General features: G+C 41.7%; 2 protein-coding genes across 4 annotated transcripts; both read left to right on the top strand.

Moving 5' to 3' along the window:
* Positions 1-9184: 9184 nt before the first annotated feature.
* On the top strand, positions 9185-20361 carry FAM177B (family with sequence similarity 177 member B). Its single transcript, XM_066623368.1, has 5 exons — positions 9185-9211; positions 13107-13265; positions 16330-16396; positions 17706-17803; positions 20149-20361. Exons 1-5 carry the CDS (start codon positions 9185-9187, stop codon positions 20359-20361), a joined length of 564 nt encoding a protein of 187 aa, XP_066479465.1.
* A 9302-nt stretch (positions 20362-29663) lies between these two features.
* DISP1 (dispatched RND transporter family member 1) lies at positions 29664-128960 on the top strand. Of its 3 annotated transcripts, XM_066611682.1 has the most exons (9): positions 29664-29766; positions 35608-35721; positions 80714-81252; positions 110457-110486; positions 114188-114311; positions 114956-115083; positions 117396-117493; positions 118362-118459; positions 125282-128960. In XM_066611682.1, the coding sequence occupies exons 3-9, from the start codon at positions 80744-80746 to the stop codon at positions 128876-128878; spliced, it is 4584 nt and encodes a 1527-aa protein (XP_066467779.1). In that variant the 5' UTR covers positions 29664-29766; positions 35608-35721; positions 80714-80743; the 3' UTR covers positions 128879-128960. The 3 variants fall into 3 exon arrangements, with proteins under 3 accessions (XP_066467779.1, XP_066467780.1, XP_066467781.1); XM_066611683.1 differs by lacking the exon at positions 35608-35721; XM_066611684.1 differs by lacking the exons at positions 29664-29766; positions 35608-35721 and having other exon boundaries at positions 80822-80890.
* Positions 128961-142492: the final 13532 nt, after the last annotated feature.

The raw sequence follows: 142492 nt of genomic DNA, 5'->3' as shown, positions 1-142492 counted from the left end.
AGTGTAAAGTCATGCACATTGGGGCAAAAAATCAAAACTTTAGGCTGATGGGTTCTGAGCTGTCTGTGACAGATCAGATCTTGGGGTGGTGGTGGACAAGATGAAAGTGTCGACCCAATGTGCGGCTGCAGCGAAGAAGGCCAATTCTATGCTTGGGATCATTAGGAAGGGTATTGAGAATAAAACGGCTAATATTATAACGCCGTTGTACAAATTGATGGTAAGGCCACATCTGGAGTATTGTGTCTAGTTCTGGTCGCCATATCTCAAAAAGGGCATAGTGGAAATGGAAAAGGTGCAAAAGAGAGCAACTAAGATGATTACTGGGCTGGGGCACCTTCCTTATGAGGAAAGGCTATGGCATTTGGGCCTCTTCAGCCTAGAAAAGAGACGCCTGAGGGGGGGGGACATGATTGAGACATACAAAACTATGCATGGGAAGGATAAAGTGGATAGAGAGATGCTCTTGACACTCTCACATAACACCAGAACCAGGGGACATCCACTAAAATTGAGTGTTGGGAGGGTTATTAGGACAGGCAAAAGAAAATATTTCTTTACTCAGCGTGTGGTTGGTCTGTGGAACTCCTTGCTGCAGGATGTGGTGACGGCATCTGGCCTGGATGCCTTTAAAAGGGGATTGGACAAGTTTCTGGAGGAACAATCCATTATGGGTTACAAGCCATGATGTGTATGTGCAACCTCCTGAGTTTAGAAATGGGTTATGTCAGAATGCCAATGCAAGGGAGGGCACCAGGATGAGGGGTCTCTTGTTATCTGGTGTGGTCCCTGGGGCATTTGGTGGGGCCGCTGTGAAATACAGGCCTGATCCAGTGGGTCTGTTCTTATGACTGGGGAGTACTAGATTGCTGTAATGTCACTCTGTTTATAGAGGTGGAAGCCTGAGCAGTAATGGATGAGGGACCACTTGGGAAACTCCGTATAAAAATGGAATAGATTTTTAATTTTTTTAAAAATATAGTATTTATCTTGGCATACTCAAATATAGCACTTTGGGCTTAATGACTGGCGCTGAGTATTTCTCCGTGAAGTCACATGGCCTGAAAAGCCTGTTTGGGTGATCTGTTTTTTTTTTTTTGCGTTAGGGAAATGTTCCCATTTTAGCCTTGCCTGCGATTGAATGCAAGGAGATTTGTTTGTTGTTAAAGTGTCCCTGCAGTCACAAACACATCTTCCTGTTCTCTTTTCCCAAGCTTCAATGATCTTAAAAGTCTGAAAATAATGTAATGTACACATCAAACTGAAGCAACCCTTGATTTTGTTATCACTTTGATCTCAAAGTTAGCATCTCTCTAATCAATATTTTGACTTCTGTATAATGTAGAGAGGGATGGTGGTTGGTGACTCGTGTTCTGAGAACAAGGCATGATTGCACTCCAAGGTACGTTTGTATGTTTCTCTTTTGTAATAGTGAGTTTTTGTCTCATAAAAGATATTTGATTGTATTGTTCAGTGTCTATGATTTTTCTATTACTACTTCCTGTGCATGCCTTCAGAATGCTTGCAGTATATATTCTTAGTTAAAACTTCAGTAATTCAGCACATATAGGAAAATACCCTTCAACTACAGTGGAAGCAGAACGTATTCATATCCTACTGAACATTGGATTGCTTTTCAGTTTCCTTTTATGATTAAATGTATCTAAAAAAAAGTAGTATTTTTTTAAATGGCTCTGTAAAGCACCAAGAAAATGGATTATAAAAGGATGAGTATGTTCACAGCACCTACGTAGGCTGTGAGTCATGTTCTTCTATGGGTGATTGATCTGCACCAATGTCTCAGTGAGCCAGGAAACTGGGAGCAACAAAGTCGGAGAGATGTTAGACTGGAATTCCAAGACCCATAAGCAGTTGGTTAAATTGCCTACATGCTATGGCTTTTCAGTTGACTGGGTGTCGGTGTCAATCTTTAAGCAAAAACACTGACCATATGCAAAGTACATGCATGCCTAATAGACACTTTTTGCAAACCTCAGAACTTTTTTGTTCTTGTTTCACTGACATGGAATAGTTGGCTTTCATCTTTGTTAGAGACATGCAGCTTTAAAGGTTTGATTTAATGTGTCTGCATAAATCGGTGAGATGGCCATTTTTCAATGAAGAAATCCTGGTTATACCAAGGTTCCAATTATGATATATTTAACACTCCAGTTCAGACGATTATGTCCCTATCGTCCTCCAGACCTATCGTCCTCCAGACCAGAAATCTGATGGGGACCTTGAAATGAGGAAACAGATCAGGGAGGTGACAAGGAAGGACAGGGTTGTAATCATGGGGGACTTCAATTATCCTCATATTGACTGGGTCAATTTGTGTTCTGGTCACGATAAGGAAACCGGATTTCTTGACGTGCTAAATGACTGTGGCTTAGATCAGCTAGTCACGGAGCCCACCAGAGGACAGGTGACTCTGGATTTAATTTTGTGCGGTACGCAGGACCTGGTTAGAGATGTAAACGTTACTGAGCCATTGGGGAACAGTGATCATGCTGCGATCCGTTTTGACGTGCACGTTGGGGGAAGAATACCAGGCAAATCTCTAACAAAAACCCTTGACTTCCGACAGGCGGACTTCCCTCAAATGAGGAGGCTGGTTAGAAGGAGGTTGAAAGGGAGGGTAAAAAGAGTCCAGTCTCTCCAGAGTGCATGGAGGCTGCTTAAAACAACAGTAATAGAGGCCCAGCAGAGGTGTATACCGCAAAGAAAGAAGGGTTCCACTAAATCCAGGAGGGTGCCCGCATGGCTAACCAGCCAAGTTAGAGAGGCTGTGAAGGGCAAGGAAGCTTCCTTCCGTAAATGGAAGTCTTGCCCTAATGAAGAGAATAAAAAGGAACATAAACTGTGGCAAAAGAAATGTAAGAAGGTGATAGGGGAGGCCAAGCGAGACTATGAGGAACGCATGGCCAGCAACATTAAGGGGAATAATAAAAGCTTCTTCAAATATGTTAGAAGCAGGAAACCCACCAGAGAAGCGGTTGGCCCTCTGGATGGTGAGGGAGGGAAAGGGGAGATAAAAGGAGACTTAGAGATGGCAGAGAAATTAAATGAGTTCTTTGCATCTGTCTTCACGGCAGAAGACCTTGGACAGATACCGCTGCCCGAACGGCCCCTCCTGACCGAGGAGTTAAGTCAGATAGAGGTTAAAAGAGAAGATGTTTCAGACCTCATTGATAAATTAAAGATCAATAAGTCACCGGGCCCTGATGGCATACACCCAAGGGTTATTAAGGAATTGAAGAATGAAGTTGCAGATCTCTTGACTAAGGTATGCAACTTGTCCCTCAAAACGGCCACGGTGCCAGAAGATTGGAGGATAGCAAATGTCACGCCTATTTTTAAAAAGGGAAAGAGGGGGGACCCGGGAAACTATAGGCCGGTCAGCCTAACATCTATACCGGGTAAGATGGTGGAATGCCTCATCAAAGATAGGATCTCAAAACACATAGACGAACAGGCCTTGCTGAGGGAGAGTCAGCATGGCTTCTGTAAGGGTAAGTCTTGCCTCACAAACCTTATAGAATTCTTTGAAAAGGTCAACAGGCATGTGGATGCGGGAGAACCCGTGGACATTATATATCTGGACTTTCAGAAGGCGTTTGACACGGTCCCTCACCAAAGGCTACTGAAAAAACTCCACAGTCAGGGAATTAGAGGACAGGTCCTCTCGTGGATTGAGAACTGGTTGGAGGCCAGGAAGCAGAGAGTGGGTGTCAATGGGCAATTTTCACAATGGAGAGAGGTGAAAAGCGGTGTGCCCCAAGGATCTGTCCTGGGACCGGTGCTTTTCAACCTCTTCATAAATGACCTGGAGACAGGGTTGAGCAGTGAAGTGGCTAAGTTTGCAGATGACACCAAACTTTTCCGAGTGGTAAAGACCAGAAGTGATTGTGAGGAGCTCCAGAAGGATCTCTCCAGACTGGCAGAATGGGCAGCAAAATGGCAGATGCGCTTCAATGTCAGTAAGTGTAAAGTCATGCACATTGGGGCAAAAAATCAAAACTTTAGATATAGGCTGATGGGTTCTGAGCTGTCTGTGACAGATCAGGAGAGAGATCTTGGGGTGGTGGTGGACAGGTCGATGAAAGTGTCGACCCAATGTGCGGTGGCAGTGAAGAAGGCCAATTCTATGCTTGGGATCATTAGGAAGGGTATTGAGAACAAAACGGTTAGTATTATAATGCCGTTGTACAAATCTATGGTAAGGCCACACCTGGAGTATTGTGTCCAGTTCTGGTCGCCGCATCTCAAAAAAGACATAGTGGAAATGGAAAAGGTGCAAAAGAGAGCGACTAAGATGATTACGGGGCTGGGGCACCTTCCTTATGAGGAAAGGCTACGGCGTTTGGGCCTCTTCAGCCTAGAAAAGAGACGCTTGAGGGGGCACATGATTGAGACATACAAAATTATGCAGGGAATGGAGAGAGTGGATAGGGAGATGCTCTTTACACTCTCACATAATACCAGAACCAGGGGACATCCACTAAAATTGAGTGTTGGGCGGGTTAGGACAGACAAAAGAAAATATTTCTTTACTCAGCGCGTGGTCGGTCTGTGGAACTCCTTGCCACAGGATGTGGTGCTGGCGTCTAGCCTAGACGCCTTTAAAAGGGGATTAGACGAGTTTCTGGAGGAAAAATCCATTATGGGGTACAAGCGATGATGTGTATGCGCAACCTCCTGATTTTAGGAATGGGTTAAGTCAGAATGCCAGATGTAGGGGAGAGCACCAGGATGAGGTCTCTTGTTACCTGGTGTGCTCCCTGGGGCATTTGGTGGGCCGCTGTGAGATACAGGAAGCTGGACTAGATGGGCCTATGGCCTGATCCAGTGGGGCTGTTCTTATGTTCTTATGTTCTTATGTCCCTTAAGACATGTATCCTCCATCTGACTTCAGTGTGAGTTCTCATGTGCATCCAAAGCTATTTGGTTTACTTATATATTCAGTGCAAATACCTGCTTTACCTACAACAGTCTTAATGCAAAGCAAGCAGCAGTATTTTAGTATATTATTGTAAATACAACTTTGTACTATGAATATTTTGTATATTAAGAATTGTATAATCCTGTAAATATTGCATACAACTTCTATGTACTGAGAGATGGTATAATTGGGCTCTATTAAAACATTTTAAACTGTATCAATGTTGTCTATATGTTGTAATGGACACTGATGGCATGAGGTAGGAAGAATTACAAATCAAAACTGATTTATTTCTGCATTAAATGCAAATTTCTGCTAAAGCAATTTGTAATGGGCTACCCGTTAATGATCGTGGTGGGGCAGATAGAGCTGGGTTGTTTCAGTGTATTGATTTGCCCTAGATCCTTGAATTCTTCTCCATATAACCACCCCCTTGCAGGCAGAAAACTAGCACATCAGGGGAAAATACAGACTAGCCTTTTGTCTGTTATGCTGGCTTTCTAGTTGCATCTGTGTGTGTTCTTTTTTTTTTTTTTTTTTTACATAGAGGGCATTCAAAAACATAATTTGCCCACCCACAGCAATAGTGTACTCTGTGCTGCTTTATAGGCTTATAATGGAATCTTTTGAGATAACAAGACATCGACTCTGATTCTGCTTGTGGAATAAGCAGTTTGCAGAATAAGCTGTGGACAGCTCGATGAAAGTGTTGACCCAATGTGCGGCAGCAGTGAAGAAGGCTAGTTCCACGCTTGGGATTAATAGAAAAGGTATTGAGAATAGGATGGGTAATGTTATGCTGTTGTACAAATCAATGCTAAGGCCACACCTGGAGTATTGTGTCTAGTTCTGGTTGCCGCATCACAAAAAAGGATATAGTGGAAATGGAAAAGGCGCAGAAGAGAGCAACCAAAATGATTACTGGGCTGGAGCACCTCGCTTATGAGGAAAGGCTACAGCGTTTGGGGCTTCAGTCCAGAAAAGAGACACCTGAGGGGGGTCATGATTGAGACGTACAAAATTATGCAGGGGACAGATAGACGCTCTTTTCTCTCTCACATAACACCAGAACCAGGGAACATCCACTAAAGTTGAGTGTTGGGAGAGTTAGGACAGATAGAAAAAACATTTCTTTACCCAGCTTGTGATTAACCTGTGGAACCCCTTGCCATAGGAAGTAGTGATGGCATCTTGCCTTTAAGAGAGGATTGGACAACTTCCTGGAGCAAAGTTCATCATAGGTTACAAGTAATGGTAGGTATGTGCAAGCTCCTGGTTTTAGAGGTAGGCTGCCACTGATTGCCAGATCCTGGGGAGGACACCAGGATGCAGGTTGTCTTGTGTGCTCCCTGAAGCATTTGGTGGGCCATTGAGAGATACAGGAAGCTGGACTAGATGGGCCTTTGGCCTGATCCAGCAGAACTCTTATGTTCTTATGCTTGTTATTGCACTAGACTGTGTTGTTTGGAACTTTGTCCTGCCAGGTGATACCGAGGATACGTCGGAGGCAGCACATGTGGAAAGCATTCAGCTTCTTCTGTTGTGGGCGAAGAGTCCATGACTCGCTGCAGTACAGAAGTGTACTTAAGACACAAGCTCTGTAGACCTGGATGTTGGTATGTTGGAATCCCCAGCATGTATACACTGCTGAAACAGAGATGCCTGCGTTGGCTTGGTCATGTCGTGAGAATGGGCGATGGTCAGCTCCCAAAGGATCTTCTCTATGGAAAACTTGTGTAGGGAAAGTTTTACATAGAGAAAACCACAGCTGTGCTACAAGGATATCTGCAAGAGGGATCTGAAAGCCTTAGGAATGAACCTCAAAAGATGGGAAACCTTGGCCTCTGAGCATTCTGCTTGGAGGCAGGCTGTGCAGCATGGCCTTTCCCAGTTTGAAGAGACAGTTTGCCAACAGACTGAGGCAAAGAGGCAAAGAAGGAAGGCCCATAGCCAGGGAGACAGACCAGGGACAGACTGTACTTGCTCCCAGTGTGGAAGGGATTGTCACTCCCGAATCGGCCTTTTCAGCCACACTAGATGCTGTGCCAGAACCACCATTCAGAGTGCGATACCATAGTCTTTCGAGACTGAAGGTTGCCAACAATATTATTGCGCTAGCAATGTGTGTGGCACTTCACAATAAAAGAGTAGGGCCCCCTACCACAGGGGGGTTACAATCTAGCTGAAGACAATAGGAGAAGGGGAGGGGTACCAGGGTAAATGAGGAAGAGAAATATTATTTTATGGACATTTACGTGGGCTTAAGTTTGGCCATAGGGACTAGTCACTAGTGGGTAATGCCAATGGCTTTATGGGAAAGGTGGTTTTTAAAGATGGATTTGAAGAGAGGAAGAAAGGGGGCAATTAATGACATTCAATAGTTGTGCTCTGTTCTATAGAGTGACAGCAAGGAGGAAGAGTTGTCTTCATTATCTGCTGCAAAAGGCTGAGCAGCTGATATTTAGAACCTCAGCCTAGCATATACAGAGTCTCAGATTAGCACCTGAGTTTCTTCCATGATGCTGCAATCTGAATCCAGAGGAAGAGCTGCAGCCAGTACAACTGGAGCCAACTCATTTGCAGAGGGGTTGCCATGGACTGCATAGAGACCTCCTCCCTGACTGTGGGGCCTCAGGATCAGCTCCTGTAGCTTTCAGCCTGCCCCAAAGTTACGGCAAGCTGAATTTGCCATCTTATAGTGCTATCACTGGATTCCTCACACAGAGAGGGTTGCTATCTAGCTAATTCTTTTACCCTCTTCTCATACAGCTGGCAGTGGTCCACATCAGCTCACTTGTCTGGTCTTCCTATTTCTTTCACAACCAGCGCCAGAGACTCTTCCCTTATCCAGTATTTGTGGACATGATGAGCCATACACACGACAGTTCTGCCCTCGGCAAAACGGAGACTTTCGTCCCCTTCTCCTGGGTTAGGTGAGTAGCCCTGCAATGACGCTACTCGATTCTATGGTGACCCAAGGGTCAGAGTAGAATTAAGAGCCTCCATGTTGGGTGGTTGGCCAGACATAGAGGCCCAGGATCCGGTGGAGCAAAGCTCCACCGGTCCTGCCTCCCTCCTGCTCTGCTCCCTCCCTCCAGCACACCCCCACAAACCTCTCCACTGCCTGGCAGTCTGTGCAACCACCAAGCAGTGGAGCACCTGTGCTCCACCGGTGCTAGTCCAGTGCTGGCCAGCACCGACGCTCCACCAGCACTGGCCAGCACTAAGCGAGCACCAACGCTCCACCGGCCCTTAGGATTGGGCCCTAAGAGTGTGTGGTGTGAAGTCCCAGGTTCAAATCTAGCCACAGCAACGAACTTGCAATGACGTTGCCATCTTCATTAAGCTAGAGGCAAAGGAATTGTGGAAAAAAAATTTCACTGGGTACAACATGTCTCACTCGTGCCAAAATACACCTATGACATTCCCTGCACCACACAGATTTGTCAGATGCAAAAATAATCTCATCTCTCAGCCTCTGCCCCTCCTCGAATTTACAAGGTGACAATAAAAACATATAAAGCATCTTGAACACTTGAAAAGTGCAATATAAATGTGTCCCTGGTCTGCAAATGGAAGGAAAATGGGAAGGAAACATTCCTGCCCTTGCGTGGCTGGCATGTGCTTTATTCTTTAGATTACACAACAAGAACTTCCAGTAACAAGTTACGATTTCCTCCTTTAAAGTAATTTCTTTTAGGAAGCATCATGTAACAACCTTTGAAACTATGCTCCAGTTCTTAACAGATGGTAATCATGCACAGTAGCCAGTAGGTGGCATGCAACTGGTAGCAAGCCACTTTTCAAGGTCTGGTTGTTTCTGGCTGGTCAGATCTGTTGGGAAAGAGTAAATATTATGCCTCTGTTAACTTTGCTTGAACATAGAAGCCTTTTGATGGGAGAGGGAAAAAGAGACCCTGAAAAATTCTTCCCCAAACTAGTATTGATTTTGAAAAAGAAATTGCAGGTTTGACCACCTCTAGTCTCATTTTGCAGGTGTCCAGCTCCTGTTGCAATAATTAAGATCTCCTGGGGTATGTGTGTTTAAAAAGAGCCCTGCCCACAGTTCAAATAAAGCCAGACATTTTTCAGAGAGCAATATCCTGAAGATTATAAGTGGTTTTTCCTTACTGGCCTCTTTGTCGGAGTTTTAAGGCTGGCAGAAGATCTGTGTGTCTGTCATGTTGTGCTGTTTTCCGTCTAATTACCTCAACAACATCTTAATCAGATTTTCTTTTTGCGATGGGAGATAGCCAAGAGATTCTAAAGGTAAGTGAATATTGTGTATGTGTGTTTTCAAGCAAGTCTCTAGTTTTTAGAAATAGCTACATTTCAGAATGCCTTACAAGCCTCTGGAAAGATTGAACTCTCCTACTTTTTGTTACTGTGGCTAGGAAATGGAAGCTTTAAACTAAAAACGCCATTATGGCTTCTGCTTGAGAGTCACTGAGATGTGCTTTTGGCAGGGTTGACAAAGTAAAATCAACTTCTAGGACAAAGTGTGTACACTGTTTTGAAACATCAAGCTGTTCCAAATCCACATATTGACATTCCCCCAATGTTGTACATAACTTAACTGTACATATTGGGTAGAATCCAGAGTTATTCTTCCTCTGGAACAAGTAACTCTGGATGCCCCATGTGTATGTGTGCATGCTATGTATTTTTAAGAAACCATAGGCCTATTGTTGCAGTGGGGCTAAACCTGTCACTGATCATCCCAGTAATCATTTTTCATAGGCCCACCCTGCCTTTTGCTTCTTGGTCACTCTAGGATGTGACTAGACCAGTGTTTCCCAAACTGTGAGATGTGGCTCCCTAGGGAATCACAGAAACCAGCCAGGGGAGTCACAGAATCCTTGTGAAAAAGTCCCTGTCCTATGTAATGTACTGTATAGGATTGTAGCCCTAATGGGGAGCCGCAGCCAATGGCACAGTAGGTTAAGGGAGTTGCCAGTTGAAAAAGTTTGGGAAGCACTGGACTAGACTGTAGAGACCATTGAAAGAATGTGGAAAACTGGCATAATAAAGTAAAAGGCAAAGGCAGTTAACCTAAACATTTTAAGAACTTAGAAAACTATCTTTTAATGAGACCATTGGTCCCTTTGGCTAGCTGGTTGGCTGGCTGGCCTTAGGGCAGTGTTTCTCAAGGTGGGTAGTGAGCCAATTTCAGGTGGGTCCCCATTCGTTTCAATATTTATTTTTAATATATTAGACTTGATGTTACCATGGTATGTGACTGCATTTGGGGAAATGATACAAACCTGTACTTTTTACAAGCTACTATGTATATTCTTTTAACAATTATAGTAAATGGGACTTACTCCTGGGTAGGTGTGGGTAGGATTGCAGACTAGAATTGTTAAAAATGTTCCTGCCTGATGATGTCACTTCCAGTCATGACATCACTTCCAGTAGGTTCAGACAGATTCTCATTCTAAAAAGTGGGTCCTGGCGTTCAATGTGTGAGAACCACTGCCCTAGGGGGTTCAGTAGGAATCTGTCCCATCTCATTTGGAAATGCAGCAACTGAACCTAGGAATTTCTGCATGCAAAGTATATTCTCCACCACCAGGGCTAGATTAAGTCCGGAATACTATACACACTTACCTGGGAGTAAGTGCCACAGAACTTAATGGGAATTACCATTGATACTCATGTATAGTACTTGAAATTTTTGCCAAGTAATCAAGCTCAAATTATCACTTCGCCTTATCTCCAGGTCAATCAGAGGGCAAAGCCTTTCAACTCTGAAAAGTTTTGTTTTCTCAAGCATGTTTCAAAAATGTTTCTAATTTCTATGGCAACTGGGAAATTCCAGCCAAAGTTAACCTTTTAATCTCCTTCCATCTGCTGCAGCCTGGTTCTGCTTGGCAAATGCTTGCAAAGCAGGTCTGTTTTTTGAAACACCAGGATGGGACCCTCCTTCCCAGGCTACAATTCAGTGCACCATTACTTCAGAATAACACCCATGGAAAGCAGAGGGTCTACTTCTGAGTAAAAAAAGGTTGCAAATATATGCAGCTGCATCTTTCTGCTTTGAATTGAATTTCACACTCCCAGTTATGTGTTATGGGTTGTATGTTGTACGTAGAGCTTCTGGCTTAACACACCAGGCACCTTAAAGGTGGATTGATTCATGGTTCAACCTTTTTCATTTGCATATCCCTTAGCAGCCTATTTCCATAAATTGTACCCTTCCTATTAGCAAAATGTTTGTAATTAGTAAGACAAGCCCTCATTTCCTCCATAGGAAAGCCCAGACTTCATGTATTCATCACATATTTTCTCTTTTCATCTGTCTGAAGAACAGAAGACTCTGCCTTTGCACTGTTTTGCACCAGATGTGTGCTGAGAAATTCTGGGTGATTGATCACTTTCCATATTATGTTTCAACTTTTTACAGTGCTGGTTTTCAATCACTGGTTCATACATGAATAGATGACCAAAAACTAGCTATTGGTGGGGCTTTCCCAGCCAACTAGCTACCTCCCTTCCAGGCCGTGCATTCTGGAGCATGGCTTGCCTTTTTCTGCCAGCATTCCATTCTTTTTCAAGTACCCCTAAAGGTCCTGTTGAGTGTCCCTGGGAGTACATGAATACCAAGTTGGGAACCACTGGTATGTTGTTTACAGTGCACTTACACTGATAGTGTTTACAAAAAGGTGGTGAAGACCAGAATTTAAAAAAGAATAAGAGTGTATCTTATGATCTTTTACTGTGTTTTTAATAAATTAGAGACTGTATAGTTCTTAGGTAACAATTAGTGGAAGGTTATTTTTAGGATCTGGCCTCCTGAAAATATTTTGGGATATTTTACCCAATCAGACAAAACTACAGTCAGACACCCCCCTAAGTTTAACCCCCAACTTATCCGAGGGTCATAGAAAATTCCATGATTGTTGGCTCAAAACTTGCCCTCAACTTATCTGTGGGTCGACTTATGGGCAGGTGTCTGGGGTACCTCTGAGCAAACATCCATTAGCTTACACTGCAAAACATGATGGAGCCTAAATGATTTCAAGCCCAAGAGAATCCATACCAAAACATTTCTAACAAAAGATAAAGAAAATAACAATATTAAAGTTTTATGTTTGCATATGTTCATAGGTGGAGGTACAATGAACAACTCATTAAGTATAAATATCTTGCACTTAATTCATTTGCATTATGATGTACTTTTCAACAGATTACATAAAACTTGAAATATTTGTATTTAGAGGCCCTAACACCAAATTAACTTAGCTTGTGCATAGATCTGGCCCTTTCTAGCACTGAGCTATAACCTCACCACCTGCATAGTTCCCAAGAGCCAGTACAGCCGATGTCATCATCAAACAAGTGCTGCATTCATCATAAAGATGAAAGGGTAGTTGGTTGCTTTCCAAATGCTAATTTGTAACAGCCATCAGAGCCACTTCAATAGTATCCACAGATTGTTTATAAAACTCAGGTTTGCACCCATCCATGTTGATCTTTTATTTGTAAGTTACTGCCCAATTCTAAGCTTCCTGGTGCCCACTGGAGGGCCAGGAAGCAGCAGGAGGTCTCCTCGGAGGAAACCCCAAGCCCCACAATGGGATTTCTCAAGTCTGCACTGGCTATTTTGTGACATGAAGTTCTGAATTCTGCAGAGGAGAGCTCCACTGGTGTTGCCCCCCTTCTGTCCTACTTTCTCCCCTCACCCCAGAACACCTCTCCGCCACCCCAACAAACCTCTCCACCTTCAGGAGCTCATTCCTTTCTCCAGGCAGTGTGTGGTTGACCGTAAGAACACAAGAACAGCCCCACTGGATCAGGCCATAGGCCCATCAAGTCCAGCTTCCTGTATCTCACAGTGGCCCACCAAATGCCTCAGGGAGCACACAAGACAACAAGAGACCTGCATCCTGGTGCCCTCCCTTGCATCTGGCGTGCTCTCCTTTGCATCTGGCAGTGCTGACCTGGCACTGAGTGTCGCGAATGTGCCTTACAGCACATTTGTGACACCTAGCACCAGTGTAAGGTCGATCCAAGGAGCTCAGAATTGGGCTGTTATTAACCTTAAAACAACATTCCTGAAATCCTGATAAGTTCGTCTGAACAGCAGAAATGCAATAAAAACAAAGTTTTCCCAACATTTCTCTAAGTGACCTCAGTCAATTATATTGTTTTTGATTATCAGAGGCAAGAAGGTGGTGGCCAACAACAGGAAGATACAGGTTTACCAAAAGAAAAACCCCCAAGAAGGATTATTCACTTTACAAGTGGTGAATCAATGGAAGAATACAGCACAGAGGAAGAAGATACAGCAGAGGAGGGTCGTGAGCTGCTCCTTGATACTGTGAGATTAATTTTGCATACTGGAAGAGTGACAGGGCTACTTCATTTTTACTGGAGAATGAAAAAATATAAGGAGAAGGGTGGAAGAAAACTTCTTAATTCTAAGTATTGGAAGCTTTTGACAAAATGGGAGAGTGAACATAAGAACATAAGAACAGCCCCACTGGATCAGGCCATAGGCCCATCTAGTCCAGCTTCCTGTATCTCACAGCGGCCCACCAAATGCCCCAGGGAGCACACCAGATAACAAGAGACCTCATCCTGGTGCTCTCCCCTACATCTGGCATTCTGACTTAACCCATTCCTAAAATCAGGAGGTTGCGCATACACATCATGGCTTGTACCCCATAATGGATTTTTCCTCCAGAAACTCGTCCAATCCCCTTTTAAAGGCGTCTAGGCTAGACGCCAGCACCACATCCTGTGGCAAGGAGTTCCACAGACCGACCACGCGCTGAGTAAAGAAATATTTTCTTTTGTCTGTCCTAACCCGCCCAACACTCAATTTTAGTGGATGTCCCCTGGTTCTGGTATTATGTGAGAGTGTAAAGAGCATCTCCCTATCCACTCTGTCCATCCCCTGCATAATTTTGTATGTCTCAATCATGTCCCCCCTCAAGCGTCTCTTTTCTAGGCTGAAGAGGCCCAAACGCCGTAGCCTTTCCTCATAAGGAAGGTGCCCCAGCCCCGTAATCATCTTAGTCGCTCTCTTTTGCACCTTTTCCATTTCCACTATGTCTTTTTTGAGATGCGGCGACCAGAACTGGACACAATACTCCAGGTGTGGCCTTACCATAGATTTGTACAACGGCATTATAATACTAACCGTTTTGTTCTCAATACCCTTCCTAATGATCCCAAGCATAGAATTGGCCTTCTTCGCTGCTGTCGCACATTGGGTCGACACTTTCATCGACCTGTCCACCACCACCCCAAGATCTCTCTCCTGATCTGTCACAGACAGCTCAGAGTGATGAAATGTCAGGCTATGGTTAGCCCTAATAAGTTTGACACCCTGTTCTAAACCATTATTTCATATAGCGGTTTGAAGTTAGCATCCATGGCACCTGCTGAGGCCCAGAAGTGATGTCACTAAGCAGGTGAAGACCAGAAATAAGCACTTTTTTCTCACTTAGGAATAGCTGCAAATGACAGATGAGAAAGCATGCAAACCTTGAACATGTTTTCAAGATATGGGAGAACCCAACTGTCACACGGTCATCCTTTCAGCAATGCCACTTCCACCAAGCAGTGTTCCCTCCAATTTTTTCTGCTATAATGAAGAACCATTTACAACCTGAGAAGCATATAGTTACTGTCAGCTTAAAATGGACAATGACGAGTTCAAGGCTGTAATCCTAGTCACATTTACCTGGAAGTAAGCCCCATTGACTATAATGGGACATGTTTGAGTAGGCCTGCATAAGATTGGGCTCTGAGTTAACCATAATGACCAAACCACCGACCACCTCTGATCCTTCCTCGACCACCATTCACCTTCTAATGCTGCCCCTGTCAGTCAGTACACCCTGGCCCTAACGTGCTTACTTTCTTTAAAAACATCATTTGTATCAGCTATTTGTGCTTATGACTGGCATCACTTGTATCTGCAGTCTGTATGCATTGCCTTGTTTTCCTCCAGCAGAATTAGGAAAATAAGAGATCAAAGGAAAGAGATAAGTTGGTGGCAACCGTCAGCAAGTGTAGTATAGCCAATGGTATAGCTGGAGGAGGGTGCAAAGCACTAAGTGCTGTAGGAAGCGGCACTGCAGTGTGCAAGTGGCCCCTCCTCCATCCCTTTGGAGCCATTCCAGGTGGTGGGAGCAAATGGCCTCTGCAGAACTTAATGCTTTGCACCCCTTCTAGCTACACCACTGAGTGTAGCCACATAATTCCTTCTGAATCTCATCCTTGTTTTCTTGAATGAGAGCAGGAATTTGCATCTATAACATTTAGAGAAAAACCTACCAAATTTGAATTAATGAATGAATAGAAAAGTTTGCAGTTTTATTCTAAGTACCAAAAAAAGTTTTCAAGTTGTAACAAATATTCTTTTTCCCCCTTTTTTTCTATATAACTCAGATGTAATATGTTCATATATGAATTTATAACATAAGGTGCTTGTGACAGTGAAGGTTTTGACATGGGCTTACCTGGAGTGATGGCTCAGAATATTCAGTTGCAACAAAGCAGTGTGCAGTGCAGATTCTGTGAGAGCAGAGACAGATATTAATTTCATTGGGATTAAAACATCACTGACAGATGATTTAATATGGGGTGCTAAAGAAGCTAGAAACTTGAACTCAAATCATAGCCATCCCTATCCCAAGGGCTCAGTGTGGCTATATCCATATACCCCTGCACCTAAGAAGACAAGAAAAATAGAGATGATTTTTTTTTTCCCCAAACATCATAAGTTCATTTTGGTTTAATTGTATTTATATTCTACTGGTAATGGAACCAGCACAAGACCTTCTGGTGACTGAGGTAGTGTGCCAAGTGCTGTCCTCCCCCCTTTACCTGGTAATGTGCCAGCCTCCTCCAACCCTCTAACTCACCTTACTCCTCTCCTTGACATTTCTGTTTTGTCCTCCCTTCCTTTTCCAATGCAAGGAGTGGGGAAAGGAGGAGAACCAGTGGAGACGAGTAGTTGGATGAAAGTGGGTGCTCCAAGCAGTCTGCTGCCTGAGGCAATGGCTTCAGTTGGCCTCATGGATGGGCCAGACCTAACTGGTAAGCCACCTTGGGTGCTCTCTGAGTTGGACAATGGAATAAAAACTCCTGAAATGAATCTCACAGGCAAAATTTTCCTGCATGATTTTTTTTTGCCCTGTTCTTTCAATAGGAGAATATTGCCAAGAAAACAATGCACATTTCTATATTTGTAAAACATGTTGAGAAAAAAAAAACAGATTTCAACAGAATTTGCTACGGAATTGCAAGAGCTTCAATTAGCTCTCTTTCTTGCTAGGAATCTACCATCCATTACAAACATGTAATCAGACTGCTAATGAAGATATGTTACTATAATGTGAGTAGTAGACCTATTTGTCTTTATTTTATAGGCCAAACTCTCTTGGGGTACTTACTTGAGATTTTGGGCACTTCGAATTGCAACTACAACTTTTTTTAGTAAGTATTTTTTTTTCATGGTAGTGGACACTTTGGCAGGATGGAAACATTGCCCTATCTCTAGAGAAAAACAAACTCATTGCTATTTGGTGTAGAAATCATGGAGATCCAGTGCTCATTTGTGTTGACAATACTGACATAAATTAGGCCAGTGGGCTAGGACAGGGTCCTGTGAACATTGCACTTGGAGTCGGTGGACAGTGTTACCCATGGAAGCCATCTCCTTATTTCTGCATACTCTTTTAATCCGCTAGGGCAGCATTTCTCAAACTGTGGGTTGGGAGCCACTTTCAGGTGGGTCACAGAGCACCTAGCAGAACTCCCACTGAAAATTCAGAGCTGAAAATACAGGGCACAGAGCTGCTGGGCAGGGCTGGCTCCCAGTGGGAGGGAGGCACAATGCTTTGCCCTGAATAGGTGGAGAGATAGGATGCTGGAAAGTGGGAAGGACTGAATGGTTGGAGAAGGATCCAAATCTGTGTTCCGCTTTGACTTCCGAGCTATGCAAACTAACAGCACAGGTGCCCTGTGTAATGGAACCTTTGGCTCGTCATGGCTTAGAATTGAAGCCTAAAGTGATGATGTCACTTCTGGCCTTGACATCACTTCCAGGTTAAGAACATAAGAACAGTCCCACTGGATCAGGCCATAGGCCCATCTAGTCCAGGTTCCTGTATCTCACAGTGGCCCACCAAATGCCCCAGGGAGCACACCTGATAACAAGAGACCTGCATCCTGGTGCCCTCCCTTGCATCTGACGTAGCCCATTTCTAAAATCAGGAGGTTGTACATGCACATCATGGCTTGTAACCCGTAATGGATTTTTCCTCCAGTAACTTGTCCAATTCCCTTTTAAAGGCACCCATGCCAGATGCTGTCACCACATCCTGTGGCAAGAAGTTCCACAGACCGACCACACGCTGAGTAAAGAAATATTTTCTTTTGTCTGTCCTAACTCTCCCAACACTCAGTTTTAATGGTTGTCCCCTGGTTCTGGTGTTATGTGAGAGTGTCAAGAGCATCTCTCTATCCACTTTATCCTTCCCATGCATAATTTTGTATGTCTCAATCATGTCCCCCCTCAGGTGTCAATGACATGACTTACAGTGGGTCCTGACAGATTGTCATTCTAAAAGGTGGGTCACAGTGCTAAAAGGTTTGAGAACCCCTGAGCTAGTTATTAGGTCAGACAGAGTGTGGCTTGCGGCAACTGGGTGCGCTGGTCTCAGGAACATTTCTCCATTACAGCTCTCTCCTCTGTTTACAAAATGAGGGTTTCAATGGCTATTTTTCTTCAATATGCTTCCAGCATGTGAATTCCTTGGTGGGAAGTTAGCCACATTGTTTGGACTCAATGAACCTAAATATCAGTATGCAATCAACGAGTACTACAGGACACAGAGACAGGTAAATGCCTTGCATGGAATAAAACAAGAAGGTATTTAATTTGCCCTTGAGGTGGCTGGCTTTGTTTTGCTTTTGATTTACTTTTGGATTTCAGTTATGAGTTCTACTTCACAGAAAATACATAGAATTTGGATCACAAAGACCTTGACACAAATGAAGGGAATGCAGGGACAGCCCGACCAGGTCCACTGCCTAACAGTACCCCAGCTTGTCTCTGCTGGCTTCACCAGGGTATGCATGTGTGCCCATGTACCCCCCTCCAACAACAAAGCTCTTTACCTTCTCATCATTCTCTGTCTTCACATAGGGTTTAAAGGGAACACATCCTTTAAACCAGTGATTTTTCAACCTTTTTCATCTCATGGCACACTGCCAAGGCACTAAAATGGTCAAGGCATGCCATCAGTTTTTTTGACAATTGACAAGGCACACTATGCTGCCAGTGGGGAGGTTTACATCCCCCAATGGCCCTACTAATAAATGATCCTCTCCCAAATTCCCACAGCACTCCTGGGGACCATTTGCGGCACGCCAATGTGCTGTGGCACAGTGGTTGAAAATGGCTGCTTTAAATGCTGTGGGACATAGGAGCGCCTCACTACTTCCTCCCCTCACTCCATCCTTGTGCAGGGTTTAAAGTTTAAAGGGACAGATTCCCTTTATACTCCCTGCAAGGAATGAGCAGAGAAAAGGAAGCAGATTATCCAATTTCACTCCTTTTTAGTGAGTGCAGAGTGGTTCAATGCGACTCACATCCGTGGCAGGCTGAAAAGAAGTGGTGGCAGACTCAAGGTGAAAGGCATCCACTAAAGTCTATCCACCCCATGTTCACAAGATTCCATCATGCCATATTCATGTAGTGATAAAGGAAGGGGCCTCCCATTAAAAAGTTCATTCAGATACAACCAACTTTACCTGCCTTACTTCTTACCAGGAACCCATTTCAGACCAGTCATTCTAATGAACTGAACCATTTCTGAATTATGGTTCATGTCCCAGAACACTGCCAACCCCATTAAATTACCTCCATAAATCAACTTATCTTTTCTTTCTTGGGCAACTCTTCAGAGAATTTGGAGCCAAATGACCTGCCTTCCTTGCTATGTGGAGAAACCTGTTGTGGGTTGCTTTCATAAGTGGATATTTTCTTGAAGGCTAAGCTGCTCAAAGGCAGATCGCAGTGTTTGCTTGTGAGACAGCTGAGCAACAAGAACCATGTGGATGGAATGCAATCAGCTTAGTATTGGGGAATTTGTGAAGTGCAAAGAGAAACCCTCCTGCTTGTGAAGATTGAGAACAAAGGAGGAACCTATGAAATCTGCTTGCATGAAATCATGAAAGACATTGTAGCAATCGCTTACCAAGACAAATGTCTCATGTTCCTGCATTGGAATTATCTCCTCAGTCAGGTTATGGTCATAGCCCTGTTCTTAAAAAAGCAGAGAGGATGCTTTATTTATGTTCTAGCTCTGACACAGAGGTTTAAAAATGTGACTCATTTATATTGTCCACAGGTAGTCAGGGGAAAAGAACAATCTCATTGAATTCTTAATTTTTTACAGTGTGCACACACAAACGCAATGAATATTAGGCTGGCCTTGACTGTTTCTATATAATTTATACCTTCCTAGGTTTTACTTTATAGATATTATTATTATATCTTTTGTTTGTTGTTGTTTTGTTGTGAACTGCTATGGGTCCTATGATGTATATCAAAATGAAATAGTTTAAGAAGAATTTATTGGATTTTCCAGAGTTTGAAAGCATGCCACTTAATTTAGGAGAACCTGTGTTTAATTGATTTTCACAAGAATACCATAAAATCCAATATCTGCAAGAAGATGCTTCAAGTTTCTTAAAAACAACAAATAAATGGGGGATAAAATGTCTCTTCCAAGGAAGGATAAAAGACAATGAACATTTGCAGCATTATCCAGCTGTTTATGAATACATTTGCTCAAGTGAGCTGAATGGAGAATGTGGATAAACAGCAATTTTGGAATGGGAATTCATCGGAGGATGTCATCTAGTTCCGAGTCAATCTGTATAATGTCTATTTAGAAACTATGCATGTTAACTATATGAAATTACTTATGTACGCTGCACATTTATGCCCAATCTCTGGTTTCTATACAAGTTCTCCAAACAATTCACATTAAGCTCAACATGCAAAACTAGAGCAGCCACCTAGGAAGCTGCTTTGTCTATTACAATTTAAAAATTCTTCCATAAGGTCATGAAAAACTCTGGCCTGGCTGTCATCATCATACACCTCCCTCAAGATATTATTACCAGTATAGCTTTGGTTTGGTATCAAATCTTTTATTGCCTGGGATATGTTTCAGGGAAATGAAAGTGACGAAGATGGCGAAGTGGTGGAAGGGGTCTCTGCACTCAATGAAGAACAGCACCTGGAGATGCAGAGTCTAGGATATGGGTCCATTCATCACGAAGACGTGCCTGTATTTTCTCAGAAAGATGCTGTTGAAAATGTCAATGAACTTGGAAAAGACAGTTGCTTGCCAGATCCAAAATGTAACCCAGTCGCTGGGAAGTGAAGGCTGCATTTTGAAACACTCCCCTGCTCTACAAAAATGTCTGCTGAAGAAGAAAATAAGTTGTTGGTTACTGAGAAAATGTTGTCAGTATGACTGTGAAAGTGTTTTGCTTGGGCTGCTATGGGGGGGGTTCTCAATAAGAAGAAAAATGGTGGTTCCCTATAGCAATGGCATCAGGAAAAAAAATATACGGGGGGGCAAGAAGGAGGAAAGTGCAGTTCTGGAGACAGGATGCATTTTGCCCCACATGCTAGATTTCTGAAAGAACAACTATATTTCACATTAACACTCCCATCCTACTTTCTCTGAAGAAAATCCTATTGATTTTGGAGTTAAGAGTTCTCTTTCCTACCATAGACAGAAGTGAGCTAGCGGAGAACTTTTACATGCTGAGTATGTGAGAAGTGCATTTCCTTCGAGTAACCACAGTCATCCAGCAATGGATATTAAGGGAGCCCCCTCTCTAGTATCGTTATGATTCCTTGAAAAACAGCTTGCAACATGCAGTCATGGGGGACCAATGTATGTCTTCTGGGATATATTCTCAGGCCCAGTCCAAACAGGCAGCTATTCTGTGGGATAACACATTTGTGAGTCACATCCATTAGTTTCTACCCATGTGGGATTTGTGACCACATATTCACGGTAACTTTCTTCCAGGCAAGCACTATGCTTGTCCCTCTTCCTACACTACCAATCATCATCCAGTAATCTTTCTACGTGTATCCCAGCAGCACTTGTCAGCCGAAAGGGGTGGGAGCTTCCCTCTGAGAGCAGGAAATGTCCTGCTTTTGTCAGGGAGAGCAGTATTCAAGTGCTGTTTACTTTCTGTCTCTTAAGGAAACCCATGTGGGTTTTGCATCCAAATGTTATTCAGTGGGAAATGCTCAATGTCTGCAGGTTTGGTCTGCAGGTCTGGGCCTTAGTTTATGTGATAACAGAGATCTGCTCAGCACCAGACAAACAGCATGCACCCTGCGCAGCCTTCATTGTCCTTTACAAAGTGCAGAGGTTCCTCAGTAAACAACCTGACATCCAAAAGATCTCCTGAAGGCAGAATGTTTGGAAGTCACTACAGCAGTGTTTCTCAAACTGTGGGTCGGGACTCACTAGGTGGGTCATGAGCCAATTTCAGGTGGAGTCACCATTCATTTCAATATTTTCTTTTTAATACATTAGACTTGATGCTACCATAGCATGTGACTGCATTTGGGGAAATTTTACAGACCTGTACTTTTAACAAGTTACTATGTATATTCAATGATAGTCAATGGGACTTACTCCTGGGTAAGTGTGGGTAGGATTGCAGCCTAGGATTGTCAAAAAATTTTCCTACTTGATGTCACTTCCAGTCATGACATCACTTCCAGTGTGTCCTAACAGATTCTCATTCTAAAAAAATGGGTCCCAGTGCTAAATGTGTGAGAACCACTGCACTAGAGGAAATTGGTTCTCTCATTTTTTACCAACTTAAGCAAGGGGATAATGCTGGCAAAAAACGTTCCTTCCAACAGAAAGGAAGGAAAGAGACCCATGACAAAATGTCACACTATGTACCATATGTCTGTAAAAAATTTTTTTACAGTAGTTGTTGGTGTATTCCATTGGCAACCTTCAGTCCCGAAAGACTATGGTATCGCGCTCTGAATGGTGGTTCTGGAATAGCGTCTAGTGTGGCTGAAAAGGTGTATATTTGTTGGTGTATAAGTTGGTGTATAAGTGCTGGTGCATATTTCTGCGTTATGTGTGTACAGATAAATGGAGTACAGTATTTAACATCTGATGTTCTTTAACTGGATCTAGCGATTGTTCTGCAAGTGAAAATCTCATAAGACATTCAATGGAACTTGATATTACACTATCTCCAACGTTAGGGAATTTTTTTCCCCTCAGTCTGCAATCCTATGCACACTTTCCTTGGAGTAAGCTCCATTGAACACAATGGACCTTGTGGCCCAATTCTAAGCTGGCTACCACCAGCAGAATGGGAACATCCACTGTCTCAAACATGCTGCACAGCATGTTGTGGCAATGCAAAGAATCATCATGCCAGTGATAAGGCCAGCACCTGCTTGCTGTCACTAGTCAAAGGACTGCCCCGCTGTCTTGCCACAGCTCCTCCCCACTGGGCCTCATGCCCACTTAAGTCTGATTAGTTCCCCTTGTTAAACTCACAAGTGCAGCAAGTAATAGTCAGAGTCCAGTCCCAGTCCACAGATTCCAAGTAAGCCAGTCCAATCAGAGTTGCCAAATCAGAGTCCAGAGCCAATAAGCTAAGTCACAGTCCAAAGTCAGAGTCCAGGTAGTCCATCAAATCAGTCAGAGTATCCAAATAAAAGCCCAAAGTCAGATTCCAAATTCTATAAGCCCAGTCAGTCTCCTCTCCAACCTGCACTCCTTCTATAACCCACAAACCCGTCCTGCCTCAGGTGCTCCTTGTATTCCTGAGGGCCCTATTGCCTTCAAGTGGCTGCAGCTGTGCAGCACACTCTGCTGGATACCCAGGCCTTACCCTTAGGGGCCACTGCTGACACCACATCTACCTCCTCACCAGATCTTCCACAATTCCAATACACCCGCCAGAAAAGGTAGGTGCTCTGTTGGCCATTGGGGGAGCAGGGGAGGGTGGAACAGGGGTGGGGGAAGTGTTATGGGGCAGAGGAGAATGGGGCGGGGCAGATCTGATCCTGGAGGGGCAGGAATGGCAGTTGCGGCTACTACCAAATCCTATCCCCCTTCCTGGACTTGGAAGCCCAAGGTGAGGTGGCTTAGATTTGCTCCAGAGGTATTGCTGGTGCACATCTGAGTATCCCCATTGCAGCTGCTGAGTGTTTACCCAGGGTAAAGGGACAAATGTCTCCTAACCACAAGACCTCCAACAGCTGCAATTCCTATGCTGGTTGTGGTGGGGACTGCACTGGCGACAATACATTGCAGGAGTTTTGTTAGGATTGGGCTTCCTGTTCTGAGTAAACATGCAGAGGATTTTGCTGTCAGCTGAAAATAAGATGCGCTTCACAGCATGTCATGAGTGCACTGTTTATGCATGAGTAAGAACTGAATAGACCACACTGCCAAATGAATACAGTCGAGTCTGGTAATCCCTTACTTTCCTGGGTGGTGAGAACTCCAGGGGCACTGCTGAAAAATTGTCCATAGTCAAAAATGTTATGGAACAGAGGTCTCATGGATCATTGCACAATGGCTAGAACTTATACCCATAGTCTGTCTCACACTCAACCAATGTATTGCATTTTCCTCATTTACAGTGTTGACAGATTTTTAACATTGAGATTTTTAACATTGAAAAAACACATGTCTCTCGCAGGGTGAACATGGCTGATGTCTGCCTTGAACTGTGGACCTCTGGGCTAATTGTGTGAGGTGTCACCCTTACAGTACTTTGAATCAGAGTTGAGGCCTAATATGTAAAGTAGAAATAAAAATGCCTCTGAACAGCTGCTGAGTACCTTCAGTTCCCACTGAGTAACTAGAGTGAGGTCATATAGACCTGGAACTAGAGGAGAGCAGTTCCAGAAGCAAAGCTGGCTCCATGCTTGAGGGAGCCCTCAACAAAGTGCCCTGCAGTGGGCCATGTTCTATTTTGGTGGACCCCTTAAGAGTTGGGTGGGGAGGCTACCTTAGCAGCAACTCCTCTCCTCTCTGGGGGAGGGGGGAGTGTCTTTCCTGAGCCTGCTACCTGAGATTCTGTGAACTGGAAATACCAGAGATTGAATTCAGGAGCTTTAGCATGCAAAGCTGCCTTGGGTCCCCTTGGGGAGAAAGACAAGGTAAAAATGCCACAAAGATGGCATCTTCCACAGAGCTATGGCTCCTTCCTGAAGTGTGAGTTTAGAACGGTTATTTATACAGTACTTTTTGGAATTGACATTAAACAAAAAATCTTATCTGTTTATTCAATGTATCACATATTCTTAAGGATAACAGTCGATTCCTACTATGATAGGTTTTTCACTCGAAAGATACAGTGCAATCCTATGCAAATGAACTTGGCAGAAGGTCCCATTTACCTCACTGGGACTTACCTGCTAAATTTTGTGTGAGTATGCATCTTCTGAGTGATTTGCACACTTCTGTTTGCATACAAGTTCCACCCTGTGAAATATTTTTGAATTAACTTCCTGTATGATTACGGATGGGTTAATTCTTGGGAATCTGCTGTTTGTATGTGTGTTTTAAGGCAGGGATTCAGATAACCTCTGAAGAACATGATGTTTCTAGATATGATCTTGGGTATTTCCAAACGTCTTCATCCGTAAATCTATTGACTAAATTACCACTTCTTTCCCTGGCTGGGCTCCAAAGCCATGAATAGCTAAGTGGCCTTCAAGAATTGAAAAGGTGAATTTTCCCACCATTGCATTTCCAGGTTGGGAAATGCTTCACCTGTTGAATTTCTGCCTGTAAATGCATCTCTTAATGCTTCAGGAATCCTGCAGAGCAGAAAAGTTGTGGTTTCTCTGATTCTTCTCTCCTTGCTTGATGGAGCAATAAAGACCCTTTTTTTGTCACACACAGGAAGAGAGAAGGGCAGTCATGGCTATATTGTCATCTGATTACCATGGAGGTGTTAGAACTCACACATTTTTTCTAGATTGCAGCCTGGCAACTCTCTCTGTCTCTTCTCAACAACCATCCAGAATTGTTCTGAAAAGAATATGCTCAGGTTTGCAAAATGTCTTGCGGAAGGAGGGGTGTGTTTAACAAATAACCCAGTACTGTTCAACTCCAGAATATCTTTCACCTCTGATTCAGAATAATGTTCACTTCCATGTCACTAGATAGAGACACAGTCCCAAACAAGAAGAGTGTAAAAATTGTAAAAATTGAGAAGGGGTAGACTTATTATTTCTACACTCACTTTTAAATTATCCTGAAAGTTTGTAAAGAAATGCCTAAGACACATGAATGCGTATGTAATGTGAAAGGTACTCAATAAAAACCACATTCACCTCCATTTTCTGTCACTGGAATTTACACTTTAACTCCTTTATAGGAGAAGATCCATGTTTCAACTGAGAAGTCTCATTGTATTTCACCACAAGATGGCACTGCCTAACAAGCTCTAATGCTGACTGCTTTCTGAAGTTGCATGAAAAATAATGCGTGTTCCAGTAGCATTGGTTGCTAAGATTCAGAACAACTAGTTCTGTTGTCACATCTCTAAGCACTGCTGACACATTTATGAGGCCACCTGATGCAGGTTGCCTCAGTGACAGACTTGTTAGGGGTCTGAGGGGGCAGTAGATTTGGGATACCTTTCACCCTAAATCTGCTGCTTTCACTACCTTCCTCCAACCTGCCACCAATGATCTGCTTCTTGCTCACTTGAAGTAGATTATTCCCCATTTTATTGTGCTTGTTGCATACTGCCTGTGAAACCACAAGTGCAGGACATCCAGTTTCATTTAAAGGGGCAGAGTTTGCACTGTCCCTGTGTAAATGAAACAAAGTCCTCTATTTCTCGGTTTCATGGCGGCACACAAGGAGCATGGTAACAGTTTTTATTTTCATTTTTTTTTGATAGTGTAGAAGTGGCAGGCCCAAGATGGCATCAGGCAGTGTTCCAGATTGCATTGCCCCATCTCTAAGCCTGCAATCTTATACACAGTGAGGAGTGAGGAGGCTCTATAGCAGCTGTCAGGCCAGATGTTCCATTTGTCTAATGGACAGGCTATCAGTGCCTTCCTCCTTCAAATGGGGGGTGGTGGTGGAGGGGGGTTCATGCTAAGGCAGCCATATCAAATTTGATAGCCTGTTAAGCTCACACTGGGAGGAAATGAGGCTCAGCAATCCTGGGTGTATTTTTTAATACATATCTTGCAACTTCAATGTCCATGGAACTTCCCAAAGTATGAGAAGACAGGATGTCTTCTTTTCTCTAGAGAGTTCAAGGTTCTGAGGGCTCAATTCACTGCAAAGAGCAGAGGAAATGTCAGTTGCCAGGGTCTTTTTCTTCAGTGCAATACTATAAGCAGCACTCAGAGCTAACAAACACTAACCAGAGCTAACCACTAAGGCAAATGCTAACCATTTACAATGGAATAAAGATACTCAATAAGGTTGTTGCCTATTTTCATGCTGGAGGGCCTAGAGGTCTTTAACAACTACATGGCCACCAAAAATTTAACAGGTGCCGTTCTGCCTCATCAGTGCAACGTTTAGACCAGAGGTTCAAACATAAGGCCAGATGTGGGAAGCTTTTTGTGTGGCCCTCAGGCTCTCAGCTGCTGAGCAGTCCTGAGGTGTTACTGCTATAAGGAAAGCCCACATGAAAATTGGGCTCTCTCATATCTTGAAATATGATCAAGATTTGTGTATTTTCTCTTCTGTCATTTGCAGCTAACGAGTTCCTAAGTGAGAAAAAGGGTTTATTTTTGGTTATGACCTGTTTAATGACATCACTTCCTGCCTAATGACATCACTTCTGGCCCTCAGCAGGCACCATGAATGCTATTTGGCCCTTGGTATGAAATGAGTTTGACACTCCTGACTTAGACCCATAGGATCCACGCAGGGGGATAGCAAAGGTGGCACCTCCCTCCCATGCAAGTGTATCCCAGCTGTTTGTGAAGATCTTGTTGGTATGGTGAATACTATTACAGAGGCCTGGAGTTCCCTTTAATTTAAATCCCCTTAGCTAAGGATGTACATACAAGTATGTCAGTCTGCAAGCTGACAGGTTATCAAGTTTCTGTGGGAATTGCATTTGTCACACACAGTAAGAGAGTGAGGCCTAATCTGGGCTGGTATCCAGGCGTGAGGACAAAATATTCTTTATTATGTTCAACTCCTTTTCCTTCTCTAAGAAGGCACTGGAAAACACAGACAATCTGGCATCTACTGTAAGAAGAATGTTTTGTAGAAACATTGGTTTTAGAAAGCTCCAGTTTAGGGTGCCATCTTACATTTTGAGAGGGAGAAGAAGAGACAATGAGGTCCAAGGGCCCATGCTTGAATATGCTCAAAGTTAAATAGTGATAGAACAGTTTCCTTCTTATGCCTCCATTTTCCAGTAGTCACTTATTCTTGCTGTAAAACTAGCAAAGTGGACCAAAATATAGGTGCTTCTGAGGTATAATTAGATGTGGTCTAAAACATGGTGGGAGTGCATGAGTGGACACAGAAGCGTGAACAACCCCCTCTGCCCCGGCTATATTTTTCCCTCAAGGAACTTCACTGTTTCAGCAATGGAAGAAAATCGAGAAAACAAGACACTGAGCACTTCACCTTTGCATAATTATCTCAGGACCCAATCCTATCCAACTTTCCAGCATCAGCATAGCTGTAATGCAGCCCCGAGATAAGGGAACAAGAATTCCTTTACAATGAGGAGGCCTCTGTGACTGTAGACCCACCACAAGATGCAGTGCACACCCCATTGGCATAGCTGCATCAGCACTGGAAAACTGGATAGGATTGGGCCCACAGTGCCTATGCTTGGCTTACTCAGAAATAAGTCCCATTAATGGCATTTATTCCCAAGTAAGTGTGAATACTTCTGCAGTGTTGAACATTGCAAAGTTGAAGCACATGATGTTTACTTCATAGTTAGCAACTGAGTAGAATATCGACTGCATAGTTTTCTCTGCCAGTACAAGGTTTAGGCTTTGGCCAAAGTAATCGATAAATTACAAATGTTTGGGGTTCCCAACATCTTTTCTTTACAAAGAAAGAAAATGGTCTATTTGGGAGCATGGAACAGGGAAAAGTAAGAGATTAATCCTGTAGTTCTCAAGCTCAAAATTGCTCCCACCCAGAAATGCTATTTTAGCCCTCCCCTCCCGCTTCATTGCCTCCTGAAAACTGTCCCCCAAAACTGCTGTTTGCCCTGAAGCAATCTTCATCAAATTCCAGCTGTGGGGTGGGGGTGGGGATTTCCAGTAAGAAAACAATGCAAGAGAAGGGCTAACCCCTCTACCAGTGTGTTATGGTCAAGATTAGGGTCCTCCAGTGGCTGCTTTATGTGAAGAAAAAAGATGCATGGAACATTTCATTTAGTTTTGCCCTGACTTTTTAAATAAAAATTGAAAAACTAGGGAGGGGCCTGTAATTGAGTGAGGCATAAATTACAGCCCCCCCCCCATCTATGGCCTTACAGGATATTTTATTAGATAAGTGGATTAATGCTAACTTGCATAGATCATGTTTTGTAAATGCCTTTTAAATTGTAAAACTGTGTAGTTTGCTTGTATATTTTTAGATATGCTTGTGCAGTGCTTAGTGAATTTAGACATATTAACAATAATGAAAGCACTACAATTTAAAAAAAAAAACCCGGAGGGCACTATTCATAGGGCAGCAGGGCAAAAATTGTTTTCACAGGCCACAAGAGATCTCCTTAGAGATCACATCCCTTGGGGCATATTTGAATGAGGTTCTTTAAGGCCATCAGATGTGTCTATTTTACTCATTTGATCCTTGCAATATCAGCCAAGTTTTTTAGGCAAACCCATTCTGATTCCTTGCCTATTGGCCTGGCCAAAAAGTATGACAGGCACTGCCCACACATACCAAAAACAATGTCAGTGTATACTGTATATCATTCTCCCATCCCAAACTGAATCCTCTTTTCTCACATTCTAATGACAAAGTGCCAAAGAAATTTGAGCAGAAATTGACACACAGAAACAGTCCACATAATATCCTATTGCATATCCTGGTTCACTTTTTAAAAAAAGAAAAAAAATACAGGTACTTTTTGTTCCTTTTGGTTGTGTTTTTTTTAACTTGTTGGGCAGCCCAATCCTGAGCTCAAGGGATGGGAACAGGTATTCCCTTTGCATGGGGCTGCATTGTGGCTATAGCGGAGCTGGACAGGACGGGGCCCTCAGGAGGTTAGCCCACCTTGAGTGCTAAGCCCATTGACTATAATGGGCCTTCCTTCTGAGTAGACCTGCCCAGGCTTGGGCTCTCCCTCCCATGAAAGTGTTCTAGGATTGCAGCCTCAGCACAGCTGCTCTGCTCAGCCCCTCAGTTGGCTCCTTTGCGACTGATGCACAGGCTGAGGCTGCTACCCTAGCCATACGTTCCTGGGAGTAAGTCTCACTGAACACAATGGGACTTACTTCAGAGTAGACCTGCCTAGGCTTGGTCCCCCCCTCCATCGCCTGCCCCTTTAAGAGCCACCCCCTCCCAGAGCCAGCCTGCCACTCTCAAGATGGGGGCTGCCTCGGCGCCGCTCCGCCCCCTTCCCCCTCGGCGCTCCCCTGCCGAGCCTTTCCCGGCAGTGACTTCCGGAGCGAGGGAGGGCTCGTCCCCTGGTAACGCGGCCGGGGACGCCGGAGGGTCCGCTCACTTCCTGCCCCAGCCGAGCCGAGCTGAGCCAGCCAGCCGCCGGTGGGCGAGCGCAGAAAGGCGAGCCCTCTCCGGAGCAGCGGGCAGGTACCGACTTCCCTCAGCCTCCTTCCCGGGGCTGGGGCTGGGGCTGGGGACGGGCTCCGGGGGAGCGGCGAGAGGCTGCTCCAGGTGTTGGGGCAGGTAGAGCTGCGCTCCCTCCGAGAAGGCCCGGCCTCGGGCGGGCCAGTCAGGTAGGGCGAGCACGGCCGTGTGGCGGCGAGGCTGCGCAGGGCGAGTGTGGGGAGCAGGGGGGCTCCCTTTAAGCCCACTAGGAGCGGGGAGCCCCGAGGCAGGGCGGCCGGCCGAGGTCTCCCCTTTGCTGCCCTCCAGCTGTCTCTCTCTGGGCCCCTTGAGTCCTGCTGGTGCCGGCACCCCGCCGAGTGGGAGCCCAATGTCTACTCAGAGGCAAGTCCCATTAGAGTCAGTGGGGCTTACTCCCTGGAAAGTGGGGAAGGACTGTAGCCTGAAGCAACTTTTTCCAAGCGATGTCCCAGTTCCAGCCTATTGTGCGCGTCTGAAGGGTTCAGCTCCCTGGGAGTGGGGCTGTGTGTAGTGCTCCGTTGCTGGGCTTCTTGTTCCATTCATCTTCTGGAGCTGAGCAAGTTTGCTAGGCAGTCTGATGCTTGCCTGCTGATTTTAACCCCCCCTCCCAACTAGGTTCAGATTTCTCCAAATACTTCCTCTCCCTGTATCTTTTCTGTCCAAAACAGACCGTCCCCTACTTCAGCTATCCTCAACCACTGTGCCGTGCACATCAGTGTGCCACAAGCAGTCCACAGGTGTGCCACAGGAATTTGGGGGAAGGTCATTTATTAGTAGGGCCGATGGGGGTTCTGAACCCCCCCCCTCACTGGCAGCATGGTGTGCCTTATCAAATGTCAAAAACTTGATTATGTGCTTGACAATTTTAGTGTCTTGTCAATGTGTTGTGAGATGAGAAGTGGTTGAAAGTTGCTGCTCTACATTCTGGTAAAGAAAGCTGCCCCAGTGGTGTGTGTACTGTTACTACTGTACCTCTTTCTGTTGGGACTCTTCTAAGTAGTATATGCAAAGCTAGTTGTGCATTCGGCATTCTGTACTGGTTCAGCCCAGCGAAACTTTTGAGGGTTTTGGAATTACCAAAATCATACTTTCTGCCCCCCAGAATTACAAAATTCAGATGCTAATAAGAGTCATGTGGTAGAATTTCATGGCTCTTTGCAGAGAAATGAGAAATATGACTCAAGGGGGGGTTCCCTTATTTCAGGGCTTTTCAAACTGGGGCGTCGTGACGCCCCAGCCTGCAGGCCCTGGCCCCTGCACCCTTGAGGGGCGGGGGCAGCCTGGAGGCAGGGAGGAGGCAGCAGCGAGATCCCCAGGATCCCGCCGCTCAGGGGGCTGCAGGGGCTTGGGTACATGCACCCAAGCCCCCGCAGCCTCCCATGGGTGCGGGGAGCCCCGTGCGACCTGCAGCAGGGCTCCCCACAGCAGTGAAAGTAGATGTGGAGCGATCGCGCTCAGAGGCCGCTGCCTCCCCCGCCCCTGCTGCCTCCCCCCTCCCGCCCACGCAAGAACTTAGTGGCTTTCAAACGCTCCCAGAGAGTAATGAAAGCTTACCTGCTTACCTTAAAACATATTGGCATCCTATACTAAGGATACTGTGGTCAGATGTCTGTTCAACAACTTCCAAATCAGGAACTCAGGGCACATCCTAACCAGGTCTACCCATTGTGTTCAATGGGACTTACTCCCAGGAAAGTGAGGTTAGGATTGCAACCAAAAATTACATATAACCTGAAGCAATTTAGTCCAAAGTTATGTCACCGGTCCATCTCGCTCAACATTGTTTACTCTGACTGGTAGAGCTCTCCACAGATTCAGGCAGAGATATTTTCTAGCCTGCCAGCTGAGATCTTTTAACTGGGGATGTCTGAAAGTGAATGTGACAGGACTTTCTGTGTGGAAATGATGCACTGTACAAGATGAACCTGGTATCTCCCTTGTAGATTCCTAATAATCTTCTTTGTTAATTTTCTGAAGTACTTAACAATCTGCTGCATCAGAATATTTACATTCCTGAACTAAGCACATATTCAAAGCAAAGAGTTATTTCCTGACATTTCCATAACACTATTTAGTTATTTCCATAACACTTATGAAACCAAACTATTGCTTGTTCGGAATTCTTCAGAATTAGTACAGGCCTCTTTAACATTCCTCAACTGTAGTAGAAACAGAGGCTGCAAATATTTTCCCACAATTTCTTGTGTTTGAGAAGGGGGGGAGTTAACTCTTTGGTGTCTTCAGTAAGAACAATGCACAAATTATAGATAAGCATGTTAGTTCAATGAAAAAAATGGAAAAACCACCATCTGGTGTGGGAGATGTTATGCGGATTTAAGTTGATCAGCCTCATTAAGCGCTAGACATTGATATATTGAGGTGTGCATAGGGCTACCAGTCAAAGAAACAATAGTGATTGTTCCCTCTTCACACCCCCCCCCCCCAACAGAACTGACTGCTGGATTTTATATTTTCTAAAGTGGGGAAACAGCTTACGTTATGTGTGTTTCTTTTTCTTTTTTGGTCCTGTAGTCTTCTGTCTGTCTTCAAATTGGTGTGTCGTGCTTAGAGAGACCCGCCAGCCTAAGTAGAGTATATGTTTCTCTAGAGTTATTCTCTAATACAGTGTTTCTCAAACTGTGGGTCGGGACCCACTAGGTGGATCACAAGTCAATTTCAGGTGGATCCCCATTCATTTCAATATTTTATTTTTAATATACTAGACTGCTGTGTGACTGCATTTGGGGAAAAGTACACATCTGTACTTTTAACAGATTACTATGTATATGCTTTTAATGATAGTCACTTCTGGGTAAGTGTGGGTAGGATTGTAGCCTAGGATTGTTAAAAATTTTCCTGCTTGATGATGTCACTTCCAGTCATGACATCACTTTTGGTGGGTCCTGACAGATTCTCATTCTGAAAAGTGGGTCCTGACGCTAAACACTTGAGAACCACTGCTCTCAAACTTTCACTGTACAAACTTTCTCTCTCCATCATGTGCTCAGTTGTTCTTGGAAGTCTCATGGAGCATCTATTGAAAATGGATATACATTTTAGGAGGCTTGCCCACACTTCTGGGAAAGGGAGAAATGGAACATTTAACTTTTCCACCATATAGCAAGGTTGTTTAGTTTGTGGGGTAGACGTGATCAGATTAGCTGGTTTCTTATCCTCATTCATGCATTAGATATAGTGAATTAGATCATCAGAGGAAAAAGGATAAGGGAGATAGTCCCAGAATATATATGAATGTTTTCCCTTTGGTTGTTTTGTGTGGAGATCTAGACACTATCAAATATGGGAAACCTGGGCTACATTTTGAAGGGTTTGTCAAGAAAAGTTTCCAGTTTAATACTGATCCCTAAATGTACAACTTTTATAGCAGCATTAGTCCATTTGTCATATAAAACATCTCATTTCAACTACTGTGCACAGCATTTTTCTTTGAGATTACTCTGTCCATCAAAGTTGGCTAGCTGAAACTGAGACCCAAATCACACATGCAGGAATCCATGGGGTAATGGCAGGGCATGAATGAAAGCAGTGGCATACCTAGGGGTGCAATAGGAGCAAATGTCCCAGAATCTGCACCTGAAGGGGTGGTGCTGCCAGCCTCATCTCCTGTCACCTGTTTATCCCCTCCACTTCATAGAGGAGGGCAGTACAGAATCACGCCTGGAATGGCTGTGAGTTGCGACCACTCTGGCCACAATTCAGCAGCGTTCGGGGCTGCCTCTCTCCTCTTCTATAAGAGGAGAGGAAAGGGGTAGCCTAGAGTGGCATTGTGCCAGAAATTGCAACTCCCCTATAAAGGAAGAGAGGAGTGGGGGTCCAAAAATCACCCCATTGCGTCACCCTCTTGTGAAATTTTTTATTTGCTTGTGTTGCTACCTTTCTTGATGCTGATCTTGGATCTTGCTGGCTCTTTGCTATCACATAGTGGAAGCAGGAAGCACTCACAGGAAGTGAGGCAGAGGGCAGCAAAGAATACAATACTTATCATAGAGTTCAAAGAGCTTAGTGTTGCATGTGAACTAAGTGTTCACAAAACTGAACACTGAATTACACAATGCTGCTGCTTCCCTTTGTTTACTAGCTATGCATTTAAACATCAGTAACATGAACACGAGGGGTAACCTAATTCATGGGCTAGAATCCTGTGTAGTGATCTGTAGTTTGGTGAGGGAAGTGAGGATGGATGGGGCACAAAATGTTTTACTATGTTTTACTTCTCAGAACTCAATTTTAAGGTCTCTTATGCTGGAAAACAAATGTGTTCCTCTTTGTAAGAACCATGTTGAATGCAGGCAGTAAGAAGCTCTTCATCAATCTGGGGCATTTGGTGGGCTGCTGTTAGATACAGGAAGCCATAGGACTGATCCAGCGGGGCTGTTCTTATGTTCTTAGCAATATCATGGTAGCTGTTCCATGTTCCCCTCATTTGGGGCTGGTGTCTGTGCAGCAAGGCTTCCCACATGGGTACATAAAAGTGGGGGAGGGGTTTAAAGTTTACTTTCGTCAGATGAGGCCTTTTGAAAATTCTGTGCTTTATATCCATGTTTACGGAATACTTTTCACTGATACAATTTCTTTTACTATAATAGATTTGTTCCAGATAACCTATTTCTCCTGAAAATATGCAGTACATTTTCAGTTAGTCTTCTTACAGAAAACTGTTCAAATTCTGTTCCACATATGAACTGTATTGCATTATATGTTATAGTTAAACTCAGTTTTAAAGCATAACTGCTTCAAATTATCAGATCGTTATGTCTTGAGAAACCCAGAAAGTGAATTCTTCTTTTTCTTTTAGCCTGTTTCTTTTTTGATGTTCCAGAATGAATTCCTTTAGAAATGGAAGGCTCAGTCTGGGGCGTTTACAAAATTAAAGAGGATTAACTGTGGGAACAATTTACACACCTCTGTTTCAGCTGGAATGTTGCAGAGAATGGCATTTCTCAAACTCCAATTGTGCTTCAGGGTAGTGTCTGATTTAAAGGTGTGAACTAAAGAGGCTTCATTGGAAGTCTTTTGTTTTACAACCCATAAATTACTGTTCACTGCTTGGGTTTGTGTGTCTGTCTCAACAAGGTAAAAATGCTTACTCTTCTCAAACCAAACTGCTAGCACAGAGTCCCAGGGTCTCATCATCCTGCCACAGAATTACTTGGTAAATACCCTCCCTTTGTCAGAAAATGTCAGATTATGGCTGTAGCCCACAATGTTTTTGAAAGCCGCAATCAGTTCCAAATTAAAACACCTTTTTATAATCTTTATTTGCCCATTGCACTCCTAGCCTCTGTATCTTGTGGTTGATTTCAACTTATTTCTACTTAATTCCTCTTGCTTGCCTTTGCTTGATTTTCTTGCAATGCCAGGTTGCCAGGACCCTGGGGCAGAGCTTTGAACTGCCCCTCCTGTGGCATTCCTTGCCTGTCTCTTGTTAAACACATTGTGTGCTGTCACTTCCTTGGGTACCAAAACACCACTTGGTAGCACTGTGTACAAGTGAAGTATTGTGTGTATGTGTGTGTTTCCTCAAAAATGGTGCCTTGAAGTTTAGGCATCTTGCATCCTGCTCCTTATTGCAGCATCTTAAAAGGAAGTTCAATAATTTCAATAAAAAACTAGCAAAGTATTTTTCCTGAGGAACTGCATTATTCTTGTTCAGCTGTGACAAACCTGTAGTTTAGTGGAAGGTCATGTTGAAGTAGATCACAGCGGGTGCTGTAAGTTTTTGGCCAACGTTTTACTGCTTTTAAAAATGTTGCCTTTATTCTTGTGAATATAGAAATATTAATGCTATACAATGCAGTTAATGCCTTACCTTTTCTCCTTTAGGTATTGAGATGCACAAGTGCTTGGTACTGTTTCGATGGTTTAGTGGGTCTGTTTCACGACTTTGAACACCTCCATTTTTCAACTAAGAAAAAAATAGCAGCATTAACAGAAACAGTAAGTGATACAGGTTTCTAAACATGCTATGTGAGCAGTGCTGATAAAGGATACTCTCTACCTAAGCATAGCCATTCTCTTCTTACAGTCACTACTCTCTTCTCCCTCTTCGGTTGTCTGCCCCCCTCCAGCCTTGTCATGTTCATCTCATCTAAATGTGTATTATGTAAAACTCCTTGATTGCCTGGACCCCACATAACTCATTCTTCCTTTTTTACCCCCTTCTACCTTTTATCATGGCACACCAGTGCAGTAGAATAAGGCCTATCTTTTGATTACCCTTAAGGGGAGGCGAAAAGGTTGGAGATATACAAAAGCCAGGCCTATAGTGTCCATCTAATGCATGTGACTACTATTGTCCGCATATCCAGGGTCCTTTGAAGCACATGAAACTTCAAGCAAGTTACTGCCATTTTGTAATAAGCAACAGTTTGCGTTTACTTAGCAGTCAAATGTCATTTAGTGGTGGGTTGAAAATATTGGCTTGATCTGAGAGAAGAGGATTGATCTGCTATCCCAAAAGCACTTGAATCTGCATTCTGTTCTATGTGGGTTTTCTCCCCGTGCAGTTCCTAGGGGAAGAAGATTTTAGTAGGTTTTCTGCCAAGTGAAAGATGTTTGCTTCCAAACAATCAGCTTCCTTCCAAGCTTGCTGGTGCTAGAAGTTAACTGAGTGAGTGGAGGACCAAGTGTCCATATCTTTGAACAATTTTTAGTAGTGATAAAAATGTGACCTGGGAATTCATCTTGCCAGTAGAATATATAACACAATATATTATAATACAACTGAGTACCTTCTTGATAGTAACATTTGAGAGTGGAAGTCTGTACCCCTAGGAAAAAGCATCTGGTTTTTTCAAATTCTCTTCTGTCAAGAGCTACTTAATCGTGATATGCTTGCAGTATCTTCAACTTCTAATTCTCTTAGGAAGGAGAAGAAGCAGAGCTTGAATAGCCGTAAGATAAGGAAAAGGTGGGTTAATATGCACACATATGAAGTTGAAAATTTCCTTAGTGTCTTCATAATAGGATCTTAACTGTATAAACTTTGCTTGAGTGTGCTACAAATTTAAAAATTCTCTCTTTATAGTTAAAGAATAAAGATTATCCAGGTTAGGGAGCATTGCACCTAAGGTTTGTTATCCTAAACAATGGTCTTCTGAATTTACCATAGTAAATCAACAGGTTGCTGTAGAATAGAGCGGTGGTTCTCAAACTTTTAGCACTTTTTAGAATGAGAATCTGTCAGGACCCACTGGAAGTGATTTCATGACCGGAAGGAACATCATCAAGCAGGATAATTTTTAACACTCCTAGGCTGAAATCCTACCCACACTTACCCAGGAGTAAGATCCATTGGCTATCATTGTTAAAAGCATATACAGAGTAGCCTATTAAAAATACAGATCTGTAACATTTCCTCAATGCAGTCACATACCATGGTAGCATCAAGTCTAATATATTAAAAATAAAATATTGAAATGAATGGGGACCCACCTGAAATTGGCTTGTGACCTGCCTAGTGGGTCCCGACCCACAGTTTGAAAAACACTGGACTAGAGTATTCTGCTATGTAGCATTTACTAGTTCATTGACAGTTTTATGTAGCTGTTTAGAGACTTGCAGTCTGATACTGTCAAAATTAAAGAAGAATGACAGTGTCTAAAAAGGGAGCACTGTAGCAGAGTACTGTCCCAGTGGCCATTTTCCTGCTCTCCCCAGCCTGATACTGAATGGTTATACCTGCAAGTGGCTGCCACTCAGGAGGACTTAATTTCAAGTAAATGTTCTTAAGTTTGCAACTTTGCAGTTCCCTGAGGTAGCCTGCTGTGTCTGCAAAGCCTGTTCTTGCTTGCTTTCTAATATGTTGCATTGGTTTTAGACATGCCTATGCATCGTGCCTGCCTCTTTGTTGAAAACTGTTCTAAAATATAGGTTTTCACTTTGGCATTCATTCCCATCTGAATATTGTTTATCCTGTAGTGCTTTTATGGCATGAAGCTTTATTTCTCCTCTAAGCTGACTTCAAGAACTACTTTAAAAATGTCTGTGACTTATTTATGACCTTCTCTCTTTCAAATTCTCAAAGTGACTAGCAAAATGTAGACAGAGGTATTTTTCAGATAGCTCAAATGGTGCTTTCTGAGCAGTTCTAGCTGTCATTCCAGTCATCCATTTTTTTTACAGTTTGGTTTTTTTATAGCTCTGATATTATGTCAAGGTGAAAACCACATGCATTTTCACATGTCCCCAAAGTGGAGCTATTTCCTTGGTTATTAGAATTCAGTTTTTGAATCCTACACAGTAACAAAGGATTGATTAAGAAAGGCAGCAAGAGAGATGGGGTGAGTCTGGCTCAGTAATGGTAGCAGGAGAAACAAAGCTCTTGCTTCCTCCTTCCAACCAAAGAGACTGCAATTTGATCAACTTAATAAGAGCCAGAGAAGGTCTATGGCCTAACAGTGACAGAGCTATCACAAAGTGCCAAAAAAGTGTGAAAATTTGGACAAAAAGCTGTATGCTTCAGCAGTATTTATTAATAATAATATTATTGAATGGAGGTGAAATAATCTCAGCTAAGGGAAGGGTTTCTCAGTCTTGCTGCTATCAGACAAACTTTAAAATGTATTTCTTTTCTCAAAATGTTACTATTACTGTTACCCTGCACATGCCCAATCTTGTCTGATCTTGGAAGCTAAGCAGGGTCAGGCCTGGTTAGTACTTGGATGGGAGACCGCCTGGGAATACTGGGTGCTGTAGGCTTATACCATAGTCTTTCGAGACTGAAGGTTGCCAACCAACTATTACAGTGGCAAGATTTGTTCCTCTACCTACTGAGTATGTCATTGATATAATAAGACTGGCACTAAAATCAGAGTTAAGAAAGGTTCGTTGTAAACATGATCTGGATATTTCTTGTGGATGTGCCATTTTATTATGATAGGAATATTGCATTTTCTCCTTTTTAAGGCTATACAGAAATACTTTTTAGCAGAGGAGAAGCAGATTAGTGCTTTTCAGATTGTTGCTTGCAGTGCATCGTATGAAGGAGAGTATGAAATGTAATTAGCATATAATGAATTGCCATGCTCAAAAGTTTGTAATAACTGAAAAAATCTGCCTCCTAAAATGTAGGCCTTTTATGTAATACTGGCATGTCTAGTTTGTGTCCTTATTCATATGAAATAACTTCTAATTTAGATATATTAGCTCTCAAAAAAAGAGTTCATGCCATTTCCAAGGCTATTACCAGATTTTCTGGAAAGCTGTAATAATAGTAATTGGCAAGCTCATAAGAACCTGAAGCTCCTCTTTTCTTTCAAGGCCCCATGCTATTTGATGTATTATAACCCCTATTCACTTGGGTTTTGGCGGGTCTCAACCTTGTAAAATTGTAGACTAAATCTTCAACAATAAATGTAAATACAGTCTGACTGCATTTTATGCACACTTTACTTACTTACTTAAGCATAAATTCAAGTGTACATGCTTGGGGGGGGGGAACCTATTAAATAGTGCTGGCAGTTCTGCCTGCCATTCATCTTAGTACTGAATATACCCTGGAGTGAGTCTGAGATGGGACACTGAATCTGCTATTCCCTCAGTTGATCTCAGTTCCCATGTGTGTTCTCACAGTTTTTAAATAGACAGTACAGGTCCAACCTTGTTATACACGAATTTGACTCGGCACGAATTGCCACTGCAAATGAGAAGGAATGTGCTGATCTCTGGAGAAGGGGAAAAAGGCATCTCTTTAAAATAGCAATTTAAAAGAACTGCTTTTCTTGCTGTTGTAGAGAGACAGTCGTGCAAGTGATCATTCCATTCCTCAGCTGAGACAGGCAAAGGAAGGGGGTCCTTTGCATTTCTTGACTGCCTCTCTACAGCAGTAAAAAAAAGCTGTTTTTAAACCACAATTGTAAAGGGACGCTCTTCTTAATTTATTTTAAACTGCTTTCCTTTAACACATTTTATGGTATCAGCAGGGTGTCCTAGAATCAAATCCCTGTGGATGTTGAGGTATTTCCCGACCCTACTAATGCCTTATAAGGCATTAAAAATGTTGCTTCCAGTTTCTCTGTGAAACCAGTTTCTTTGTGAAACCAAAAGTCATGTTTTCTTAACCTTGACTCAGTCTGAGCCTGGCAGAGGCCGTGGATGGATGTCTGCAGCCTCTGCTGTGCTCAGAGGACCCTCTGGAGGCAAGGGGAACAGAGTTCCCCTCACCTCTGGAGTGGACATGTGTGGGGGGGGCGTCCCATGAACCAATCTGTGAATTGGTAAGTGATAAGTGGTCACAGATAAGTGAATCTGGATACAGGAACTGTGGATAATAAAAATAAAATATATAATGAAATGAGTGGGGATCCATCCATGGCCTCTGCTGAGCTCGGAGGACTCTCTGGTGGTGAGGATAGTGGAGCTTCCCTTGGCTTGGGGTGGGGGGAGGTGGGGTTCACCCGTAATGGTGGTTTCACTTAACCATGGGGCATTTCAGAATGGAACCCCTGTGAATACAGGGGAACGCTTGTATTAGACTTGATGTTATGTGACATGATGCTGTTGGACATGATACATGAGTGCATTTGAGAAAATGTTGCAGATCTGTAATTTTAACAGGCTGCTATGTAATATGCTTTTAACAGTGATAGTACAGGCCAACACACATTTTCCTTCCTTAAACATTACACCAATTCCTGGGTATATTTGGGGTGCCGATTCCAAAAATGGCATCCGTTTTGCCCTATCACGTCTAGTTTTGGAGACACGACATAACCTCTTTAGTGAATGGATCAAGCAGCTTCCTCATGAGGAAGCTGCTTGATCCATTCGCTAATGAGGCTATCCTATATCTCCAAAACTAGACGTGATAGGGCAAAATGGATGCCATTTTTGGAATCGGCACCCCAAATTCATATCAAACCACCATCAAGTTTGGGAAAAACTTTCCTGACCCTCAGTTTTGTAGGCCTTTGTAGTCAATGAGGCTTACCCCTGGGTAAATGGATAGGATTGCAACCTTTGGAATGTTTGGGCAATTTTTAAAAAAACAGATCAGCAACTGCTTGGGAGGGTTAAGAGGGTTCTTTATTTTAAATACATTTTTAAATTGTAAACTTTTAATTTTGATTTTATCTTATGGAGGGCATTTAAAAACTTTTCCTTGACTGAATTATGTCACTTCCAGTCACGACATCATTTCCAGGTTAATGACATTCCTTCAGTGGGTTCCAGCATTTGTCATTCTAAAAAGTGATCCTAGTGCTAAAAAGTTTGAGAACCACTGGGTTAGTGTATTTATATTAAAATGTTTTAAGAAATTTGTATCCTTCTTTCACTCAAATTGGGCTGCTAAAAGCAGCATGCAGCATCATAATAAAAATATTATAAAATCAAAAAATGGATCTCTTTTAAAAAGATATGGGAAATAGACTATTCTCCAACACCTGCTAGTTGGAAAAGATTGCTTTTATACATTTCAAGCAAGTGCTATTGGAAAAAATCACACAAACGTTCACAAGCAAAATGTTTAATTGTAGACAACCACAGTTGCTGTTTAATGATGACTTAATTGTGAAGTATGTTGCAAAATGGAAAAGCATTGCTATGGGAGTGCATATGTTCACAACCCTTATTGGACACAGCTCTGAAAGGCACTTAGGTTGGAAATGCATTGGAATTGGATTAAAACCCATAATGAGTTTCTTCATCACTTTAGATCATGTGCCAAAAATGCATTACTTTATATCTTCCGCAGCTGCCTAGAATACTTTGCCAATCCTAAAATGTTGTGGAAGGCAGAATTTTATTGTGGTAACTAAACCTTGCAAACCTCCAGATGACCCAGAACTGTTAGAGTTTTGCTGTGTGTGTCCTGTTTAATGGTTGATCTACTTCATCCTTAAGAACAAGATAAATTCCAAGTGAGCCCTAGCACTTTGGAGCAGGTTACTTGGTTAGGATAAAATTTTTAAAAAGGAAAGTACTCGTATTTCTTCTTTAGTGGAGTGAGTTGTTATTCCATTCTGTTTTGTGACTAAGCTTTAACTTGTGTATTTGATCATGTCTTGCCAGTCTTAAAATACCTGCTTGGCTACCAGTTTATTTCTGAGCACATTTTAAAGTGCTGGTGTTAATCTTTAAAAGTTTAAATTGGTATTTAAGGGACTGCTTACTTCCATATGAACATACTCAATTTTTCAGAGCTGCAGCAGAGATCCTTCTCCAGGAGCTTCTGTTTCACCTCTGAAGAAAGGTGGAAACTGGGGAACGGGCTTTTTCAGAGATTGATACCCTGTCTGTGAAATGTCCTCCCTCAGCAAGTGAAGAAGAAGCCAATATTGGCATAATCTAGGTAGCAGATCAAAACTTCTCTATTTACCATGGTTTTTAATGAGTATGATTTACTGTTTGTTAGTTGTACAGTTTTACTGCTTCTGACAAAGTGTGATATTGTCTTAGTGTTTGTGGTGTTCTTTTTTTGTTTCCCCCTGCATGATTAGGTTTTTATACTGATTCCAATGGTTTTAAAATTTGGTCATTAGCTACTTTGTTTTCCTAAGGTGGGAAAATGGCATTTAATAAACATGAAATAAATAATGGGAGTTCATGTGAAAATAAGGTGACTTTTTGTTCTGCTCCATGTGTAGTTGTGAAAGTATATATAGAAGAAATGGTGTAGCAGTGAAGTCCTGTTAATCATATTTGTGTTATCTTGTGAAACACATTAGCCAAGTTAGGATTCCACTTGGATTTCTGGGTACAAGAGGCTTGCGTGATCACTTCCATATGTGTGAACCCCCGTATGTGAGTATAAGGGTATCTGAAGGATATATCTTGGAGAAGAGATTCTCTTCTATTACTCTCAAACTTTCTTTTTTTCTTATTTTGAGTTGATTGTTCTTAACAGCTGTTTCAACTGTAAAGTCAGTGACAATTGTAATGCTGGTTAGAAACAGGTGCAACATGCTGTAACATCTTAAGTATGGGCTGCAATTGTTAAAATTGTCACAGTATGTCACAGAGAACTTGATTTTGCTGTAAATCTGGCAGAGCTTGTTTTGATGCTGTCTTTTCACCCTGATATTAACAGACCAATATAACTTTATGCCTACTTACCTAAGAATAAGTCCTACTTGGTATAATGAGTCTTCCAAGTAAACTTGCATAGGATTGTGCTGACATTCGTTTTTGTTTTTTGTAGTGACCTGCTTGTATTTTGAATTAAACACGCTGTAGATAACTGTGCTGAAAAAGTTAGTTGGATATTTTTATTTATATGTTTTATGAATTTCGTAGTGTGCAGCTGAAGCAATTTCAACTGGGGACTTAAATATTTCTCCTCATATTGAACTTTCTTTGTAATAACCTGTCTCTGTATGTAGCATAGTGCTGGTTATGGGTTCATCTGCCTAAATGGAAGTTTGTTCAAACCTTCCTCTTTTAAGTGAAATCCCTTGTGCATTACATGAGCTAAATCAAATTCAGACATTTGGTTTTCATTAGCTTCGTAAATGAAACAAAAACACATTTAATCCCAGAGTATTTTGAAGTTAATGTGCAACTTTGCTGGGAAGGTATTTAAACTGTGGTATCAGTTGCAAATCGGCCACATGCCAACATCTCGCAACTGTCACTAAGCAAGAAGTTAAATTACTTTTAATGTGCATAAGATTGCGTTGTGTGGTGTAGTGGTATGAAGATACTTGAATGAGACGAAAGGGCTGTTTGGAAAAGAAGTAAACAGTAAAAATTGTGCTGATGAATGAAATGCAAAACAGTCCACCTACCAATAGTATACAGTTGCTCATGCCTTATTGTGGTCACAGTTAAATCATAGTAGCTCAATCAGTCGGTTGATAAAACTAAGGCTGTGTTAATTAATGGCACCTGAATGAAAACAATATTTCCAAGAAGGAACTAACACTTTCATGATGGATAAGTCTATTGATGGCTACTAGTCATTATGGCAACATGCTACTGTATATATGCCTCTAAGTACCATTTGCAGGGGAGCAACAGTGGGAGAGGACTGTGCCTTTACTTCCTACTTGTGGGCTTCTGAGATGCATCTGTTTGGTCATTCGGTGAAACAGGATGCTGGAATAGATGGACCTTTTGACCTGACTCACCAAGGTCATACATACCATTTGTGTTTAAGTAATGATGGATTCATGTGTCTCAGCAGACACCATCTTGGAAAAGACAGTCTTCATTCTGTGTGTGAAAGTTGGGAGAAACTTATTTAAGATGATGTCTTAGCAGTTTCTATAAATTATATTAAAATGTTTGTTAAAAATTTGCTAGCTCATTAATTAGAAGCACCATTTTTAGTTCTAAATTTTAAATAATTGATCTAAGTTGATTATACGGAAGATAACTTGTTGTGGAATCGTAGGGAAAAGCATATTGGGGAAGCAAAACTAGATGCTGTGGAATATGGGCAAATGGTATTGAGGGGTGTGAATTAAGAGAGATTGTAGGTTTGGACTGATGATTGAGTAGTTATGAGTGGACAGCAAGAGGTGGAGTGGAGTTTGGGGTAAAGGAACAGATCAATTGAATGACTGGACTCTCTTTGGGTCCTGTTAGGCACTGGCAGTTCTCCAATAAATGATTGGCAGACTTTATTGTATAACTACTTAAAGGAAAACTCTGATGTGGATTTCTTCTGCCCAGCTTCTCTTACTGCTTAAGGGAGAATACACATTGCCAGTCACTCAGGTATTTTCTACCAGCGAAGTTTATTGTGAGGTTAGCTTCTGTGAATTGATATATGACCCCAAACTAATAGAATAGTACTAGATGAATTGGGTGTGGCTAGCTAAGTCTTGTGTTAGTTACATTGAACTATTGTGCATTATTTTCTGAATAAGTTGCCCTATAGGCTATCTTGTTCTAGCGTAGCAGCCATACATACATATCTAGGGGACAGTTGGCCCTCTTTGGGGGGTTGGTTCCAGCCCTTGCCCATGGATACTGGGATTCACTTTTAAAAGTATTTTAAAAAGTCAAAATAAGTCAGAAAATAGCCTTTCCTATTACAGCACTGAAAACCGCACAGTTCGTAGGGCACAGTGGTGCTCCAGAAGCCATTTCCAGTTCGTGCAACCCCCTCCCTCAGGCCTTGCTTACCCCAGCATAACTTGAAAGTGGCTTCCAGAGTGCCATTTAATGCCCTTCAGCACTGAAAATGGTATGGTGTTGCAGCGCTATGGTAGGGAAGGGTATTTTCAAACTTACCTTAGATACTCGCCTATAGTACATAAAATTTTTGCCAAGTAATCAAGCTCAAATTATCACTTCACCTTATCTCCGGATCAATTAGAGGGCAGAGCCTTTCAACTCTGAAAAGTTTTGTTTCTTGCTAAAGCAGGCTCATTAGAAGCAATGCAGAGATCATTTGTTTCTATAGTAACTTTCCTGGGAAATTCCAGCCAAAGTTAACTTTTTATTCTCCTCCGTTCCCTTTTGCAAATGCTGCTGCAACCTGCTTCCTTTTTGCAAATACATGCATTTGGCAGAGGTCTTTTTTTTTTTCAACACCAGGTTGGGATCCTCCTTTCCATTTGAAATAAAGTCCCAGGCTACAATTCAGTGCACCATTATTTAAGAATAATGCAGCATGGCCTCTCCCAGTTTGAAGAGATACCTGGCCAACGGACCAGAGGCAAAGAGGCAAAGAAGGAAGGCTCATAGCCAGGGAGACAGAGCAGGGACAGACTGCACTTGCTCCCAGTGTGCAAGGGATTGTCACTCCCAAATTGGCCTTTTCAGCCACACTAGATGCTGTTCCAGAACCACCATTCAGAGCGCGGTATCATAGTCTTCAGAGACTGAAGGATGCCAACTGTATTTAAAAATAACTCCCATGGAAAGCAGTGGGTCTACTTCTGAGTAAAAAGGGCTGCAAATATATGCAGCGGCATCTTGAATTTCACACTCCCAGTTATGTGTTATATGTTGTATGTTATATGTAGAGCTTCTGGCTTAACACACCAGACACCTTAAAGGTGGATTTGATTCATGGTTCTCCTGCAGTGGTTCCCAACCTTTTTCACTTGCATATCCCTTGGCAGCCCATTTCCATGAATTGTACCCTTCATATTAGCAAAATGTTTGTAATAATACAAGCCCTCATCTCCTGTCTATGAAAACCCAGACTTCATGTATTCATCACATATTTTCGCTTTTCATGTGTTTGAAAAACAGAAGTCTCTGCCTTTGCACTGTTTTGCACCAGATGTGTGCTGAGAAATTCTGGGTGATTGATCACTTTCCATATTATGTTTCAACTTTTTTACTGTGCTGGTTTTCAATCACTGGTTCATACATGAATAGATGACAAAAAACTAGCTATTGGTGGGGCTTTCACATCCAACTAGCTACCTCTCTTCCTGCCTTGCAAGGCATTCTGGAGCATGGCCTGCCTTTTTTTGCCATCATTCCATTCTTTTTCAAGTACCCCTAAAGGTCTTGTTGAGTGTCCCTGGGAGTACATGAATACCAGGTTGGGAACCACTGTTTTACTGGTGTGTTGTTTACAGTGCACTTACACTGATAGTGTTTACAAAAAGGTGATGAAGACCAGAATTTAAAAAGAATAAAAATGTATCTTATGATCTTTTCCTATGTTTTTAATAAATTAGAGGCTACAGTTCTTAGGTGACAATTAGTGGTAGGTTATTTTTCAGGATTTGGCCTTGGGTCAAATCAGACAAAACTATAGTCAGACTGTTGAAGGGTAAAAAGAAGGCAACTCAAGATATCTTGGTACTCAGGAGTGAAAGTTTGCAGGCTTTATTTCATTGCAAGCAATGGGCATCTCAAGGGACTCATGTCCAAAGCATTGAGATCAATTTCTCAATATTAACTGGACCCTTTATACCATTCTGGGTCCTTTGAAAATTTAGACTTCCCATTGGCTGAAGTTTGACATCATAGATGGGGCTGACACTTAATAGGCTATAGATAATTTTAGAGACACCTTATAGGCTTGTTTCAGGTTACAGTTCCCATAAAAGGTAAAATTAAACTAAATTAAATTAATAATACTGTTAATAATAAACAATTAAACATATTGAGTTACAAACTTTTCAAAAACCAGTAGAGTGTGCTATAACATCATCTATCCAGTGTTGACCCTTTTTCACATCCATCAATTCAATTAAAAATTGTTTTGGCAAGGTTTAGACTACCCTCATTAAAAGAGATGACACAATGCTCAAAGACAGGTGTGAAGACCTCATCTTTGGCAGAACTTCAGACTCACTTCTTGGCATTTGTCCCCTTCAGACTCATCCTAATTAGGATGACCTTGTTTGAGCGACCTATCTTATCTCTTCTTCTTTTGTTCCTTTCCTTTATGTTAATCCAAACATTAAACACCTGTGAAGCCTCTCAGCAAAACTAAAACTTCTTTGTTTTTTCTTAAGACTTTTCTAAAATCAAGCAACCCTTTTGGTTCCTTGAGAACTACTTCTCTTAATTCTATATAATTATTGTGACCTTTTACTTTGGGTACGTACTTTGGTTTGGTATAAAGGGTCACTTGGTCTCCATATGTATACTTTTGCTCCTAAAGCATTACAGTAAAAGCTACAGGGATACAGGCATTTAATTAGTGAGTGAATGTTTTTGCCAAGACATCTCTGTCTCTGCCAAGGTTATCTGCCCAAAACTGGTATTTGCTTATCTGAGTTACATTCCAGACTCTGAGGCCCAAGCATCTTTAGTCAACTAGCCTTATTGCTTTTAATAAAATCAAGCAGCTCTTTACCATTCTGTGTGTTTCCATGCTTTAGTCGGACTTTTAAAATGATTCTTTCTTTGCTTATACTTATACTGGGCTATCCAGTGACTTTACAGTCTAGGGTCAAGGATCACCGTGCCCCAAGGCACCCTCCTAAGTTTAACCCCTGGCGTATCCGAGCGTCATAGAAAATTCCATTATTTTTGACTCAAAACCTGCCCTCAACTTATCTGTGGGATCGGCATGGGCGAGTGTCTGCAGTAGTTTTGAAAGTATAGCCCAGTACCTATGGATAGTGAAATCCAGGGATGCTGGAACCATGGATAACGTGGGTCCACTGTAGTTTCTTTTGATGAATGAGTATTGAGAGGGGGACGAGATCTTGCAAGATCATCTATAGAATTGAATGTCCAGATGGCCTTGGAAAACTAATGGAAAACATACAATTTTTTGCCTACAGAACCACATCACTTTAAATATGCAGGTGTTTAATGTATACTTTTACTTGTCGGTTACAATCGTACAATCAGTCATCTGTCCTTCATGACCTTCATGATTTTCATGCATGTTCGAACCATTCTTGGATTTCCACTTGCTTACTCAGTTTCCTTTGAACTTTTAATATGCTTTGTAATTTTCAGGAATGTGAGAGTGGTAAGAATTTTTAAGAGATGAATATTTGTGTCTATTTAAAGCAGTAAATCAGAACTGACAACTTTGAAAAAGTTGTGATACTAACTGAAGCATTTTTTTCTTGAAGTTAAATGAAAGATTTCCAAGATTTAAATAATCCAACTTTTTCAAATGTAAGTGTGCCAACTAAAATAGGAAAATTCCAAATATACTTCCAAACTTTAGGTTGGGACTGGACGAAGTACCTAAACCTACCGGTTATGTATAAAGGTCTTTATATAGTCAAAATCCAAGGCTCAGTTCCTGGTCCTCTTCACTTTAACAGCTTCTCCAATCTTTCAGCAGTTTTGGGGAAAATTGAGAATAAAATTTAGTTGACCATTCCCTTCATGACAAATGCTTGTTGTGCTTAGATTCTTTGTCCAATGGTGTTTTTTTTTTTCTGGAACTGTGTATAGATGGCTCTCTAGTTTGGAATAACAGGCATGACTTTGCTCATATTACTTTATATTTCCTAGGAGTTGTGGCATTTTAACAGCGAAGAAAGAAGGGAATAATGGTGGATCTAATGTGAGAAATCTTGTTCTCATTCTTTTAAAAATTAATGATATGCACTCCAGAGCTAAAGAGGGGAGGCATTCGGCACTGAATGATTGTGTTATAAGGTAAAAGGATTCAGGTATTGGTTGGGCATTGCTAAAGAGGTTAGGAGGTAAGTTCCACTGTTCTTAAAGCAATGTGGTGTACTGCAGCAAATAAAACATTTGCCTGCCCTTTACAAAATCAAAAAAATGGAACCAAAACAAAAACCCAACTCTTTAAGCAATATAGAAACTCTGCAAGCATCTGGGAGTAAGGTATTGTTTGGTATTGTACCAGTGTGTTTGACACTCTGGAGTAGGAGATCAGCTTGAGCTGCCCCTCAAACAGCAGTGAATCTACTAACCACCCACCCCAAATTCTGCTGTCTCCCATAGTACTGTGTGTTTGCACTCCTTCCTAGTCCTTCAGTGCATGCATGCAGTAGCACTCATTTCCTTGTCCATAGCTTCTTGCAGAGTGCCAGGTTGAGTGGGTCTTGTTTCTCCCCAGCTAAGCACTTTGCAAGAAGCTGCAGGGGAAGTAAAGTGGAATCCTTTTTCAGAGTGCACAAGAGAGCACTGGGAAAAAAGATTGCAGTGGCAGAGCTGAAAGAAGAAATTGTCCCACTTCCCAGCAAACTCTGAGTATGCGAGAAGAGGATCAGGCAAGAAGTAGGCTGATGGGTGAATGCAGGTTGCAGGGCTCCTCCTCCAATCCATTACTGAAGCAAGGTGTTCAGCCATTCTCATAGATGGGCTACCCCAGGCACTATCCAGTGTGCTTGTGACAATAAAGAACATTGTTAAACTATTCATCTTTTGAATCCTTTGGGAGGGAGGCTTCTAAGGCAGCTAGCATAAAAATACAGAGCATTGTAACAGATACACATCTTTGCCTGAGGTATTGCAAGCACTAGGAGTGGGAGGGACTGTATTGTGTAGCAAAGCATGTTTTCTGGTTTGCTCGCATGCTGGGAAATCATATGTGTATGTATGGTTGGAAGACAATTGTAGTGCCTGAAGCCAACACATGCTGGATTCCAGCAAATTCGAGTATTTGTACAAGAATCCTTTTTGCTGACTAACTTCATAAATGTTTTTGATTTGTAGAATGTTAACATGTTTGTAAAGTTGGAACTCTTGGCAAACAGAATTCGGACGTGATCCTAATCAATTTTCCAGCACTGGCCTGGCCGCAATGCAGCCCCAACATAAGGTTACAAACATGCCCTTACCTTGAAGAGGCCTCCTCGACTGTCTCCCCACTGCAGGATGCAGTACATGCCAGATTGACACAGCTATGTCAGTGCTGGACAATTGGTTAGAATTTCACCTTTTTCAGAAAATTCTAAATTGAGGCTTCTTTTGGAACAGACCAGACTTCTCTCTTCTGTTAGCTCAAGTATCATTTATTTCACAAAAAATTCAAGGAAATATAAGGTTTTGATTGTGATCCAAATATAATGGTGGTAAGCGCATGGTAAGGCTTTTAGGTGAAAATAGACCTCTTTTTCTGAACAAAAGGTTAAACTTTTTAAAATGTACTGTGCAGAATTGTATTCTTGGTTAAAAACGATTTTCCACAACATTTATTATGTCATTGGATGGCACTTGTTAGCCTGAGTGCTTGTTGCTGTCTGTAAAGTAGGACTGACTTTGAGTCTGACTTAGCTGAAAGAATTATTCACTTCATTTACTTGCTTTTAAGTAAAAAGACAAATCCAGCTTGTGTGTTTTTTTAAAAGTATAATAGCATCCTAGCTATGATGTCTAGTTATTAGGTATTAGTTTGCACCAAATATAGTTGTCCCTTATGTTGCATGAGGTAGATTCACATTAATTCAAGTATATGAGCTCCCCACAAGAAAGAGAAAAATAGTTTGAATAGTGCAGGTGACTCCATCCGCCATTCCACTTACTCAGTTCATGCCCAGAAATGAGAGAATGAAGCTGCTGTTGCCCCATGCCTCTTGCACTGTGCTTTTAGTTTCTGAAGAGACAGTATGTGTTGGCTTTTAGGGAGCTTTGACTATCAGAGGTGTCACTAGGGTTTAGGTCACCTGGTGCAAGAGCTCATTGTGTCACCCCCATGATGGACCTCCTTCTGCACCAGACCATACAGAATAAATTATAATATTATATGCACAACTTAAACGTAGTGGCATCCCTAGGGTTGATGTAACCCTCATTAATTTAATTTATTTGGTATTTATCTTAATATATAACAGTGCAGATTATCCAACAAATCAGTAACCGACAAAAAACCAGTGGCCTACTTGATGACACTCGCACAACTGAATAAGAGTTATACAGAGCTCTGATACATGGAACATAAGAAGAGCCCTACTGGATCAGGACAAAGGCCCATCTAGTCCAGCTTCCTCTTTCTCACAGCGGCTCACCAAATGCTTCAGGGAGGAAATGAGTGCTGACTCTACTAACACCTTATTTGATTCCCTGCTGTGTCATAACCACACCTCATTGACTCGTGGAACAATCAGTCTCATTGGTCATAAGAACATAAGAAGAGCCCCACTGGAACAGGCCACAGGCCCATCTAGTCCAGCTTCCTGTATCTCACAGCGGCCCACCAAATGCCCCAGGGAGCACACCAGATAACAAGAGACCTCATCCTGGTGCCCTCCCCTGCATCTGGCATTCTGACATAACCCATTTCTAAAATCAGGAGGTTCCGCATACACATCATGGCTTGTACCCCATAATGGATTTTTCCTCCAGAAACTTGTCCAATCCCTTTTTAAAGGCATCTAGGCTAGACGCCAGCACCACATCCTGTGGCAAGGAGTTCCACAGACCGACCACACGCTGAGTAAAGAAATATTTTCTTCTGTCTGTCCTAACCCGCCCAACACTCAATTTTAGTGGATGTCCCCTGGTTCTGGTATTATGTGAGAGTGTAAAGAGCATCTCCCTATCCACTCTGTCCATTCCCTGCATAATTTTGTATGTCTCAATCATGTCCCCCCTCAAGTGTCTCTTTTCTAGGCTGAAGAGGCCCAAACGCCGTAGCCTTTCCTCATAAGGTCAGTTTTGAATTAAGGAAATCCACTCTTTGTTACATAAGGCCTGCAGCGAATTGGTGTGATCGGGAAGCACTCTCCAGCAATTCCAAGTAAGGCTTTTGGGGGCCCATTTGGGCATTGCAACCCACTGCGGAGCACAAGGTAGGTTGCTGTGCTCAAAAGTTTGGGAACCATTGGCATAGTAGATCTGTAGCTTCTGTAGTGGGCTAAAGGAATTGTTCTGTAACAGCATCTGCATACTGATGAATGAATACTAGAAGGTAGCACTTTCTTTGGCTCTGGATTTTGATCTATGCCCAAGACTTGATTTCCTACATGGAAGTGGTTTGCCCAGTCAAAAGCCATATTTAAGGATATAGAACATATGTCTTGTAGTAAACCAGCAATTTTGATGCAAAAAGGAACCTTTTGGGCTAGCTCACTGCCCCTGAAATATAATATGCATTTGGAATTAAAACAAACTTTTAAAAAGCCTGCCAATTTCCTTTTTTCTAAATCTGTGTGATAGAGATTAAAATAGGCAATTGGTGATCTCTCTTAATTTTGCCTTCTAATAGGTAGGTTATTTCTGGTTCAGTGTTCCAGATCATTAAGCTGATGCAAAGAAAGTTTTTGGCACATCACTAGAAGTTTCTGATAACCTTATGGCTTACCTCCGTTGATCTTATTAACAGTGTGGGTAATCCAGGGGAAAAACAGTAGGGTTTCTTTTGCCCTTTGCCCTTGCATGTTACAAATTTTTACAACCTGGAGCTTCCATTTAGAGGTAATAGCTCTTGGAGTGTAATTTTAAAAAACCCCAGGAAGTGTGTTCCTGTTTTCCTTTCTGATGTAGTGAAAGCTGACAACTCCCTCATTATACCCTAATTTAGTGTGTCCTCCTTTCTGGAAACCTGCTTGGTATGCAGTAATGAAGTTTTTCATTTGTCTGAAGTACGTCATATATAACACATGCAGGGTAACTTCCAGTAGAGACTTCATTATGTGTGGAATCAACTGGTAGCTGCTGTTGAATAACAGGCCTTTGTGGTGGTACAGGAGGACAAAGGGAGACATTTGACACACATCAAAAGTGGTCAGTTATAAACATTCTCAGCTTAGGCTAGGTGGCAGTCTGAGATGGTTCACCTTATTTTAGAACAAGTAAGGCCCAATTAGTAAGCCTACCTTCTTGCTTAACATGGGCTAGTTAAGAAGCACACTTCCTGAAATTGTGGAAGTCACTCCTGAAGCCGGAATTACTGGCTTCAGGAGACTGACTGGCTTCCACATTTTAATTTTATATAAACACAATTCATTGTAAAATTCCATCTCTCTGAAATATTAGGAAGTGTTCTAAAACAAGGTGTGTCTCAGATATTTGGAACTTGAACCCCCTTCTAAATTTTCATTTCTTTCCAAGTGCCCCAACTACACTTGCATGCACAAAACCATCTGGTGTTGTGCGTGTACGAATCTGTAGATGGGAACACTCCTTGAACCTGGGCATTAGAAGGAAACTCAAACAGGTCATCTGAGACTGCCGCCTAAAACCTGCTGGAAAAGAAGGAAAGAATAGTAGTCCTTGTGCCCAGAAACTCCCTTATATTACTTGTCTCTACATTTCCATGGTTGACATGGCAGCTTTGACAACTACAACTCAAACCTCTGCTACTGAGAGGAAAGTGTCTCTGCTAGATATGGAGTGGATCCTGCATCAAGTACTTACAGCTTCTACCCCACTAATCTAAATGCAAAACCTGACAGCCAAGGCTAGAAAAAGTGTATATGGCGAAAGTGGGTCTTAACTGAAGAGATGTTGGGGCAGTGGCACAGGTAGCAGGGGGTGGTCTGCCTCGAGTATCACCCTTGGGAAAGGAGGTGACACTACTAGTGACTAAAATAGAAGTTGTTGGGAATAATGCCATCATGTTACATACTATTTGATGCGTAATTTGCAGCAGATTGCAACAAAATAAACTAGTGAAATATATACATTCTATCAAAAGCTATGGCCAAAAACCCAGAAAACAAAAATACAAAAAGTAGATTTCCTTATCTCAAAATGGACTAATGAGACTGATCGCAGAGCCAATGAGATGTTGCTATGACACACCATGGAACCAATAAGGTGTCAGTACAGTGACATCCCTCAGAGGGTCACACCATTAGTGACCAAAATTGTGGAAATAATGGTTTTTAGCAGTAATATCATGTTATATATATTGATGTGTAATTTAATGCAGAATGTAGTCGAACAAACCACATTGAAATATCTGTGTTCTATCAAAAGCTATAGCCAAATAACCAGAATAAGAAAATAAAACTGATTTATGTAACAAAGTGAATTTCCTTAACTCAAAACTGACCTCAAAACTTAACTCAAATGAGTCTGAGTGTTTTGAGAGGTGTTCTAATGAGGCGTTATGATACAGCATAGAACCAGTAAGATATTATTATGAGTCAGCTTCCTTTTTCATGTATCGAAGCTAATACTTCAACTCCTATTCAGTTGTGTAATTGTCATCAGGTTGGCCACTTTTTTTTGTTATTGATTGGTTGGGTGACCTGTATTGGTCTATAATAAAATAAAGTTAAAGGGGGTGACACCATGAGTTACCAGATCAGGTGACACCAAACTTAGTGATACCACTGGTGGAAATGTTGGGTATTGATCAATGGCTTAGTTTACTTAGTTTACTTTTAAAGTGGTTTATAAACATTCGTGGTGGACTATAGTCCATCAATGGTTATTAACCCTGGTGGCTATATTGAACCTCCAGACACAGGGGCAGTGTGTCACCATAAAGGGGAGCAATAGCGGGTGGGGGGCACTGATGTTCATCTGTTGCTTTTGGGGAGTATTCACTCCATTTATTTTCTGGCCGTTAATATGACTGTTACTATCTTTCAGCCTCATCTATCTCACAGGGTGGTTGTGAGGACAGAAAAAGGGGAGGAACCATGCACACCACCCTGAACTCCTTAGAGCAGTGGTTCTCACACATTTTGCACCAGGACCTACTTTTTTAGAATGAGAATCTGTCAGGGCCCACCAGAAGTGATATCATGACATTATCAAGCAGGAAAGTTTTTAACAATCCTAGGCTGCAATCCTACCCACACTTACGCAGGAGTAAATGCCACTGACTATCCTTGTTAAAAGAATATATATAGTAGCTTGTTAAAAGTACAGGTCTGTAACATTTCCCTAAAATGCAGTCGCATACCATGGTAACACCAAATCTAATATATTAAAAATAAAATATTGAAATGAATGGGGACCCATCTGAAATTGATTCGCGACCCACCTAGTGGATCCCGACCAACAGTTTGAGAAACACTGCCTTAGAGGAAGGGTTGTATCAAGATATGAAAAATATTATTTCGTTGTATGGGGGAGGTGTCAAATGTTTAGGGACTCAGGGTGTCAAGTGACCTAGCTACGCTACTAGTTGGGGGAATATTGAAATACAACTCTTAAAACATGATGGCATCATTTATATTATTAACAGTATTGTGAAAGAAAACTGTAGGCCAGTTTATGGACAAGACATATTTCAAAAGAAGAATACAAAGGCCACAGGTAGCCTTTGTCAGGTTATATAGATCAGGCTTTATAGAATATATAGCAAAAAGTATACTATAGAAAGTTAACTGATGAAGGTAGTACAATGAGCCAATGAAGGTCTCATTATAGCAAATATTAAGGTTTTAAATCATGTATACTTTTAATCATGTAACTATAAAATGATACCTTTTTTAAAAATGGAAAAAAAATCCCACAAAGTGTTAAGACACACCAATAATACAGTATTGCAATTAAAAGACAGGGTGGACAGAACCAAGGTGGTGGAGGTAGAAATGGGAAGCTTGGTGATGAGTGAGGGAGCTTATGGGGGATGGTGGCTTATTGTACTTGCCAGAGAAGGGTCCCTTAATATGATGAGCATGGCAAAAAACTTGGTCAGATTATCTTCTGCAATGTGAATTGATCCCTTAAAAGTAAGCTTTTATTGGTGGGTGTGGATTGCCTTCTGGTGCAAAAAATGGCATGGTATTATACTGCTTGCTAATTTATATTGTGAATGAATTTCAGCATGCTGCTTTAATTTATGTGTGGTGTTGACTGGGTCTTATATGTCTCAACTCTGCTTGTAGCGGAAGGACAACATTTGAAGTTTTGACAAGTACAGTAGATCTTGTCTGAGTAGATCAAAGGTTTCTGGGAAGACTGATTCAGTCAGTATTAAGAAATGCTGGTTGGTTCTGTCACAAACAATCAGATATATTTTAGCATTTTTTGTATTTGTTTTGAAATGTCTGTAAGTGCTAGTTTCAAAGTTCTGTGCCATGTTAACAGCTGGATTAGCTGTTATATCAAACAGATTTGAAGTATGCTAAAAAATAGAGCTTCAATTAATGCTTCCCTTTGATCCATTTTCATTGTAAAATGAAGCAGCTGAAAACTTTGAAGAATCACAATAGCATTTTCATGTGACTAGTTTAAGACTTTGAAATGGTACAGGGTATTTATTTTCAGAGGTAACAATTTTAAACTTTGCTTTGAACTTTTCAACATTGTTCCTAAATACTGTTCTGTGAAAAGTCTATATAAAATGGGATTAAACTGATGCCTTTGTCTTCATCAGGTATTTAGGATCACCTAAAGGTTGGTGGCAAGAAAGCCTGCATCTTTGACCTTTTGTGCTATATTCCTGTGTCTCTGCATTTTATTTAATTTCTGAGGTAGGAATTTCTGTGGTGCTGTTGAATTGGTTCACATAGTATGGATAAGTTTCCTGCAGCAGTATGGACAAAGTACATAGGTAGACACATGTTGAACATGTGAGTGTGTGAGAGAGAGAGACCCCGACCCCTGATGCATGCACACAGGTATTTATAAATTTGTGTATAACACCCACACTTCTCATTTTGCTGGTCTAGCAATAGTAATGTTAGTTCTGCATCTCACCCTGCCCCAGGCTTGCCTGCACATTCAATAAAACAATTGCTGAGGGATTTACTAGCAAGGTCACATAGTAACCTTATTGCATTGTTTTTGTGACAGTTTAGCCACACTATGAACAGTGCTTGCACGCAACCCGGGAGTAGAGAGACTGTTTTAGTTAGTGGCATGGTCCTTTGCTTGTTTACTCAGAAGTGAGTCCTATTGTCTACTCTGTGGCTTGTCCCGTCCTAGTTAATGCTCCTTAGTTGCTTGCTGTTTCCCAAATGCGGTAGGTACCTTATTTGGGAGTATAAGTCTGGTTGCCATTACCTCTACTGAAATACCTCGCATGCAGCTTAGCTCTTTTTTTGTTCCCTATAGCATCAGGTCTTCTACTGTCTTCATGCCTCCTCATTTTCAGATAGCAGAAGTTCATGCACCAAAAGGGACAGCAAGACACCTTCCTTTCTGTGGTAACAAATTTGTTGAGGTAGGCAACTAATAGCGCAATCCTATCTTGTACTGTAACAGGCAAGCCAGGAGGCCTGCGCTGTATCCAGCACAAGATAGGAGCCCAAAGTGACTCAGCCGGAGGCAAGGGGAAACTCTTCCTCTTACCCCAGGTAAGTCACTGCAGTCCCAATGGGTCTGCTCAGACTTGCACCACCTCAGGAGGTGACATAAATCAGAGGAGAGCAGAGTGGCTTGCAGCCACTCAGCACTGCTCGGGAACAGGGGCTAGGATCCGGCATATTGGCTGGATCCCAGCCCCGCCTCTCGCTCCCCACCTGCCTGTCCCTAGGGCCGCCCTCTGCCTGTCCTCCCCAGATCTTTTGTCAGCTGAGCTCGGCTGATGCAAGCCTCCCCTTGCAGGTTGGCTGGCGTGCATCCCAGTTTATGTAACGCCTCCCTGTCCCTTTAAGGGGTGGGGGAAGGGGAGGGAGGCGAGAGAGGTTCTTTGGACTTACTGTGAATGATATAGGGCTGCAGCAGGTGCGGGGAGCCCTGCGCAACCTCTACAGTGCTCCCCAACTCTTGGAATCTGCAATAAAAGTGGGTGCAAAGCACATCCTGCAAAATAGAAGTGCTTTGCACCCACTTTTATTGCGGATTCCCAGAGTTGGGGAGCGCTGCAGAGGGCTGCACAGGTCTTCCCTTACTTCCTGCAGCCTGCTGCAGCCCTACATTGTTCACAGTAAGTCCGAAGCACCCCTCCGTATCCCCTTTAGCAATGCGATCCTGGAGATCACGTCACTGCCCTAGCCCCTCCCCCCGCAAGAACTTACTGAGGAAGTAAAGCTCCCTTAAAGTTTGAGAAACGCTTCCTTACGGCATGCAATGGTGTGTTAGGATTGCGCCCTTAAGTTGCCCGGTAGTGAACCACATGTGTTGGTGGCAGAATGAACATTTTGTCAACTGACAGTATTAACAAATTTTAAAGAGATACTTACAAATTTGTTAGAGATACTTCAGAAGATACAAATGTTCATGTAAGTGAACTCTGGTGCTAGCCTTACTTTGTTCAGACTAATAAAGCTGGATACTTGCTTCAGTTCATATTCATTTACAAACCTGAGCATAACATACTTTACTACTGGGATGAATCCTGAATAAAGACCATGCCAAGGTGATGTGTTTTCAAATAAGATTAAGAAATCCTAGGTATATTATGCACGTATGTCAATACTTTCTTATTAAACCCAGAGTGTATGTGCTACATATTTTTCAGAAAATCAGGCATACATTTGTACAGTTAGTGGTTGTAGCTTGTCATGAGGATCCTGTTGTAAGAAACTGTTACTTTTGTGATACTTCCATTTTGTGATGACCTACAGCTTCAAACAAATATAACTCCATCAGCTACTTGTACAAATTCAATATTTAAGAATCATATTTCAGTAAAAAAGTTTACATTTAATGCAGCCTGATTTAAAGCTTGAGTAAAATTTAGAAATGACTACCCCTCTGTAGTGTATTGTTACCAGCCCTTTCTTTCAGTAAGTTAGTTAGAAATCTCTGTTTGACTTCAGTGATTAGTTTACACTGCCATGTGAGCAAAGCATCTCCTAAATCCAGTTCCTCCCTTGAAGGCGTGAGAATTTCTCTACTTCTTGAGGACTGTGCAAATCATCTGCACTACAAAGGAATAGCATCTCATTCCATTATAGTTATCTGGGAAGGGCAAATATTTAGAAATACTCTAACAATAGCAAAAGGAGAAGTAAATTAAAGTTTGCTGGGATCTTGTCCTAAGATGTATTTGTCTTGAAGTTCAGGAAGGGGAAAAAGATTCTCTTTAGTTCGGTTTTTAAGTGTGAAAACTGTTTCACATCCCAAATGAAGGCAAAAACAAACATTAATTTTGTTGTAGTGGCTAATTTTAATTAAAGTTTAATTAAGGTGGCAATTTGCCATAGCAAACTTTACATAATACAATTGTTAAATGATTTTCTTATTCAGTGCGAACAAATAAATATGCAATGTAAAATAAAGTCGTGCACATCATATGGTAAGATGGTAGTGTAGTTTTGCTCTATGCCAATATTTCACAATTAAAATTAAAGAAAGCAGTGAAAATAAACATTGTAATATAAAACATATTATGAGGTCCTACTGGAGACTTCGTGTCTGAACTGGAAATCTTTGGCCTGAGACTGGGACGTAGCATACTAAGAGCCCGATCCTGAGTTCGGCACTCCGGCTTTCCAGAGAGTGCACTGTTACAAACATTCCGTAAGGCACGTCTGCGAGGCTTACCGCCGGGTCAGCACCCATGCTAGCCCAGTGCTGGCTGGCTCTGAGCTAGCACCAGGTGCGCACCCGTCCTCCGCTGTTCGGCTGTCTCATTGAGTGCCGCACCACCGTAAGCGGGGATGGGGAGGAGGTGTTAAGGGGAGGGGGAGGTGGGTGGAGAGAGGGCAGGGAGAAGGCGTGATGGGGAGGCGGGAGGTGGAGAAAATGCGGGTGGGAGGCGTGCCGGGTGGAGGGAGGCGGGTCCTGTGGAGCTCCGCTCCACCAAATCCAAGGTGTTCTTGTGGCGCTCGGTGCCCTACAAGAATGCCTTTAACTTACCGCTGACCTTTTGGTCCGCGGTAAAGTGAGTAGCCCCATTGCGGGGCTGCTTCCCTTACCCAGGGGAAGGGGATGATAGTTCCTTTCTCCCTAGGGGCCGCCTGTGGCAGGTTGAGGTGCACAGGGTGTGGCGGCAGCTGTTCTTGGCGTCGCTGCAGCCGCGCGCCCTGGGGAGCTCAGGATTGGGCTGCCCACTTCCTACTCTTCAAGCTCAGACTGCAAAGAGGGATATGCAATATCAATTTGTGGGATTTACTAATTGTCAAATGATATAAACTATCTGAGTTGGCCAGGCATGATATAAATACCAGGAGCTTGGCCTTTCGACCAGGTAGGGCCAACAGAACAGTGACTTTAATGTTTGAGCAGATCTACATTTCATCCTGGGCTGTAGATTGGTATGCTGAGTGTAGTGGAAAGGCACTGCTCCCCTCATTTGAATGTCCCTTAAAATTGTACTTTACAGATGCTTCACTTCCTACGTGACTAGAGGTAGTTCTGTGTTTAAGCACAAGGAACTGTTGCCATTGTGTGTCTAGTTTGTCCTTCCATTATGCATTTTAAGTGTCTGAATACTGTTTTGGTTGCTACCATTAAATGAACAAAGTTATTTTTAACACAATTGTGAAAACAATGTAAAGTAATTACACGGATGGTGTCTATTTTTGGTACATGTATACTCCCTATCGCAGTAGAGAGAAAATTGTCAAAGCATTATACAGTGCTTAGCTTGACACTTGGATCATTTTTTTGTCTTGTTTTCACCTGTTTTTGGTAACTTAGAAAATCATTTGTCATTAGTTAAATTTACATTGGCAGTTTTAGGTTTTGAGGAAACTCTAGTGACCTCTAAAAAGTAATTCAGTGAACCTGTCACTAATAATTCCATTCCTTAGCTAATAGTACAAAGTTTAATCCAGAAATTATGAGCTAGGCCTCTTTTCCCCTAGGGAAGAATTTCTTACCACACTGAAGGGCATGGGTGCGTGTGCTGTATATTTAAACAGGGTTTAACAGATTTTGTACTTTGAAGAGACGTTAAGCCTTCTTTAAACTCTAGAAGTGCTCTCTATAAGACTCTCAATATAAAACAGAAGTTATGCATAACTATATCTCTGATTCTTAATTTGCTGTATTTGGTTCTGAAATTGTACAAGTTTTGTTTAAATCTTATCAATATGAATATACTTCCACAAAGATTTAGGGTTACTACTATACCAACTCATGCATAGAATTCTTGTTTGTACTGTTTTCATCTTTTTCTTTAATAGTCTGCAGGCATTAGCGATGAGGCAAAGTGCAGGAAGTACTGGAGATTGTGAGCTTCTGTTGCAGTATGTGTGAATGAGGTATTTCAGTAATTATAGAATTAATGTAAATCTGTTGTATGGAATTTCTGTCCCCTCAATATTTTGAGAGCAAAATCATATGTTCATATTACAAATTCCAAAAATACCTTTGAGAGCAGATACTCTCGATGTGAGCACAGCATTCTGGTATCAAATCTGTGAGTGTGCATATCCCAGGCGGTGAAAAAAGGTAGAAGCTATTTGCAAGGTAATACAGTTGGACCTCAGCATCCATGGGTGTGCATTTTTGGAACTCCCGCAGATGCTGAATAATCAATTTTGCAGTCAACCTGCAGGTACCTCCAAATATGACCAGAGCTACCTTCCTGTTGCATCCGGAGGGTGTTCTGAGGTGTGGGGAGATCATGTGCTGCCTCTCTGCATCTCAGGCCTGTGGGAGGCACTTCTGTTTAAAAACAAAAAAAAACTGGACATTCGTCTTAGACACCTCCCACAGGAATTGAGATGCAGGGAGGCAGCACGTGACCTCTGTGCACCACATAAAAACAGCCCCACTGGATCAGGCCATAGGCCCATCTAGTCCAGCTTCCTGTATCTCACAGCGGCCCACCAAATGTCCCAGGGAGCACACCAGATAGCACACCTATCTGGAGCACACCTTCGAAACACCTTTGAGGGAGCACACCTCGAAACACCCTCCAGAGGACACCTTTGATCTTGTCCAGCGAATACAGGTCAGCCCTCAGAGTGGGTTGGGGAACCTGTGTTGAGTTGAATCCACGGGTGCAAAATCCATGGGTGACAAGGTCCATCCTGTAGTTCTGATGGAATACTTTACATCATCATCATCATCATGATAATAGCAGTGCAAAAATGATTTTGTTCCAAGTAGTAAACATTATCAATGTACAAATATAAAACTCCTAGTTACTTACCTATTGCTTCTATCTCAATTGAATTACTTCAACCTCAGGTTTGACTGATACAGACAGGTATGCATAGACCATGTGCAAACATAGCTCTTCAGTTAGAGAATGTTATTGATGGGAGAGGTGAGTTATAGCAGGAAGCTTCTGTGATCCTAGTTAGCAGGATGGGAAGAATATGACTTGATTGCACCCTTAATGTTCGGGAATCCATTTCCTAACAACTGTGGCATATGCGTAGCATAGACAAAAGAAGTCTCTAGCATTTGTATTTAATTTTGTACAAATATCATTCATGATTAAATAGTATTCTACTCCTGTTTTAATCATTTTGCTCTATTAAATAAAGTTGTGGGTGAGGGATTTGATAAATTTTATATAGATCAGAGACACGCTCTGCAATTGCTGTAGTCTCTATAGCTGCCATATGTATGTCCCCTCCACTGTTCATGGGCGAATTTTTTTTGTTTTACTAGGCTAGTATAACTGTACATTAATCAACCAAATCCTACCCTGTGTTAAACTCGCATATGCTTGGTGCATTGTGCTCTCTGATATTGCCCTGTTATGGGTTCTTTCTGGCTTCCTAAACTCTACAGAATGGAGGAGAGCAGATGCTCCCAAGCTTTTTTATGTCAGTGCTTTTGTATTTTTGTTTCAGATTTCAGAAAATGAGCATGAAGATATGTATTTAATATAGATATGGCTTGTTGCCAAGATGCAAGATAGGTTCCTATAATAAATAAAAAGTGTTGACTTGAGAAAAAACGTGGTGGTATTTATATGTAACTTTAAAAATGTTTTTAAATTAATATATATTTTGAGAAGAATATTATGTTTGGTGAACCTAGCATTTGTTGCTATCTAATTTAGAGGTGACAGTAGCATAAGCTTTGCAAAACTGGAGTGTCCTAGAGAAATTTAACACTTACTTCTCAAGGCATTGAAAGTTTATTATCTAAAAATCCAACCATTGATTCATCTGCATGCAGAACAAATTCCCAGGCTTCCATCTCTTTGTGAAAGGACAACTAGAAAAGATCATCTCCACACTGGGCAGTGCTCTCAGTCTAGTGAATAAACATTCAAATTTGTGCTCAAACAACATTTTCTCTTGCTTTGTCTGTTTCAGCCCTCATTAGTGTGTCAACAAATCTCAGATCAAATAAAACCTTCTGTGACCTGTTGCAGTGTCTTCTTCCTCAGACCATTTGGCCCTTTTTTGCAAAGAAGAAAAAGTCTAGTCTGATGCATATGTCATTTCCGTGAACAGTAAATACGGCAATATACTGTAGGTGCTGAATAAAGACAGGAAGGTGCTCTTATGTGCACCATTCTCACCCCGAGCAAGTGTAAAGTAATGCACTTTGGGGCAGAAATAAAAACTTCACATATAGGCTAATGGATTCTGAGGTGTCTGATGGGTCAGGAGAGAGATCTTGGAGTGTTGGTGAATAACTAGATGAAAGTGTTGACCCAATGTGCAGTGGCGGTAAAGAAGACCAATTCCATACTCTGTAGAAAATGCAGGACACTATTGTATTATAAATATATGCTGACTTTTCATACTGTTCCTGAGGTTAGTACAAAATTTCATGATTCTTCATACCAGTTATTCTCAGCAACTTCCCCAGATAGAAGTACGTTCAGAACACGGATGAGTTGAGATTTGAGGGAAAGAGCTAATGATTAGCTCAGTATGGTTATTGTACTTTTGGCCTTCCCTCACTTTCTCAAAGGAGTATCAAGAGATACCTGACAAGCAAAGTAATCACTTTATAACATCAAGATGGTAGGATTTTAAAAGTGCCAACCTTGCCCAATTTATGATGTGCTGCATATGGCTTTTGCATCATTTGTTATATTTATGGGTGATTGACTCTTATATCATCTCCCTTCTTGGCTTCTTGTAAAAATAGCCAGGCCTGGGTTTTGTGTGTGCTTTTTCAAATAAGTTTTCTATTAGTTATAACTCGTACTGGAAAGCCAACACCTGTGATAATGGAACGCATATGACTATGTAACTTCGTATAAATGTTAGTACAGCTGCACTTTAGTGTTAGTCATTTATTATTGTGCATGCTTGTAGAATCATGCAACGTACTGAAGTTACAAACAGGTATGTTAAACTCAACTTAGAAAACTGGACTCCTGACTGTTAAAACAATCTGGATAAGGAAATTAATCTAACATTTTGTTTAAGGCACAGTTACTGAAATATGCACGAATTTTTAAAATTTTTTGTGTATTAAGTCATACACAGTGCTTACAAATTGCGGTAAGTTTGACTTGCATTTTGATAGCCAATTTGTAGACTCAACAAGACTTTGAATGTGGTAGGGAGGAACACTAAATTGATCTCTAATCTACCATTCTTGGGCAAAGTACTGAAGTGTATGGTGGAGATGGCACTTAGAGAAGCTGATTCTGGAAGGTAATACTGAGGGATTCTCATTTGGCACCATAGCCATTAGTTTTTGGTATCTCTCAGCATTTTATTCTGTGCGTCCCCCCGCCCATGCTCTTTAACATCTATATCCACCCATGCACTGGTAGCATCTAGATTTCACTATTGTAATGTGCTCTGTATGGGATATAGATATAGATTATATCTGTGTGGGGTATAATATCTATATGGGACAGCCTTTGAAGACTGTCTAGAAACTTCAAGTGGTATAAAAGAGGCAACTGCTAAGAACCTAATGGAAACTAGAGGTTGTTGCCATGCCATGGGCTATTGTTCCCCCCTGCCTTTTAAGCTCATCCCAAAGAAGCAAGCCCACGTCACAAGGGGTGCATTTTTGCACTGACCTGGTGGGCAGCAGTCGACAGAGACTAAGAAACTGCTCACAAAGCATTTGTGTCTTATGGGAAGCAGAGAACAATAACAGGGTCTTGACCCAATGTCTTTAAACGTCTGCCAGATTCTGCAGTTGGACCCCTCAGGTCTGTTGTTGGTTATGTGGATCTTTTTAAGGGAGCCAGAGCAAGGAGGGGGTGTGTGGAGTATGAGGGTGAGTCCAGCCAAAAGGCTTTTCTGGCCTAGTCGGCTGATGCAAAAAAGCCTTCCACTTCTGTGAGCTCTGAGAAGATAGAATGGCTCCTGATCCACATGCTGATTCTGCTTTCTTTTGGAGACAGCTGTCTCTGAAAAAAGACTTTCGGCCCTGGAAGTAAAGTATTTCTTTCCGCTCTTCTAATCCTTCTCCAGTCCACTCTTCCTCCTTCCCTCCTAGTGTTCTTTCCTCTGTTCTTCTGACTGCATCTGCAATCTTCTGTTTCCATCCATCTGCTCTATTGCCTTCTCATCCGTTTCACTTTCCCCCCTCTCCTTCCTGCTTCCTCCCTAGTCCTCTAAAAGAGCTCCTGCAGCAGATTTAGCCCTGCCCAGCAAATATTGCATTCAGCTGCTGTACTGATGGCCTCTCCTCGCTTCTGGGCTCTCAGTGATGAGATCACCACTGAGCCAATACACTTGCTATCACCGTTTGCTGAGGCTCAAGGAGGGTACCAGAGCCCAGATGGCCATCTTAATTCATCTGTGTTGGCGGCCTGCTTGTTTCCAGACAAAATTCAGTGCTGGTGATGACCTATAAGACATATATTTGAAGGACTATCTTCTTCCATGTGACTCTCTCCATCCTGTAAGGTCGTTTTAGATGGCTCTGTGGTGGGAGTTGTTGCCTTTTAATATTCAACTGGTAGTGACCTCTAAAGGATTGTCTTCTGTTGTGGTATCTAGCCAGTGACACGTTCTTTCCTGGAACTTAGGACTGCTCCTTTCTTGCTGGCCTTCCATAGATGTCTTAAAACTTTGGTCATTCTACCTGGCCTTTAATTAGGATTTCTTCTTTTATGGCTGCTTTTTATTCTGTAATATTTTTTGCTGATTACCTTGTGCTTTTATTTTATTTTTCTCTATATAAGCTACCTTGAGTTCCTGCAAGAGTAGAAATGTGGCTTATAGGTTTCCAATACATACAGAGGATTTTATGTATGATCTGACTTTTAAATCCTGTGATTTGAGTGTTCATTTCATGTAACTTAACATAGCACTTGAAGTTAAAAAATAACTTTAACTGCACAACACATGGCAGTTCTGCTGATCTGAGTATCCAAACTTGTAGATGAATATCAGTCTAAGAGCATTTCCACAAATGAATGTAAAACTTTGAGGGAACTATTCATCTTCCCAGGGGCACCATTGCTTTTATGAGAAGGGGTTGGGAATAGTTATTGATGGAGTTGTCTTTACTTCCCATTCTCTGAACCTTGAGCTGCATCAGCTGTGACTTTTAACATGAGAACTGTGTGTGTCTTCCATTCATCCATATCTCTCCTCCCCATGTCTCCAAGTAAGTCACGCCCAGAACATGGATGTGGTTGGTTCAAAGAGGGTTGTGTGTATGTGCATACCCAGGGGAGTACTAATATAGCAGTGAAGTATACTTTACTGGTAGTATTTTTTCATTGTATTTAAAATATTTGTGTCCCATCTAGCTCCTTGTGCGAAGGTATCCAGTGTGGCTCACAAACAGCAGTTAAAAAAATAAAATTGATAGTATGGTAATAATAAATCAAAACAAACCAGCCAAATAATACAATAATTAAAAGAGAATTATCAGCCATAATAAAAAATTTTAAAAAACCATCAAGAGAAAAAGGGGGCAGAGAGTCATTCAGGCCCTAAAAAGTAGAAAGAACAAAAAAGACAGTGCCACTGGTACACCAGCTGGTAGGAGGGCTAACCTAATGTCTTAAAGAAGAAGATGTTCCACATGTGAAACACCACTGCAGAGAAATATCTCCATGTGTTGCTGCCTGTTGAACTTAAGAGAACAAGTGACACTCACAGGAGAGCCTCCCCAGGTGACATTTCTGGGCAGACAATTATGGGGGGGGGGAGAGATGGTCCTTTGGATAATCTTCACAGGATGATATGGTCATACCAGCTATCTCAAAGTGGCAACTTGTCATAGCATTATCTTAGTAGCATCCTGTTACACCTTAATACAATCAATTTATAGACATTTTAGGTAAATTAGGAAAGAAATTATTGGATGAATCAGCAAGTCAAATTGCATTATTTTAATTTTTTGGATCTTGTGACTCTACATAATATTGTAATTTTATATGCTTGAGTAATCTTTATAGGCCCACATGTGTTAGTAGGTTTGGCATTGGACCAGCTATTGTACCTCATAATAAACCACCAGAGTTTATTATAAAGTTGCCAGCAAGATGCATAGGGCCTCGTTCCACCAAAATAGCATATTCGAATGCTTAGAACCAACTGACTGTGTAGAGTGCAATGGAGATCAGTCTAACGGATTTTGTGAGTTGATTGAAAGTCCATAGGTGTGTGTAATGTTCCTTTTGAACTGGGAAACCTGTATCCATGTTGGCATCCTTCAGTCTAGGAAGACTATGGTATCATGCTCTGAATAGTGGTACTGGAACAGAGTGTCCTCTCCAGTGTGCGAAGCCTGGGTAAAGTAGGTATGGAGGATAGGCTATTACCCATGCAGCAAATCCCCCCTCTCCACGTTGCTGAAATGGTCCAATGGAAAGGCAGAAGCCAATTCTTCTTTTAAAGTATTGCCAATTTTAAAGCCAATACTTCTTTTAAAGTCTAAAATACTTCTTTTAGATCTTTTAAATATGTGCAACTGTTTTAATTGTTTTTAATTGCTATTTTTGTATTTTAATTGTTGTAGGCTGCCTTGTGTGCTCATGGGGCAAAAAGGTGGGATATAAATTAATAATAATAATAATAATAATAATATAATATGATGGTTGGTTCCAGTGGCGTCGCAGGAGTTGCCAGAACATGACTGTGTTCAGTCATGAACTGCCTCAGGGGCTCGGGGATAAACTTTGTTTATCCATAAAGAACTGAAATTACATGCCTGGTGAGGTTATTAGTTTGCTTCCATTGTGTGAAATTATTTAGCTCCTCTTTAAACCTGTCTTCACTAATGGTCTCTTCTGCCACAACCACATGTATTTTATATTTTATGGAAAGAAAATATTCTTGTCTATAAAGCTATGGATAATAGAATATTCTATGATAAATTATTTTGGTGGAAGAAATAATGTTATTTACTAGTCTGTAGAACATACATGGCTTTCTGATATGTTTGAGGCCCAATAATGAGGGTATGTGCTCATTTGCTGTTTGTAAGATCACCCAACCTCACCACCTATCCGAACCTGGGAGTGGACAGCTTGGATAGGTGGTGTTGAAATGGTAGGTAACTGTAAATTGAAAGAATAGGTAACTGTAAGTGCTGTATATTGGGGCAACATTTTACTATCCCATATGCTGAATGTTTCCTTTGGAGATGACCGATCTGGAAAGAGATCTCCAGATCATGATGGCTGTCTCAGTGGACACCTTACAGCTTTATTTAGTCGTCTGGTAAAGTTCATTGGCAGTAGATTTGTCAGCAGACAGGCAAAAGTACTTCCTCACAGAACACAAAATTCACTGCCACCAGATGTGGTGTTGTCCACTGGCTTAGGCATGTGTGTGCCTTAAAAAAAAAAATTAGATGTATTTATAGAGCAGTGTTTCTCAAACTGTGGGTCAGGACCCACTAGGTGGGTCATAAACCAGGTGGGTCACCATTCTTTTCAATGTTTTATTTTTAATATATTAGACTTGATGCTACCATGGTATGTGACTGCATTTGGGGAAATGTTACAGACCTGTACTTTTAACAAGCTACTATGTTTATTCTTTTAATAATGATAGTAAATGGGACTTACTCCTGGGTAAGATTGCAGCATGGGTTTGTTAAAAATGTTCCTGCTTGATTATGTCACTTCTGGTCATGACATCACTTCCGGTGGGTCTTGACAGATTCTCATTCTAAAAAGTGGGTCTCAGTGCTAAATGTGTGAGAACCACTGTTATAGAGGATATGATATTGTGGGAGTACAGCTATTAGCCTTTATCTAAATAGAACTTCCCTGTTCAAAGGCAATATGCCTGATGACTTCCTCAACAGGGCTAGTCCAAAACCTCCTGGCACCTGAGGCAGTGTGCCAAATGTACCTCTGCCTTACCTGATGATGTACCAGACTCTCCTCCTAATACTCCCTGGGTTGGAAAAGAAGGGGACTAAACAGAATTGTGGATGGGAGGACAGTGGTGGGCTAGAGCAGTTTCTCAACCAGTAGTACAGGTCCCACCAGTGCTACTCGAGGTGGTGTCTGGTGGTACACACAGGACCCTTGGACACCTGCTGCCTGGCAGCAAGACCAGCAACACAACACAACAAACAGGAAGGCTTTTTTTTTTTTGACGGGCAGAGCTCCAAAGCATGCTTTTCACATTCTCAGTAAAATCCTCCTGTCAACTTCGAACCTCTTACTGGTGTTTTTTGGTGTTGCATCTGGCCTCCCAACCTAGAAGTAACTGGCGATGACATAATCTTAAGTTACTTCTTGTGGTACTTCCAGTAGGTGGACCATGCAGAGTGGTATGGCAGGGGACAAACATTGAGAGAGGCTGAGCTAAAATGTTTCATCCCCTCTTTTCTAATTCAGGGAGTGGAAAGAGGAGGAGTAGAGGCAAGTGGCTGTTGGAGGTGGGTGCCCCCTACCACTCCACTGCCCAAGATGACTGATTCAGCTCATGGATAGGCTGACCCTGTTCTTTGGGAATCAACTGACTGGGTACTGCGGGGAGTAGGGTGTTGGACTGGATGGACTTCTGAACTACTCTTATATTCTTGGTGTGTACCCGATCCAGGTTAGGAAATTATGGGGGGGGGGGGGGAATCCACACATGACAGTCCTATAAGTGATATGTCTAGTTTCTCTGAGGCGGGGGGAGAGGGACGACTAGATACATCTGTCTAAAAGGATGATAATCTAGTAACTAATGTTTGTATAAATATGGAGGAATGTTGGAGTTATTATTAAGAGCAGCATTTGCATGTTCCCGGGTAGAAATGGGAAAAACAAGTTCAATAAAATGTTGCCTTAATATCGTACCTTTCTAACCTTTCATGGAGATCAGGTCTTTATTGTACCAGCTGTTGCCATTAAGCCCTTCCCTGTTGAGGTTAAATAAGAGAGAAACTCAGCAGCCCTATAGGAGAAAGAGAGAGCTGGAAATTCCAGTCCCCAACAAGCTGATTCAAGACAATTTGCATGTGTGTGTCATTCCAGCTCTTCCCTGCAATATTGCAGAACAGCCTCATCCAGCTTTTTGTGTTTCCACTGGTTTTAAGCTGTTAATCAATAGCATTTGCCTTGCCTTCATAAAAGATTATACATGTGAAGCAGAATTTTTTTCATTCCAAGGCAACACTTCAATTCTTTAACATTGCTAAGCAAGGAGACTTCTTTCAGAAGAAATATGTTAAATTTGCATCTGTAGCTTTCATACCACATTTTTGATACAGACGAGCATTTTGGAATACTTGGGTGAGCTAATGTAAATATTAAGACCTTTTTTGGCAATATGTTTGGTTTGTTAGTCTTTAGAGAATCATTTACTTAGGAGACTGCAGTTGAAAATAGATTTTTATATTGCTGAAGGAAAAGTGTGACAAAATTTTGTGTTTGTTTAAAAGAGTATCCACTGCCATGGAATCTCAATCTCTCTCTCTCTCAGTAAGATTACTGGGTCAGAACACAATGTAAGAGCAATACTGTGATTACAGGGGAAGAAAAATGTAAGTTGGTGTCTTAAAGAAAGCTGAATGTTCTGTAAAACTGGCAGGGAGTAGATGGAAAACGATTACATTTGATATATATTTTGAATCTACTTGGAGACACATATGCATGAAAGTTTTTCTTTTAAACAGATAAACTGAGATTAGTAGTTCTTGTCAGTACAACATCCTGGAGTTGTAGAGTGCTATGACATTGTTTTTCATATTAAGAAGTAGTTGGGTACAGACAATTTAAGATATACCAAATATAATTTCACTTTGAAAAGTGCACCAGTGTTCACGTATGAAAATATTTTAGCACTTGTATTTTTGAACTATAACACAAAACTGTCGAAACCAGCTTAATTTTTTCAACTATGCAAGATTTGTTAGCGCAGCATTCTGGATGGTAGTATTATCCAAGATTGTTCTTAAAACACTTGCTTCATGTAACTTTAAAGTGGTGCATAGTGGAGTGGTTCTTTTTTATAATGAGTGTATCCTAGCAGAATTTTCTATGGCTGTGTTAGTGTAAATGTTTATCTTCTGCGTCTGCATAATTTATTGCAAGGCTCTGTGAAATATTCAGTACAAGTAGTTTTTTTTTTTAAGCTGGGAAAAATACTATATGACACTGTGTATGCTGAAATCATTTAAGCACAAAATTTATAATAATGAAAACTGCCATCTACATAGTAATGGAAAGTCTTTAATTTGGGTAAGCAAGATTTAGTGCAGTGACACTACTTAAATTGTAGACTGCGCAATTTAAACTTATTACATAAGGTTACATCCCCTTTTAAATTGTGTTGCTGCTATTTTTCTTTAATGTCTCATTTACATACTTTGCAGTTTATTTCATTTCCTTTCACTTTTAGCTATACAAGATGTTGGCCTAAACAGAAATGGCATTTGTGCATTCTAGTTAGTTTGATGCAATCCCAGGGGAGATGAAAAGCTGCTAAACTGACTTTCTTCTTCTTCTTCTTCTTAACAGTATTTATATACCTCTTTTCAACAAAAGTTCACAAAGCGGTTTACAGAGAAAAATTGAATAACTAATGGCTCCCTGTCCCAAAAGGGCTCACAATCTAAAAGATGCAGAACACCAGCAGACAGCCACTAGAAAAGACACTGCTGGGGTGAGGAGGGCCAGTTACTCTCTCTCTGCTAAATAAAAGAGGAGCACCCACTTTTATACCACTTTTCATCTTTAGCTCATATTCTTCTTGGTAAATTCACTTCTTAGATTTTTCATAAATTATTCATATTTTGTCTGCCTGTCCTTCTCCCTAATTCCATTAGTCATTTCTTCACTCTTTGCTGCCAGTGATGGCTGAATGTGTGTGTTCAAATTTACTCTGTTTGGTGCCTATCTGTGGAGTAACGTTCACTGCCTTGGCATGATGATCTTTGGAAACTTTGTGTCAAGAGGAATTGCAATTCATAATCCAGCCCTTTAGCACAGGAAATGAAATAATGATTTCTAAAGGTCAGGAGGGGTACACCATGTCTTTTGGGGGTATGGGTTGGCAGTAATGCAGCACGATTCTATATGTGAGGGGAGAAAACGTACTTGAAAATGTTTTGTGGCTTGGAAGGTGTTATATATTATGACAAATCAATTTAGCTGACAAACACATAAAAACAGGTTTCCAGTGAATTCTAGAATCTAGGACAGTGTGACCACAGTTATTCAAAATTCATGTACATTAAACCAATACATGCTGCAGCAGGTTTTTGGACACATCAGCTCCACTGAAGACACTTTCAAATCCAATAGGGTTGCATGTGCAATTGATCAGTGACCTTAGACCTGACACTACTCATTTTAAGATAGGGAAACAGAAACAAGGGCTCAGTCCAAGTACTGATTCCATCAAGGGAGAATGGGGACTTCATGAATTTTTTGCTTTGTGCATGTTCAGAAATAGAGGTGTTTCCGATACGTAAGATAGGATTACAGCCTAAGTCTTATTGAACACAATGGGATTACTTCTGAGTAAAATAAATAACAGTTTTAAAACACCAACAAAAGATACTTGATGGGAGTGTGATGAGAGAACGGGAAAGAGTTAAAATACTTCAATAGTGCTATATTGAACTTGCTAATATTGCTGCAGAAAACACATTACTTGCTGAATAAAGCACACACGAAGTGTTCTATATAAAAAAACCATTGCTGGATCAGGTCAAGGGCCCAACAATTCTAGCTTCCTGTATCTCACAGTGGCCCATCCGATGTTTTGGGCAGTGCTCAAGACAACAAGATACCTGCAGCCTATTGCCACTCCCTTGCATCTAGCATTCAGAGGTAGGCTTCCTCTAAAACCTGGTGGTCCATATAGTCATGGCTTGTAACCTGTGATTGACTTTTCCTCCATAAATCTGTCCAGCCTCATTTTAAAGGCATCTAGACCTGACGGCATCACAACATCTTGTGGCAATGAGTTACATAGGCTAATTACACGCTGGGATAAGAAATAGTTCTTTGTTCTGTTCTAACTCTCATGACATTCAGTTTTAGCTGATATCCCCTGGTTCTGGTATTGAGAGGGAGGGAAAAGAATTTTCCTCTATCCATCCCTTGTGTGCTTTATGTGACTCAATCATGATGCCTCTCAAGCACCTTCCATAGTAGTAAGACCCCAAACGTAGCCTTTCCTGGAAAGGGAGATGCCCCAACCCACTAATCATTTGTATGCTCTTTTGTGAACTTTTTCCAATTCTACTCTATCATTTTTGAGATGTGGCCACCAGAAGTGGATACAGTACTCCAGATGTGGCCTTACCATTGAGTTGTATGGTAGAATAATAATACTGGCCATTTTCTTCTCAGTCATTTTAAAAAAATGATTCCAAGCATAGTATTGACCTTCCTCACCATTGCCATAAACTAGATTGACATTTTCATCAAGCTGTCTACTACCATCCCAAGTTCTCTCTCCTTATCCATCACAGACAACTCAGAACCCATCAGTGTATATGTGAAATGTTGATTTCCTGCCATAATGTATATTGCTTTATACTTACTTACATTGCCGTTCATGTCTTGTTTTGCCACACGTTCTCCCAGTTTGGGGAGATACTTCTGGAGCTTTTCACAGTCCATTCTATACTTCCCACCCAGAAAAGTTTAGCATCATCTGCAAACTTGGCCACCTTACTGTTTATCCCCACCTACTCTGTTGTTTATGAACAAATTGAGAAGTGCTGGTCCCAGGACCAATCTTAGAGGCACACTGGTTTTAACTTCTCTGTTGTGAAAATTACCCATTTATACCTACTCTGTTTCCTGTTCTTCAGCCAGTTCCTTATCTGTAGGAGTGCCTGCTCTCTTATTCCATGGCTGTTGAGTTTTCTTAGGAGCCTTTGGTGAGGGACTGTGTCAGAAGTCTAGTTACATAATATCAGTGGCATCACCCACATCCACATGCCTTTTGATTTCAAAAAACTCTAAAAGATTCATGAGCAGAATCCATGCTGAGTTCCCTCAGCAAAACTTATTCTTCTGTATGTTTCCTTGATTAGGCTTGCCTCCATTTTGCCTGAAACAGATGTTAGGCCTATAGATTCCCATGTCCCCTCTCTCTCTTTTAAAGATTGCTGTTACATTAGGTATCCTCCAATCCTCTTGCATAGTGGCCATCTTAAGGGACAAGTTGCATATTTTATTTGGAAGATTCATTAATTTCACACTTGAATTCCTTAAGAACCCTTAGGTGGATGCCATCTCGGCCTGGTGACTTGTTAATCTTTAATTTTTCAAAAAGTTCTGAAATGTCCTCTCTTAACTTCTAAATGTCGTGCTGCATATTTGTCGGTCTCTACTACATTTGTCTGGTGTGAGATGGTGAAGTTACCATAGTTGAATTACACAAATGTTTCAAGACATAGCTTGCAGATCCCATAAACAAAAAACAAGTGTCAAACTGAGACTTGCATGTATTGTGAATAGCAAATATGCTAGAGAATTTCAGAAATGTCATGCTGGGAGCCAGAAGCTAAGATCAGTGACATTAAGCATTGTTAAAAGTCTTTCACTGCCTGAGGAGTACTGACTAGCAGTAAATAGACCTCACTCATAAAAGTATCAAACGCCAGCTATTATGTTAATTAAAAAGAATCCCCTCCAGTCCAATATACCCAGTCCAAACATTTGTGGTAGAGCAAAACTAGCTTCCACTACTTACCATTATCAGACTGGGCAGGCTTATTTTCTGTTGTTGCGCAGGATGCTTATATGACTTAAAAAGCAAAAATAGGCTTGAGTTTCACATAGTTGAGAAGTTGTGAGCTTGTCCTTATAATCTATAAACTCTAAAACATTTAACTAAATCTATAGAGATACTTTTTAAATTTAATGCAAGCAGATTGTTGCCTATTGTTCAATTTTCACCTTTCTTGCAGCAGTTTGGATTTTTTAGTGACACTTTGGCATGCAAACACTTTTCCATATTGTCAGTTGATATACTTTTATAAGCACTGTGATCTCTTTATTTGGCAGGAATATAATAATTTTAAAAACACTCTAACCAGCATTAATAGGATAGATAGCTGGAGGCTTTGGCTAGAATGGATATCAATGATTTATGTGCAATATAGTATTAATTGAATTCCAGGCTAAATGTAAGCATCTTTTGAAAGCTTGAGTTTTATTCTGATTCAAGGTTGGAAATTAAGCACATTTAAAACTGCTAGGAACTGACTAACTTATTATAAAGATCTATAAATATTCTGTGTAGCAACTTAAACTGTATTTCCAATACATCATTCCCGCCTGATTTTGCACTTGTTGTTTTGAATAGTAAGTGGTGTTAGTCCAGATGGCTGTTCTTGAACCAATGTTGTTTTAAACCTGCTTCTCTCCCACTCCTGTTTAAAAAAAAAAAAAAAGGGGAGGGAACCTTATAAAAATGCTTTAGTGCGGTAAATGATGTCATCTGGTGGTAGTCGAATGGGTGAAATTTTATCCGTATCTAAAATTAACACTCACATGAGTGAAGACAATCCTACACACGTGTTTGAATGTAGTACAGCATTATAGTTCCTTAAAGCTGACCGGTTGTCTGATAGGAAAACAGTGCTCAACAGTGTTGCAGAGAGCAAACAGAATTGTTAATGAACAATCTACAGGTTGAGCCTCATTATTGGGTTCCAAGCACTCACATGGATGGCAAAAAAATGCACTATAGCAAATCAATTTAAAAAATAAAGTTTCTTTGCTCTGGTGATTTAAAAACAGTCCTGCTGACCTTTGTGATGTTAATATAGAGCAGGGGTGACCAAACCCCTGTCCTGGGGCCATTTGTGGCCCTCAAGGAATCCCAATGCGGCCCTCAGGGAGCCCCCAGTCCCTCCGGAGATTTGTTGGAGCCTCACTGGCCTGACGCAACTGCTCTCAGCATGAGGGCGACTATTTGACCTCTTGCATGAGCTGTGGGATGAGAGCTCCCTCCACTGCTTGCTGTTTCACATCTGTGATGCAGCAGCAAAGGAAAGGCCAGCCTTGCTTTGTGCAAGGCCTTTTATAGGCCTTGAGCTATTGCAAGACCTTCATTTATATAAGTTCATCTTTAATATATTCATTTATGTAAATTTATTCAAATTTTAAATGTAAATTGATTCTTTCTCCCCTCCCCCCCGGCCCCTGACACGGTGTTAGGGAGATGATGTGGCCCTCCTGCCAAAAACTTTGGACACCCCTGATATAGAGTCATCAAGACTACAATCTAACAATCAGTCTCCCTCAAGGTGTTAGAAAGGAGCTTCACTCAGCTCCTCCCTTCACCAATGCAAAGTGATCGCCTTTCTTTCATGTGCTCAGGAGGAAGGGAGGGGTCACCTGGAGAGAGAAGGATTGATAGATTGTCAGCTAGCTGCCCCCCCTCTCATTAAGGAGGCTATTGTTAAAGGACTGTTCAGTTTTTTAAACTGATTTTGAAGGGTTACATTTTTTTCCCTTCTCCAGGGATCAGCACATTCCTTCTCATTTGCAGGGACCGTTCGTTTTGAGTCAAATCCGTGTATAAAAAATCTGTGTATAAATAGGCTGGACCTGTATTAACAATCTAACCATGTGTAGAGCTGCCATATTACCCAAGTTGCATGGATGCAAAACTCACTTATCTGGTGCTCTTTAAGTTATTAACCTGTTCTAAGCATTTATTTAAACAAAGTCTATAGCCCTAGTGATTTTGAAGATTTTAAGGAAAGTATGCAGGCTGTATTCTAGCCAGATGGTCAGTAAGAAACAAGTTAGTCTTGTCTTCAATAGCCTCTCGCTTTGGTTCCCAAATTTACCTGTGACAAAATGGTCTTCCTCCAATGGTGCTTACTGCGTAAACCAGAAGTAAGTGCTGATGATGCATGATGTGATATCGGCACTTGCATCTGATTGTGTCTGGAAAAAAGGCTTGAAAATTGATGTTAAAAACAGTAAGGGCGGGCAGGTAGGCCCAAAAAACATCATGTGCAGCCCTCAGCTGATAGAGCAGAGCCTCTGCTCTGTGATCCGTCGCACTCTCTTCTGAGTGTTTTGGCCTGTGTGTGGATTGTGATGCCCTGGAGACTTGTCCTGATGCACAGTTTGGGAACCTCTGGCCTATCCAGTGAGTTGAAGCTGCTGTTATAATTGTATGCAGTTGGCCAGTGAAGAAGAAACCTGCAGTAGTGCTGGTAATTGGCCTGACTGATGTGGCACAGAGTAGTATTACTTTGCAAGATCACATTTGAGTGGTTCCAAAAAGGGGAAGTCCCAAAAGAATGTTGTGGAGGAGCTATTCATCCTCTCTTTGGGGCAACGAGACATTCTGCAGTGAGATACCTGTAGAGTTCCATCCTGTCCAACTCTCTTATTCGGCACTTGTAAGAAGCCCCTTTGTGTGGTTGAGCAAAAGAGGTGGGGTAAGGGGTACTCTTCACCTATTCTCCACAGTTACACCTTGGAGCTGCAGTGGATTTGGGGATGTCCTTGCAGTTATGCAGTACTTTTGAGGACTTGGAATCCCAGTACAATTGCAAGAATGCTTTGTGCATGTATGAATGCATATACCCACCCACCTATCCCCAGCTCCAGGCTGAAGAGGTAGGTTGGACTCAAGCATTTTGGTCATCAGTGCTCCAAGCACCTCAAATGCAACCGCAAATAAGCCACACTTTCCTACTTGAGTGCTGAAAAGAGTAATGGGGCTTAGATGCGTTGGCCCTGGATTTCTGCAGTTTACAGAATGCCTTGAAAACACAGCAGCTGAACAGCCCCCCAGTTTTCTCCCAAACCCTGGAACTGAGTACAGAGTAGGGAGTATTCCCTGCAGTCTGGGAGCCCTGGAATCACTGTGCTACTGCAGCATTCTGTAGTGTAACAACATGTCCCTCAGTCTGTGTACAAAAAGGGCTCTGTGTGAAGAAAAAAGCTTTCTTGTATGAAACACCTACTACTATATCCCTTTCAGTTGCCTCTTTGAAGCTGCCATGCAGTCCTGAGAAAGCCAAGCTGCTTCAGCACTGCACTATTTCAAATAATAAATGTGTCTTCAGACATCATCCAGCTTCAATGAACTGCATTATACTCATTAGGGCTGAAACAGTTTCTCCTGCATTGGTGGTGCAGAGGACTGAATACTAAGCAAGAATGTGACAAATTAGAATTTGAAGCAAAATATTCCTGTCTAAAATATTTTCAAGTTATGACTAGTTACTGTTTGAAATTTGCAAAGAATCTGAGTATCATATATAACAAATAGTGTGAAGCTACCTTATTCACTACTTGCATTTTTTCCCCCTTGTTTGGAATCCTCAGTTCCAAACACAAATGAAACTTGAGAAGCTGTACCCTTAGGTTGCTATGGGCAGCATTCCATTGTGCAAATCACCTTCTGCTCTATATTAGTGATGAGCCAATTAAATTGCTTGACTGGCTCATCATTTCAAGCACTCATAACAGTTTAATAGTGGAAAAAGGAAGTGAATTAGTGTCAAAAGATTATTCTGAAGTCAAGGATCAGCAAACCAAAATTCATCTGAATATTAACAAACACCAAGGTATTATATTATATTGCATATATTCAAGAGACTTTGATATTGTGATGGCAGTGTGTGGCCTCTCAGGGGCTCAGAAGAGTCTCTGGAGGGTCCAGGTCTGCCTGCTTGCAGGTTCAGGGGGATTCGCAGATAAGGAAGTCCACAGGTTCCTACTCTGTCCATGACGCAGGCGAACCTGTATTTACATTTTTGCAGTGTCTCCAACAATCTGTGTATAGAGCCTCCAGTTTTCAATATTCTCTTTGGGTCAGCAGCCCAAAATTCCATACGATCTGTCGTGGATCACAACAAAAAACAGTCTCCGTGCAGGAATATGTAGATGAAGGGACAGACTATACAAATGAAAGCTAGCTCAGTTTCCTATAGGACAACCTATTGATGACTCATATGGATCAAAATAAACAGCCCTTTTAGTCCCAGTTGAAAGGGAGTTCCTCCCCACCCACCCCAAAAATCCCCATAACTTCAGATCTTGGGCTTACTGGAAGCAGGTTTAGTAGTGTCTCCTGGTGCATGCGTTTTCTCTCCAGTGGAAATAAATGACAGAGAATTTCAATGAGGAAAAAATAAAGCGTTATATTTAGGAATCTCACTGCAGTGTGGTTACCTATTCCTTCTGACATGGGGGGGGGCACTGAGTTGGATCTTCAGTGTGTCTAAGTAGTACCAGGAGAGTCTGCAACATGCCCAATCATTATTTCTATGATAAGAGATCTATAGAAGCAACTAATGTTGCTTTGCTCTCTCATAGTGAGAGAGATATATTTAGAACATGGGCTGCTACCCTTATTGTAACTACCTGCTCCTTAATCACATCTAGTTGCAGACTTATGTGACTCTTTCTGGCTTTCGTCCAAACTTTCTCATCTGCACTTCCATATATATGCAATTTTGACAAAAGTGACTGCTTATGCTATACAGGATAAAACCTCTTACCTTTACAGGACCCTTTTTGTTCTTAAGCCATTCTTTGTGTGCAGGCCCTGTCCTTGCCTTCATGATTACGGTCATTCGGAGACTTGCTTCAGCTGTCAGGATTGATCTTCCATTGAGGGATATTAAAAGTTAAAAGGAGTGGCAAAACAAACTTCCCTTCTATCTGTTGTTGAGAGGCCATGCCTGTCAATATCTTGTGCTTTAAAAAATTCCAGGTTTTTAAAGAGAAGGGGGATCAGTGGTTAACAAGAATACCCTTTGCTATTCAATGCGCCATGTCACCCTTCTCCATCTTGCATGCCAATGTACCATCAACAGCGCCACTACTGACTCTAATCACAGGCCTAGTCCATTAGGCTTTGATTTTCTCTACAGCTCCTATTCCTTAAATTCACTTAAATTCTCTTCCTACCTGTCATTGTTTACTCTCCCAAATCTTCAAATGTCAAAATGACTGTTCCCTTTGTCACTCTTCCAGCCTAAATATTCTGACTACCCAAGTTTCCTTCATTATGGGACACAAACTTCTATTTCCTAGTCCATGTCCTTCTCCTTTGGTTTTAATTCCATGAAAATAGGTGGAATTTATCTTGTCACCAGCATTGCTAATTTAAATGGTATAGAGGAGATGGTGGTAAAGTGAAAGATGTTGATTCTCCAAAAGAAGTGACCACATGCAGTCTCCAAGGTCATTACTTCCTTGATTCTGGATGCAGTGTAGTAAGGATACTGTGGGCTCCCTTGTGAATCCCAAAAAACCTGATGAGACTCCAGGACAGATTGTGTCTAGCAACTTAAATAGATTTTGGAAAGACTCTTTTTGGTTCTGGAACTTTTTTATTGCACCTTTAAAAAAAAAAATCTTGGATCTCTATGCATACTTCGCATGTTAATTCAATCTATTGCAGTTGGGGTATGGGTGTGTTAGAGGGGAAAAAATGAGAGTCCTGGTTTTTCCAATCCTTGTGCTGCTACATGGTATGTTAGAAAAGTGTGCATTCCAAAGCCAGTTTATTTTTTAATAGTTTGCATCAGGCCTGTATAATAATGATGATATTGTGCTTGTAAAATTAACCCCCCTTTTTTCCTCCTCCAGAAACATTGAGGATCATCAGTACTTTGGAGCATGGCTACAAGCAATGGAAACAATGACTTTGTAGTTCTAAGCAATGGCAACATTCTATCTAGTGCTACTAATCCTGAACACCTTGCAGCAAGGGATGGAAATGTTGCAGCCCAAAATGTCCCATCTAAGGAAACTACAAGAAGAAAAGTGAGTGCAAATAGGTGCCTTCAGCTTAATGGCATGCTAAAAACATCATATTTGCCTGTAGATGACCAAAGAACTCCGCAAGTGGTATCACAGTGTTGTCATCCTTGCCCATATCATCATCCTTTAAATAACCATAATAATCAACAAGAATGTCTTTTACTGACTGGCAATACTGCACCATCTCCATTGACTTCCTGCTGTCCAAACCCTCATACTGAATATTCAGCATCTGCTTGCCAAAAACATGCACCCCTGTATCAGACTGCCTGTTGTCTTCAGTCCACACCCTCATTCTGCCTCTGTCATCAGTGGCCTGAACATTTTCAGCACCAGACTGCACAACAGCATATAGCCAGTATAAGGTAAGTAGATTAAATGCTAAACTTTCTGTTGAGGAACCAGTTTTATATGTATTTCACTCTACTTGTTTCACAATAATAGATGGAGATTTAAAGCAAACTGTGGAGAGAGCCAAAGCAAACCACCACAGATGCCTATAAGACGATCTCACAGCTAAGTCGAGGGCAGGTTTTGAGCCAAAAATCATGAAATTTTCTATGACTCAGATAAGTTGGGGCAGGGTTTAAAAAAGAAAAAGGTAAACCCTAGGGGGGTGCCTGACTATAATTTTGTCTGATTTTACTGGAGGCCAGATCCTGAAAAATAACCTACCAGTAATTGTTACCCAAGAACTGTACAGTTTCTAATTGATTAAAAATTTAGTAACACATCCTAAGATACATTTTATTCCTTAACTTTTTAACATTCTGGTCCTTAAAACCTTTTTGTAAACACTGTCAGATTAAGTGTACTGTAAACAACATACTTGTAGAACTATTCATCAAATCGTTCTTTAAGGTGCCTGGTGTGTTGAGCTAGCTAGAGGCTTTACATATAACATGCAACATAAAGCACAACTGGGAGTGTGCAATTCAATTCACAATGGCGAGACAAGGAATGAACATGAGCAAGTGCAGTTAAACATAGTTGCAACCCTATTTACTCAGAAGTAGACTCATTGCTTTCCATGGGTGGTGTTCTTAAGTAATTGTGCATTGAATTACTGGGACTTTGTTTCAGATAGAAGTTTAAAAAAACCCCTAAACTAAAGAGTGTGTGAAATTCTTTGAAAATGACTTGCCAGGAATTGTTCTGAGGCAGCAGCAAAAAGGGATCCATTTTACCTTCTTTTAAGAACATAAGAACAGCCCCACTGGATCAGGCCATAGGCCCATCTAGTCCAGCTTCCTGTATCTCACAGCAGCCCACCAAATGCCCCAGGGAGCACACCCTTGCATCTGGCATTCTGACATAACCCATTTCTAAAATCAGGAGGTTGCGCATACACATCATGGCTTGTACCCCGTAATGAATTTTTCCTTCAGAAACTTGTCCAAAACTGGAAGGGAGCTGAAGTTGCTTATGGGACCTTCATAGGCTTTGAGAGGAGTTCAGTGCTGCACTTCTATAGCAGCAACCCTCGTACAACTACAATTCCCATAAGTGCCTTTTTTTCTCTTCCTGTTTGGAGAAGAAGCTAAAATGGCTGCCTCTGAATACTGTACTTACTTGAAAAATTACTCCTTTTTTCTCCACCCCTATGTCCTGCTTCTCAGCCCAGTTCCACCCACCCCCACTTTACCTGCCAGCTGCTAAGCTTCCCAGAAGCTTCTGCTTTGTTCACTGTGTTGACCTGTGTATAAATCAACCCAGGTTTTCAAAGGCATAAATGTTTTTGACTTGTCGGCCAGTATCTGCGGTAGATCATCTTCAGAAGTTGTTTATGCATCTAGAAGCAAACTTGTAGTCCAACTCCTTTCGCAGTGCCAAAGCAACTACCACATAGGCACAGAAGGTCTGATCTTTTAACATACAAAAATCATGGCTTCTCAAAAGATGGTCTCGTGAACAATGGCCAGGTTATTCAGGGGACGGTAGCCATATTTATCCAATATTTACTTGATGGACATGTTACTATATAGTGTGCTTAGCAGAATAGGTCTGGTTCTTCACCTTTTATAATTTTTTTCCTCTTCTCTGAATCCAGACCCCTGTCTCTCTTTAGCATGCAGGTTGCACTTCAACTTTTTTCCTGAACTGGTGTATCTTTAGTGTGAATGAACCAAAGCATCTTGCTTTATATGTCCTTGTTTGATGTGCAGTGCTGTATTAATGTTGTGCCCCCCCCCCGGCCTAAGATGAGATAAAAACATGAATGACTTACCTTAATTTAAACCTTATTTTCTTGGAAATGGTTCTGTGTTTTCTGTGAATTCTCAAACTTCATGTCACTATATTTAAAACAAAAACCACCATCTTCTGCATAACACTGTTTGCCCTTTACAGTAAGAGTAGTTTCACATATGATGGTTTTCCTATATGGAAGTTGTGCCTATATGTGAAAATCATGTAAAAATGTGTGCACTGTGTGAAGAGTGTGCAAGGCTATTTTTGTCACGAGTAGAAATGTTGAGGCCAAATTCAGAAAATTTTGTGTCTGAAACAGTGCTAGTTGGAAATGATCCACAAGTACACAGTGTACATGTTCTGACAGTGTAATATTAAATGCAGGTGTCCTCCCTTTTTCCTCTGACACATTAATTAAATTTAGTGTATAATGCCCACATTTGTTAGCTTTAATTGGGAGTTGAAGAAAAAAGTGATTCTGTTACAGGGAAGGAACTCAGTACAAATTTAAGTAAAATTTGAGACTTGGCAAATGGCCAGTTCAGCACAGCAGGTTAGAGCATGTTTTCCAAGGCTGTAGAGCTTACCATTTGTCAGTGACCTAACATTAAAAGAATGAAGTGTTGATTCTCACTGTAAATTGGTTGTTAGAAAAGACACAGCACTTATGCTGTGTTTTTTTTTTCAGTTGAGGTGGGATTTGGTGTCATGTTGAGCCTTGAATTATGAAAATTCTGTTGAATTTGAAATGAAATATGAGGTCTCCAAACATTTCAGCATTTCAAAGGAATGCATTCTCCCTTAAAAAAGAATCTGACTCCATGTAAAACTATCTTTTACCACTAATCTTTTCTTGCCATTGTTACATTTCTTAGAGTTAGGAAAGAAGTGTGAGCCCTGCTAGCTGAAATTCCTTCCCCCCTTTTAAAGCCACATTTTGTACAATGGCTTTTAAATTACTTTATTCATCTGTCTGAAAACAGGGTCACTACTGAAGTAAGTCGCCTGCCTCCCTCTGAACCATTCTAGTGAGGTGTGGGGCAAAATCGGGCAGCCCAACAGAAGGTAGTTCATTACCATAACCAGTTTTAAAGCAATATTTATGACCCTCAAGAACTCCTGTGCTTGAAGGAAGATAACATGCATTGGAAAAACTAATGTGAAATGTTGCTACAGACAAAAGGGCTGGAAGTTTGCCACTTGGCAAACAAGCCATCATGGTTTTATATCACATTTGGAAATTGCATGGCACCCAGTGTTGCCATCAGTTCAAGGCTTTTCAGCATATCACTGAATAATGATAACGGAACAGTGAAGTTGGAACTGAGAGGATGTTATGACTAAATGCAAGTGGCAGTGCTACATTTGTGCTAAGACTATTAAATTGCATTTGACTAAAATGAATGACTTCCAAATCTATGTTCTGTTTTAGTGCTGTGCTGTTGACATGAAACAAATGTAGCAACAGCAGAAGAATGTTCACATTTAAGTAGTTTTCAAGAATAGTGAGACAACATTCATTATCTAAGGGCACAATCCTAACAAACTTCCAGCACCAAGGTAAGGGGAATGCAGCTCCAAGGTAAGGGAACAAACATTCCCTTACCTTGAGGAGGCCTCCATGACTGCCACCCAATTGCAGGATGCAGCACGTGTCCATGTAGCATTGCTATGTCAGTGCTGGACAGTTGGTTAGGATTGGGGCCTAAGTGATGTGTAGGTGTGGTATTCTTTCGTACGTTTAAGAGGTGCAACAGTCTTGAAAAGTTGCCTCTTGGGTACTTTAAGGGTGGGGGGGTGTTGTCTCCATTGCTCACATTGCAATGGAGACTTCAGAATGTGACTTAAGTGTGAAATTATCCAAATATAGAGTTCATGATAGAAATATGGCAAATACTGCTTGTGTTAGAATTTTGTTGAAGTCTTTAGATTATTATTTCTCAAACTATGGGTCGGGACCCACTAGATGAGTCGCAAGCCAATTTCAGGTGGATCCCCATTCATTTAAATGTGTATTTTATTTTTAATATAGTAAACTTGATGCTACCATGATATGTGACTGCAGCTGGGGAAATGTTACAGATCTGTACTTTTAACAGGCTACTGTGTATATGCTTTTGTTGATAGTCAGTGTGACTTACTCCTGAGTAAGTGTGGGTAGGATTATAGCCTAGGATTGTTAAAAATTTTCCTGCTTGATGATGTCACTTCTGGTCATGACATCACTTCCAGTGGGTCCTGACAGATTTTTATTCTAAAAAGTGAGTCCCAGTGCTTAAAGTTTGAGAACCACTGTTTAGATGAAGAAGCTACATTTAACTAAATTTCAGTATTTTTCTTACACTACTGTGATTGATTGTTCTGCCTTGGATTTGAGGGTCTGCTGTTCTTCAGAATTCTCCACCGCACACTTGACAGTGTTTTTCTGGCACTGCAGCGCATTTGTCCCATAACAAAATAGTTTTAAAAAGTAATTTTATAAAACCAAGTGCTTGACTAAAGCTGTAAGCTGAAGATGACATTTTTAGCTGGCTTTCATCTATTTTACAGCATACAGTTAAGTACTTGGTAGGCAGTTGGGAATTTGAGGAGGAAAAACAGTTTTAAAAGGCTTTTTAGAAAGCATGGGAGGATTTTCCAAAGCTCAAATCTGACTCTTATAAAACAATTCCCATATCAATTCCAGGAAATGAGTTTTGTTATCTAGAAGATTCTCCGAAGAAAGTTTGTCAAAATGTTAAACTGTTAAAAGGGCATGTAATCTAAGGAAACACTTGAGAAATAAAACCAAGTTTTGTATGTAAGTAGTTGGCTTACTCACTGTGATGGCAGTGCCCAGTTCTAAGGTGAGAAAGATGGGCAGGAGAACTGCTGCTGCTGTGACCCAACATCCAGTAAGCTGGGTACAGAGTAAGTCTAGGTTGGTGGTGTGCATGTGTGCACATAGAACCTGGCCACAACTTTGCCCCAGGGCCTGGTGCACCTTGTTGCTGGCCTTACTTTGGATAACTGAATCCAGTGTTTCTCAAGCTGTGGGTCGGGACCCATTAGGCAGGCTGTGAGCCAATTTTGGGTGGGTTGCATAGCACTAGCGCAACCACCATTGAAAATTTTGGAAGATGAGATACTGGGAAGGGGGATGACTGTGGTTATTTTGCTGGTGTCAAAGTTATAAATAGGCTTTTTTCCTTTCTGATTCACTTTGATATTGAAAAATGGCTGAGAAATAATCCAATTTACTGATACATTCTCAGGAAAGCAGCAGGCTCTGCTGTCACAATGGTTGCACTTCCTGCTTGATATTGCTTCCAGCCATGACATCACTTCCAGGTTATTGACATCACCTGGTGGGTCCTGGATAGATTGTCATTCTAAAAATTGGGTCCTGGTGCTAAAAAGTTTGATAACAGATTTAAATTATTAACTCAAGAACCCAATGCAGCAGCCACTAATGGTCTGTTATGATCACACGCTATGGTTAGACTTGGTCAGGGGTGCCCAAACCCCGGCCCTGGGGCCACTTGTGGTCCTCGAGGACTCCCAATGCGGCCCTCAGGGACACCCCAGTCCCCAATGAGCCTCTGGCCCTCTAGAAATTTGCTGGAGCCCGCACTGGCCCAATGCAGCTGCTCTCAGAGTGAGGGCGACTGTTTGACCTCTTGTGTTAGCTGTGGGATGAGGGCTCCCTCCACTGCTTGCTTTTTCACATCTGTGATGCAGTAGCCGCAACAAAGAAAAGGCCAGCCTTGCTTTGTGCAAGGCCTTTTATAGGCCTTGAGCTATTGCAAGACCTTCATTCATTCATGTAAGTTCCACCTCTAGTATATTAATTTATATAAACTTATGTAAATTTATTCAAATTTTAAATGTAAATTAATTATTTTGTTCTCCGGCCCCTGACACAGTGTCAGAGAGATGATGTGGCCCTCCTGCTGAAAACTTTGGACACCCCTGGACTTGGTGATTAGAAGCTTCTGCTTCAAGCTTGCTATAAACCACAGGTGCTTGTTTTGTCTGAATACAGTAAAGGGTTTGTAGCAAGTTGTTTTTCCCCCCCAAACTAGAATCCTTGCACTCTGTTCATAATCCCAAAGGTTACAATGGAAATTCAGTATCCTGGACAATAAACAGAACCATAATGAAGCTTTTTGATCCCATGTCCTGTACTATTGTTACTTGGTTTGAAGATGCAATCACTCTTTAAGCCAGTTATTACTACTGTTTGAGAACCTCTTTACTGTTTGCACTGGTAACTCAGTGAGGATTTCCCATTGTGCAGTATATGTGGATAACACAAAACATAAGAAAAGCCCTACTGGATCAGGCCCAGAAATCTTGTTTCAAGCAGTGGCCCAGCAGCTCTCTCAGGGAAGGCATACCCATTCCAAATAATTTCCCTGCAATTTATGCTGGGGGGGGGGGCGCTTAATACTGCATCCTTTCCCTGCAAGTGGTATTACCAGGCATACAGCCTCTGAACTTGGAGGTAGTGTATAGTCATCATACCTAGCAGTCATTGATAGACCTTTCCTCTGTGAATTTGTCCAATCCACTTTTAAAGCTATCTGAAGTAGTGGCTGTTGCCACATGTTATGGCAAGCAATTTCAGACTAGTTACGCACTGGGTGAAGTAGCATCTTTCTTTGTCCTAAATGTCCTACCAACTTGTTTCACTGATAACCTCTTATTTTCATGCTGTCTGTGAGATAAACTTCTTTCTATCCACCCTCTCCATACCAGTCTGGAAAGCACTCCTGTCCATTGGCTTTCCATTTTGAGCCACATAGCACCATCAGCCCTATGGACACAAGAGGCTTTAGTGAAAGAATATAGAAAAATCACCAACAACCCACTTTTACCAGTACATGCTGATCTTCCTCATCTAGCAATTGGTAGACTTAAATCCAGGAAGCCTTCTCTGGCACTCGCACAACATCTGCACAACAATTTTAACATCAATGGCCAATGGAAAGCTAAATGGGCAGTCGAACACCCAGAAACGGGTAGTTATATAGACCAGGTGCGTCCAAAGTTTTTGACAAGAGGGCCACATCATCTCTCTGACACTGTGTAGGGGGCCGGGGGAAAAAGAATTAATTTACATTTAAAATTTGAATAAATTTACATACATTTACATAAATGTATATATTAAAGATGAACTTACATGAATGAATGAAGGTCATGCAATAGCTCAAGGCCTATAAAAGGCCTTGCACAAAGCAAGGCCAGCCTTTCCTTTGCTGCCGCTATTGCATCACAGATGTGAAACAGCAAGCAGTGGAGGAAGCCCTCATCCCACAGCTCACGTGAGCAGTCAAACAGTCACCCTCACACTGAGAGTAGTTGTATCGGGCCAGTGTGGGCTACAAAAATCTCCGGAGGGCCAGAGGCTCATTGGAGACTGGGTGCTCCCTGAGGGCTGCATTGAGAGACCTCGAGGGCTGCAGGTGGCCCCAGGGCCGGGGTTTGGGCACCCCGATATAGACGATCCTACGCTTAAGGTGCCAGGTTTTGACTTACTTCGCCAGCACTGGAAAACTTTGAACACGATCCATACCCTACATAATGTTAGTCAGGACTCAGTGTTTAAATGGGGGCTAGTATCTACCCCACAGTGTGACTGCGGGTTCTCCCGCCAAACCATATACCACATTGTGTCTGACTTTTTCAATGGCGGTACCTCTGTCTTTGAATGGCTGGACGAACTGTACATTGACATTTGATCTAGTCTAATTGATATATGTCCATGTATTATATACCATATGCTAAATAAATAAAATCTCCATACCAGATATAATTTTATAAATCTTAGTCGCATCCCTTGTTGTTTTTCCAAGCTAAAAAGCCCCAAACATTGAAGCCTTTCCTCACAAGAGAAGTGTTCCAGTCATCTTGATCATTTTGGTTGCCCTCTTTTGCACCTTTTCCAGCTCTATAGTCTGTTGATATATGGTTGCCACAATGGTACACAGCGTTCCAAATGTGGCCCCTAGCGTGGAATTTGCTTGCTTCGATGCTACCCCAGAAATTTCTCATCGGTGAACTCTGAAGTCTTAGCATATCGGCCCAGTTTGTTAGGCCTCAGCCTGCCTTACTCTCCTTGTTTAATAAAGTAGTCACAGTCAACATTCATCTAGTAAGTTCAAGCTTTATTTTCATAGATCCCATGTTGATTGTTAGTGCACATACGTTGTGTATGAAAATAATTTGCTGAACTCTTGCCCCATTGCCTTAGGTTCTGTGCTAAAATACCACATTGAATCTGAAACTATTTTAGATTTAGTGTCTGGCAATTAAATATAACATGCTCAGACTAACTTTGCCTAGTTTAATAAAACAGCACATTAAATAGTTCTCCTAAGGGCTTGCAATCATTCTAATTAAGCTATCTTGTCTTTGTACATCTAGTTCTTTTTGCAATTTCAGAAATGGCTTCTTAAATTCTTGCTTTGGCCTCTGCTCCACAGTCCTAAAGTATTGACATCTTTTGACCTTTAGAATCTGTCATTTGCAAATGGTACAAAAAGAAGTGTTTGAAAACTCATTTCCCATGCCCTGCATACCTTGCCATCCAAAAAACAGCAGAATAGTTAGTACTTAACCTAGTGATCTGTTAGTCCTTTGAACAATGGTTTCCCAATAAGATAAGTAATATAGCACACACACACAAAAAAAACCCCTCCTTATTCAAAGTAACTGGAACTGTATCCAACAACTAATTAAGTGTGAGGAGCACTTCCTCAGCCAGTTGTAAGACTTGTAGCAAATTATACACAAACTACAGTGGTACCTCGCATAACGAATGCCTCGCGCACCGAAAAACTCGCAGAATGAAAGCGTTTTGCAAGTTTTGGTGACTCGCACAACAAATTTTTATGACCCTTGCTTCGCAAGACAAATTTTTTGTTTTGTTTTGTTTTGGTTTGTTTTAAGGGGAGGATCTTCATGCCAGTTTATGATCCGGTCCACCCTAGTAAGGGGAGGATCTTCATGTCAGTTTATGTAAGTAAGTCCCATTGTGCTTGCTCCCAGGAAAGTGTGCACAGGATTACAGCCTTCAAACTCCCCACTCAGCATCCCCCCCATCGCTCATTCACCCTCTCACTGCCCCATTTCCTTCACGTTTCCCCCCATGATCACAGCAAAAGCAAGCAATTGAGTGCAGCTGCTCTGTCTTCCTCCCCAGCTTAGAGCACAATCCTGTGCCTGTCTCCTCAGAAGTAAGTCCCATTGTGCTTCCTTGTTTCCCTCCCCATGATCATGGCAAAAGCAAGCAACTGAGTGCAGCTGCTCTGTCCTCCTCCCCAGCTTAGAGCACAATCCTGTGCGTGTCTCCTCAGAAGTAAGTCCCATTGTGCTTGCTCCCAGGAAAGTGTGCACAGGATTACAGCCTTCAAGCTCCCCACTCAGCATCCCCCCCCCCCGTTTTTGAAATCCTCTATACAGTATGTATGCCTTTAAAGAGCACTTAATAAACACTTTGTAAACCAAATTTGACTTTGTTCTACTTTTCTTGCCCATAGGAACGCATTAATTAAATTTCAATGCATTCCTATGGGAAAACGCGCTTCGCAAAACGAAAAACTCGCATAACGAAAGGACTTGCGGAACGGATTAATTTCGTTATGCGAGGCACCACTGTATATTTAAAAGTGGTAAAATATATACTGCATAGGAGCTGTGAGCATCATAATACAAAAAAGCAGAGATCTTTTGGTCAGATAGATGAATGACTTCCTTTTTCTAAACATTTGAGCATTTAGTTCAAAACAAGCCACTTGACAGTCTGAAAAAGACCAGACTCAACAGGACACTTTTTGCTGTTCAGCATTCATGGACGTATGCACAAGTACTAGGCATTTTGTTTTTTTTTTGCATTTTCTTTATGAAAAGTGAACTTCTTGTGTACATCCAAACATCCACTGTACAGAACTATAATCCCTCCAGCTAACTACCTCTGCTGATGGGCTGTCGATATGACAGCAAGTTTAGAAGTTGCCACCCTTTCCCAGTAAAAATAGAGAAGAAAATCGGCTTAATTCTTTGCAAAAAATGCTAACAGCTCATTTGAACAAAAGTAGATCTTGGATAAAAAGTGTCATAATGAATGATGTAAAGTAGACTTGTAATCTAGATCAGGGGTGCCCAAACCTTAGCCCAGGGGCCATCTGTGGCCCTCAGGTACCTCCAATCCAGCCTGCGGGGAGCCCCCAATCTTCAATGAGCCTCTGGCCCTCCGCAGACTTGCTGGAGCCCGCACTGGCCTGATGCGACTAGTCTCAGCACAAGGGCCGTTTGGTTGATCTTTCATGCAGGCCAAGGGCTTCCTCCTTCATGTCTGTGAAGCAGCAGCGGCAGCGAAGACCAGCCTTGCTTTGCACAAGGTCTTTTATAGGCATTGACCTTAATTCATATAAGTTCCATCTCTTATATTCATTTATGTAAATTCATTCAAATTTTAAATGTAAATTAATACTTTTTTCCCAGCCCCCAACACTGTGTCAGAGAGATGGTGTAGCCCTCCTGTCAAAAAGTTTGGACACCCCTGATCTAGATGCTAGATTACATTTATGTTATTTTATTTACTTTTTGCATTTCTCTGCATACCCAGATGGACAAAGTGATAAGGAATGTATTAAACATGTCTCTTGTGTCCAGATTGTGTCTTGGGGCAGGGACTTCTCATTCTTTGTAAAGCTAGATGTATGGCTCTGTATGAATAAGAATATATAGTCTTTTACCTAGACCAGGGGTGTCCAAAGTTTTTGGCAGGAGGGCCACACCGTCTCTCTGACACTGTGTTGGGGGCGGGGGGGAATTAATTTACATTTAAAATTTGAATAAATTTACATATGTTTACATAAATGAATATATTAAAGATGAACTTACATGAATGAATGAAGGTCTTGCAATAGCTCAAGACCTATAAAAGGCCTTGCACAAAGCAAGGCTGGCCTGTCCTTTGCTGCTGCTACTGTATCACAGACATGAAACAACAAGCGGTGGAGAGAGCCCACAGCTCACGTGAGAGGTCAAACAGTCGCCCTCACTCTGAGAGCAGTTGCATCGGGCCAGTGTGGGCTCCAACAAATCTCCGGAGGGCCAGAAGCTCATTGGAGACTGGGGCTCCCTGAGGGCCGGATTGAGAGACCTCGAGGGCTGCAAGCGGTCCCAGGGCCGGGGTTTGGGCACCCCTGACCTAGACCACTGGTTACCAGCGTGTGGTCCAGGGACCACAGGTGGTCTGTGAGACCCTGACAAGTGGTCCATGAGATCTCAGAAAAAAAGATCACCTGTGATCATTTCAAGCATCTTGCTGAGCAAGCGCTCCCCCACAGACCACCAGAGAGGGTGGAGAACAGTCTGTCTGTAACCGTCAATGAACTGTCATCTGTGACTGTGGGCAGTCCATTCTCCCCCATCTCTGGTAGTCCATGCGGGGAAGGGGTCACTCACTTGGGAGGTGCTTCCCCACAGATCCCCAGAGAGAGCAGAGAATGGACCACTTGCAGCCACAGCTGGCAACAAAAGCAGCAACCCAGAAATCTTTTCTAAAAATAATAAATCTCTAATAAATAATATTTAATTATTACAAATTTAGTGTGCAGAGGAGAGGAGTAGTGTGGTCCATGATAACTTCCAATTTTTGCCTCAGTAGTCTGTGAGCTCCTAAATTTTGGGAATCACTGACATAGATGCTTTTCTCTGGGCCTAGAAGACAGGTCCTCTTCTTAGAACACATATTCTTAGAATATGAGATAAATATTATTATTATTATTTATTATTATTATTAAACAGTATTTATATACCGCTTTTCAACTAAAAGTTCACAAAGCAGTTTACAGAGAAAAATCAAATAACTAAATGGCTTCCTGTCCCAAAGGGGCTCACAATCTAAAAAGATGCAAAATGAATACCAGCAGACAGCCACTAGAACAGACAGTGCTGGGGTGAGGTGGGCCAGTTACTCTTCCCTTGCTAAAAAAAGGAGCACCCACTTGAAAAAGTGCCTCTTACCCAATTAGCAGGGGTGAAAATATACACCTGTTTTCATCCCAACTATCCACTAGCATCTGTGGTAAGACATATAGTTTAATCTTCTGAGAGAGATTAGGTCATTTTGATAAATGGAAGTACAGTAACTGCAATATAAATCTCCTTAGAAATTGAAATTTCATTGACATAATTAAAATTAGAATGCTTGAAACTCCTTTTTTTATTTGAATATGTAAAATTGAATTTGTTAAAATGAGAATGTATCTTTTAGGTTGGCTAGAGAAGACTTTAAAAGTTTACTGTATATAAATTATCAAGGATATGTAATCTGGTTGAAATAAAAATGCAACCCAGAACAAATTAAAAATTATAAAATGGGCACATGATTTAAATACTTGCCATATCTTTTACTGTTTGAGAACATTTGTCAAAAGGGCATTATCATGCTTCTGGTAAAGTGAACTCTAGTCTAGGAAATCTTATGTTGAAATTTTGTTAGTCTTTAAGGTGGTCTAAGACTCTGTGCTGTTAACTTTTTGCCCGTTGGGCAAAAAGGCGGGGTACAAATTAATAAAATAATAATAATAATAACTTTTATTTAAATGTCATATTTGGGAACACTGCAATGTTATATAATTTCTTATAAACCTAGAAAATATTGCAGCAGTGTGTCAGAAGTATCATTCTCCTGTTAATACAAGCATTCATTTATGATGGGCATGCCCTAGAGCAAAACAGGTTGGAGGTCTGTCATAATGTTAATGAACTACATAGTTAGGTTATGAAATCCAATAGCATCCTGTCTTGTTTTGCATAAAAACATAAGAATAGCCCTGCTGGATCAGGCCAAGGGCCCATCTAGTCCAGCTTCCTGTATCTCACAGTGGCCCACCAAATGCTTGAGGGAGCTCACAAGACAACAGACACAATCTGTGGCCTGGTGCCCTCCCCTGTATCTGGCAATCAGAGGCAGCCAGAGGCACAAGAGCTTGCACATACCTACTATGACTTGTAACCAGTAATGAACTTCTGCAGAAATTTGACCAATCCCCTGTTAGGCATCCAGGCAATATGCCATAACTACTTCTTGTGGCAAAGAGTTCCACATGCTAATTACACACTGGGTAAAGAAATATTTTCTTGTTTCTGTTCTAACTCTCCCAACACTGAACTCAGTAATGTCCCCTGGTTTTGGTGTTTTGTGAGAGGGAAAAGAGTGTCTCTCTATCTACTCTGTCCATCTCCTGCATGATTTTGTATGTCTCAATCATTATTGTAATTAATGGAGAGATTATTTCTTATGTGATCATGGAATCGCATAAGATTATTGGATTTTGGAAAGATTAATAAGGAATTAGAAATATATTAAGGAATATCTCCTCAGTTAAGGAATATATTATCCCCTCTTTCTCCCAGGGCAGGGACAGGATGGGACTGGGAGCCCCAGTTCTAGGATGCTAATGGAACCCACCACCAACATATCAGCCTGGACACTTTCTGTGTGTTTATGGCTCCTTAATTGGGCCTAACAGAAGAACAGAAAAAGGGAGGAGGTTGGCCCTCCTCCATGGATTAGCTCCACCCTTCCTCAGTAGCCCTAGCCCCTGGTGCACCTTGTCAGTTGTAGTTCCTCCTTCTATAGTACAGCCTGGAGTAGGACTTCTAAGGGTACCTCAAACTCTAAGCCAGCTGTGGTGCCACTAATTCTGTCCAATGTTTCCTTGGGATGGGTTCTCAGGAGACTACTTCAGCCCCTTCCTCAGTGGACACAGGCCAGACTGGCCTGCATTTCCTACCACTGTGAACCTCTGACCGGACGCCCATGGTCAGGTTGCCACTACCTCCAAGGCTTCCTGCCTAATCTTGTCATCTTGGACCCTGGTAGTTGTGTCTTCTCCACTATACATCCAGTTCCCCCTAGGGATACATGTTCCTCTTCTGCCCTTACCTTCCTCTGGGAGCCAGGGGGTGACCACCCCCTCTCCATCCCTTGCTCTCATTTCCTCATTGATACTCTTGCTTCTCCTTTGCTGTCTCTTCACCACTCCTATCTACTGTACTGCTGGATAATCCCTTTAATGGGCTAGAACTAGCTCCACCCTCCTATAGCCAGCTGGTGCCTATGCGGCCATCCAAATGACAGCCAGGGATGTGCGACAGATAATGACAATTGATGGTTGCATTGTCACGTGACAGATCAGCAGAGCTCACAGATTGGGTAAAAAAAAAATTCTAAGAATGTGCTGTAATGTTAAAATAGCACATTTTATTCATGTAAAAGAACATGGACAAATGCTATTTCTCAAAACTGGCAGCCTTTTTTGTAAAAGAAAATTGGATATCGACTCTTTAAATGTAGACTCATAAAGAGAGTCTGGTCCAACAAGAAGCTGACAGAACATACCAAGATCCAGGTCTACAGAGCTTGCGTCCTGAGTACACTTCTGTACTGCAGCGAGTCATGGACTCTCCGCTCACAACAGGAGAGGAAACTGAACGCTTTCCACATGCGCTGCCTCCGACGCATTCTCGGCGTCACCTGGCAGGACAAAGTTCCTAACAACACAGTCCTGGAATGTGCTGGAATCCCTAGCACGTATGCACTGCTGAAACAGAGACGCCTGCGTTGGCTCGGTCATGTCGTGAGAATGGATGATGGGCGAATCCCAAAGGATCTCCTCTATGGAGAACTTGTGCAAGGAAAGCGCCCTACAGGTAGACCACAGCTGCGATACAAGGACATCTGCAAGAGGGATCTGAAGGCCTTAGGGATGGACCTCAACAAGTGGGAAACCCTGGCCTCTGAGCGGCCCGCTTGGAGGCAGGCTGTGCAGCATGGCCTTTCCCAGTTTGAAGAGACACTTTGCCAGCAGTCTGAGGCAAAGAGGCAAAGAAGGAAGGCCCATAGCCAGGGAGACAGACCAGAGACAGACTGCACTTGCTCCCGGTGTGGAAGGGATTGTCACTCCCGGATTGGCCTTTTCAGCCACACTAAACGCTGTTCCAGAACCACCTTTCAGAGCGCGATACCATAGTCTTTCGAGACTGAAGGTTGCCAATATAGGTTAGTATCCAATACAGTTATAAATAAAGAAGGTGCCATCTTCATTTTTTTTTAGCTAATCATAGTTGTTTATATAGCTAGACATTATGTTAAAGCACCAAAAACACATATACATACTCTGTTTCAACAAGTGACATTTTACTAAATTAAGCTAACATACAAGTGGCCTTATGAAAATTATGTATCCAGTGCTTACAATAATTAATGTTTGCACAGCATGCAAAAACTCAACTGCTTGTTGGTGTCCTTTAGGAGTTTGCCATGGGGTCTAGCTAAATGTAATGCCAGCAAACTTTTGTGTCAGACTTGAATTGCTGATTACTTGGATTCAGCAATCCAGGTTTGAGCAGTTTGAAGTACTGTACAATGGGAAACAAGCCTCTGTCCACGCTTCCTCCCCAAACTCTCTCTTCCCAGCTGTTTTTCTGTTCTGATCATCGGAAGTTCTGATGGAACTTCAGAATCAAAAATAACCCCCAGCAAGAGGAAAATAGCTGGAAAGAAGTGATTTCAGAGAAAGAAAAGGGTTGGAAAGGGGTTCAGCACCCACTCCCACCTGCCCTTATTGTGCTTTAAATCTTCACCCTGCTTGAGGGAATTAACACAACATCAAAATATACTACCATTGTGTCTAGTTTAGTCCTAAGGTCACTTTCCATCTAACTGTAGATAGTGGTACACACAGAAAATATTTTTTTGAATGGAGATACAGTCAGTCATGTGAGCCTCCACCTGAAGTGGTAGTTTGGGCAGGAGGTCTGGTCTAGAGGGTAGAGCGTCCGTTAGCCCGAAGATGATGATGATAATAACAACAGGTATTTATATACCGCCTTTCTTGGTCTTTATTCAAGACTTTATTCAAGGCGGTTTACATAGGCAGGCTTTTATTTAAATCCCTTATTAAATAGGGATTTTTACAATTTGAAAGAAGGTTCTTTCTTTCAAGAACCACTACATTCAAGGTGTTTCATTCCGATCTGGCTTCACATTCTGGCCTCCATCCTCCCACGCTCAGAGCAGATGGAAATAGCTTGGCTTCACCTTGTCAGCTGCTTCAAGGTCGCATGGTGCCGGTGGCCTCGAACTGGCGACCTTGTGGATGTTATCTTCAGGCAGACGGAGGCTCTACCCTCTAGACCAGACCTCCTGCCTATCTGAAGGTCACCAGTTTGAGACCACCGGCAGCTCCATGAATGGCGAGACCTTGAAGCAACTGACAAGCTGAGCTGAGTTATTCCACCTGTTCTTTGGTGTGAGCAAAGAAGTGTCTTGGCTGTCCTTCAAGTGAGAGATGAAGGAGCTGCTTGTCAGCCAGTGTGGGAAGCAACTGGGGGCCAGAAGTGATACCAGACTGTGAAAGATCCCTCTGAAATGTTGTGCGGTTCTTGAAGATAGAACCTTTCTGTTGTTGTAAAAATCCCCTTGGGGATTTAGAGATAACCTGAGTATGTGAACAACCTTGAATAAAGTCAGAGGAGTAATCCGATGACCAGAAAGGCAGTATATATTATTATTATTAGTAGTAGTAGTATTATTAGTATTATTAGTATTATTAGTCTAGACCAGGGGTGTCCAAACATTTTAGCAGGAGGGCCACATCATCTCCCTGACACTGTGTGAGGGGCCGGGGGGAAAAAAAGACAATTTGAATAAATTTACATAAATGAATATATTAGATGTGAAACTTATACAAATGAATGAAGATCTTGCAGTAGTTCAAGGCCTATAAAAGGCCTTGCACAAAGCAAGGCCAGCCTTTCCTTAGCTGCTGCTGCTGTGTCACAGACGTGAAACAGCAAGTAGTGGAGAGAGCCCTAGTCCCACAGCTCATGCAAGAGGTTGAACAGTCATCCTCATGCTGAGAGCATTTGTGTCGGGCCAGCACGGGCTGCAGCAAGTATCTGGAGGGCCAGAGGCTCATTGGAGACTGGGGGCTCCCTGTGGGTCAGATTGGGTGTCCCCGAGGGCCACAAGTGGCCCCCGGGCCGGAGTTTGGGCACCCTGGTCTAGACCAGTGATCTTCAATCTTTTCATTCCTTTAAGTTGCGCCTTCCTCACAACTGAGGCTTTGTGATCCTACTTGGGTCACGACCCCAAGGTTGAAGATCACTGGTCTCGACATAGACTTGGCCCATAATCTGTTTATGAGAACCAGGTCTAAGTAAAAATTCATGGAGATATCTAAAGATCTCCAAGTTTCTGAAGAAAGTTAGATATGTTTCAGCCCCATTGAAATTAATGGGACTTAACAGTGTAATTTTTGTCTAATCTATTCACTTTGAATAAGTTCGATTGTGTTCAATAGGGCATTTGCAGGAAAGCATGAATGAGTAACAGTCTTTGGATACAGCCCAAAGAGCCTGCCTCACATTGGTGGAATTGCCCTCCCACTTATGCTGTTTCTGCCGAACATTGCGCATACACAACTGGAACCTGCTTAAGCCATTTCTGCCCAACGTTGCATGTATGCAACAGAGACCAAATGTGTATACCTGTGGGCCAGGCAAAAATGTTAAATAAATGAACCTCATGTGAGTCAACTATGATTCTCCTGTGTGTCTCCAGTCTTCCTAAATCTTTTTTCTTGTTCTGACTTACGAAAATAATTCTGGTTTTTAGTCCACAAGACCTTGCTCTACCAGTATGTACTTTCATAGAATACTATTAACATTCAAACTTTTCTAAATTGTTATGTAACCAACTTTTTTCTTTCCATAAATAAAATGAAATGGTGGCATTTTCTTTGGACATAGCCTCAGATCTTTTCGTCACTTTCCACTTAATGAAGACACCAGATTGAGGTAAAGAATTTTTCCTCAGGAAATAAAGTAGGTGTCTAAACAAGCTGGGGAAATTTTAATAACCAGGTGTGTCAGCAGTGAATCAGATTCTTTACTGGATTTACAAAGAACACATGTATTGGTGCTGCTTGAGGCTGCTCACATGTCATTTTTCATGAGAAGTTGTACTTTGTTTGTGCTGGACTTCTGCAACAAAAGCAGTGAGGAAGAAGAAAAATTGTGTCTTTATATTTACCTGCAAGTGTTGCACTGTCCAGTTCCAAGTGGCCTAGGTAGCATCAGCATTATTCAGATATGGCTGGACAACAGAATCAGTATTTATAGAGATTGATTTGGGCCAAAAGGCTAGATATTTGGAATTGATTGTGAAGTATTTTGAGTAAGATACTTTACTAGACTGCAGTTGTCACTTTAAAGTTGTTGTGCATACTTACCTATTTGTGACATAATGCTGTCTTCAAAAAACCATTAGTGAAATGCTCTAGAGTGCTTCCAGATTCCGTCACTTAAAGAATTGCATGTTAAGCAAAGTGAACACTATTGGGTTCATTTTTAGAATTTTGGGGGAAATGAACTAAAATCTGATCCACACTATCAACTGCTGTTCTGCATCCTTCAGTGTAACCTTATGGAATTTGTGGGTATTCACAGAAACTCTAAGGTATATTAATTTTTAAAAACTGACCATGAGTCACAATTTGAGTACAGGCCAATGTCTAATTTGGAACAGACTTTTTTACCTCAAGATATTTCACCAGCAAAAATCCTTTGGCCTTTCTTCCCCACATCCCTTTTCATAACTGAAGTGAAATTAAATATGTGTGTACTTGAACCTAAATGATGACTAAATAGCTCTCAATAGCTTTTTGGCATAGAGTGCCTTCCACAAACATTTTATTTGTAGACTGTTCCGATGTTTATAAAACATCACAAGGTCAAGTGAGCATCTCTAGGATGAAATTGAAATGACTCGGCTAGACTCACAACATATTACCAAAGTCCTCCACAAATCAATAAGAGGGGACATGAAGAGTGAATGTTATAAATTTAAATTTACGTATTTATAGAGAGAGTGAGAATTTTATACACATGCAAATAAAGCCTTTACAATTTTGGAAGTTGGATGCTAGTCTCCAGTGTTTCTAGCTAGCCCTAACTTTGTCTTCCTCTAGAGAAACAGAGGATTTTGTTTTATTTTATTCATTTTTGGGGTCACTCACAATTATTGGCATAAGGCCAAACTATGGAGATCCCTGCACCTCCAGTCTGGTATGCTGAGCAGATGGAAAACAGAAGTAGAGAAGCAAATGTAAATCATGGTTTGCTTGTATATTAGAGTGCTTGCACAACTTTTATTGACCTTTTATCAATCTTGTTATCGGTAAAGACAGATGGCCTTAATATGTACAGTATGTATAAGTGAAAATTTGTATAGTGAGAGTACTTATAAAGGGGAACAGTGTGCGGAGACCATCTTCAGGAGAGAGGGAGAAGTGTGTACATCATCAAATGTGAAGTCAGTAGGAGTGTATTTGTCAGTAAATGCACAGGTCTGGAAAAAGCTGCATATTGTCACATTCATGGCATTATGTATTCATTACTTAAAATGACTAATAGAAGTATAAGTATTTATCCTTGTGTAGGAAAATGTAATGTGTGACATGACCCTGAGACTATGAAGAGACACTTTTAGCATACATTTTCATAAAAATGTACTTTTTAGTAGATTGCCCTCAAGACTTAGGGCAATATTGACAAGATAGTATCTAATCTAACTGAGGGCTGGGGATAAGAATAGGCCCTCAGTTTGGCTGTACTTGTTGTAAGAGGCGACTAAATAGCCACCGGGTAGATGGGACTCGTCAGCCTGGGAAGGCAGCTCATCTGAGAGAAGGAAAACTCTGATCCCAAACCTCCACTGCCTTGTGGCTACATCCAGTTATGGAAAAGGCTTCAGGAGTCAACCTCCAGGCAAAATCCAGAGCCGGAGTCCCTGAGGCAGTTTGTGGCTGAACACAGTAACGTTCTGGCAACTCCTGCGACGCCGCTGGAACCAACCGTATTGGCTTCTGCCTTTCCATTGGACCATTCCAGCGACGTGGAGAGGGGGGATTTGCTGCATGGGTAACAGCCTATCCTCCATACCTACTTTACCCAGGCTTCGCGCACTGGAGAGGACACTCTGTTCCAGAACCACCATTCAGAGCATGACACCATAGTCTTCCAAGACTGAAGGATGCCAACAAGTATCTAATTTTGTTGCCTATCAAGTGATTTTTTTGTTTTGTAATTGATGGAATGATAAGAAAAGTGAAACATATTACTGTCCTATAAATGATTTCTGGTATATTCCATTTACTCCAAAATCCAAACCCTAAGCAACTTTTTAGATCCTAGCGCAATTTTATCCATTTACAGTTAATCCTCTTACTTTTTGTGCCAGAGGTTAATGGTTTTAATGTTCTAAGATTGTCAGAACTTTGCAACACTATACCTGGATGTTGTAGCAATATATAGATGGATTTAGAATGAACATCTGGATCAATTAGTGTCATGTTTGCAGGAGTAGGGTGAACTGGTTTAACCATCATCAATCTGCAAGAAAATACTTGGGTAAGAAATGTAGGTTATTACCTGTGTGTGTGTGTTGGGGCAGGGGTAAAATCCCAGACTAGAAGCAAACCCGCCTAGTTTAAAAAGAAATGCCAAAAGAAGAGAACAGCTACCTTTTAAAAATCCATATTGTCATAAGAGCCAAATTACTGCATCCAGTGCTACTCTTGAGGTGTTTATTATTCTCTATCAGCTACAGGCACTCCCATACCTGTGAGAGTTCCATTTGGGGTGGGCATGGGTATGGAAACTGTGGATATGAGAGAACTCTGCATAAAGCATTCTACAAAATGGTCCCCATGCCATGCTCATTGCCTCTGTTTTTCTGTACTTTCTTTTATGTTCTTGCTTAACACAGGAATGCGACATGCAGGCAAGGAGCCTGCACACTAGAGGGAGGTGACTAACTGAATGTTAACAGGAAACAGGACAGTTCCTGCTTCCTGTAAACATTCTAGCTGTGTCCCTCTAGCAGGCTGCCTGCCTGCACATTGCATTCCTGCGTTAAGCAAGAATCTCTTGTGTTGAGCAAGAAAATAAAGTACAGGAAAATGAAAGTAGTGGGAGCAGGGGGGCCAGTGGAAAACAGCAGATACTGCATCTGTGGATACAGGGGAACACCTGTATCTGATATAATTTTCCTAACAAGAAAACCTATGTTTAGAAAACACAAATTTCAGAAGTTTCAGTACTAATGTGGGGCTAGCAAGCTCCCTCCCCCGAGGTTAACATGCTGTACCTCCTTCTCCCCTCAGAGCATACTGCTGCACACAAGTATTCCCATATTTAGACCTCTGGGTACCCAATACTGGATTCAAGCCAATGATTAAATTGCAGCATTTTAGACCAGCTATCTTAGGCAAGTCAGTTAATCTGTAAATGGAAATAAAAATTGTTCAGGAATTACTCAAATCCTTCCTGGCTGGGTTATTGTGGGAATGAATATGATAAAGATCTTTAAGTAATCACATTTATTGTAAATTGTTATATTGGCTAGTGCAGTGTTCAGACTTTCCCCACAATTCCATGTAATAAAAAACAAGATAACAAGTAAGCTAATTTAAAGCTTTTGACTTGTTTGTCAAGATGTACTGTGTTAATTTAGGGAAATTTATTTCCAGTCTCTACCCCTGCTATTCTCTCACACTTAGGCAGAAGGTCTCTGAAAAAGGGGTCCTATAGGTGTCAGAACTGACATGGAGAGGGATTGTACTCAATCATTTCCTCCTCCAGCATCAGGCAGTGGACGCTGCTTCACAGGCAGGGGAAGGTTGGCTCTTGCAGTGGAGCTCCTAGCTGCAAGCTCTCTACAGGAGAGTCTGCCCTCTTTCATCACAGGCCCATCCTTTAAATGCAACCCAGGGCATCATTAGGCCCCACAAATTACCCCACTCTTCCCAGCTTCCAGCCCCTGTCCTCCCATGCGGGGGAGGGGGTACTTCCTGTCTGCCTGTCAGCTGCAGCTGTGGCTAGCATCCTGGAGGCAACTGTTGTTGTCTCAAGATCTCTCCCAGTCTAGTCAGTGCCACCCTCCCCCCCCAGACAGAGATGGCACAGGCACGTTCAATAGTCTCTCCAAATTTAGCATCTGTTCTAATCCATTGTTCTAGGATCATGCTTGGATAGTTTCATCCTTTGTAGTGGTCCGTTATTGTGCTGCAGCACAGTGGGAAAACCCGGTGGATAGGTTTCTAAGGCTGCGATCCTATTCAGACCTCTTGATCCCGGTGGAACTTTTGAATAGACATACAAAAAATAGTGCTGTAACTGACATGCTCTCCTTTCTGTAACCAGGTTTCTAGCAATCATTTTGTGGAGGAATATTTACCATATAGGGCAGACATTAGGATCATCTGAATTATATTGGCATTATATTGGCAACCTTCAGTCTCGAAAGACTATGGTATCGCGCTCTGAAAGGTGGTTCTGGCACAGCGTCTAGTGTGGCTGAAAAGGCCAATCCGGGAGTGACAATCCCTTCCACACCAGGAGCAAGTGCAGTCTGTGATGCCGAGAATGCGTCGGAGGCAGCGCATGTGGAAAGCGTTCAGTTTCCTCTCCTGTTGTGAGCGGAGAGTCCATGACTCGCTGCAGTACAGAAGTGTACTCAGGACGCAAGCTCTGTAGACCTGGATCTTGGTATGTTCCGTCAGCTTCTTGTTGGACCAGACTCTCTTTGTGAGTCTGGAAAACGTGGTAGCTGCTTTACCGACGCGTTTGTTTAGCTTGGTATCGAGAGAAAGAGTGTCGGAGATCGTTGAGCCAAGGTACACAAAGTCATGGACAACCTCCAGTTCATGTGCAGAGATTGTAATGCTGGGAGGTGAGTCCACATCCTGAACCATGACCTGTGTTTTCTTTAAGCTGATCGTCAGTCCAAAATCTTGGCAGGCCTTGCTAAAACGATCCATGAGCTGCTGGAGATCTTTGGCCGACTGGGTAGTGATAGCTGCATCGTCGGCAAAGAGGAAGTCACGCAGACATTTCAGCTGGACTTTGGACTTTGCTCTCAGTCTGGAGAGGTTGAAGAGCTTTCCGTCTGATCTGGTCCGGAGATAGATGCCTTCTGTTGCAGTTCCAAAGGCCTGCTTCAGCATGACAGCGAAGAAAATCCCAAACAAGATTGGTGCAAGAACACAGCCCTGCTTCACGCCACTTCGGATATCAAAGGGGTCTGATGTGGAGCCATCAAAGACAACAGTGCCCTTCATGTCCTTGTGGAAGGATCTGATGATGCTGAGGAGCCTGGGTGGACATCCAATCTTGGGGAGAATCTTGAAGAGGCCGTCCCTGCTTACCAGGTCGAAAGCCTTCGTGAGATCTATGAAGGCTATAAAGAGTGGCTGTCGTTGTTCCCTGCATTTCTCCTGCAGTTGTCTAAGGGAGAATACCATATCAGTGGTGGACCTGTTGGCTCGGAATCCACACTGTGATTCTGGATAAACGCTCTCTGCAAGTACCTGGAGCCTCTTTAGTGCAACCCGGGCAAACAACTTTCCTACAACGCTAAGGAGAGAGATGCCACGGTAGTTGTTGCAGTCACCCCTGTCACCTTTGTTCTTGTACAGCGTGATGATGTTTGCATCCCTCATGTCTTGAGGTACTCCACCTTCTCTCCAGCAGAGACAGAGGATTTCATGCAGCTCAGTGACGATGATCTCTTTGCAGCACTTTAGGACTTCAGCAGGGATGCTGTCTTTTCCAGGTGCCTTGCCAAAGGCAAGGGAGTCCAGGGCCACGTGAAGTTCTGCTAGGGTTGGTTCACTGTCAAGCTCCTCCAACACAGGCAGACACTCAATGTTGTTCAGCGCAATTTTCTTCTGTGTTGGACCTAGGGCCTGCTTGATACCATCATACATCCCCTTGATGTTGCCCGTGTCAGCTGCTATCTGTATCTCGGAACAGAGCTGGAGCCAGTAGTCGTTAGCACATCTCCTGGCAGCCTGCTGGACTTTGCTGCTGGACCCTGGTTTTGTTTGGTGGTTTTCCCTGCCAGAAAAATGAGAAATTTCTCTCCTTGACAGATCCGGAATCTGGCAGCCTAGTCTCTTGAAGGGCGACGATGTCCATCTGCAGTCTGCTCAGCTCCATGTCGATGACAGCTGTTTTGCGTGCATCGTCTATTTCTTGCATCAGAGAAGCCAGGTGTCATTGTCCTTATGTTCCAGGTGCCCAGTTTTAGGGCAGGAGTTTTCTGTTTTCTGTTGCATGGTGCAGAGTTGTCGATCCGCTTGTCGGTTTTCACCCTAAACCCCATGCACCCCATGAGGTTAATGGACCGTAGCGAGGCAACACCTTACTGGCTGGGGACTGCCCAGCTTAAGGCGGGCGGTAGCTGCCCAATGAGATGCAATCATCTCTCCAACCATTGGAAGCAGCCCCTGGCGTCACGCTCTACGCCATTCGAGCGAAGACTTATAACCGGTAAACCGCTGCTTCCCGTGTTGTGCCGACGCCGTATGGCGAAGTTGGAGTGTCCTCTCCAGTGCGTGAAGCCTGGGTAAAGAAGGTATGGAGGATATGCTGTTACCCATGCAGCAAATCCCCCCTCTCCACGTCGCTGGAATGGTCCAATGGAAAGGCAGAAGCCAATACGGTTGGTTCCAGCGGCGTCGCAGGAGTTGCCAGAACGTGACTGTGTTCAGCCGTGAACTGCCTCAGGGACTCCAGCTCCTGATTTTGCCTGGAGGTTGACTCCTGAAGCCTTTTCCATAACTGGATGTAGCCACAAGGCAGTGGAGGTTTGGGATCAGAGTTTTCCTTCTCTCAGATGAGCTGCCTTCCCAGGCTGACGAGTCCCATCTACCCGGTGGCTGTTTAGTCTCCTCTTACGGCACGTACAGCCAAACTGAGGACCTGTTCTTATCCCCAGCCCCTGGGGGATGACGCAGGAGTGGAGGGGCAGAAAGGAAGATTGTGGAAGCAGGGGTGGGCCTAATGGAGGATTGCAGAGGGAGGGGGAGCAGGGGTGGGGCTAATGGAGGATTGCAGAGGGAGGGGGAGCAGGGGTGGGGCTAATGGAGGATTGCAGAGGGAGGGGGAGCAGGGGTGGGGCTAATGGAGGATTGCAGAGGGAGGGGGAGCAGGGGTGGGGCTAATGGAGGATTGCAGAGGGAGGGGGAGCAGGGGTGGGGCTGATGGAGGATTCAGATCATCTGAATACAAGTGTTGAAATACCCCAGAGCAGCATTTCCCAACACTGGATCGGGACCCACTAGGTGGGTCGCAAACCAGTTTCAGGTGGGTTCCCATTCATTTCATTGTGTATTTTATTTTTAATATATTGGACGATTCTACCATGGTATGCAACTGCAGGCTACTATGTATATATGTATGCTTTTAACAATGATAATCAATAAGGCTTACTTTAGGTAAGTGTGGATAGAATTGCAGCCTTTGGGGAATTACTTTTTTTAAACAGATCAGAAACTGCTTGGGAGGGTTAGGAAGGTTCTTATTTATTTAAAATAAAGTTTTAAACATAAACACTGTCAACTTTTAACTTATTTACTTAATTTGATTTTGTTGCATGTTAAAAATTTAACATATGGGGGTTTAAAAAATTTCCTTACTTGATGATATGACTTCTGGCCATGACATTACTTTCACGTTAATGACTTGCTTCAGGTGGGTCCCAACAGAAAAGAAGTGGATCCTGGTGCTAAAACGTTTGCGAGTCACTGCCGTAGAGAACATTTGTTCTTCCTTCCACCAGCATCTAAGTCAGTGGTTCTCACACATTTAGCACTGGGACCTACCGGGACAGAATGAGAATCTGTCAGGACCCACCAGAAGTGATGTCATGACCAGAAGTGACATCATCAAGCAGGAAAAATTTTTACAATCCTAGGCTGCAATCCTACTCACACTTACCCAGGAGTAAGTTCCATTTGCTATCATTGTTAAAAAGAATATACATAGTAGTTTTTTAAAAGTACAGGTCTGTAACATTTCCCCAAATGCATCAAGTCTAATATATTAAAAATAAAATATTGAAATGAATGGGGACCCACCTGAAATTGGCTCGCGACCCACTCTGGGTCCCGACTCACAGTTTGAGAAACACTGATCTAAGTTAATTGGGCAATAGCTGCTCTACAAGAGAATGCAGTTTTCTTTCTCCTACTTCATCTTACTGATTGCAGTTTTTTTTCTTTTCACCAAAGCAGCCATCTCCTTAAACATTCTGAAGGTGAGGATGGTTGGTTAGTCATATATTGACCATTCACTCTCACATGTTTTCTGATAGGACAAAAACTAATTCATTAAATAAAACCAGACAGTGGAGTTTTACTACTTACCAGATTGAAGGCATTCCTAAAAAGATTGAACTACATTTCAAGTCCTGTATGCAACATCTTTCTGGGAAAGAGAGCCAGGATCCAGAGACTTGCAACATCACACTTCACTTTTTTTTTTTTTTAAAGAAAAACAGCATTGCCCTCACCTTCCTTCAACCATGCTTCAAAGCAAGTCACTTTCAAAAGTTAGGACTGTTTCACAAGCTGTTTGTGATATGGTATATTTAAACATGTAAAACGCAAAAAGAAATCCCCCCAGCCTCCTAGCTTATGTATAAGCTTTTGTGTATGCTTAAGGTCTTGGGATCCCATCCCATGTCTGTGCCTCCCCCTCTATGCTTTTAAGCGTATTCCATGCTGCACAAAATGATGGTGAAGTCCTTCAAGTTTGAAAAGGTTAAAGGTCACACCTGCTATCAAACTGTTTGGTTTTGAAACTATGCCTTAAAAAAAGAAAAAACCCTATATACCAAAATGAATTCCTGCACTGTAACCAATATGTTGCAGCTGTTTATGACAACTTTATTATATTGGTCAGTTCGAAATATTATCCATTCTAGACTTCAGCAAAAATGCATCAGTTATGCTCTAAATACAGAAATGCATAACAAATAGATCTTTCCCGCTCAGTTAATAGATGCTGATTTGCACAGTTTTGAAAGCTTTGCTTATGAAACTCTTCCCAAGTTGCAAGGAAGCGAAAGTACATCCTTCACAAGAGTTGTTAAGATGTGGATAAATTAACTAAAAGCCTATTTCCCAGTTACTTGGTGTATAACTATCATGGCATGAATCCTATGAAATGCTTAATTGAAGCAATAGTGAATCATTAAGACAGTGGTTCTCAAACTTGGGCATCATGATGCCCCAACCAGAGAGCCCTGGCCTCTTCTCCCTTAAGGGATGGGGAGGGGGGAAGGCAGTGATGTGATCCACTGGATTGCGCTGCTTTGGAAGGGCACAGGGGCTTGCTGCCACTTACTGGAGCCTGCAGTAGCCTCCGGGGAGGGAGTGGGGAGCCCCTATGCCTGGCTCCTCAGGGCTCCTCATGCTGCAGAGTCAGTAAAAATTGCAATCACAACCACTTCCGGTTTTGCAGATGCAAAATTGGAAGTGGTCGTGCTCGTGATTTTAAGAGTCTCCACAACATGGGGAGCCCTACCTACAGAGGCTGGTATGGGGGCTCTCCGCACCCTCAGGAGGCTGCTGCAGGCTCTGGTAAGTGGCAGCAAGCCCCTGTGTGTCTCCAAAGCGGCTCGATCCAGTGGATTGTGTCACTGTCTTCCCCCTGCTCCTGCACACACTTACAGTGGCTCAAACTCTCCCTGAGAGTTTTGAGAACCGCTACGTTAAGATGTTGCTTTCATTATGCTGCGTTGCATGATCTTGGGCCAAGATAATATAGATCTTGAGCCAGTGCTTATGCTACAAGAGGGGGATTCTTGAAAATTAGAATCACTTAGAATTTTAAAATGTGGTGTTTCTTCTGAGAAGACACTGTTGGTGCTGGTCTGTGTATTTATAGGTTATAGTTGTATTTCATGGTTTCTGAAGTGCCATTGCTCCATAGCATACTGTTTCAAAACCAGAAATAGTATATTTCTTCAAGTGAACTTCTGTTGAAAAATTAGACCAGCAGCTCTGTGGTATAGTAGTGCACAGAAGCACCTTTTAGAGCTGACCTTCTCTGTGAAGTGAAGTCCCTGTTTTTCCTGGAGCCATGGCTTAAGTTAATAATAATAATAATATAATATACAGTATTTATATACCGCCTTTCTTGGTCTTTATTCAAGACTTTATTCAAGGCGGTTTACACAGGCAGGCTTATTAAATCCACGCAGGGATTTTTACAAATTGAAAGAAGGTTCTCTCTTTCAAGAACCACCACATTCAAGCTGTTACACTCCGATCTGGTTTAACATTCTGGCCTCCATCCTCCCACGCTCCGAGCAGATGGAACAGCTCAGCTGCAGCTTGCCAGCTGCTTCAAGGTCGCACGGTGCCGGTGGCCTCGAACTGGCGACCTTGTGGATGTTAATCTTCAGGCAAATGGAGGCTCTACCCTCTAGACCAGACCTCCTGCCCTTTACTGTTACTGTTACTGAACATCTGTTAGTTTTGTTTGTCACTTCCAAATATTTGGCATTTTTCAAAGGATTTGCACTTTCTAAAGGAGGTCTTTTTAGTCATCTGATTACAGTTTTGAAAGCAAGATTTGAAATGCTTTATCTAAATTTGCTCATGAATTTTTTGTTTTTTTCCTATGTGAAAAAATGCTAGTCCAGATTCTTTGTCATTTGGTTTTTGACAATTGTCAAGGCACACCATGCTGCCAGTGGAAGGTCCACATTGGCCCTACTACTAAATGACCTTCCCCCAAATTCCTGTGGCACACCTGTGAACTACTTGCGGCACACCAATGTGCCTTGGCACAGTGGTTGAAAATGGCTGCTCTAGACAGTCACGTCTATTGCCAATCACCCCATTAGGCTTTTCAACAGGATGCCTGGGCAAGCGCGGCTGCCTAGAGTGTCCGTATGTCACGATTAGATGCCAGGAGCAGCAGCAGCATGGCAGGATCATAAGCGCTGCTCTTGCAGGGGAGGGTTATCGCCAAACATCGAATCTGGTCCGCAGACCATAGTTTGGAGAACCCTGAACTAAATGAAGAGCTTCTGTATTCTGTTTTGGTATGTTTTTCCATTATTTTCAATTGATAAAACACTTCAGAGGAAGTGCTAGCTAGGTATATTTAGGAGTTGTATAGAACAGAATTTTACTGTCTGTTCTAACAACCAGGTAACCTAGTGTTATAAACAATGGTTTGAGCTTGCCTTCGAAAACTTTCTTTAGGAGCTCTTCCAGTTTTCATTCTGGGGCAAGGTGCAGGAGTATAGAGTGGCTTTTTAAAATTAAACTTCTAAAAATTGCTTTGGCTTTGCGAGCTGTTTATGTGTACAAGTGCAGATGATTTACTTCCATGAAAATATTAGCGCAGCATAGAATTTTAAAATGCAACTCTTTTATCAGAGCCACTTGATAGTCTTAAACCTGAGTATTTTTAAGTATTCATGTTACCTAAAACTATTCTGTTTGATTTTCAGGCCAGCCAGAATGTTAACACTCCCCAAAAGGTAGGATCTAGTCTCTTGTGGACTCTTCTTATGTTTTCTCATGTGCTTTGATATGTTGCAATGAAGGTGGGACAAATAAAAACCCATATGCTTCTTGTGCAGCAGGATTATCTACCTCAGGACGAGTATTCAATTGATAGTTTGTGTGGCAAGAGAGCTTGGAGGGAAGAGCCTCCTATAAAACTGATTGAAGAAATATCTTAGTGAGGGTAGCTGCAATGCCACCCAATGTGATCACTGTTTAACGTTCATTTATATTTCTGTCTCTATTTTTGGTCATCCAGAGCCACAAATAATAACCACCAATTATGCCAAAAGCATATAAAATAAATACAAATAAAAGAAAATATAAAACAAACTAGCTGCATCATGGCAAAGATAACCTCTGCCAAATCATTGCTCACCCTGGAATGCTCATCTAAAGAGTTGGTTGAAAAAAATAAACCAGTTAATTGCCCTCCTGTTAACTTTATCAGCTATAGTTATAAAATGAGAATCCTAAGATTGCAACATATGTGTTAGTATGGTGGCAACCATAGCACCAGTTAGTAAATTATGTTCCATTGCAGGATGTACAATGGAACTACTCTACTCCTCATTTCTGCAACTAGCAAAATCAGGAGGGCCAGACTACCTCTCATGATATGGATTTTGTAGATCATTTTCATATGTTGAAAAGTATTCTGTAGATTTTTCTATAATACTGACAGGCTAATAAATCAAATAGATATAAAGAAAATTGGAAGAAAACATACTGAAATTCCAAAAAAGTAGGCTCTATACCACTGTCTCTTATTCCTGAAGAGAGTAAGTATTGTACTGTAGTCATCATACCTATATTTCTGTATCTGAGATGTAGTTGTCATATTCCTCTCTGTGTTGTTGACAGAAGCTATAGCTATGGCTATATATATGGCTATTTGTATAGCCATGGCTAGAAATTTCCACTTTGAGAATGATGATTACAAAATTGCTGTCCACCACAGGACAAACAACTGAGCTGCTTGTCTGCTGTCTCATATTTGAGCTTGAAAATCACTTTTGCATATTTCAGGTATTAAAAGTCACAGCTGATTAACAAAGACTGCAGTTCAAAGCTGAGTGTGAGAAGCTAATTAGGATTCACAGGCTATTCAGTGCCAAGATATTTGTGTTTCCTAATTTAGAGAGGCATTTTCACTGTACAGGAAGATATTGTTTGCTTTCTGCCTAATTAGACTTTCTATAGGCCATAAAGAGAAGTTTTCTTTAATGTTTACAAACAGAATCAACCTGCTAAATTATGAGGTAGATCTGTGGAGTGCAGAAAAATCACTTGCATGCAAAATTAGCCAACTTTATCATAGCAGAAGAGCAATGTATGAAGCTCATTCATATATCTCTTTTTGTCCCCAATCCACTTTACAATTTCTTTAACCTGGTTGCTCTTTCTAAAGAGAGAATTTAAACATTTTTTTTCTTGTGAAATGTTGCCCAGTTGTTAGACTTGTCTCTGTAAGGTTCTGCTCATTACTCATATTAATAACGGATGAAGCTTTTTCCCCAGTCATTTTTTAATGAAGATTTATTACCTCAATTTAAGATGTTAAATAATTATTCCCAATTTAATTGTAAAAGCAAGAAGGAACCAAAGGCATTGCTTGCAGAAGTAAAACAAGGCATGCTTGTATCCATAATTGGCAAACATTTGCTGAGACCACTGTGTCAGGTGGCAGCCCCATCTTGCTCCCCTCATTCCTAAGTTCACGGTTTCTTGACAATGAGATATCTGCAAAAGACAGTGATAGCATTATACTTTGCGATTTATGTAAAAAGAGAGCTACTCACTCTTAGAAACTGGCCGTAATAGACTTCCATAAACGTAGTTTAGGTTCCTGAAACAGATTTAGTACCGACAGTCTACCAGTGGCAGACTTTAGCTAAAGCAAGGATGGAGGGGGCTTGTCCAGCCTGTTTACAAGTGTGAGCTGACCAGGTATATACTTAGTACTTCTATGCTTGTTATGATTTTTTAACCATAAATAGCATTCATGGGGCACCCAGTCCATAATGGGTGTGGGAAGAGGAGGGTATTCCCTTCACTGTGGTCCCAATCCAGATTATGTCCCTCCCATACCTACTATTTTCCCCCGAATGAGAGATTTGCCACTGGCACATCTCAACATATAGTTTGAGGCTAATTCTTGGAAGATTACAAAGTTGCAGTTTTCAGAACAAGAGGAATTGAGATTCTGCATGGGTTTATGATTTCAATTGCTTGCATGAGTAGACCATACACCTGAGTGGGATTTATTGATGAGTGTTTCAGTTCATGGAGCCGAAAATGACTTTGCAACGTTACTGTATTTACCCCTGTTAATCTTCACAGAGGAGCCATGTTCAAGTTACAATGTTGTATAGGTTTATTTTTGATATTAAATTGAGAAACATTATCACCACACTAAAAATATTAAGCTGAAGAAGTCTAAAAACCAATGGTGTGTACTTATTCTTTTATAGCAATTTTATTCAAAATAGTACTATTTTTCTAAAAGTTGTAGGTGCTGGAATAATTTGAATAAGTATGTAGCAATTACCACTGCTGATCTGTGAGCGAAACAAATCTGTGTTTGAGCAGACCAGAAATAGTGAACAGTTGTGGCACAAATAAATAAATGGATTTATATTAACTAAGCTTTTCTTTTTTATGAGTCATTTGGGATCAATAGCATTAGGTGGATGTAATTTTTTTTTTCTTCAAAAGATTACCCTGGAAAGGAATCACATGGGAAAGTCAGGGCTAGTTAAAGATTTAAGTCAGTGTGCATTGGGGGCACATTAATGTAATGAAATTGAACTGATCCCATACCTAGTTCTAAAATAAGACGTCAAAGTGAACCACTGCTCACTTTATGATCCTTTTAGAAAGCAGTCCTTCTAAGGGCCAACAAATGAATGCAATTTGGCCCTGTCTGTTCATTTTTTTTAACAAATAGGGTGTATGTACATGTGAGCAAAATGGTCCAAAACTGTTTTTAGGAAAGGCTTCACCATTCAGCTGTGTCATGGTTTCTATGATCATTCTAGTCATAGGGTTTAGTTTTTTTAAGCATCTGTTGAAAGCTTTTTGGGATTAATAGTTTGGGGGGCATGCAATCAGCACATGAACTGCTGAGGTTCCTAAGTGCTAAAGGGCGCAATCCTAACCCCTTATGTCAGTGCTTTCCAGCACTGACATAAGGGCAATGCAGCTCTGAGGTAAGGGAGCAAACATTCCCTTACTTTGGGGAGGCTTCCATTAGTGACACCCAACTGCAGGATGCAGCACACGTCCCATTGGCACCGCTATGCCAGTACTGGAAAGCACTGACATAAGGGGTTAGGATTGCACCCAAAGCCTCCCCCCAGTTATGACCCTTTTAATATACACATGCTGTTGGTTAAAAGGGGTGTGTATGCACAAACATACACACACTCTTGCACACACACACACACTGTGTAGTTGGCCCTTAGAAGGACTGCTTTCTAAAAGGATCATAAAGTGAGCAGTGGTTCACTTTGAAGTCTTATTTTAGAACTAGTTATGGGATCAGTTCAATTCCATTATAAAATGGTGATCTTGAACAGCTTTTGGTATGAAGAACACTATAAAATAACCACTTTGGCTTCTTTTCTGCCCTGGAACATTCCCGTTTTAATTGCTTTTTTCGTTTTTGTTCTAGCTATGCAGCCCTGATAGCTGACTGGCCGGTGGTGGTTTTAGGCATGTGTACTGTGTTAATAGTTGTGTGTGCATTGGTTGGAATATTAGTACCAGATCTTCCAGACTTCTCTGATCCATTACTGGTAAGTAAGCTGCATTGTCCTGTGCTGGGAAAGCATTGTGTTGGACTTAATGATAATCAACAAGGAATTCTAAATGTATTGATTTCAAATTCAGATGTGCCCAAATAATACTGTGAATATTTATGAAGTTTGTTAGCGCCCACATGCTCTGGAATATTTCCGTGCAGCTGCTAAATCTTTTCATCAGTAAGAGAAGTAGAAAAGGCCCTTCAGCAACGCCTCCAAAAATAGTTGTGTAGAAACCTGAAGATAATACCACCTATTAAAAGAAAGACAGACTGCCCCATGCCAATTTTTTTCCTATTTCATAATGTGTAGAATTATTTGCCTCATCTCCTGGCACCTTTATGCTGTGTATTACTCTTCACTTACTCCAATCATTCACTGGTGTGTTAATGGAATATACAGTGTTACAATGTTGGGATACTAAATAAGTAGTACTCCATGTTATGGGGGAAGGAGATATTTGGCATGGGCCTGCCATTTTGCTAACTGTTCATGTTTCCTGTCTCATAGTTCTACCTCAGGTTATAAAGCAATTTAAAACTTCTATGTAGAGGATGTGCTTACTAGAGAAACTTGTTCATCAGTTTTGATTAAGCAGTGGTATGCACTAAAAAGAATGCTATCCTGTTTTGCCTTAGGGTTTTGAACCAAGAGGGACTGCAATAGGACAGAGACTGGTCACCTGGAACAATATGGTGAAAAACACAGGCTATAAAGCAACATTAGCAAACTACCCGTTTAAATATGCAGATGAGCAAGCTAAAAGGTAAGAATCTTCTTATTGTTCAATCACATTCTTTTCCATAATTGTCTTGCAACAATTTATATACATTTTTATTTATGTATAATTGTACATAATTATGCACAATTATTTATTTGCATGTGTTTATACTCACATACAAGGTGTCCATGTCTTAGGACTGTTAAGATAACTTAAGACAGCTTAGGATTGTTATCCACCATCATTACAAATACAAACATAGTACAGTTTTGAAGTACAGGTCGTGCCTCGTTATTCACTGGCATTCTGTTCCAGAACCTCCACTGGATTAAAAAAAAAAAAATCAGTGGAAACGAAATCAGTGTAAAAATAGCTTTGAAGACCCACTTCCACATTTCTAATTTCTCTATTGTTGCCCCAGAATGCATTGGTATAGAAGCCATACTGCATTCAGTCAGTAGATGGGGGTGAATAATGGAATCTAATGGAATGAAATTATAATTATTTAACAGCACAAAGGTAGGAAATGGGATTTTGGTGCTTTTTTCCTTGTTATAATGCATTTAAAGGGGGACCTCTGTATCAGTGGTAAGTCAGATCAGTGGATATCGAGGTCCCACCTGTACTCCTGGTCTTCCAGTTCTTTTAACAGAACCTGTCTCCTTAATGTCTTCATTCAATTTGTAATTTTATTTCTGTGCAGTGCTACTTCCTGTAATGCAATGTTTCCCAAATTTTTTTTTATGAGACCCTAAGTACAGTTTTTGTCTCAGTCCAGCAACCCATGGAGTTGGTACATGTTACTACATAGTATCCACAGACGTTCTGTTCCAGGTCTCTCTCTCTCTCTCTCTCTCTCTCTCTCTCTCTCTCTCACACACACACACACACACACACACACACACACACACACACAACACCCATGTATACAGAATTCTGTGAATAATGAAATCTGGAGGTTGTTTGTGATCAGCCTTCTCAGAAGCCTCCCTGACATGACTGGAAGACAGTTCCAGATTGCACCAGCCAACCAGAAGTACAGCTTGTGTCCAGGAGGCCTTCTAAGGCTCAAGGAGGCCCTATGCCTCAGTGTACCTCCTGGATGCAACCAGAAGCCAATTCTGGTTGCATCTGGGAAATCCTCTCAGGCCCTCAAGCTGTGGTTCAGTATTCACAGATATTCAAATTGCAGATGCCAAGCCTGTGGATTAGGAGGGCCCACTGTAATAATAATTAAGAAAATGCTTGGAGCACTTGGTGATGATATCGTTGTCATTACTGAGAGGGAAAGTACTCAAGGCTTCAGTTCCAGCTGCACAGCTTACAGGGGATGCTGCTTCTAACAATCCTAATTGGAGCTGCAACCTCTGGTTTGGGAACTACGGCTCTAATATGTCATAAATTGTCCTCTATCCACAGTTACAGACTTTAACTACGCTAACAAAAGGACACAATTCACCTTCTCTTCCATTGAAGCCATTTAGTGTAGGGTAGGCTATCTGTAAAAAAAAATTTAAAACAAAATTAGAATAAATTTTTTATTAAAAATCTGGAATAAATTTTCTAATTCATTTTGCAGATTATCTAGAGTTTTACTTACTTTGGTTATAATTGTTGAAAATTTATAATGTGGTTAAACAGCATGCTGTTAGGTTAAATGACATTTTTCTGCATTTTCTTACATTGGGCAGAGGTGTACTTGAAAATCATAGGAGTAAAGAGAGTTCTTGTCTTGGTTTGTTTGCTGCAGCTATCTGCTGAAAAGTTGGGTTTTCAATTTTTCTTTCTTAGGGATCTTTATGGCACTTATTTCTCTTTGGTTTAATTATTGAAAGAAAAACTGTTAAACATTTTAGATTACAGGTGTGTGCCCCTTAGCGATGCACCGGCTTATGCCGAGATTGTATATCCAACTACCACGTGTGGTCACATGGTTGTCGGGGGCACACACCCCAACCCCCCGAAAGCAAAGGGAGCTCTGCTCCCCTTCCCTCTGGAAGGTTGACTGAGCCTTCCAGAGGCAGTGCACATCTGTGCGCTGCCTCTGTAAAGCTCAGACTAAGGGAAATCGTGTCTCATGTGCGATTTCTGGTTCCTCCGTGAAACCGGAAGTCATGTGAGAGACGTGATTTCCCTCAGCCTGAGCCTTGAAGAGGCTTGGACATGCTTGGACATGCGCTGCCTCTGGGAGGTTCAGACAACCCTTCTGAGGGGAGGGGAGATCCTCTTTCCTGCAGAGAGTCTGCATTACATCAAGTGCTAGTTGATGACAGGGTCCCGATCCCTATCATTAAGTGGCACACAAGTGTAGTTTGAATGCTATACTAAACTGTTAAGATATAATTGTTTTTTCTTAGTCATCGGGATGACAGATGGCCAGATGATCACTATGAAAGAGAGAGAAGGGAAGCAGAGTGGAATTTCCACAAGGACAACTTTTTCTGTGACATTCCAAGTGAGTTGATTTTGGGTTTTCATGAAAATTTATCAGGAAATGTCCTCAGTACTAATACTGGTTTTTTGAACTTGTTTTTTTTGTGAATTTGAGGAATTCATATTTCATTTGCAGTCAAGTGCTTCTATCGAGCCATTCTTAAGAACTTTGCTCTCAATTTGAAATGAAAGAGAAATTGATCACTGTTTGCTAAGGCACAAGTCTCATATTTACAACCCAAGCCAATTCATATTTACTCAAAAATCAGTCTCACTCTGTACAGTGGGGCTTCCTCATGAGTAAATCCTAAATCATGTTTAGAATTTCTGTTTCAGATTATTATAGGAGTAATTGCACTTGACATTTGCAAGATTTTTTTCATATTCTAGTGTCCATATCTAGTGTATGTATTTTTGTATTCTAACATTATCTTGACGTCAGGAATCTTCAGGGTGGCATCCAGAGTAGCCCTGAATGGAAGTGCACTCTGGGAGTCCCAAGTTTTCTCCGAGAACAGAAAGAGAGTTCTGCCCATGCAAAGACTGTGTGAGTGCAGTACTTCTTATTCTTTCTTAGTCTACAGCTTATGAAAAACCTGTTACCATAAAGTCATTATTCAGTATTTCTGAAAAGAGCTTAATAAAAACAACCCACTAAACTGAGCTGTGATTGGATTTGTATACTGTACATTGATATTCTTGGAAGGAGTTACTGCACATTAAAGTATGGAAGATGTCTTAGGTGCACCCTGTTAACTACATTGTATAAACATCTTCAGTCGTACTGCTGCACTGAAAGCAAACTGATGTCTTCTGTCATAATGGCACTGCATTCGCTCTGAAGTTCCGGGACATCAGAAACCTTTTTAAAATATTGGTTTTATTTTTAGGTGATCGCTATTCACGTGTGGTATTTACGTCATCAGATGGAGAGAATTTGTGGAATTTGCCAGCAATAAAATCAATGTGCAATGTAGATAATTTGAGGGTAAGTAAAAGCATGTAATTTAATATGATAAAGTATGCAAGTCAAATGGGATGCTTTTGTCTTTTACCGTCACAAAAGAGCAATCCTGTACATGTCTACTCAGAAGTAAGACCCATTGTTTTTAATGGAACTTACACCCTGCTAAGTATGTACAATATAGGATTGTAGCCTAAATGTTTGGCTTACTGCAGTAAGCTATTGCTAGGCAGACATTAAGGCAAAGATCACTTTGCCTTTTCTGTGATAAGGAAGCAGCCTAACATTTTCAAACTTAACAATGCCATCTGTTTCTTTTCTCCAACATTTCCTGTTTTGAAGACTTGAAGGAGGGGAGTAGTTTGGGGCAGGGTTTAGTACAATTCATTTGCAGAACAAGATTTTACTTTTTCCTATCTTGTTTTCTGTCATCTCATATTCCAAAACTTGACCAAAAAGTATTTATTTGACCATTTTTAATTCCCCTCAAAGCAGTTTGTCAGTATTACGTTGTGTATGATTCTGAGAGAATTGCTTAGACCTGTAACTCCCAAAGGCAATAGGTTGGCAATAGGGACCCCAGCCTAGCATATATACAGTGACTGTGTAAATACCAAAAAATAATTTGATCCAGACCATGGAGTTCTGAAAAGGCAACGTTTGCTTCCTCCTCAGCACACAAGGGAATGAAAGAAGACACTTTGGTCCTGACTGCTCTGATCAGGAGAGAATGTTTTCCATCACCAGAATAGTTAGGTCCTTTTTTATTCCTCCAAGGAACCGAAATGTAAAAAGTAACTGGCAGCCTTAGGGACTTCACAAGTTCCTCTTGCATATGTTAGAAGTTAACATTGCACATAGTTGAGACTGAAATCTGGTTTTAACTAATGAACCTTAACTGGTGCAAGGTCTGTGCTGAAGTAGAAAGTACATATTTGTGTTTGTATATCTATGATGATTCCTGAGCTTGTCACTCTCTGAAAGCTTGGTTATTAGTGTGCTTTGACAGGTGCCAGAGCTCTGGTAATCTCATAGATGCACAGTGGGCTGTGTAATGCAGGCAAATTTGTATTTTAGAGGAGGAAGAAAGCTAGTTTGTTTTTTTTATTTTTAGGGTACATGACTGCTGTACCACAATAACACAAGATGACATAAATTGTGAAAATAGGAATGAATGCTCAAATTAGTTTGGAATTTGAAGTTCCAAACGTTGGAATAGATGTGCAGACTGAAGTCCTTTAATACTTTCCTGGGAGTAAGCACTATTGAATACATTGGGACTTCTGAACATTCATGCATAGGTATGCACATCTTTAAAAGGGTATAATGGAATTCTAAAAGGTGCAGAAGAGAGTGACCAGAATGTGGACTGGGGCAACTCCCTTATAAGAAAAGGCTACGGTGTTTGGGGCTCTTTAGTCTAGAAAGAAGGTGTCTGAGGTGGGACATGACTGAAATATATAAAATTATGCATGGATTGAATAGAGGCCAGCTCTTTTCCCTCTTGCACAACACCAGAGCTCAGGGTCATCCAGTAAATTTGAATGCTAGTAGAGATAGAACTATCAAAATATTTCTTAATCCAGCAAGCAATCTATGAAACTGCTTGCCACAGGATGTGGTGATGGCACCTGAAGGTCTAAATGCCTTTAAAGGAGGATTGGACGCATTTATGGAGGAAAAGTCCATCACAGCTTACAAGCTATGATGACTATATGCATCCTCTGGGTTTTAGAGGTAGCCTATCTCTGAATGTCAAATGCAAGAGTAGCAACAGGATACAGGTATCTTCAGTACTTCCTGTGGCATCTGGTGGGCCACTGTGAGATACAGGAAGCTGGACCAGATGGGCCCTTGGCTTGGTCCAGCAGGGCTTGTATTCTTCCTTTCTTAAGAAATGGCTCTTCAGGTAGAGTTACTCATTATTTTTAAATTTTTGAAAGGTTTGAATGTTTTCCGTTGCTTCTCAATAACAACCTCTGCTGATAATGTTGGTCTCAGATTTCCAGTTGGCACTGTAAACTTTCATTGGAAGACATTACTTTAGGTAACCAAAAAGAGCACTTATTACTTCAAAATCAGCTCTTGTTCTTGGTGGTAATATTATCCATTAAAAAACAAAACAGCTTTTTGTTGTATAATTTAACTTCATTCATGCAGTCTCTATGGAGAACTCATGCAAGGAAAGCGCCCTACAGGTAAACCACAGCTGCGATACAAGGACATCTGCAAGAGGGATCTGAAGGCCTTAGGAGTGGACCTCAACAAGTGGGAAACCCTGGCCTCTGAGCGGCCCGCTTGGAGGCAGGCTGTGCAACATGGCCTTTCCCAGTTTGAAGAGACACTTGGCCAACAGTCTGAGGCTAAGAGGCAAAGAAGGAAGGCCCATAGCCAGGGAGACAGACCAGGGACAGACTGCACTTGCTCCTGGTGTGGAAGGGATTGTCACTCCCGAATCGGCCTTTTCAGCCACACTAGACGCTGTTCCAGAACCACCTTTCAGAGCGCGATACCATAGTCTTTCGAGACTGAAGGTTGCCAACTACATGCATGATCACTTTATTACTGGTATCAGTGTGATCCCAGTTTGGGTCACTTTAAAAATATTTATTAAATTAAAATATTAAATAAATTAAATTAAAAATATTATTTTCAGCTAGATTATACTTTTTCTGATTATTTATCTTTACATATGTAGCAGCTGTAGCCTGGAGAAGCACCTCTATCCAGATGTAAAATTGATGGCCCGCTCTTAATCATATTTCACAGTTTGGAAAGGATTCATGGAATAAACAGTAACATAAAATTAATAGTAAACATAAATAGAATGTAAACAGTAACATGAGGAAAATGAGCCTTCTGAATCATATTTTGAACCTCTTGGCTATACTGTATGTGGTACTTTCAAGAGTGTGTTATGTTTAGAAAACAGCTCTGAACTATTGTAAGACTCTAGAACTTTGAACTGATGTAATGTACTCATTACTTGTAATGAGAAAGTTGAAGTCTTCTGTGTTAAAATCTTTCTTTTGTTGGTGGTTGTCCATATCACTTTTCAGTTCATGGTCTCTTAAAGGCCCCACTCCTTTTGTACTGCAGTCAATGTCATTGACCACAGCGACTGCAAACCAATCACTTTGGTGTTTTTAAAAGTTAAGTTTTAAGGACTAGTTTAAGATTTTGCATGTTTTCCTCAGTCTTTCAGTGCCATTTATGTATTTTAATAGAAGCTTTGATCTGTAAATTCCCAGCATATCCATAGGAACAGAAAATTGTATTGCCAGCAGTGTACTGTTCAAACACCAATTGTCTTGGGCATGCTGTATCCACTTTAACCATCTGGTTTCCTTGTATTTGGAATTGTATCCTGTAACTGTTCAGCATATGGCACCCTCATAATCTTAATGGCCATGCCATATGCCAAGTGGCTACAGATCTAACTTCATCTTGTATATCGCCAACATACTTTTCTAAAGGAATTGTATGCTTTTAAATTTGAACAGATCTGACAATCTCTTCAGCATGCTTCCAACAAATATAGAAGCAAGTGAGCATCACATTCAGAGAATATCTTGTTTTAAGTTGATGCATCCAGATGTATTGCAAACAAGGGTTCCTGAAATCTTCCCCTAAACCAGGGGTGCCCAAACCCCAGCCCTGGGACCACTTGGGGCCCTCAAGGCCTCTCAATGTGTCCCTCAGGGAACCCCCAGTCTCCATTGAGCCTCTGGCCCTCAGGAGATTTGTTGGAGCCCACACTGGCCCAATGCAACTGCTTTCAGCGTGAGGGTGACTGTTTGACCTCTTGCATGAGCTGTGGGATGAGGGTTCCCTCCTGCTTGCTGTTTCACGTCTGTGATGCAGTAGCAGCAGCAAAGGAAAGGCCAGCCTTGCTTTGTGCAAGGCCTTTTATAGGCCATGAGCTATTGCAAGACCTTCATTCATGCATGTAAGTTCATCTTTTAATACATATACATTTATGTAAACTTATGTAAATTTATTCAGATTTTAAATGTAAATTATTTCTTCCCCCCCAGCCCCCGACACAGTGTCAGAGAGACGATGTGGCCCTCCTGCCAAAAACTTTGGACACCCTTGCCCTAAACTATATCTGCACAGTGTCTTGGGCCCACAGGCCTGGCTGGCTCCTCCCATGAACTAAGAATGTGTCCTGATAGCATCCCAGTGTTGTCTGCTGTACACAGAGTTTCATTCACAGACTACTTTGTGTGGAAAGGGTTCACTGAGCATAAGTAATGTGAAAACCACAGAGATATATCCAATAGTTAATATAGCAAATATTCTAATGGTTCATTTGATTTGGCATACTCAAAGTGACCTTAGCAACATCTTTTAAGCAAATGATACTATAGGATACAACCCTTCTATGTGCCAGCAATACTTTTAAAAAATGTTCATCATTATCTTTAGTGATAGTACTTTGGCAGCAAACAAGTATTATTATGGCCTACAGTGTGCTGAAAAATAGCCAGTAAAGCTCAGCATTTCATCTTGAGTGTCAATAAGTGAAACAGACAATAGTCTCTTCCTTGTAGCTCGCCTGGCTGACCCAAAGGGTGTGTGCATTGTATCCTCCTTGATAAATCTGGATATGTGCCATGAAAAATAAGGAGATGGTATTCCAGTGCTTCCTTTTATTTATTAGGTTGTTCATTTTTCCTGAGTTTGCATGTGTGAGTGTTTTTATCTGGAAACAATCAAATGTGAATTATCCTGTTTTTATGGAATGCCAGGTCATGAAATTGTTTGACAAAATTAAGGCCATATTAAATCTTTTATAACAATCAGGAGAATTCCTAAACCCTGGTTTTTGTCTGTACTATAAAAGGATTGCTCATAATAAGCCGAAGCAATTTCAGTCTGACTCGAAACCAGAATGCTTGAATGTCTTAAATCTGCCTGGCTTTCAATTGCTTAAACATGTGTGTAACTGACTTATACTAATCCTTTGATAATATTGGGAATGCACATGTCTATTCAGGATTGGCCCTTTGTTATGTGATCCAAGCAGGAAATTTGACTAGGGATTTCAGATATGTCTTGAAAATATTTAATTCTAAAGCTATTCAGCTCAGTCTAATTTAGTCTGGTTTGCCAAATAAAACTGCACTGAAGCAGGCACCAAGTTTCCTAAATCCATATAGGTGTTATACCTGCATAGACTGAAATCCTTCAGAATTGGCATAAATATATATGCTAATATTGGGGGGTGAGGTGAGGAATCATCACTTCACTGTATCTTTGGGATTCTCAGAACAGTTAGTAAAAGGTAATGGTAATAGAGGCTGATTTGCATTGGTCATAAATGTATTGCTCTTCTGGGATGGATAGAATATATTTCTGTGTGTTCCCTGCCTTAAGGTTCATTGCATTTACCCAACTCAGTTTTTCTCAAACCATTGGTTCGGGACCCACTAGGTGGGTTGTGACCCAATTTCCGGTGGGTCCCCATTCATTTCAATATTTTATTTTTAATATATTAGACTTGATGCTACAATGGTATGTGATAGATTGCACTTGGGGAAATGTTACAGATCTGTATTTTTAACAGGCTACTATGTACAGTATGTGCTTTTAACAATGATAGTCAATGGGGATTACTCCTGGGTAAGTGTGGGTAGGATTGCAGCTTACGATTGTTAAAACTCTTCCTACTTAATGATGTCACTTCCGGTCATGATGTCACTTCCGGTGGGTTCCAACAGATTCTCATTTTAAAAAGTGGGTCCCGGTGCTAAAAGTTTGAGAATCACTGGCCTAACTAATCAGAGCAACCAGTCAGCAGACTAGCAGCTGACTGAGTGTCCCACAGTCATGCCCAATTCAGAAGACATGCCTGAAAAAGTGTCTGCATATATACTGAAGGCTGGACCACACTATAGTTTGTACCAGATAAGCCTTAAAGGCCACAGTCCTGAGCATACTAGAGGAGGCACCGTTAAACAAATATGTTTTCTTTCTCAATGAGCTTGCTCATGATTGTGCTGTAAGATTGTTTAGGAAGATTTCTGTGGACACAGGCCATTTTTCAGAAGTATGTTATCCACTATCTGTGGTGGCATTGTGGCTTATGGGTGGGTTTACTATTGTCTAATTAGGACGATCTCTTAAACAAATTCTAGGGCTGCATAAATGCTAAACTTAGCTTTTGTTTATATTGTTGCCTTTTCTTGACCTAGTGTACATAAGAGATACTGTAGTTCTACTTGAGAACTGAACAATATGAGTTGGAGTTTTCCCCTATCAGTGTAACCAAAGAAAGGGGAAAAGCCTGCCAGCATAACAACCAGTTTAAAATTTGGATTTGGCATATGGGTTCATCTCTGTGCAAATGTCATTAAAACAATGTTCTCAGATACAAATTCTCCATATCCTCAGTGTGTAGGAGAATTTACTGCTGCTTCTCATGCCCTTGTCTTGTGATCCCAAGCTTACTGACTTTTTGTGTATCCTCGAGCCATAACTGATCTTTGGGGACTAAGTTTATCTTCTAAATTGTTTCATTAGCTCAACATATGCTCCACTCTTGCAATGCTCTAAACTACCGATTGCTTAATTTAGGTCACCTTGAATTTCCACAAGGGTAAAGGAGCAGGGTATAAATCTCTTCAATTAAATAATGTGGTTTGAAATTTGTATAAGGAAGAAACTGAACTGAAAGTGTGTGTAATTAATAAAAAAAGCAATAGGGCATATCCACAGATCCCATTCCAGTGGTTTTCATTTAATAAAGGCTAAATTAAAACCTTTAATAAAGGTTAAAATTGTTTTTAAGCTTAGCATTTCTGTGTTGTACTATAATGCTGTATGTCTGTCTTTTTGTAGATACGATCCCATTCCCAGTTTGGTGATCTCTGCCAGAGGACCACTGCTGCTTCATGCTGTCCCAGTTGGACATTAGGCAATTATATTGCCATTTTAAACAACAGATCATCCTGTCAAAAAATCGTAGACAGAGATGTTTCTCACACTCTGAAGCTGCTCCGCACATGTGCCAAATACTACTATAACGGGACCCTGGGTCCAGACTGCTGGGATATGGCAGCGAGAAGGAAGGACCAAATCAAGTGTACAAACGTGCCTCGTAAATGTACAAAGTACAATGCTGTTTACCAGATTCTCCACTACCTAGTAGACAAAGATTTTTTCAGCCCAAAGACCATGGACGATGTCTTACCAGCTTTAAAGTACAGCATGCTTTTTTCACCTACTGAAAAAGGGGAAAGCATGATGAATATCTATTTGGATAACTTTGAGAACTGGAACTCTTCGGATGGAATAACCACCATCACTGGGATTGAATTTGGAATAAAGCATAGTTTATTCCAGGATTATCTTTTAATGGATACTGTGTATCCTGCTATAGCCATTGTGATTGTTCTTTTAGTCATGTGCATATATACCAAGTCCATGTTTATCACACTGATGACCATGTTTGCAATAATTAGCTCCTTGATTGTTTCCTACTTCCTTTATCGGGTAGTATTTAATTTTGAGTTTTTCCCCTTTATGAACCTCACTGCACTGATTATTCTTGTTGGTATTGGAGCAGATGATGCTTTTGTCTTGTGTGATGTGTGGAACTATACAAAATTTGATAAGTCTCATGCTGAAACTTCAGAGACGGTGAGCATCACCTTGCAACATGCTGCCCTTTCCATGTTTGTCACCAGTTTTACTACCGCTGCTGCCTTCTATGCCAATTACGTCAGCAATATTACAGCAATCAGATGTTTTGGTGTTTATGCCGGCACCGCCATTTTAGTGAACTATGTTCTCATGGTAACATGGCTGCCTGCAGTCGTTGTGTTACACGAACGGTATCTGCTCAATATATTTAGTTGCTTCAGAAAGACTCGGGCAAGAGTGTATAGTAACAAAAGCTGCTGGACAGTGCTGTGCCAAATGTTTCAGAAGGTGATTTTTGCTGCCTCGGAAGCATCCAGGATATTTTTTGAAAAAGTGTTGCCATGCATTGTTATCAAATTTCGCTATATGTGGTTGGTCTGGTTCCTAGCCTTAACTGTTGGTGGAGCATATATTGTGTGTGTGAATCCAAAGATGAAGCTGCCGTCTCTGGAGCTCTCAGAGTTCCAAGTGTTCAGGTCTTCTCATCCTTTTGAACGTTATGATGCCGAGTTCAAAAAGCTTTTTATGTTTGAACGTGTCCACCATGGGGAAGAGCTTCATATGCCCATCACTATTATTTGGGGCATCTCTCCTGAGGATAACGGGGATCCTTTAAATCCCAAAAGTAAAGGAAAACTAAAGTTAGATAGCAGCTTCAATATTGCAAGCCCCGATTCACAGCTCTGGATTTTAAAGTTCTGTCAGAAGCTGAGAAATCAAACATTTTTTTATCAAACAGAAGAGCAAGACTTCACAAGCTGCTTCATTGAGACATTTAAGCAGTGGATGGAAAATCAGGACTGTGACGAGCCAGCTCTGTATCCATGTTGCAGTCACTGGAGCTTTCCATACAAACAGGAAGTTTTTGAGTTATGCATCAAGAGGGCCATCATGGAACTTGAAAGGAGCACAGGGTACTACTTAGATAGCAAAACCCCAGGGCCTCGTTTTGACATAAATGATACCATCAGAGCTGTTGTATTGGAGTTCCAAAGCACCTATCTCTTCACTTTGGCTTATGAGAAGATGCATCAGTTTTACAGAGAGGTGGATTCATGGATTTCGGATGAACTTGTTACTGCTCCTAAGGGTTTAAGCAATGGTTGGTTTGTGAGCAATTTAGAATTCTATGACCTGCAGGATAGTCTCTCTGATGGTACTTTAATTGCCATGGGTCTTTCAGTAGCTGTTGCATTCAGTGTAATGCTGCTTACAACTTGGAATATCATAATAAGCCTTTATGCAATAGTGTCAATAGCAGGAACGATATTTGTCACTGTTGGATCTCTGGTTCTTCTAGGGTGGGAACTAAATGTTTTGGAATCTGTCACGATATCTGTCGCTGTTGGCTTATCTGTAGACTTTGCTGTCCATTATGGAGTTGCTTATCGCTTAGCTCCTGACCCTGACCGAGAAGGAAAAGTAATCTTCTCCCTAAGTCGCATGGGTTCAGCAATTGCTATGGCTGCATTAACCACATTTGTAGCTGGAGCAATGATGATGCCTTCCACGGTTTTAGCATATACTCAACTTGGCACCTTCATGATGCTTATAATGTGCATTAGTTGGGCTTTTGCAACATTCTTTTTCCAGTGTATGTGCCGTTGCCTTGGACCTCAAGGTACTTGTGGTCAGATTCCTCTGCCAAAAAGACTACAGTGTAGTGCCTTTTCAGAGGCATTGTCAGGAAACAAAGGAGAAGGGGAACAAAACAAAACTCATCCTGCTACTAAATACCAGCTGGACTCTCGAAGTCAAAAAGCAGACATGGAGCTTGAACAGTACGAGTTGGAGCCTTTAGCATTGCACACCAATAAGTGCAATGCATCAGACAAGAGAACTTATGAAGAATCACACATCTGCTCTGAGCTTTTCAATGGTAGGCCTCCAAATGCATGTGTTCTTACGCAGTCATTACATAACAATGAAATGACCGTAAGTACTAATAGTGAATCTGGATCGGCCATGACATCTTCTGGTGAGCAGAATACCTCTTGCCAATTGTCACAAAACCAACAGTGTAAATGTTCAGATGGATATAAGCATGTAGGCATGAGATGGAGCCCGCGATCCTGTCAACAGTTAAATGAAACTTTATGCTACCACTGCTCTCCTTCTCCTGGAAATGTGCATGTCCAAAGTTCTCTGATTCCCATACAAGCATTGCATCACTCTTCTGACAGTTATGTGAACACTGTCCAGCATGTCCTTCACTGTAACTGTCTCCATAGCAGATTCAAAAGACCTCCAGTTCAGAATTCACTCCCCAGAAACATTTTTCTCCACTCAGTGCAACATTTTCAATCCCCAAGTCACCCAAACACAGAGGAGAACTTGAGAATACTTCCGAAAGAGGCAAGTTCTTCCCCATTTATTTGCAAAAGTGCTGGTTCGCTAATGAAATCTTGTGAAATGGAGAATAGCATGTCCAGTAATAAAAAAGGACTCTGTAACAACTGCAGAGACAAATGGGTCACTGAAGTAAATGGGAATGAAAATAAGGTTACTGCCTCAAGGCAAAACAAGACAGCTGAAACAGAAGGCATCCAGAACATACCACAAACCGCTCCAGGTGTGATGGCTAAGCAGAGTGAGTGGAGTTGTATAGAGAGCGGTACAGCCATAGAGGCAGGTTATGAATCTTGTCCTGAAAATTCACAGTGTTGTAACAGAACCATAGTGACAAAGTGCAATTCTGTTGAGTGTCGTATGCCAAACACTGAAGCCCGTGTGCCTGCTCTATTAGCACACCCAGAACTTTCCAGTGAAAGTTTGCTAATAAAAACACTATAATCCTCAACTTGGAAATTCTGACTTTTTTTAAAAAAAATAACTAGAATTTAAAATACTGAAACCAACGCACATTGTCAGAAAATAATAGTAAAGGTAACATTTTGGAATTAAAAACCTACTTCAAAAGAAAAGTGAACGCTTGTAAATTTTATTAACCCGTTACAAATGGATTAGACATCGCTCTCAGGAATGGCCAAGCAGGCTTAATTAAGATCTCATTGTATGGAGACCAAAAGTGAGTGGGTTATTTTTCCACCAAGCTGAGAAATAAACCACGTATGCTTTTGCTGCAATTTTTGGCAAGAGAAGATTATTCTTTCGGGTTATAATTGTGCCATGTCATCTTGCCATACTGCAATAACAGTATTGCTGTTCCCCTAATTATTTCGATTTGTAGCTTACGTTATCTTCAAAGTAGAACTGGTGTTAGGTTTCAGTATTGTTGGGCAACTGCCAAGGCCCAGGTCCCTTAGCCTCAGTGCTGCTCTCTGAGATCATCTCTGTACCTATAGCTTTGGTCATAAAGGACTGAGTCATAAAGTGTGGTCATAAAAGAGTGAGACAGGGCACCTCTGTTAGACAGTGGCCTATGGAGCCCAATTGAGCCAGGAGCACTCCAATTAGGGTGGTGTTTCTCAAACTGTGGGTCATGACTCCATTTTTGGTGGCTTACAGCCTGCCATGACCAGGAAGCTATCAGGCATCATGGCGCACAAGGAAGTTGCTTCCAGGTCACACCTGTGTGTGACAGATGTCATTAGCTGCACTGCATCACACCCCTGGCTGTGGCAGGCTTGTGACTGACCAAAAATTGGGTTGCGACCCACAGATTTGGAACACATTGCATTACAGTGTGCAATATGACCAATAACGCTGGTTGCACATTAGTGATCTCATTTGATCACTAATTCCACATTTGATCTCATAATGCCTGGAGGCAGGCCCACAATAGACTGTGGACAACAAGGTGGCTTACGAAACCCAAAAGTTTGGGAAACACTGAGTTAGGATCATAAAGGGAGAAAAAGTCTATAGGAAAACAGAAGTAAAAAAATTCTACTATTTTTGCATAGTTGTTTTATTTTTCTAAATAGCAATACTAAAATACTAAAAAACTTTTCCTAAGTTTACTGGGTTTCATATTGAGCCTATTCCAGCAGTTTTCAAACTCTCTGGGAGTTCGAAAGCCGCAGTAAGTGCTTGCAGGGGAGGGAAGGGAGGCAGTGGGGGCAGGGGGAAGGCAGTGATGCGATCCTCAGGACAATCCCTGCATGAGTGTCTGCAGGGCTCCCCAGCCTACAGAAAGTGAAAGTGGAGCGATCACGCTACACTTCTGCAAAAGCAATTGATCCACTTTCTGCAGACTGGGGAGCCCTGCAGATGCTTGTGCAGGGCTCGCTGCACACCGGGAAGGCTGCTGCAGGGACCAGTGAGTATATCCCAGGCCCTGCAGCCCCCCTTAACCCCATGCCCCATCCCTCCTGCCCCATGCCTTAAGGGGGCAGAGGCCAGGGCCCTCGGGCTGGGGTGTCATGATGCCCCAGTTTGAATACCACTGGCCTATTCTAAAGGATTCCATGTTAGAAGTTCAAAGCGGCACTGTGTCACATTATAAATATATTCTAGCGAGGTTTATTTCTTGGGCAGTATTCCTAAAAAAACATGATCACAAACTCAAATTGTGTGTTGTCACTATTTTTAAAATAAGTTATACAGTTGTAACCTAATTATCCACGGATTTTTCACCGAAGGTTTTATCTCAACACGATGAGAAGGGCCCTTTAAAGGAAAAAAATCATTTAACAATAGCCTTGTTAATGCTAAAGAGGGCAGCTGACTGACAATCCATCAATCATTCTTTCTTCAGGCACTTAGAACAGCTTCACTTCAAGGCAGGCTACCCCTCCCTCCCCCCTGAGCACCTAAAAGAAAATCGCATTACATTGCATTCTTTCCCAGTTCTGTAGTTCAGGTGAAGGGAGGGGTCACTGTCTCAGAGTGAAGCCTTTCTAATAGCCTAGAAAGACACTGATGGATTGCTTGCCTACTGACTCTGTCTTGCATCACAAAGGTCAGCAAGGCTGTTTTTAAATTATCTAGCACTGGGACATTGTTTTTAAATGGATTTGCTTTAATGCAGTTTTTGCCATCCATGTGAGTTCTGGGAACGGAACCGAAGGGATAATGAGACTCAACCTGTATTTCACAAATTGGTTTATCTCAGCTCAGCTCCATTCCTACTGTGTCCCAAGATGAGAGCCAAGTTTGGTTACCTATTCCTGTGGTAGTGTTGACAATGGGAAGTGGGTTGACATCACTGATCTGTTGAAAAAAGGACCATCCTCAACTGCCTAGGACATTATGATGGTGCTGTGATGGGGAACGGCCCTAGCCCTCCTTTCCTCCTTGTTTTGGAATAAAATGACAGGGACGTACTCCAGTCAGTAAGCTCGACTCATGAGGCGGCGAACCCCTTGACTTGCAAGTTGTAACACAAGGCCATCATGACTTTACTCATGAAAAATTTTGAGTCCCAAGTAAAAGTCATTTTGAGAAACAAGTTGACTTGTGAGTCAAGGACTTGACTCACACTTGACCTGAGCACGACTTCACAGAAAAAGAGGGAGGTAGTGGAGATGGGTATGTGTGTGGAAGTTGTCTTGGACACCCACGCCATGATCTGGATCTCCCCACCCTCTGGTCCCTCTCCTCAGATTTGTGCAGCCACAAAGCTGCCTTCTCCCCTCAACTGCCCCAACACCCCCCTCCTGCATCCAAAAATCTCCCCTACCACCACATCTGCTGCTGCCATCAGTCTAAAGGCCAGCTTCCAGATCGCTCACGAGGTCTTTGGAGCAATGTGGAAGCAATGAGGGAAAAAAGTAAGCAAGAACACACACACTAGGGATTCGAGTCATTTTGAGTCTAGTTTTTTTTTTTTGTGATGCCCTGAGTTGCGAGTCGAGTTGGGGTCAGTGAGGTCCATGATTTTAGCCTCTGTGTTTTTGCGTGGGTCACCCTGAGTTGAGCACCAATCCCTGTAAAATGGTAGTAATCACTGCTGCTAACAATGCTAAAACCAGACACAGGAAGTTCACCTTGGAATTTCGCCCTGCAGCCTGCATGATGGGAACCCCAGATTCTCAGGGCTCCCCGAGAATGGGTGCAGTAGTGTTGGACTAGTGGTCAAGGGAGTGCAGTAATGTGCTCTTCCCTGAGTTCACCAGGCCAGGTTAAGTTAAAGATCAAAACTAGAAGGAAATTTATTGAAATAGGTGGAAGACAAAAGGGGTAAAGGGTGACATAACCAGGCATATGCAAAAAGATGTAGGTGCTGGATGGCCTGGGCCCAGCTCTTATAATACAATGATAAGAAGGTAAAAGGCAAGCATGGAAAATAAACAGAAATGGGATGTAAATCCATAAACTTAGTTTCTGATCTTACCCTTGATTATGGTTCCTATCTACCATAGCACCTCTTGCCCCAAAAGATGGATTACATCCCAATTATGCATGGGGCATATACTTGAAGTCAAAGGCCAGAACATCCTTTCACATAATTTTAATGCCCTGTGTTCACTGATGTCTCCTCTGCCTCAATAGTCAAGAGACATGGTCACTTACACATCCTTATCTGACCAGAACTGGTCAGATGGGCATGGGTGCCAATCTAGATGCATGCCAATTACAGCAGGAGAGATGTGTTGAACTAATGCCTCCTGGGATGGAAGGAGCTTAATCTTTTAATAAACCATTCGTTCGTCCATAATGGCAGCAATTCTAAAGTGTTTACTAGCCCATTTTAAGAGAGAGCAGCTGGGGAATCCTGGGATTTTCATTGCAGCAGAAAAAAGGCAAGGCTCCCAATAGAACATCACTGCTGCTGGGCACTGTCTCTTAAGTTTTCATGCATTGCTAATCTTTTCAGGAGTAGTCCACTGGTGTGTGTGTGTGTGTGTGTGTGTGTGTGTGTTTCTTGCTAATGAATTTTCAGGTGGACCCAGAGTTCAGTGTTTATGAGAGTGAAAAGTACCCTGCAGCTTAAACTTGATGACTTCCTGTTTGGAAACATGGTATAGACAAGATGAAGCTCCTCTGCTCTCCTGTCACCCCTGTCTTTAATCATATGTCTGTAAGGGCCACTATGGCTAAACAAAGTGGCTGGAGCTTGCCTAGCCCCTTCCATTAGTTTTTGAAGAGAAATTCTCATCAGAATCCACATAGCTTTAAGGCAACTTTCTAGATCAGAAAGGGAGCCTTCCCTCCTTGCTCTGTGTGTGTGTGTTGACTCACAACTCTGTTATATTATCTCCAGATGTCATCTTAAATGGGTGTATATCAGCAAGGCACAAGGGCATAATTGGAAACTAGCGTCTAAGAACAAGGCCAAGAGATGATATCACTTATATGGGATTCTACTTATTTTTTAATCACAGTTGTGATTTAGAGAACAAACTGTAATCATGAAATCTTGCATGATTCAAAAGGGCAAATATTACAAGGATTACACCCAACACCCTATTGGCTAGCATCTGTAGGCACACACTTAAGTCATGGAGAAATGCCTGAAAAATTTTTTTTGCAATAGCTTTCAAGAAATAAGTCTATTGCACTAGTTACATTTATATCTCATCCTTCTTGTCACTCGAAAGCAGCATACAGCAGATTCTTAGGCAATCTGTACTAGAGCGCTGACCTTACATGTCAAGATTTGTTTCGTGACTTCAGTCCTGAAGACCATTCATTGTCCCATTTTCAGGTGTCCCATTCTACACACATGCTCAGTGGGTAGTAGTGTGTGAGAGAGAGTGAGTTGCTTTCTGTACAGGCTGATGCACATACATGTAATCAAGAATGAAGAGTGCATGTGTGAAGTGTTAGACACCCATCTGTTTAAATAAAAAGGAACTGTTGGGACCCTATCAGAATATTCAGTACCCTTTCCAAACTACCATTTCCTAAGATTCTTTGGCAGAAACCCAGGCAGTGTAGGGGTTTTGAACTTGTATGGATGTGCCCTAAGGAGATGTGTATTTGCCTTGGCCAGCTAGCTATAAAATAGAATCTATATGAAGTCATTTGTACAAGGATATCTAGTCCTCTTGTCATTTAGTACATTTTAATGGGAAAGGTAAAAAGTGCAGGATTAATGGTCTGTTTTTAAAATGATAGTGGGCGGGGGAATATGGGAACATCTCTGGATTTAGATAAAGGGTTGTGATGTTTTATAAATATACCAAATTAGCTGTGCTCTTGGCTGATGAACAGAACAAAGTAGCATGTATGTTTTTGAAGCTTTGCAATTTTATCCAACTTGAGTTCTTTAGCAGCTCCTGCCAAACTATTTCTGTTAAGTCAAACTTAGATTGCTTTTTAAAAAGGAAAAATAATACATACCCAAAATATAATCATCGCCATAAATCAACAAAGAACAAAGCCACAATCTTTGAAACAACAAAAATAAATATATGAAAGCCAGTACCTTCATTCTTACATTTTCATTCAGTTTTCTTTCATCTCGAAAATAAAATAAATAGGTGCCATTGCTCTTGGAATTGGAAAATACAGTTTCCTTCCCACAAATTCTTGTATGCCGTCAACTTATTCCTAAACCTAGTACGCCTTGTGCATCTACTGCAGGGTTTTTGATTTGGTTTTGTTTCCAATCTTTTTGAATTTAACATTTTAAGTCAAATTATTAACAAGCAAATTCTTTCAGTTGCAAGCAATCATATTGCAGAAAGTAGCCTCTGGTGTTGTCCAGGTTTTAAAAAGCTCCTTTGTACAATATAAAACAGAATAAAAGAACTGAGAGCCTTGACTGCAGTCTTAAAGTTGAAATAAAAACATAAGGAGTTATGGAAAAGACCATGTACTGGCTTTATGAACTCTTTAAAATCATGACATTTTCAAAGAAATAAGCAAGACGGTCTACCATTGAAATGTAACAAGCAAGCTCACAAAAAGTTTATAATAATTAACCATTCAAATGCAATCCAAAACCTAATAGAAAAACAGCACTTAGAGTCTATTAAGTGTGTATCTGTGTGCGCAGATATATCATGCTGCAAATTGCCTTCATGTAAGCAAGGAGCAATCGGCATTTGTGAAAAGAGGCCTGGTGTGGGCTAAGATCACGCAAATGAATGAGAATATTCTTGCTTTGCTCCAGGAAGAGTCCAAATAGAGTCAAGGTTTGGTGACAGGCTCTAGTTAACAGAACTTTAATTTGGTAACAGGAACAAACAGTACAGTATGCTTGCTGAGAACTAAGCAACTTGGATAAAATCCTCTTTGTATCCTGCTGTCTTTATACAGCATCTTACACATTAGTTTGGTGTCCATAAGCTAACAGGAGAGGGAAAAGAGGACTATTCTACCCTCTTTATTAAACACTTCATTATACTGACACAATCCAAATAAAAACATTCTAAATTTAGTTCGGCTCTTCACTGTAGCTGAATTCATAATAAAATGAAAGGGGAAGCAGCCAAATGTTTGTTTGCTTTCATCCTTTTCCAGTATTCTCTGACCCCAGTGCAACTCTTAACTCATCACTGGACATCTGGCATGTGCTGCAAATAGTGCAAGATTAAATTAGAATGAGGATATTCCCTGGAAAATACATTTGGAGCACATTTTGATTTTACCAGATGGAAACAATGCAGTCTAAGGGGAAAAAAGCACATTTCTCTCTGCAGATATGTGTATTTTTATATCTGTATATATGCGAGGAGGGAGGGGGAAAATGGATGTGTAGATATAAAATGTAGCTTATAAAAACTTTAGGGGAAAAAATGTCAAGCCAATCTGGGTTGGATCCAGAGAAGATAAGTTGAATGTTTGCTCACGGTGGGGCTTTCCCACGCCATATTTTCCAGGGAAGCCCACAGCATCCCCTGAAAATCTGCTCTTGGAGATTGCAGGATCCTCCAGGTATCTCCAAACCCCAGCCCGGGGGCCAGATGCGGCCTGCAGCAAGCCTCTTTCCAACCCACAGCCAACCTCTTGTCCCCTGAAAGCCTCTAGTCCACTCAACTGAACATGACCAGAACTGTGCTCTGATTTCTGGAGGGTGTTCTGAGGGCCAGAGAGGTTGAATGAATGAGCCCATTCATTCTTTTATTCAGTCATCTAAGTTCCATCTCTAATTTATTTAAATTTTATATTTAAATTTTTTTTCTGGCCCTCTACACCACGCTAGATCAGGGGTGCCCAAACCCCGGCCCGGGGGCCACTTGCGGCCCTCAAGGCCTCTCTATGTGGCCCTCAGGGAGCCCCTAGCCTCCAATGAGCCTCTGGCCCTCCAGAGATTTGTTGGAGCCCACACTGGCCCGATGCAACTGCTCTCAGCGTGAGGGCAACTGTTTGGCCTCTCGAGTGAGCTGTGGGATGAGGGCTCCCTCCATTGCTTGTTGTTTCATGTCTGTGATGCAGTAGCAGCAGGAAAGGAAAGGCCAGCCTTGCTTTGTACAAGGCCTTTTATAGGCCTTGAACTACTGCAAGACCTTCATTCATTCATATAAGTTCATCTTTAATATAGTCATTTATGTAAATTTATTCAAATTTGAAATGTAAATTAATTCGGCCCCCAACACGGTGTCAGAGAGATGATGTGGCCCTCCTGCCAAAAACTTTGGACACCCCTGCGCTAGATATTTGATGCAACCCACTGGCCAAAACGTTTGGAGACCCCTGCTCCAGACTAATATAGCATTGAATGCAAGAGATTGCAGTAGAAGTGGGGAACTGGCAGGAAACAGGGTTTCAGGGCCCCCCTTCCACAAGTCAATGCTTTGTTCAAGCAAGGCCCCTTTTTGATCCAGTTGCTGTTTGAAGTATTGCATTGCTAATCATAAGGGAAAAAATCTACTCATTAAAAGTGGCTATGTGCTCTGATACATTCACATTCCCCACCACTCGCAGCCAAACATTCAGCTCTAGTTTCCGCAATCAGTGCCTCAGACCAAACATAGGCTCCTGTGACTGAGCATTATTGAATGTCCCTCTAGCCTCCCCAAGAGTGCCTTGTCTAGAGAGCTAGACGTGTGGGAGAAGACTAGGTAGAAACCTTCTCCTTAAGGTAGCATTTTTAATGGGGAGAGGATACAGACATGAGTGTGAGCACTCTGTAATATGAGCCACCATGCATTATATGTTCCAGAAATGGGTTGACCACTTTATATGCCACTTGTGATGACTATTTTTTTTGTTTAAATACTGTATATATTGTGTTTCCTCCACTACATATAGTAGAAAAGCAATAAAACATGCAGTTAAAATGATTAGAAAATTCAACTACACTTATTTATTACAGTACAGGTGTGTGCTCTTAACAAACTTCTGGCCAGCGACATGTCACATATGCGACGGCCGCTGCTGGTCAGGATGTTGCATCCCCCAAGCCTCTGAAGCTGAGGGAAGCTCTGCTCCCCTCACCTCCAAAGGCTTTTCTGAGCCTCCTCCCAGAGGCAGCCTGCATCTGCTCAGCTCCAAATACCCCAACTGCGTGAGAGGCACAATTTCTGGTTTCCTGGAGGAAACTGGAAGTCACATCTGTCGCACGATTCTGGCATTCTGAGCCTTGCAGAGGCAGCGAGTGGATGCACACTGCCTCTGGGAGGCTCAGAAAAGCTTCTGGAGATTACGGGAAGCTCAGAAAAGCCCCTTGCCTTTGGAGGTTTCACATAGCATCAAGCCCCACTTGACAACAGGGATGCCGGTCCGCATCTCTGTCATTAAGTGCGGCACAACTATATTTATATACTGCCTTTCACAAAAACTTGGAAAGTTCAATCACATAGAATCAATGCGATTTACATAGGCAGGCTGACCATAAACCCCATTTTTTTCAAATGAGGTTTTTACAAGTTTTATTGGATAAGAGAAACTCAAAGGATCATTCACTTCTCCAGATGTTTCCCTTCATGGTGCAATCATCATCCTGGCTGCACAGCTCTTGTGCTTTCCAAGCTTCCGCAGGCTTAATTTAAAATTAAGCAGTCTTTTTAGGTGATTAACAACCATTCTCTCCTACTTCTTTCGAGAACACAAAAGTCCTGCTACCTTGATAAAAGGCAGGAGCCAGTCAACTAGATAGTGACTGTATAGACTTCTATCGTCTTACTGTTAAGTCATCATTTGAAAGTCAGAATCTCTGCTCTGGACCATGAGTGGCTATATGTTTCTTGGTACATTTAGGTGCCATTATACTTGCAAGCATTTCTGTTCACCTAGTGAAGTTGTCCTTAGGCTGGTTCACATCTGGGTTTCAGATGGATCTAGGGCTGACCAAATGCTGTCTCACCTTACCTGGTGGTGTGCTGGGTCTATTCTTCCTGTCCCCTAGATTGGAAAAGAAAGATGGGAACAGAGCAGAAATGATGCCACTTCCTTTTCTTCTCCATCCCTCTCTTCCTTTTCCCAGCTAGGGAGTGGGGGGAGCAGGAGCAGTGAAGGCAAGTGCACAGATGGAAGTGGGCAGCTCCCCCCCCCCACCAACTTGTTGCCTTAAGGAAATCACCTCAGCTGACCTTGTGGATGGGCCAGTCCTGACTGATTCATGCTGGAGCAAAAGGTGGGGTTAATTCCTTAGGAAATAGGTGAAAAGAGCAGCAGTGGATTTTTTTAACCATAAAATTTGCTGAAAGGCTGAAGACAGCTGATTTAAGCATTAGAAATCTTATATATTTGAATGGTTTTGGACAGGACCTAAGAGTCATTCACATCTGCTTACTTTCTGACATTCTCCACATTTGTTGTAAATATCACTTGCTGTTTAATTGTTGGGCAGATGCTAATGATGTGTTTGGTCACACAAATGCTTTTTATCACAATTTGAGAACAGATTTCTGTGATGATCTTTTTTATCCCCCAAGCTTTTTGACCTTGTAGCTCTCTGCAAGGTACTGGAACCTCCAAGAATGACAAATTTTTTGTGGCATGATTGCTCAGGCATTTTCAGTAGCAAGTGAAAGGAGTGTGGCATCTTCTTTTATTCAAGCAGAACAGAAATAAGTCTCAGAGTTTTTATTCCATATATCATGAAACATGAGTTATAAGAAAAACAGCTGTAGGCAGCAATGACATCGTTAGGTGGGTGCGAGGTGTGTGTGCTACACTGGGTGACGCGCAAAGGGGGGATGACATCACTAGTGACCAAAATAGCTAAAATTGCAGTTTCTAGGAATCATGCCATCATTTATATCCCATTAGATGTGTAATTTACAGCATAATGAAATGAAAACAAACCAGTGTGAAATATCTCAATTCTATCAAACGTTATGGCCCAAAAACCAGAAAACGAAAATGCAAGTGTCTTATGTACATTTCCTTAATTCAAAATGGACCAATGATTGTTTGAATAGTCAATGAGATGTTACTGTGACACAGCATGGAACCAATAAGGTGTTAGTAAGCTGATACCCTCAGGAGGTGTCAAAATCACTAATACCACAGTTTGTAGAAATAATACCATTATGTTACCTATCAATTGATGTGCAATTTCATGCAGAATGAAGTGAAACAAATCATGTTGAAACATCTCTATTCTATCAAAAGGTTCAGCCAAAAAACCAGCAGGGGCAGGGCGATGGTACATCACACACCCATCACCAGGGTCTTTGCCCTGTCCACTGCATGAGAGTAGGTCCATCGTGGGGGTGACGCGCTTACCTCCCGTACTGGGTGGCAGAAACTCTAGTGACACCACTTTTCGCTGGTCACTTTTTCTTTCCTGTACATAATGGTTTAAGTATTGCCTGTTTCTGGAATATTGAGGCTTTTTAAAAATATGCATGCAACAATTTCACAACAGTAGACTACAGTATTTAGGAATCCCTCACAGTGGCCCCTCATCTGCTGGTCACTAGATAGCTTTACCCACCATCCTTGTATTTGATTTTGCATTGGAGTCCATGTCTCCTTCCAAGCCCTTCACCACCCAGGCCCAGTGTGCCTTGGCAATCAGCTGTTTTTCATTAAATCAAATAATGATGGTAAAATGAATGTAGGCTTCTCCCTCCCCCCAAATGCTCTTTCCTCTTTTTTTCCCCCAACATCTGGGCCAGGAGAAACCATCTGCACATAATAAACAATTTCTTATACTTTCTTAAGGGAACTAATTACTTATATTTTAAGCCATTTAATTCTAATACATAAGCACAAAGCATGACTCCACTGTTCAAAGTGTGAAAGTTCTATAAATTTAAGGGTTGGCACCTCTAAAAATTAGCAGAGAAGAGAGTGGGAAATCCAATAGTTTGAATGACACTAAAAGAAGATGATTACTTCTGCCAAAGGCAAAAAGTGCCTTAATGAAGACTCTCTCTCAAGTGTGACTTCACTGCGCTCATTGTTTGCAGAGGCAAAGCTATATAAGGGATTGGAATGAGAATATACAAGCCCCTAAGCGGGAATTTGAGACGGCTCAGTGGGTGACCTGGACAGCCCAGATCGGCAGCTTTCAATTATTAGGCCAATAACAAGCAAAAGTGTCCCAGAGCCACCGTTCCATCAAGTGCTTTTTGGATACATTGACAAAATTTAAACAGATTTAAACATGCTAAATTTCCCTGCTTTCTTAAAAGGCATCGAAAAGTGTGAATTGCTATTCAGGAATTCCCTGGTTTGCATCTTGTCTGTGACTTCTGCAATATGGGGACAAATAGTACTTGACTACCTTTACAGTGCTGGTGTGGGGCTTATTGGGATAATAGTTGGGATTTAAAGGACCATTTGCAGTGTTGCCCCCGTAGGGTGGGAAGTGACACCTAATGTGAGGAGGAGGGGAAATCCTACCAAATGTGTAGCAATACTTTGCACCAGAGCTTTATGCTCCATGAATCCAATGTTGTGTGAAATATAAAACACAACCCAATCCCCCACTGGTGCAGCGGCACCAAAAACAGGCATGCTGTACCTAGCAAGGAAGGTGGCTTTGGAGGGGAAAAGGGATTTAAATCTTCTCACTCTTCCATAAGCCTCCTGCTCTACAATGGTTCTCCTCAGACCTGAGCTTGCGATTTCACTGGCACAAGTCAAAGGAGAGAAAGGGGGAGGGAGGCTGCCCATGGAGGGGTTAGGATCTGGCACACGCTATCGCCACTGGATGCACTTCCTCAACAGGATCCACCCCCTTCTATTGCACCCCCTTCCCACACAGTTCCCCCCCCCCATTCTGCTCTCTCCCACCCGGTCTGTCTCATGCTTACCTGCAGGTGGCCAGTGATTCCCTAAAGTGCACAGGAGGGCTCTGACCTTGCTGCCAGCACTCCAGCAGAGCGCTACTCATTGCACTGCCCGAGTGTACATTATGGGCATTTTGCAACAGTCTTGGCACCAGCAGAATGCCACTGGTGGCAGGGCCCAATAGGACTGGGCTGTAAATCAGTACATTAAATGCTAATTTTATGATGAAATCTTTATGCGCAGTGTGTTTGGTGGTGAAATAGAGAAGCTTGCATGGCTTTAAAAAATTTTGTGATCTTCAGTGTGGTCCAACTGTATCTGGTAGTGAAACTGTAGCAGTAATGGGCTTTGAGCTTAACAAAAATAATTCCACTCTGGTATTGAACGATACTCTAAGGCTGTGATTTAGAAGTGGAACACTGGATATGAACCTATGTAGTCCAAGGCAACGCATCAAACCAGAGGAAAAATGACCCTCATCATGTACTGGATCAACTAAAATGAACAGCTGGCTCTGTTGATTAAAGTCATTTTCATAAGAGATAAACAACAACAACAACAACAACAGTATTTATATACTGCTTTTCAACAAAAAGTTCACAAAGCGGTTTACAGAAAAAATCAAATATCTAATATCTAATGGCTCCCTGTCCCAAAAGGGCTCACAATCTAAAAAGATGCAACACCAGCAGACAGCCACTAGAAAAGACACTGCTTAAGAGTGAAAAGAGATGCTTAAATTAGTTTTTACATTTCCTGTATCTGCAATTTGAATGTAAAATTAATGTTGCTTAGCATGTGCAGTACAAGTGTGCACCGCTTAACAACAGGGATATGTTCTCTTATCCCCGTTGTTATGCAATTAGGTCATTAAGTGAACATTCAGTCCAACTTCTTGCCTTTGTTGTGTATACAGACTACTCCCTGCCAGACACTAGCTGGCTGCACAGGCTGCTGGAGATAGATTGCCTTTTCATTACATTCAGAGCCTCTCTGTTGTGTAAACAGACATTGTGCTGCAGGCTATGGGAGACACAATTGCCTCATTAAGAGCATCTTTATTGTGCTTTGACCACCGTCATACATGCAGTCTGCCATTAAGCTAACCGTTGTTAAACAGTGGATGCCTGTATTTGTTTTAAACTTGGCTCTGAATCTTCATTTTTTTATGTCGTGCATTATCAGCATTCACTACTGTTGTTGTATTCCTGACAATGATGATCTGAGTAAAACTCCTAAAATATCCTTAGTTTAAAAAAAAAAAAAGGCTGTTCCACTGGGATCTAAGCTTCAATAATACTCCTAGCAAGACTTGGGGCTAAATGAAGGCCAAAAGACCAGATTGTCAAAATTCAGGACACAGGATGTCCTGAACTGCTGGTCACTTATGGATCATTTAGAGGTGAAAGGATCATTTATAGGCTA

This window comes from Tiliqua scincoides, chromosome 1 (genome assembly GCF_035046505.1).
Source record: "Tiliqua scincoides isolate rTilSci1 chromosome 1, rTilSci1.hap2, whole genome shotgun sequence".
In the NCBI taxonomy this organism is placed as follows: domain Eukaryota; kingdom Metazoa; phylum Chordata; class Lepidosauria; order Squamata; family Scincidae; genus Tiliqua; species Tiliqua scincoides.
The sequence above is the reverse complement of the archived record's forward strand: the minus strand, read 5'-3'. Positions and strand labels throughout refer to the sequence as shown.

What these genes read in the sequence shown, in the direction of transcription:
- FAM177B (XM_066623368.1), top strand. Translation starts at nt 9,185, where the DNA reads ATGGGAGATAGCCAAGAGATTCTAAAG. An exon ending in ATAGCCAAGAGATTCTAAAG is followed by an intron (nt 9,212 to 13,106) that starts GTAAGTGAATAT and finishes TTTGATTATCAG; the next exon opens with AGGCAAGAAGGTGGTGGCCA. An exon ending in ACTACAGGACACAGAGACAG is followed by an intron (nt 17,804 to 20,148) that starts GTAAATGCCTTG and finishes GATATGTTTCAG; the next exon opens with GGAAATGAAAGTGACGAAGA.
- DISP1 (XM_066611683.1), top strand. Translation starts at nt 80,744, where the DNA reads ATGGCTACAAGCAATGGAAACAATGACTTTGTAGTTCTAAGCAATGGC. An exon ending in ATGTTAACACTCCCCAAAAG is followed by an intron (nt 110,487 to 114,187) that starts GTAGGATCTAGT and finishes TTTTTGTTCTAG; the next exon opens with CTATGCAGCCCTGATAGCTG. An exon ending in GCAATGTAGATAATTTGAGG is followed by an intron (nt 118,460 to 125,281) that starts GTAAGTAAAAGC and finishes GTCTTTTTGTAG; the next exon opens with ATACGATCCCATTCCCAGTT.